This window comes from Pipistrellus kuhlii, unplaced genomic scaffold (genome assembly GCF_014108245.1).
Source record: "Pipistrellus kuhlii isolate mPipKuh1 unplaced genomic scaffold, mPipKuh1.p scaffold_m20_p_1, whole genome shotgun sequence".
Classification (NCBI taxonomy): domain Eukaryota; kingdom Metazoa; phylum Chordata; class Mammalia; order Chiroptera; family Vespertilionidae; genus Pipistrellus; species Pipistrellus kuhlii.
In genome coordinates, this window is record NW_023425404.1 from 144,527,737 (window position 1) to 144,671,915 (window position 144,179).

At 36.8% G+C, this 144,179-nt stretch overlaps 1 protein-coding gene and 1 non-coding gene across 4 annotated transcripts; both read left to right on the top strand.

Annotated features, from left to right (window-relative positions):
• Positions 1–16,368: 16,368 nt before the first annotated feature.
• On the top strand, positions 16,369–114,237 carry SNCA (synuclein alpha). 3 transcript variants are annotated; one of them, XM_036411456.2, is made up of 6 exons: positions 16,369–16,517; positions 17,891–18,038; positions 26,294–26,335; positions 31,458–31,600; positions 111,407–111,490; positions 113,645–114,237. In XM_036411456.2, exons 2-6 carry the CDS (start codon positions 17,918–17,920, stop codon positions 113,675–113,677), a joined length of 423 nt encoding a protein of 140 aa, XP_036267349.1. In that variant the 5' UTR covers positions 16,369–16,517; positions 17,891–17,917; the 3' UTR covers positions 113,678–114,237. The 3 variants fall into 3 exon arrangements, with proteins under 3 accessions (XP_036267349.1, XP_036267363.1, XP_036267339.1); XM_036411470.2 differs by lacking the exon at positions 16,369–16,517 and adding an exon at positions 16,612–16,646; XM_036411446.2 differs by lacking the exon at positions 16,369–16,517 and adding an exon at positions 17,583–17,705.
• An 18,236-nt stretch (positions 114,238–132,473) lies between these two features.
• LOC118709650 lies at positions 132,474–132,670 on the top strand. The gene has a single exon (XR_004985077.1). It is a non-coding gene; the product is annotated as a U2 spliceosomal RNA (small nuclear RNA).
• Positions 132,671–144,179: the final 11,509 nt, after the last annotated feature.

The window sequence follows — 144,179 nt, forward strand, 5'->3', positions numbered from 1 at the left end:
AGAGAAAAATATTATGTATAAAATAATTCTACTGGTGTTGCTAGCTAATTATTATAAGCAGGAGTCAATAGAATACATGTTCTGCAATGTTGTCCTGTTTGGGTAGGAAGTAAAGAGCATGTTCCTTTTCCTGATAGGGACCAGTGACTCTAGATAGATGTCTCTCCTTAGAGATCAATTTCTAAGATGCTGACCCTTTCCACAATGAGAGAAGCATGTGCCCTGTGTCACCACTTCTCTCCTTATCTGCCACTCTGGTAGGTCAGTTTCAGGCCGTGATATTCAGTACAAGATCACCAAGAGCCTCTGTTCTTCAGATACGTCTCTCTGTGCCACTGCAAGATAATCCCTGCAGTTTTACAGTAAAAATAGGGGCACCTCCCCACTTGCAATATTCTCAGTCAAGATTCAAACATCCTGAAGTAAAACACTGTATTTTAAATACAACTATTTAATTACACATAAAATACAACTATTTTAAATACAACTATTTTAATTACACATGTTTTGTTGTTAACAAAACATTGTGCATATTAAAATAAAGTTGTAAGGTCATTAACTATTTCAAATGTTGACAGCCAAGATGTACCTGGCAATACTGATGCAATCTGATAGGGTTGTTTTGTTTTGTTCTTTTTTTAACCTATTCTAGTAGAGCTGCCTTTTCTGAAAGAGAAGGGAAGATAATTATTTTAGACAGAAGATAAGTTAATGCTTTCAAATATTGTCATCTCTGATTAAACTTTGGCTCTTGTAATTTGTTTCAAATATTCACACTTGCTTAGATTTCTAGTTGAACATATGATGGTGTATACAATATACTATAGATGATTGAATTCTACATCTTTCTGCCTATATTCTGATGACAATCATTTCTTCAGGAGTTGTAATTTTAAAGACAATAAAATTGAATGTTTTTAAATAGATTAGTTTTGAGAAATAAGTAATAGATATGAAATATTTGTGGGCCAATTCTTCTTTTATGTAGAATCTTCTTGATGTATGACCTTTGTTTTTGTATTTTTCTACCTAAATGAAAATTTTTATAACTTCCCTCTCTTTTTATCCAATAGTAGCTTTTCTGTGTCCAGAACTAAATCCATCCTTTACTTCTGCAAGCATTATTTTGTCATATGAAGCTTTTGTTACAGGAAAAGAGCAGTAAAATAATTATTCTTCTTGTTTCCCCTCTAAAATATGTTTTATAAGTTAAGTAGAATCAGTTCTCTCACAAGTTATCATAATACAATAGTTATTTAACTACATTAGTTCCATCCATGTTCACAAATTTATGAGGTAGATATAACTAACCTCCATCTCTTAAGGGACAGAGAGAAAGTGGAAAAAAGGGCAACTGCAAGTTTTTGCAGCTGTATTGTGGGCTGTTTAGAAGAAAGAGTATGGGGAAAATGTACCTCATCATTTACCAGTTGTGTCACATATCACATAAGGAGTAAGTGGCCACAGGTAAGTACTTAATCAGGAACTTTTGCACTGCATTAATAAAAGCATTTTATAGAAAATGCAGGAGCATTCTTAAAACTGCATTTATAAAATACACCTTTCAGGATATAATGTTTTCTTTGAATATATTTCTAGAAGTGAAATGCTTAGTCAAAAGGTATGGGCATAATGAATTATTTTGATACATATTTTTAAATTAATTTTTAGAAAATTAATTTTTAATAAGAGAGTCAACAGGTTATGACATGTTGCTGGACATGCTGATATTCTACAGGCATACCTAGTGGCTTTTTGTTGTTGTTTTTAAATATGTTTTTATTGACTTCGGAGAGAGGAAAGGAGAGAAAGAGAGATAGAAACATCAATGCTGAGAGAGAATCATTGATTGGCTGCCTCTGGCAACCCCCAATTGGGAATCAAGCCCATAACCCAGGCATGTGATCTGACCAGGAATTGAACCTCCATCTCCTGATTCATGGGAAGATGCTCAGCCAAGGAGATACACCAGCCAGGCCATACCTCATTTTATTGTGCTCTAAATTATTGCTCCTCAAAGGTGTATTTTTCACAAAATATAGGCAATACCCTCCAAAAAAAAAATAAGATCATGACTCACTTTATTACAATATAATGCTTGCTTTATTGCTGTGGTTTGGAATTAAACCTGCAATATCTTTGAGGTATGCCTGTACTTACTTATTTTCGTTTCTGCAATTAAACCTGCAGTATCTCTGAGGTATGCCTGTATTTGTTTGTTTGTTTGTTTGTTTGTTTGTTTCTTTTTCCCATAAATGTTTACATACTTTTAAAAATGAGCATGTACTACTTGTGTAACAAAAAACAAAGGAAAATAATATTTATTGAATGTTATTTCAGTCAGTCCTGTCATGGAAATCCAATTCAATTTTTAACATATCTCAAGGGTGTTGTTTTTAACAATTTAAAATGTTCCCTACTGGTTTAAACCATAATCCAAGATGATTAAAGAGATTAAATTCTCATTTAATTGATTGCTGATATTCATCCAGAGAAAAATTAAGCCAGTAAACACAGGGCTTTTTTACATTTGAAAAGTTTTGGCAAATCTTTTCACTACAATTCTTCATCTGCATTATATGTTTATGTGTGTATATTATATTCTTTTGTCTGTATCTTAATGATCATGTAGGCATATGCTAGCTCCTTACTTGAAAATCAGCAGTACAATTTGAGTAACATCAGAGAGATTTTTATATGAATTAATTTTTCTGTCTTTCATTTAACCTGTTGATTAAATTATGTCATATTTAAACACTATAGTTTCTTTGTTATAAATGTATTTAAAGACATATCTGTGAAATATCAAGTCAAATTTTCCTGTAGAAATTGGAGATATATATTTAACCAAATCTATTTCTAAACTTTAAATATTAACAATGTAAAATAAAAACTTAATTTTTTTGACCATTCTGCATACTTGTGATTTCTCCTTATCCTGACCAAAAGTACTCAAAACAAAACAATGTTTAATCTAACAGGTAATTTAACAGGAATTTAAATAGGAATAGAATGATAAAAGAATTAGAGATACTTAAAGAAAGATCATAGTTTAGCATACAGAATTTGATTTAAGGGGAACTCAATAATACTTAAGTATTTTCAAGAATAATTAGACTGAATATATTGGCAAGCTTTTGTCCCATTCTTGTGAATAAAATTAAAAAGAAATTGAACTCAAGGAATTTTCATAAAATTTAAAAATAAATTAAAAATAGACAACTGATTAATTGTCTATATCATACAATGTAATGTTTTATACTAAAACTAGTAGCCCTGCGCACAAATCCGTATGCCGGTAGCTCTCTGCAGAGCTTGGCCACTTTGCACCCGCTGCCCAGAGGCCCCGTCCATGGCTGGGCATGGAACAGCTGCCTGGTCGCCAGGGCAATGACACAAATGTTCTTCCCAATCCACCCCCCCACTCCTGCCCCTCCACTCCGTGCCCACTGCCCAGAGGACCTCTGCAGCCAGGTGGAATGCTTGCCTTGCCGTCGCCACCAAGACAAAGCAAGCATTCTGTCAGGCTGCTCACGCTGACCACTCTCAGCAGCCGCCCCCTGGGATTGGGGGACTGTGGTGGGGCTGAGAGGACTGGGTGTCGCCATCTTGTGGCTATGGGCGCTGCTATCTTTTGTGATGGAATGATGGTTAATTTGCATATTACCCTTTAATTAGATAGGATAACATCACAAATCTGTATCTCTTAATGTGGATGTTTTAATATTAAAGTATTTATCAAGTAACCATTAAAAAGTAATTTCTTCTCTGAATAATTTCCTTTTCTTAATCTCTTAATAATAAGTTGGCGTAACAAGCTTTCAAAACATTAATGATATGCTTTTTAAATAGTGCTGAAGATAATTTTTTAAATGCCACTTCATGCTCTCAAATATTAAGAAGGAAATACATTAGATGCCTGGGTAATTGTGATATTATATAAAACACGCTCATGTTATTAAATTGCCATGATTTCCATATTTGCAAAGGCATTATAATTTTAGTTCAAAATACTACACAAAATATTATAAATTTCTTTGAAATTATTTTTTTATCAATTTATTTTTCTGCCTTTCTGAACACAAATGCAATTTAAAAGAGAATTAGATCTGTCACTCTCTTATCAGTCTTTCCATTCTCTACTCGCCTAGAACATTAGAGGCCTGTTTATCTCTGAATTGGATATTCCTTCTGTAGCCTTTCAGAGCCACTGTCACGACAAGTCTGGCAAACTTGGGATGCCATTTGTTATATCCTTTATTTTTCTACCTTGACAAATAAACAAGTCACACGGAGCTCAGCTGCTGCCCCTTTAAAGAAACCAGGTTCTAAGACTGTAAAACAGTTAATAAATATAAAGAATGCTAATTGTATCACTGTCTCTATATTTCTTGAAGCTACTGGTGCAAGCTGCTGTGAGTGATGTTACTGAAATCCATACATTAGGGAGAAAAAGGAATAATTGGCAGATATTACATTAATAACCTACCAATGCTCCTTAAATCTCCCTGCTCTTTCTCCTCACAAATTCCATCCCTGGTTGGAAATATTTTACCTATCCGAGGAAGCCAAAGTTATTGAAAGAGAGACATCAGATCCCTGATGTATGTTTGGGGTGGGATGGGAGGTTGGGAAGGGCTGGGAATAAGGTTGAAAACTGCTTCCATGTGGAAAGCATTTTCTAGGGCACCTTGAAACAGGGGGTAAGTTATAATGTCTACTTGTACTGAGAGGTTCCACTGTGCTTGTTCTTTGCTAAATTGTACTTATTCCCTAAAACCATATTACATATCCCTACAACAATCACACACAACAAATAAAATACTATCCCCATTTTATAAATGGAAAATTAGCCAAAACCGGTTTGGCTCAGTGGATAGAGCGTCGATCAGGTTCAATTCCAGTCAAGGGCATGTACTTGGTTGCAGGCACATCCCCGGTTGGGAGTGTGCAGGAGACGGCTGATTGATGTTTCTGACTCTCTATTCTTCTCCTTCCTCTCTGTAATCAATAAAATATGTTTTTTTTAAAATGAAAAATCAGAGATTAGAGGTTAGATACTCTCTCTGAGTCACTGATACCAAGTTTAACTTGTACCAAGTTTCTCCACTCAGAAGTCTATGATGAGTTTAGTGAATTTCTTGAGCTCATAAATATGTTTCCTTCTAATATTAAAGGTGTTTGAATTTTTTTAGATCCTAAACTATTTAAATATACTATTTTCTATCTGACTTCAAAGTCTTTAATCTTGGAATCTTACATGTCTTCATATGTTTAGTACCACAAAAGTCACAGGGAACCGAAACCGGTTTGGCTCAGTGGATAGAGCGTCGGCCTGTGTACTGAAAGGTCCCGGGTTCGATTCCGGTCAAGGGCACGTAACTTGGTTGCGGGCACATCCCCAGTGGGGGGTGTGCAAGAGGCAGCTGGTCGATGTTTCTCTCTCATCGACATTTCTAACTCTCTATCCCTCTCAATTCCTCTCTGTGTAAAATCAGTAAAAAAAAAATTTTTTTAAAGTCACAGGGATATTTAAAATTCTACACAGTTTGGCCAATAGACATAAAAAGATGCTCAACATGGAATAGACTGTTGTATCTCAGGTGGGGGAAAGTGGGTGGATGGAAGGAAATTAACCAAAGAATATATATATATATATATATATATATATATATATATATATATATATACATAATCCATGGACACAGACAATAGGGTGGCGAAGACCTGGGGCAGGGGCGTGAGGGAGGGGCGGGACGAGGGACTGGCTAGAAGAAGTCAATGGGGGAAAAGAGGGACATATGTGATACTTTCAACAATAAAGATTTATATTAAAATATAAATATAAACAAAAAAAGATGCTCAGTCTCATTAATCATCAGAGAAATGCCAATTAAAGGAACAATAAGATATCACTTCACACCAATCAGGATGGCTGTCATCAATAACTCAACAACAGGTGTTGGTGAGGGTGTGGAGCAAAGATAACCCTCCTACACAGCTTTTGGGATTGCAAGTTGTTGCAGTCACTGTGGAAAACAGTACAGCGGTTTAGCAAAAAAAAATAAATAAAATAAAAAATATAACTACCTGTGACCCAGCTATTCCATTTCTGTGTATTTATCTAAAGAAATCCAAAACACTAATTTGAAAAGGTATATGCACTTCTGTGTTCCTTATAGCATTATTTACAACAATTTAGATGTGGAAGCAATCTAAGTATCAATAGATGCCTGGATAAAAAAGAGGTGGTACATATATACAATGAAATATTACTCAAGCATAAAAAGAAATGAAATCTTACCATTTGCAACAATATAAAAGGATCTAGAGGGTATTTTGCTAAGTGAACTAAGTCAGGCAGAGAAAGGCCATATGATTTCACTTAGTTGTGGATTCTAAAAGTAAATAAATAAATGAGCAAACAAAACAGCAACAGACTTATTATAGATACCGAGAATAAACTGATAGTTGCCAGACAGGAAGGGGGTTGGGAGACTGAAAAGGTGGAGGGAATGAAGTACAATATGGTAGTTATAAAACAGTCACAAGAATGTAAAGTACAGCATAGAGAATAGAGTCAATAATATTGTAGTAACTATGTGTGGAGCCAGGTGAGTACTAGACTTACCAGGGGAATCAGTTCATGCTATGTAATAAAAGCGTAATATGCAAATGGACCGAATGGCAGAACAACCTGTCAGTGGGGAATGGAGCTGGCAAGCAGGCGGAGCCGGGCCAGTCTAGGTGTGTGCCAGCGGGTAGAGGGAGAGGATGCTGATGCAGGGAGGAGGGGGTGGCGGTGGTGACCAGCTGTGGCGGAGGGGCAATCCGGGGGGCAGGGCCGGCCACTTGCTGGCTAGTTCTGTCCCCTGATTGGCCCACCCATCCCCTCCCTCAGAGGGAGGAGGCCACTGGAGGCAGCCACTGCAGGGCGATTGGGATGGGGCTGGCTGCCAAAGGTCACTTCCTGCAGAGGGCAGCCAGACTGCAGCTTAGGCCCAGGTGGGCAGCGGGCCTAAGCTGTCATTCAGATATCTCTTGAGAGCTACCAGAATGCAAGAGAGCACAGGCTGGGTCAAAGGACTCCCCCCCCCCCCACACACACACACCCTCCTCCAGGCTTCTAGTAAGTTATATAAATGTCTAACCACTATGTTACATATCTGAAACTAATATAACATTTAATATTAACTGTAAATGAAAACTAAAAAAATATATAAAATGATATGCAACTTATTTTACATATTTTGCATGGCACATTCTTGTCACAATTTCTACATTGTTGAGTATATATTAACTTACTATTTGCTAAATTACATTGTACTGTAACAAATATCCACTTACTCTGTGCTGCCAATGAATGATATTGTGGGGACATGAAGTTGTCCATGGGATCAAACCAGAGTACCTTTTTTGGATACTATACTCTCTAATCATTGCTTCTCATATTTCTTTGGAGTAATCTTATTGCCCTGTTTAAAGCTCAGCCTCATTCCAAGATTGTACAAAATGTCCTCTCATTTGTATGCATTAGGCTTTCCTTCTGTGCCCACTATGAAATTACAGAAACCTGCCGAGATCTCACTACCGCATGTTTTTTATACATTTGCAGAAGATGAGAGGAAGATGCAAATAAGAAACAGATTAAAGCCTCTGTAATCATTTGGTCATATGCAGCTTCCTTATTTTTTAAAAATTTATCTTTAATGTTGACAGTATTACAGATGTCCCCCTTCTTTCCCCATTGACACTTTCTAGCCTGCTCTCATCCCCACCCCAGGCCTTCACCACTCCATTATCTTTGTCCATGGGTTATGCATAAAAGCATTTAAATTCTTTGGTTAATCGCTTCCCATCCACCCACACACCCCAGCTTTCCCTCTGAAATTCATCAGTCTGTCCCATGGTTCTATGTCTCTGGACCTATTTTGTTCATTAGTTTATTTCGTTCATTAGATTCTACATATGAGTGAGATCATGTGATACTTGTCTGCCTCTGACAGGCTTATTTCCTTAGCATGAGTCTCCAGGTCTCTCCATGCTGTCTCAAAGGGTAAGAGATCCTTTTTTTTACCTACTACTGATAGCATTCCACGGTATAAATGTACCATAGCTTCTTCAGCCACTCATCTACGGATGGGCACTTGGGCTGTTTCCAGATCTTAGCTGTTAGGCTCCTAGGGGTGCATACATTCTTTCTGATTGATGTTTCAGGTTTCTTAGGATATGTTCCTAGAAGTGGGATCAATGGGTCAAATGGCAGTTTCATATTTAAGTAATTTGAGGAAACTCCACACTGTTCTCCACAGCGGCTGCACCAGTCTGCATCCTAGCAGTATGCCAGGATTCCCTTTACTCCACATCCTCGCCAGCACTTTTCTTTTGTTGATTTGTTGATGGTAGCCATTCTGACAGGTGTGAAGTGATACTTCATTGTCGCTTTAATTTGTATTGCTGTGATGATTAGTGACTGAGCATTTTTTCATATGTCTCTTGGCCAACTGTATGTCTACTTTGGAAAAGAATCTATTTAGGTCCTTTGCCCATTTGTTAATTGGACTGTTTGTCTCTCTTTTGTTAAGCAGTATGGGCTTCTTATATATTTTAGAAATTAACCCCTTATCAGATGTATCATTGGCAAATATGTTCTCCAATACAGTAGACTCCATTTTTTTATGTTGTTAATGTTTTCTTTTGCTGTGCAGAAGGTATTTATTTTGATCTAGTTCCATTTCTTTATTTTCTCCTTTGTTTCCTTTGCCCTAGGAAAACATATGAGAGATGTCTGAGATTTTGCTGCCTTTGTTTTCTTCTAAGATTTTATGGTTTCATGACTTACATTAAAGGTTTTTATTCATTTTGAGTTTATCTTTGTGTACAGTGTAAGTTGGTTTAGTTCCCCCCCCTCTCTCTCTATCTCTCTCTTTCTCTTGCATGTATCTGTCCAATTTATTGAAGAGATTTTCAATAAATTGGATGGGTATTTATTTATTGAACTGTTTATTGAAGGGACTATCTTTACTCCATTGCTGTGCAGAAGCTTTTTATTTTCTTGTTTCCTTTGTCAGATACTAATTGAATATAATAGCTTGGGTCAATTTCTGGGTCTCTGTTCTGTTCCATTGATGTTCCAATGCCTGTTCCTGTGCCAGTACCAGGGTGTTTGATTATAGTGGCTTTGTAGTATAAGTTGATATCTGGTATTGTGATCCCTCCAACTTTGATCTTCTTTTTTAAGATTGCTATTACTATTCAGGATCTTTTTTTGTTTCACAAAAAAATTTTGGAATATTTATTCTAGATCTGTAAAAATGCCACTGGTATTTTAATAGAAATTGCATTGTATTTATAGATTCAATAGGTAGTATGGACATTTTAATGATATTGATTCTACCAATTCATGAACACAGTGTATTCTCCCATTTGTTTGTATCTTCCTCTATCTCTTTATTCAATGTCTTATAGTTTTCCAAGTACAGGCCTTTTACCTCCTTGGTTAAGTTTATTCTTAAATATCTAAGGGTGAAAGCTGACATCCCTGTCTTGTTCCTGTTCTTAAGGGAAATGGCTTTAGTTTTTGCCCATTAAGTATGATGCTGGCTGTAGATTGGTCATATATGTCATTTATCATTTGAGGTGTAATCCCTCTATTCCCACTTTGCTGAGAGTTTGTATCAAAAATGGGTGTTGGATTTTATTGAATGCTTTTTCTGCATCTATTGACATGAGCATGTGATCTTTGTTCTTCAGCTTGTTTATGTGATGAATCACATTTATTGATTTGTGAATATTGTGCCAGCCCTGCATCTCTGGAATAAATCCCATTTGGTCATGGTGTATGATCATTTATTGATTTGTGAATATTGTGCCAGCCCTGCATCTCTGGAATAAATCCCATTTGGTCATGGTGTATGATCATTTTAACTTATTGCTGGATCCAATTTGCTAATATTTTGTTGACGATTTTAACATCTGTGTTCATCAGGGATATTGGCCTATAATTCTCTTTCTTTTTAGTGTCCTTATCTTGTTTTGGAATTAGGATAAAGTTGGCATCATAAAAAGAGTTTAAAAGTGTTCCTTCCTCTTGGATTTTCTGAAATAGTTGAGGAATATACACTGAGTATCCAGATTATTATGATCTCTGAACACATAATAATCTGGCCACTCAATATATATATATACTGGTGCAAGAATTCTGGCCTGGTGCATGAATTCGTGCATGGGTGCTGGTTAAACTCCTGGATGAGGGGACAATTTGCATATTAGCCTTTTATTATATAGGATATACACTGAGTGGCCAGATTATTATGCATTCAGAAATCATAATAATCTGGACACTCAGTGTAAGAGTAAGTTCTTTAAATATTTGGTAAAACTCCATCTGGGCTTTTGTTTACTGGGATTTTTAAAAAATTATTTCTATTTCATCAGATGTTATTAGTCTATTCAGATTTTATGATTGCTCCTGATTCAGTGTTGAGAGATTGTACTTGTCTAGGAATTTGTACATTTTATTCATATTGTCCAGCTTGTTGGCATAGAGTTGTTCATAGTATTTTCTTACAATACTTTGCATTTCTGTGGTGTCATAGTTATCTCTCCATATTCATTTCTGATTTTGTTTATTTGGGTTTTCTATCTTTGTTTCTTGATAAACCTGGCAAAACTTTATCAACCTTATTTATCTTTTCAAAGAATTAGCTCTTGGTTTCATTGAATTTTTTTTTTTTTTTTTTTTTTTTTTAGTTTCTATATTATTTATTTCCACTTTGATTTTTATTATTTCCTTCTACTTACTCTCGGATATTGTTCTTCTCTCTAATTCTTTAAGTTGTAGGGTTAAATAATTTATTAATAATTTTTCTTGTTTTTTTGAGGTAGGCCTGTAATGCTATGAACTTCTCTCTCAGGACTGCTTTTGCTGTGTCCCATAGACTTGGAGTTGTTGTGTGTTCATTTTAATTTGTTTCCAATAAGTTTTTTTTTATTTCTTTCTTGATCTTATTAGTAACCTACTCACTGTGTAATAACATGCTATTTAGTCTCCATGTGTTTGAATGTTTTTGAGTCTTTACTATAGTTGATTTCTAATTTTATGCCATTGTGATCTGAGAAGATACTTATTCAATTTCAATTTTCTTGAACTTGTGGAGACTTATTTTTTGTCCTAACATGTGGTCTCTCTTTGATAATGACCCATGTACACTTGAGAGGAACGTATATTTTTTGCAGTTTTGGGGTGAAGTGTCCTGTAAATGTCAATTAAGTCTATGTAATTGAATGTGTTATTTAAAGTCACTGTTTTCTTGTTGATTGTTTTGTCTGGGATATCTATCCAGTAATGTGAAGGCAATTGCTCCTCATCCTCCCCAAACTCCCACTCCCCAGGCAAAAGCTTCTTGGAATGTAAAGGTTTGTCTGAGAAAGAGGTCCTCTGCAGTATGAGGAAATGTTTCAATACAGGAAACTGGGGTGGCTGCCTGCAGAGCTCCAACTCCGGAGCCCCAATCCTGAAACCTCCTCCCACAGCTCTCATCCACTCTGCCCTCCTTCTTTCAGAGCTCAAGGTGAGTGGTTGCACACAAAATTTTTTGTGTGGGTCCTTTAAGAGGTCCTGCATTTTCAGCTATCTCTCCCTGGCAGACAGCAACCCTATTGGTTTTCACAACCAGCTGCTAAATGGGCTCCTTTCTCAGTTCTGGGGATACCAACTTGGGGTTTAGACCCCAGAATTCTCAGTGAGAACTCCCCATAGCTGAGATATCCCTTCTGAACTTTAGCTGCTGCCTTTGGAATCCTGGGAAGCCCCCTCTTGCCTCTGCACTTCATTCTAGTCTCTATGTGGTCTCAACTTTCTGTCCTTGGTTATAAGGGTTCTCTCCAGCCAGTCTTCAATTCATTGCTCAAGATGTTTTTGTTTTTGTTTTTTTATACACTTTTAGTTGTAATTCCAGTTTTATCCTAGGAGAGTGACAGTGTAGCTTCCACTTACTCTGCCACTTTTTTTCACGGCTTCCTTATTTTTTATGCCATTTTATTCTACAGCACAAGCTTACCTCATGGCACATCTAAAAATCAGTTGTTTTATGAGGAAGACAGAGAGAGTTTAGGCTTAACCATGCATTCCATAGAATGTTGCTCTGTTAGCTAACTGGTTGTATTAAACCCAAATAAAACAATACTATGAAAGAATAGCAAAATATTCAGAATTTATTTATCAACTAGAAAAACCAAACATGTATGATTGTGATGCTGTTGTAATAACATAATAATGCTGTTGTAGTTATTATTTAACAGCAAAGGAAGAAAGGGAAGACTGGACACAATCAAGCCATTTATACAGCTTTGCCAAACATTCTCCAAGTCTGTTTTCTGCTGATCCATGGCAGAAGGGACTGGACAAAGGCCATTTAGAAGCATGCCCAGTCAGGTCTCAATGATGTGGGGAGATGCCTACCTGTTTGCCAGTAACACCTAGGAACCAATTAGTGGCCATGATGGGCATGGCTACTGCAAGCCAGCTAAACCTAAACACTTAAAACTTCCAAACAAAGGAAGTTCCTGCTCTTCACTCTCTCTTGGCTCCTGGGCCCTGGGCTCCTGTGACTCCTGTTGCACTGGGCTTTGCTCCCCTGCACCCACGTAGCTCATGGCCACATGGGGCTCCACACATGGACTAATGGACTTTAATTAGCATGGATGCTGAACCCCACCTGGTGGCAATGTGGAATGGAAGCTCTGCACACTGGCCTTGTGCCTGGCTTTGCTGAACACCCAGCTGCCCCTTTTTCAGGACTGGCTTGAGGGAAATGGGACATTGCAACCTGAGGAATATAACTCCATACCAATAAAATCACCTCTCATTCTCCTGTGGGGCCTTCTGAAAGTGCTTATTTCAGCAGTACCCTAAGAACCCCACTCCTACAAACAATGGAGGAGTCCCACTCGTGTACCCCTCTGGCAGCAATTGCCTTAAAATGTGCACATTAGTAATACTTCCCAATAGGCTGTTCGTCTATATACCTCATGAAGTACAAACTATTCAATGAGATTAAAGTTATATTTAAAGAGTTAAAATTTACTCAAGGACATGCTTTTAATCAATGAGGGGAAAAAAGATCTTTATTAATTTCCAGTTCCCTTCTTTGTTCTTAATTCTGTTTCCTTAAGAATATAGAGTTAACAGACTACAGTTAGAACAAGGCAATGTCATTATCAGTAATTAAAAGTTTATTGAATGCTTACTGTCTGCAATGCACTTTAAGGGGTAAAAAAAGAAGAATAAAACATAGAATTATAGTTTAAAATGACAAAAAATTATTTTACAATTATTCTATTTTTTCCTTTGCTGTGTGTGATAAGAAATCATCTTCCCCTACTTCAGTTAACAATATTGAAAAAGCAAAATTTAAAATACAAATGTACTGTTTTATATTAAAATAAATTCTTGATTTCCATTGCCATATCTAAATTCAAAGGCCAGTTCTAACATAGTAAGATCTCACGTTTGTTTTGTTTTTTCCTTTTATCTGAAAGCACACCCATTCTGTAAAGTTTCAGAGAGTAACAGCCAATTCCAGAGATAAAAATGCCTTCTGGAACAGTTCCTCCTAGATTATCTCAGCTTTGCCACAGCAGAGCAAGAGAGTCTAGGCCTGTTAATGAAATTCTTTGTTCCTCAGATTCCCTGTCTATTAAAGGTACATGATAAAACTTAACTTACCTATTTGTTATGATTAGATGATATAGTGCACCAGTCCTTTGCCAAGCATGAAGTACTATTCAAAGGTGTGGAATCATACTATCCTAGAACAAGCACAAAAAAAGTAACTGCTCAAAATAATAGTTTCACGGGTCTTCAGTGAGTGGGGCCTAAAATATCTATTGTATTCCCCTCTTTGTTTTAAAGCCCTGGGTCTCAAGGAGGTCCCTGTGATACTATCAATATAAATATGCCATATGAAATCATATATTAAATAGTTGTCATGAAAGTCTGTCAAGGTACCTAGTCATGATGGGTCACAGTGGAAATCACTTATCATTGGCAGTAATAAAAAGAAACAAGAGCAATAAAAGAAAACAAACTACTGATACATGCAGTAACATTAATGAACTTCACAAATATTATGCTGAGTGAAAGACACCGACAGATTAAAAAAAAAGTTCACACCGTGTGATTCCATTTTTGAAATTCTAAAATACATAGAACTAAGGAGGGCGTGAGGGAACACTCCCCAGGAATGAAAATCTCCTCTGTTTTCTAGATGATGTGGGTTACACTAATGCATGTATTTTTGAAAACTGATATAAAAAACTATTTAAGACCTGAGCATTTCACGGTATATAAAATTTGCTTAGCTTTTTAAAAAAGACTGTCTAAAATTATTATGGTTATTTTTATTAATTCTTATATTTTATGGGTGCCTGCTGAAATATATACAAATGAAAAAGATGTATGTAATTTTTGGAATTTAGTTTAAAAAATGTAGCTGGGGTAGTGATAAAAACTGGGGAGTGTGTGGGTGTAAAGATGAAACATGATTAGCCATGTGTCTAAAAATGCTGGGAGTTGGGAGACATACACAGGGAGTCTCTATTCTCTCTCCTCTTGTATATTTTTGAACATTTTCCATAATAAAAAGTTGAAAAGAGAGGCATCATCTGGGTCAGTGGTCAGCAAACTGCGGCTCGCGAGCCACATGCGGCTCTTTGGTCCCTTGAGTGTGGCTCTTCCACAAAATATCATGGCCTGGGCGAGTCTATTTTGAAGAAGTGGTGTTAGAAGTTTAAGTTTAAAAAAATTGGCTCTCAAAAGAAATTCCAATCATACTGTTGATATTTGTCTCTGTTGACTAAATGAGTTTGCCGACCACTGATCTGGGTTCAGGGCATTATAAGAGAAAACTGAACAGAAGGACAGAACTTGTTCAAGGTCTCAAAGCCAGACAATAAACCCACTTTCAGGTTCAACCTCCTTCCTCTGACCCTCATGAAACAAAAACATGAGTGTTTTGGAAAGACGACTTTTATAAAGGGCAGGTCAATAATAGTAGGAATTAGTTAAGCATACACATACTTATTGTATTTCCTGTCCCTGTTGGTTTCAAATGGGTTGTCTTTTTTAGATTTGCATTGCATATGATTCGAATTTCAAACCCAAGTGACTGCAAGGGTCAGAGAAAGCATCCCTCCACCCTCCAAAAAAACAAACAAACAAAAAACAAAACAAAAAAAAGACACCACAAAAACAAAAGAAGAACACAGGGAAGAGTTGTTTTCCTCCCAGTGCTAAAATCATCCTCCCAGGCAAAGCAAGCAGAGGCATTGGTGAGAGGGAGGAGCTTGGCTCTCCTGCTGGTGTGATGGGGAACAGCTGCGTTCCCTCCAGCTCCGGGAGAGGAGAAAACGTGTTAAGCGATGCAATGATGGTCCTGAGACCCGTGCGTGCGTGACTGGGGGCCTGTGGGAGAGAGAGAAGGGGTGGGTGTCGGCTTCGAGGCAACCCGAGGGGGAAATCAGAAAGGTGAGAGGTGTGCCGCTTTCTCGGTGTCAGAAGGGGCCAAGGGGAAACTGGATGTGAGGGCTCAGGAGAACAAACCCACGCGAAATCCGTCTCCTCCACGCAGGCACCTGAGGGTGGAAAGTCAATCCCATTTGGAGAACGAAAACCCTAAGAAGCGCTCGGTTTGGACGGCTGGGGACCGTTTATTCCCGGTTCAGCTGATGGGAAAACCTGTGTCTGGCAGCCCCTGATTGGTGGAGAGGAAAATGGTGCTAGTGGGGCGGAAAGGGGGTTTGGCCTGCCTCCTCCACCTGTAACTCATCCCTTCGCGTCTCCTCTCCACCCGCGGGACCCTTCCGGGCGCAGGCAAGGTGCAGAGCAAACAAAAACCTGGAACATACTGAAGCAAAAAATCAACCTTAGCCTTGCGTTCCAGGGCCATTCATCAAATGTGAGCGACCCGCGGGCAACGTGCTCCAGGTGGAGCGGGTGGGAGCGCCTTTCTGAGCCTCCTGCCTCCCCGGCAGCTCCCCGAGGGACCGGCTCTACCCCAGACCCCACGCCCCCAGGTTGGCTCTGACTTAGGGGGTCCCCGTGAGGAGCCAGAAGGAAAGGCAGAGGGAGGAGGGGAGGAGGGAGAGAGGGGAAGGTGTCAGCCCAATCCTAGCCGCTCCATCGCCACCAGAGTCCCCATGACCCTGAACTTGAGGTGAAGCGCAGAACACCCCCACCTTTCTGCCTGGAGCCGGGGTACAGCCCCCCACCCCCACCCCCCAGGCCCACCCCCATCCGAGGAGAGGAGCGCAGCGCACCCGGCGCGGGAGGCAGCTGGCTCGGGGCGAGGGGCGGGGAGAGGCGCTGACAAATCAGCCGCGGGGGTGGCGGGCGGAGGGGAAGGAGAAGGAAAAAGAGGAGGAGGAGGAGGAGGAGGAGGATCCCGACGACGAGAAGGGGACCCGAGACAGGGGACGAGCGACCGAGAGCAGCGGCGGCGGCAACGCGGGCTGAGGTGAGACCCGGGTCCGAGCCTGGCCTGGAGCATCCTTGGCTTTCTCCCCGCCTTCCCTCCCGACCCACGTCTGTCTGTTTCTCCGGGATCCTCTCGTGCTGGGGACCGGGAGTGGCCATCCGACGACAGGTTCGCGGATTCGCCCCCCACGACCCCAGCCTCTCATCGCCGGGTGGTGCCGCCTGCAGCCTCTTCCGGGGACCACCCTCTCCGGGGCCGCCTCTGCCCTCCGGGTGCGCTCCGAGCCCCTTCCCCCCCGACTGCCCCTTCCTCCCCATTGACATCCTATTTGGGGGTCGTTATAAGTGTTTTGAAGAGGGAAGCCGCAGAGGGAGGAGGTAAGCACCGTGGTCTTGGAGGGGCACCCGGTGGGCGCGGGGTCACCTGGCCCCCTGGCCGGGCGCGCAGCCAGGGGACCCCCGCGGGCAGCCTCTCTCCGGGTTCGGTGCCTCTCCCTGCGCTGAGCTGGAGGAGAGTAAGTTGGCCAGGCTTCCCTCGGGCTTCCGACATTGCCTTCCTCTCTCTCCGAGGCTGAGAAGTCAGGCTTCTCCTCCGAGAGCAGCCTTTCCTTGGGGGAAAGCGCGGATGCTGGAGGGAGCGTGAGCATCCAACTTTCTCCTCTCTCACCTTCAACCCCCCGCTCCTCCTTCTCGAACTAGTGGTTGTGTTCAGCAACTAGTTAAATGGGAGTGCAGACAGGGCAAGTCAACAGGTTAAGGGGTTAACAGGTGCGGGAGCGGGGAGAACGCCCCCTCCGGCGGCAGCGCGCGCGTCTGGGGGCTGCGGGCGGGGCGGCGGGAGCGGCGCCTGTTGGGGGGAGATAGCCGGGGGCTGGGTGGGTGGTGGGGTGGATTAGAACTGGTGCGGGTGGGCTCCCCGCTGGCCTGAGGTTCAGCCACACCCAGGAGCGCAGTTCTCTCCCCTCCCCTTTCCTCGATCGGCCAATGTGACCTCTTCTAGGATTCATTTTCAAAGTGTCCCTGACCCCTTACCTCCAGCTCCCTGTCTCTTCCTGTGATCTGTCCTCTTCTGACTGACTCCGTCACCCTGCGCACCCTGGGAAGTTATAAGAGGGGGAGTCCATCTTTTCATGCAACTCCACTTGGGAAAGGCAGTGGGAACAGCTGAGATGATTCATCCCGATCCATGTTCAGGCAGCTAGACTTGGACTAAGCCAAGATGGATGGGGCATGCTCAATTTTTAATGCAAAAGCTAAAAATAAAAATAAAAAAGGGCTTCTTTGTCGAGTGGTTGAAGCAAGGGTACACCTAAAAGAGCCTCGCACTTTGGCGAGTTCTGCTGATCTCTTAGGGTGTTTCTAGTCTGGTTTTACCCGAAAGTTCTCACTCAACGTGTATTTTGTGTCTTGCAGTGTGGTGTAAAGGAATTCTCCTTAGCCATGGACGCATTCATGAAAGGACTTTCAAAGGCCAAGGAGGGAGTTGTGGCGGCTGCTGAGAAAACCAAACAGGGTGTGGCCGAAGCAGCAGGAAAGACAAAAGAGGGTGTTCTCTATGTAGGTAGGTAGCCCCGGGTGTCATTTTGATATTTATGACTGGTGCCTTAAGGTGATTGATGCTCCAAAGGCTGATATTTCTCCCTTGATTCATTTTTGCATCATCACTTGTCAAAAGGATGGATTGAGTCAGTTCTGTGTGGGTAGGTAAATGTGTATATTTGAGCTAATAGTAAAAAGTGAATGTAATCTTTTGGGGGTTTTTTTCCAGCTCACTGAATTTTGCAATAATTCCAAGGACTTTCCTTGTTTCTTTTAAAAATGTTTATGTGCCTAAATGACTATTTGGGAGGATTTTTTTTTAAAATCAGTATTTTAATATATGATCAAGAATGTTTTTAAAAATCAAAATCATTCAGGGGTTTTTAGTTTCTCTTGTCATTATGAAGACTATGTGCTAATCTTAGAGTATTCTTTTTAAAATAGGGTCCTGGGGTACCTGACAAGATACCAGAAAAGAAAAGGACAGGAATGTCTTTGGTGGAGTGATTCCTTGAGATCACTTGGCAAGCTGGAGACTGAGAGCTCAAGAAAGTACTTGAGGTTGAGGACTGCTATTAACATCTCAGAGACATTTATATAGTTCATTTCTCAATGATACACAAAATAAGTAATGAGATGGATGCTTGTCATCTGTACTTTCCTTAAATCCCCTCCTTGAAGTATTCATGAAAACTTTGACTCTTTTCCTTATCTTAAACTGCATTAGATTATGTATTATTTTACAAACTTCAGATTCTTTGGGGAAGGAACAGACACACATATATACACACTCTTCCACAGGGACACAAATGCATATATGCACACGAGTGCACACATGCACACATTGCCCATGACGCCTCTCGCCTCTCCTCTTTTTCCTCTGAGCTCCTCCACAGACTCTGGTGGGCCCTGTGGCAGGTGGGAGATAGGCCTATTGAGTGGTGTAGGGTTCTCTGCCCACTTCTGTGGGGTGAAAGAATGCTACACTGTCTCCAAAATAGATGGGCTGGAAAAATGTTATTCTCAGAATGATTTTTATGAATGTTTCTCATATTATTTTTCTCTCATGGTTATAGACTCTTTTATATTAGTTGATCTTAACACAAACCTTCAGTTTAATTACTTTCAAGATCTTAGAACATATTTTCAGGAACTCATTGAATTAAAGTGTTACAAGAGAACAAAATTGATGTTAACTTCAAGTTCTTTCTTGGGAAGTGTAAATTATGTCTTTTTTAGATGGAATTGATAATACTAAATCAGTGACATGCAGGTAATTAATATCTTTATAGTTGTTCTCAGTTTTCCAAGTTATGCAGCTACATACATACAAGTATTCTTTGATTTCAGATACTTTATAACTTAATAACTTTAATGTTTTCTTTTTAATAATAACATTCACTTGATTAGTTTTTAGTGAGTCCAGAACTGTTGGTAAACTTTATGTAAAGGTCTAGCGAATACATTTTTAGGCCATTATAACTCTGTCTCAACAGCTCAGCTCTGCTGTTGTCATGTGAATGAAGCCATAGACAATACTTAGTGTGACTGTGTTTCAATAAAACTTTATTCTTACCAAAACTGGTGGTGAGTTAATATAGCTCGTAGGATGTAGTTTTCTGACTCCTGGTAAAGTAGAACATAAACTTTATATTAGACAAAATTAAATTCTAATCCAGACTACACCACTTACTACCTCTAGGCTACTAGGGAAGTTGTTATGTACATTGCTCAGTACCACTTCTCTCATTTGTAAAAATACAATTTAGACAAATGTAATTACCTTGCAGAGATTTTGTGAAAATGTCATGCTAAAACAAAACATATGAGTAATAAAGCATACTTAAAAAAATTTAAACACTTTATTATTTAGAGCAGTTTTAGGTTAATAGCACAATTGAGAAAAAGGAACAAAGGTTTCCTATGTACCCCCTAACTCTACCCATACATAGCTTCCCACATTATCAACATCCCTCACCAGAGGGGTACATTTGTTACAATTAATGAATTAACTGGCAGAGCATTATAACCCAGAGTTCATAGTTTATCTTATAGTTCATTCTTGGTGTTGTACATTAAATAGGTTTGGGCAAATGTATAATGAATGTATCTATCATTTTAGTATTATACAGAGTGATTTCAATGCCCTAAAAATCCTCTGGGCTCTATTTATCCCAGGGCAGAAATTTTAATGAAGCCTAGTTAATTGATTCTTTCATGGATTGTCTCTGCAGTGTTGTATCTAAAAAGTCATTGCCATACTCGAGGCCATGGAGGTTTTCTCCTATGTTACATTCTTGGAGTTTTATAGTTTTGCATCTTACATTTGAGCTATAATACCTTTTTAGGATATTTATTATTGTTGTTTTGTGAAAGTCTCTGTCTAGATTCCTTTTTGTTTTGTGTTTTTACATGTAGATTTCCAGTTGTTCCAGGATCATTTGTTGAAAGGATTATTTTTGCTCATTGTATTGCCTGTGTGCCTTTCTCAAAAACCAGTTAACTACATTTATGCAGTTCTATTTTGGGGCTCTGTTTCATTGATCTATTTGTCTATTCTTTTGCCGGTACCACTCTCTAGCTTTATAGTAAGTCTTGAAGTCAGATAGTGTCAGTCCTCTAACTTTGTTCTTCTCCTTCAATATCATATTGGCTATTCTGGACCTTTTGTCTCTTCACATAAACTAGAATCTTTTTGTCAATATCCACATAATAACTTGGGATTTTGATTGAGACTGAGCTGAACTATAGATCAAGTCAGGAACATCTAACATATTGATAATAATGAGTCTTCCTATTAATGACCTACCTTCTGACCAGCGGTATGCATGATGCGCACTGCATCAGGGGGCAGACTCTCAACGCAGGAGCGGCTGAGCGACAGCAACTTTGCAGAGTGCTTTCTTGCACTCCGGGACCCCTCAGAGGCTACTGGAGAGCCAGTTTCAGCCCAGTCCCTGCCAGCCAGGCTAAGGGACCCCACCACTCACTCCACAGATGCCCTTCAAGCCATGAGACTGCCCCAGGTGCAGCCCGCCAGGGAGGGACCACCAGAGGTTGGCTCCAGGGCATGTCTGGCTTGTCTCTCCCAGTCCCACCCTGCAGCCACCTTCTAAGTAATTTCCTTTTAATGTGCATGAATCCATGCACCGGGCCAATGGTATCTCTATATTAATTTAGCTATTTGATTTTACTAATCAAAATTTATACAGATATTGTATCTATTCTGTTAAATTTGTACCCAAGAATTTTATGTTTATGGTGCTAATGTATTATAAATGAGATTGTGTTTTTAATTTCAGATTATTTTTGCTCATTGCTAGTATATAAGAAAGTAACTGACTTTTATTTATTAACCTCATATCTGCAACCTTGCTAGAATTAATTATTAGTTCTAGGAGTTATTTTTTTAAATTATTCTTCTGGATTTCTACATAGACTATCATGTCATCTGTGAATGAAGACAGTTTTTCTCTTTCACATTCTATAATATATACTTTTTATTTTGTTTTCTTGTCTTACTGCATTAGCTTGGACTTCCAGCATGATGTTAAAAAGGATTGATGAGGGAGAGATATCTTTGCCTTATTCCTGGTCTTAGTAGGAAAGCTCTTTGTCTCTCACCAGGAAATATAATGTTAGCTATAGGTTTCTTATAAATATTCTGTATCAAGTTGAAGAAGTTACCCTCTAGTTCTAGTTTACTAGAAGTTTTTGTCATGAATTTTATCATAGTTTTCATGAATTTTGCATTTTGTCAAATACATTTTTGCATCTATTGTTATCATTATGTGATTTGCCTTTTAAACCTGTGGTATGATGAATTACTTTAATTTTCAAATGTTGAACCAGCCTTGCATGCCTGGAATTAATTCCACTAGGTTCTGGTGTTTAGTTCTTTTATACATTGTTGTATTTGTTTCACTAATATTTTGTTGAGGATTTTTGTAAAACATACTTTTATATAAAGGAGCCATGGTTTTTATCAAATTAAGTTCTCCAATAGAATAATTACTTAGTCAACATATATATTTTTATCCTTACAAACCTATTATCAATTACTAGTTTGGAAAATAGGAAGTGACTAAAGAAAAAATTCTAATTTCACTGTGGCTAAAAAAGTTTTGCATACTGTTTTCATGAACTTCATGAGAAAGTAATTTTTTTTCCTTTATAGTATTATACTTTTGGCAACTACCTTTTTTAAAAACATTTTTATTGATTTCAGAGAGGTAGGGAGAGAGAGAAAGAGAAAGAAACATCAATAATGAGAGAGAATCATTGATCAATCATTGGTCCCCTACTGGGGACCGAGCCCACAGTCCAGGCATGTACCTGGGACCCTTCAGTCTGCAGGCCAACGCTCTATCCACTGATCCAAACCAGCTAGAGCAGGAACTATCTTTTGATTAATTAAAGAACTATCATAAGGATCAGTGTTATTTTTATGATTTTTCTTTTTGAGTGATATTCATGTTTTCAATCAATATATTTCAATTTAATAGAAGATAATCAACCAAGTGGTTGAGAAATTATACATTATAATAATACAAATTATTCAAAAACCATCTGCTTTTGAAATTGAGAGTCAACTTCAAAAGCAGATGGTTCTCTTTAGATAATGATAAGTATTACAACAGTAAAGGAAAAAAATAATCTTTAAAAGTGTTCTAACACCACTTCACTTACTAAGCAATAGTGACTGTGAGTATGGATTGCTATAAAGTTCTCACAATATGTCTCACCTGCACCAAGCTGGTAAATTCAACATAACATGAACAGCATAGTTGAGTTCTGGCAACTGGTCATTACTTCCAACCTTTTTCACAATGGGATGTGTGTAGGCCACCTCAGCTCAGGAAAATTACTAGTACTTATGTCCCTTCAGCTTTCATATTTTTCTAGTCACATTTTATAGCAATGTTTTTTAAATCACTGGTTACTCATCAATTAAAGTTTAATTAATGGATCCTAATAAATTATTGACAGTAAACAATAGGTCATTTGTTGGATAAGAAGCAGCATTATCAAGATTCTCATTTATCTTTGACTAAGGATACATTCCATGACTTAGCCAAAGGCCAAATTCTCAGGTATTACAGAGGAAGAGAGAAAAGACTACAGACCGTTGTTAATCTGCTAGTATTTTTAAACATATGGGTTGCAAAGAGTGACAGGTGGTTAGTAATTAAAAATATTCTCTCAAATACAGTCTGTTTTCATTTAATATAGTTCCAGGACACATGGATTCAGAAACCACAGTTAATTAAATAATATGAGTCCCTAACAACACAGTTCAAATTTCTGTTACCACAACACATGAATTGTGAGTGACTGCATAAAATACAAACCGTGCTCTTAGCTCTTCAGTCCTCAGGTCACTACATAAATAACAGAAACCCACTGTGATACATGACCAAATCACATTGCTTCTTTCAATGCCTATTGGTGATTGATCTGATTGGTCACATCTGCTAGTCAGTTCATATAGACAGCAAAGCTCAAGGTTATATTACATCCATGTGATATTTCACAAAAATGCATAATTGAATTAGGAAATTGGTCCTAAATGATGCAAGTGTAGCAAGAAAGTGAAAAATGCTGAAAGTAAAATTTGATTTAAACATAAATTTATTTATGGATGAAATAGCTGGCTGTGGGAATATTGACATCGTTATAATTCAAGAGACTCTAGATGTGCAGCCAGAGGAACTTATTGAAGCTCTAAGTATCGACATGCACATAAAAGTGGTTGTGATGAATAAGGTGAGGATGCCCCAGAGGAAGTGGCCCACAAAAACAGCTCACTTTAAAAGAACAGAGACATAATGATGACAATAAAAGTACAAAGGGTAACATTTTAAAAACTGATCCAAATTTACAAATTTACAACTAAGGTTTAGGAAACATGTTGCTCCATCTGGGAAGTTATACAATGAAAACAAGAATACACACAGTGTTTAAACTACTTTACAAATAAATAAAAATATTTTTTACAAATAAATAAAATATTTATTCTCAATGTATTAAATTACAATATACTAAGTAAAGATTAGTTTTACTAATTTTATTCCTCTGTGCATTTATAAATGAGTAAGAGCTTTTAATGTTTTAACAAAAAATGGTAGAAGTCACAGAACAATGGTAATTTTTACCACTCATTGCTTAATTAATTGTAATTTTTATCATTGATTTTTAAGGTCACATTTCACAACTTCAGTTCAGTTTTCGCATAGTCATTTTATGATCTCATAATATTATTCAAAGTGAGCATTGCCTGAAAAATACACCACACATACACACATACAACATCATGTATATAGAGAAAATGTATACACACACTTTGAATAATTATAAAGGCAGTGTTTATTAAAATATATTTCATTTTCACAATTAAGCTATCATCTTTTAAATGTGTATACATTTTTTGGAACACCTTGTATGTGGGTATATGTATGTATTTGAATATATATAAAATACTATCCTAACATCTGCACAATTTCATTTATATGAATAATGATCCAGAAAATCTGAATCCAGAGTTTATGTTTTTAAGTACAAAACTATAGTTATTGGGTTTTCTTTGAGAATTTTTATTAGTCTATTTGAGCCAAATTGATGATATATGCTGGGGGGCAAGATATCAAATGCTCCTTTGTTTTATTTTTATTGGAGATCTTAAATATATTCAAAAATTGGAAGTTCTTAAATACATATAAATAATTTTATTAAATGTATAATAGAAACTTTTGTTGAATGTATTGCATAATGGGAATTTAAATATGATGCATGCAAATTTTACTTAATGTCATATTGATATATTTTCATAAATATATTTAATAAACATGTTCAATATTTTCCTGTATATTTATTTAGTTCAACTTATCTATCATCTTATTATTAAAAAAAATGAATGTGTACTTCTAAAATTTTACATAAATTTGGAACTAGAAATTGTCTCAAACCAGTGTTTCTCAGATTTCATCTATGAATTACCTGCGTTAGATCATAAGGGTTGTTAAAAATGCAAATATCTGTACATTATATTTACTGAGTGTTTGAGGCTCTGACTCAGTCGTCAGCATTTTTATCTATTTTCCACACAATTAATTCTGATGTACTCTTCAGTTTAAGAACCAGTTTCTCAGAGATTATTTCATTAATTTTATGTATGAATTTTATTGATAAAGAGACTGAGGCTCTCTTATACTTTTCCTTTGATTTAAAATGTGTTTACACTTATTTCTAGCATATTTAGTAAGGGTTTGAAAAACAGTGCATTTTAAAACTAAAGATTAGTAAGCAGCTTAATATCCAAATATAAGTTTAAATATTCACATATTTTGTCTTCATTTCTTTATATTATTTTATGACTGATTGAACTACATTATTTGACTTATAGTATAGTGAACCTCCAATCCATTGTTATTTTTCTTCAAAAATGTTTTATTAAAAAACTGGTATGAATTACACTGAAAATGCTATTAGAGGACTTAAATTATTAACAAACTTAGTTTTAATAAAAATATTAATACATTATTTGTATAAAAGGTGGTCAAAATTTGGAGGAAGTTTCTGTCTTTTGCCATCTTGAAACTAGTGTTAGTAATACCTAAATGATAAAATACTCAATTCCTTCTAAAGGTTTACCTGGCTTAGTGGAAAGAATATGAGAGTCATTGAGACGTTGATTTGAATGTGTTTGTAGCCAGTTATTACTTATGCAAGTTTAGAAAAATCATTTAACGTTTATTTGTAATTTGTTCATATATAAATTGAGCATAATATACCTATGAGAAGTGTTACAGGTATCAAATAAGATGAGATATAAAATGACTTTTACGTAATAGGTGTTCAATAAATGTTGATTCTTTCTTTCCTCCCCACTTCTACTTGTATTTCATGGGTGAAGTAATCTTGGTTGTGCTGGATTTTAGTAAAGCTGCCACAGTTCTGGATCCAAAATAATCTTTCCACTCACCCTGTGGTGTCTCACCCCCACCTCTGTAAGTTGATATGTGAGGTGGGACACAATGGGATAAAAAGTCATCATGTGTGCTAAAAGCTTAATTGGAGAGAACCTCCTGTTAGCTTTCCTTCCTTCTTTTGTTATGGTAGCTGAATTTCCTTGGTTTAGGTCTTTTGGCCCCCAGGATATCTTTGTATATGAGCTTCTACAGATTGAAAATTTGTTTCAATTAGTTGTATTTAAAATGAGCTATTAGTGTTGTAAGTCCAGTTTGAGACTTATGGTTATGCATTTGTTTGATTTTATAGGCTCCAGAACCAAGGAAGGAGTGGTCCATGGTGTAACGACAGGTAAGCTCCATGGGCTGTATCCAGGGATGATGTGGAAAATGCCTTGCAAGCTGTGTAGCCCCAGCACTAACCATTCAGAATGTCAACAACCACTGTACCTGTAGAGGAGCAGTCTAAGGAAACCTCAGCTCTGTTTAATCTTAATCCTTTATTAAATATTTTAAATAGGTAAATATTTGTTATCTATACTAATAAAAGAGAAACATGCAAATCGACCAAACATCTGCAATGCCCACCAACCAATCAGGAGTGTGTATGCAAATTAATCAAACAAAGATGGTGGGTTAATTTGCATATGCAGGCACAGAGCGGCTGGACAGGGTGGGACACCTGTTATGAGGGTGAGGGTGGAAGATGGAGGGAGCTTCAGGAGTGGCACTCCAGCCGGGAACAAAGACTTGCAGGCTCCCAGGTGGCCAGGAGGGAAGCCAGGGGAAGGAAGGCCTATTCTTGCATGAATCTTTGTGCAATGGGCCTCTAGTAAATAAATAAAGCAATATATTTAACTGTCAGAAATGGTGAATCTGAATTGACCATTTATGTTTAACTTACAAAGTTGTATGGAATATGAATATTCTGACATATTTTTCTGCCTACAATATCCAAGGAAAATAAATTCTTCCTATTAGCCAATCCCAAGGTAAAATCCTAAAAAAATCAGCTTTTAACCGTGTCTTTTTCACCTCAGGACATCATTATTTCAGTTGCCAACTTCATGTATCACATTATAGGGAAATATGATAGTGTACTTAATCTGGACTTATGGAATGATATCTTTGAAGGTGCTTTAAAGATCAAAACATAAATTATGATATAAGCTTACCCAGTTTTTCCCTCCTGAGTGTATGGTGTAAAAAACTTCCTATTGAGATTTTCTGAAAGCATTGATTCTTATAAACTGAAATTTACTACATTTAATCAAATACTTAATTTTCAACATGTTCAAATTTAAACTTTCTTAATAAATTACTTTATAATATAAACTCCTTTATTTTTCTCAAATTTTTAATTTGTATGCCAATTTAAAACTAGATCTTAATTTGATTTACTGTATCTATTCTAAAAGTTGGTGCCACATTTCCTTCCTGGAATTTTATTAAGTTAGTTAAAGTCAAATATAAATCTAATTAATGTAATAATTACAGATATACAGATAATTCTTTTTAATGGATTCAAATTTATTTGTTGAGTACCTATTGTGAAATAATATTAAAAAAAATAAAATAGGATCTTTGATTTTAATAAACTCAAAATATACTAGTGGAGATAAATAGACATACTGGGAAATAAATCATAGATATATTTGTTTATTTCAGATAATAAATATATCTGTAATACTGAATTTGCTGAGTAGACAACACTACTTGATTTAGGGATGAAGGCTTCTGACTGGATGAAGCTGTATGAACCAAAATTGGACAGACTGGTACATTTGGAGAAAAACATAAGCAAATTAAAATATTAGACTATAATTGGTTGAGAGGAAGGTATCCTTTTTGATCCTGGTAATAATATATTTTCCCTTAATATCAATACAAAACATTTATTTGTCCTAGCCGGTTTGGCTCAGTGGATGGAGCCTCAGCCTGCAGGCTGAAGGGTCCCAGGTTCAATTCGGGTCAAGGGCACATGCCTGGGTTTGGGGCTCAGTCCACAGTAGGAGGCATGCAGGAGGCAGTTGATTAATAATGTTCCTCTCTCATCAATGTTTCTATCTCTCAAACTTTCTCCCGTCCTCTCTCTCTAAAAATCAATAAAAACATACTAAAAAAATTTATTAGATGTAAAATGTACCAATTTGAATGTGTTTCTTTTTCTTTTTCTTTCTTTTTTTTTTTTTTTTTTACCCTTTGTTTAAAAGACCTTATTAGAGGGGAAAAAATAAGGTTAAGGTTAATGGATAAATTTACTAGATAAATCAAGTCTTACAGAAATCTTTTTAAATGTTATCTTTTATTGTTACATGGATACTCTGTCATTTTATAATGTCACTAATGTAATGGAAATATAACAAAGCACAAAATGCATTTTACTATGCAGCTTATATGTATTAAAATAGGTTAAGGTTTATACATTTATACTATTGGTAATAAAAGGGTAACATACTAATTATACCGGACATCTTCCGGATATTCTTCCGGACATCCTTCCAGTCAAAGCTACAGAGGCTGGGGCCGAAGATGAGGTGGTTAGGAGCGAACAGGCCAGCAGGGGAAAGCAGTAGGGGTGACCAGGCCAGCAGGGCAGGGCAGTTGTGGGTGATCAGGCTGGCAGGGAAGAGCAGTTAGGGGGGTCAGGCAGGCATGCTGAGTGGTTAGGGCAGGCGATTAGGAGCCAGGAGTCCCAGATTGTGAGAGAGATGTCCAACTGCCGGTTTAGGCCCCATACCTAAACCGGCAGTTGGAAATCCCCTGGGGGTCCCAGATTGGAGAGGGTGCAGGCCCCCTCCTGTGCACAAATTTTGTGCACCAGACCTCTAGTATATAAATAATTACCTAGTGTTGTAAAAATAAATTTTTATGACTGGCCAAAAAATTTATAAATTTGTAAAAAGATCACAATTTACTTTTGTCTTTGTTCTTCTTTGAACAAAGCAAGCATACCCTTGCCCTGGGCTCTCCCTCTGTCTGAAAAGCTCTTCCCCAAGATCATATATTTGGTGAACTCCTGCATCTCCTCCAGTCTGTTAAATGATACCTTCTTAATGGAGCCTACCTGGACCTGTTTAAAATTGGCATCATTCCCCTCATGTCTGATAGGCCTAACCTCTCCCTCTTAATTATTATTATTTATTTTATTTTATTTATTTATTTTTGCCAAAGGATTATCACCTTGATAATGAAAATGTTCATTATCAAGCAAAATTTTCTATTCAGGTTCTTGGGGGTTGCAGAGGAGAGGTTGGGTGATGACAACCCAAAGCACATAATTCACTATTTTTAATGGATCGACATTCTAGAAATGTTTAAAAACATGAAATTTACAGTACAGCTTTTCACTGGCATTTAAATTTGAACTTTGCATTGCGAATAGCTATTACTCCTTAGGAGGCATCAGTCATGTCCCAGAAGTGGCAAAACGCAAATATCAAGCAACACCTGCTGTGTGCTCTTCTTGGTTTTAGCCTCCAGGGTCACTTGTCTCCCTCCCCCATTGCCCAGGACCAGGAGAAAGCCTCTTTGTCCTTCCAGACCACCAGAGCTCCTACAGATACCGACTGCTTTGTCCACCTGTGTAATCATTGCTTCTCCCGACTGGTGACATGAAATCTGTGCGATAACCATACGACTAGCAAGTAACACTGAACAGCTAACATGGTGTAACTTCCTTGGGTTCCTAGATGGGGACTTACCTGGAGAGGGTCTGTACAGGCACAAAACATAACAAAAATTGTGTCTCCATTTGCTTAGGATATAGCCTGAGAAAAAATATTACCTCAAACTCCAAATTCCTGAAGTGTTGGGAAAAGGCAGACAAACAATGAATTTGTGGGCAAAAAGGAAGCAAATATTGCATAGATAGAGATAAAAGATGCAAGGCCTACGTTTTTATGAGCATAAACGTTACAAGGTTTAGGTAAGGAGTTGTTTTGTTTCTTCATTGTCTTGAAATTATTAAAAGAGCAGACTATCGCCGAAACCGGTTTGGCTCAGTGGTAGAGCGTCGGTCTGCGGACTGAAAGGTCCCGGGTTCGATTCCGGTCAAGGGCATGTATGTTGGTTGCGGGCGCATCCCCAGTGGAGGATGTGCAAGAGGCAGCTGGTCGATGTTTCTCTCTCATCGACATTTCTAGCTCTCTATCTCTCTCCCTTCCTCTCTGTAAAAAATCAATAAAATATATTTAAAAAAATAAATAAATAAATAAAAATAAAAGAGCAGACTATCTTGTCTTTTGACACTCTTTCATACAATTATTTAATCAAAACAAGCATTTTTATTTGTGCTTTCTTTAATTGGTAAAATGCATGGAGAGAATATGTAAAGTTCTTCAATATATGAATAGTTCATCAATTATATTGGACAATGTCTTGGAGAATTTTTGATAGTAGATTAAATCTCTGCTTCTAAATAGAATCTTAAACTGTTGATACTGTTTTCTAAATATTTAACTTATTTTTTAAAATCTACTGAAGAATCATATTCTATTTTGCTTTGTGAAAATAAATTTTCAGTGTGTTCAGCAAACCTCTTCATTTTCATATTTTACTTATTATCTGACTCTCTCGTTCCCATTAAAATTATTGAAAATTAATCATATTAAAAGCCTTTCTGTTTCAACTGCCTGAAGTTTTATGAAAGGGCCCGAGGTTCCTCATAACTATCCCTTACGCTATTGTTTATTTCTGATAGTAACATGTGTGAGCAAGGATGTGTCATGTGACTCAGAAGGTATGGGGGTTGCAGAGGAGGGGTTGGGTGATGATAACCCAAAGCACATAATTCACTATTTTTAATGGATCAACATTCTAGAAATGTTTAAATCTTGAGTGAGATAACAGAATTGGCACTAAGCCCTGGCTGACATTACTAAGTGGTTAGAGCATTGCCCCTCACACCAAACAGTCATGGGTTCAATTCCCTGTAAGGGCCCATAACTGGGTTGCAGGTTTGATCGTGCACATGCAGGAGGCAACCAATCGATGTGTCTCTCTTGCATTGATGTTTCTCTCCTTCCCCTTCCTCCTCCCTCTCTTAAATGCTTTCTAAAAATCCATGGAAAAATATCCTAGGTGAGGATTAACTAAATAGCACTGAAATTGGAATAAAGAAGTAAATTTCATGCCGAGCCTGATTCACTGTAACTGCACCTGTCACCATAGCTTTCTGCAAACTTTAATAAAATATAAAGCAAACTCAAATTGCTCGTGGCTTTAAATTTGTGACCATAAACTTCAAGCACCTCTTAGTGATTAAAACAAAACATCTTAGCAAAAATTCAATATTTGGTTCTACGCTCACTTTGAAGTCTCTACAGCTTTCCTTTCTTCTGTTTCTTCAGCTGCCTGTGGCATGTGTAAATATAGGTTCTGAGAACTGGACAGCTAGTGTGTAAGTCAAATTAGTGTAAGTTGCTGTTGTTCCATCCATCTCTTAATCCGTGGTTGCTCTTGATTTATCCCAGTGGCTGAGAAGACCAAAGAGCAAGTGACCAATGTCGGAGAGGCAGTGGTGACCGGGGTGACAGCAGTTGCACATAGGACAGTGGAGGGAGCCGGGAACATTGCAGCCGCTACTGGTTTTGGCAGAAAGGACCAAATGGGCAAGGTATGGTTTCATACATTTCACGTTGTTCTTGTAAGCTTATGAGGTCGCGGTGCCTTTCCATGCAAGGCTCTAGACAGGAATAAGATGCTTACTTGGGGAGGGATGACTGACCCTCTCCATTCAAGAGGGTCAGTCATCCCTCCCCAAGTAAGGGATGTACAGCCCTTATTTGGAGAGCCTTTATATGGGTCTTCTTTGGTGAGAGATTAACCCAGATAAATGCCATGAAGACTGCATAATGATCATGATTGTTTCATTCTATGGGAGAAAGTTCATGAAATGAACAATGTAATAAATGCCACAGGAAGAGTGACATTTCAGAAAGAATGGGTGCTTTCATGTTGGCTATGAATCTTGGAATGTCTCTTTGTCAGAATATAACAAATCACTTTGTGCCCAATTTCTACATTTTCAAAATGAGGATCTTTCACTTGATTTCTTCCTAATGACATCGTCTCCGTTTAAATGACATGTTCAAATATCATGTAACAGTTTATTGCCAAAAATATGTTTGTGGGAACAGAGCTACTTGAAGTGCATAATAATCAGGCATCACGATTCTGGGTTGATTTAAAAATTTCCAGAAGAGCCGAGACCGGTTTGGCTCAGTGAATAGAGCATCGACCTGCGGACTGAAAGGTCCTGGGTTCGATTCCGGGCAAGGGCATGTACCTTGGTTGTGGGCACATCCTCAGTAGGGAGTGTGCAAGAGGCAGCTGATTGATGATTCTCTCTCCGATGTTTCTGACTATCTCTCTCTCTTCATCTCTGTGAAAAATCAATTAAATATATATTTTTTTAAAAATTCCCAGAAGAATTTTGACTTTGCATCTTTGATGCAACTGTGACTCTAGTATGAATGTATAAAAGATATTATGACTTTCGTTTTAACCAGGTAAGCAATAGAAAACGAGGTGTCACTTAGTTAAGAATTTGAATGATAAAATTAAAGTATTTCCAATTTTATACTGAGCAAACTCAACCATTTTACTTATGGTTTAAATGGGGCGGGGACACATGTATCCCCCGCCCCATTTAAAACATACAATATAAATTGCAAATAAGGCATGAAAGTGCTTTATTTTATAACTTTCATGACCACAGCAGCAGAACGAATTTTGCTTTTCCCCTTGTTCTTCCTTGAACAAAGCAAGCATACCCTTGCCCTGGGCTCTCCCTCTGTCTGAAGCGCTCTTCCCCTAGAGCCGTGGTCGGCAAACTGCGCCTCACGAGCCACATTCGGTTCTTTGGCCCCTTGAGTGTGGCTCTTCCACAAAATACCACGGCCTGAGCGAGTCTATTTTGAAGAAGTGACGTTAGAAGAAGTTTAAGTTTAAAAAAATTGGCTCTCAAAAGAAATTCAAATCTTTGTACTGTTGATATTTGGCTCTGTTGACTAATGAGTTTGCCGACCACTGGCCTAGAGCTTATACTTGGCGAACTCCCTTATCTACTCAAGTCTTTATTAAAGTACACCTTCTCCATAAGGCCTGCCTGGACCTGTTTAAAATCAGCAACATTCTCCGCACCTCTGGCAGTCCTAATCCCCCTACTCTTTATTATTATTTTTTTCTTTTTTTGCCAAAGCATTATCACCTCTAACACAGTAAATTAGTTGTTACTTTTTTTATGTACGTTGTTTATTTTATTTCTCCCCTTCTAAAGTACAAGCACCATAAGGGTAGAATAAATGTTGTTCGCGAATATTTCACACATGTCCAGAAAGTGCCTCTATTTTCTGGCAAACGTCCCTGAGTTCCTCCACTCCATGTGATCCTGTATGCCAGCTTACCTTGATGGATCATGAAAACATTGATTAAAAAGGACAGGACTATACACTTATGACATATTTAGATTGTTTTTGCGTGGAGTTCCATTGTCTAGGGCAGTTGATGCTAATTATGGAAAATCTGGACTGGGCTTTTAGTGAAGTTCTTCAGCTAACACTTGAATGTATGGTTGATGATGGTATTTCTCTGTACAGAATATGTTTTTCAAATAATCTTATCACTTGAGCTAATAGCTACAATAGTCCCTATTTTGTGTCTAAAATCATAATTGCATTTATTGTTTTATTACATCTCAAACAAGGGAGACTTCAGATATCAGTACAGAGATAATTAACCTTTTGTGTCCCAGACACTTTTGCCAATCTCATAGAAGTGATGGACCCTCTTTCTTCCAAAAATGTGCGCTCTCATACACACACACAAAGGCTTAGTGGGATCATGGGAGCCCTAGACTGACAGAGCCCACGATTCAGACCACCCCCTAGTTACACAGGTGGGAAACATGAAATCTACAGGGAGGAGTTAGTTCAACATCACAGAGCCAACTGTAACAGGCTGGATCCCAGTAGTGCTTTTCCATCCATTACGTCCCTTCCGCATAACCTGGCATCCTCTGGGTGTTTATAAACTGACATATGACAAGCAGATTTAACTGGAGAAATTCTCAGCTTTAGAATATTAAGAAACCATGGGCACATGTATCCCCCGCCCCATTTAAAACATACAATATAAATTGCAAATAAGTCATGAAAGTGCTTTATTTCTTACAAAATAGGACTTGTGTTTTACTCTCCTAAAATATTGCTATTTACTTTAATATTTTTAAGCAGAAATTTTAAATGATGTGGCATAATTAACCATTTGGAGATATTCTCTTATGGGTGCTTATAGATTCTCACAAATTTCTAATATGAATAAAGCCATAAAGCCTAGAAATTGCAGCATAGTTGTAGGGAAAACAACATTGAACTGGGAGTTGGAATGGCTGGTTTTCGTCCCTGCTCTGTCACTAATGGGCTGGGTGACCTTTTGCAGATCTCCCAAGACTCTTTCTCACCTAATGAGGAAACTATAATAGAAAATTGGGTTAAAGCCCCATTTAGCAATAAAATTTTATATTTCTATAACTTAAGGAAGACACCAATACACTTCTTTTATTGTGGTCACTTTCACTTCTGTGAGAAGCCAAAAAATCTAGGGAGTTTAAGTAAAATGGTTGAGTTTGCTCAGTATAAAATTGGAAATACTTTAATTTTATCATTCAAATTCTTAACTAAGTGATTCTGATGAATGGAAATTCAGTGGTGCCTCGCATAAAGAATGCCTCGCACAGCGAGCGCTGCACACAACGAACTTCATTTCATGATTCATACAACGAACTTCGTTTCACACAACGAAGTCGCCCGAGCTTCCACGACCCCTTTGCCCGAGCTTCCACGACTGCTTCGCCCGAGCTTCCATGATCGCTGCCGATGTATTGCATCCTTCTGCGCAGGCACTGCAGGCAGTCGTTAGTCACTGCGCTTAACTTAAGCACGTATCACGGCAATCGTTCTTCATTACGAATTAAATCACGCACGTATCACGGCAGTCGTCCTTTTAAGTTAAACTCAATATTTTTTTTATATCATGGCTTCTAAAAAAAGCAGGAAGGTGATTTCTGTTGAAATGAAACAGGACAATGCTCAAAGGGAAGCGTCATCTGATAACGAGGAGCAACAATCAAACAATCAACCAATCCCAACTGCTGACATCAAGAACATCCTGGTCAAATGGAAAGCAGTTCAGGAGTTTACCAATGCCCACTATCCGGATTCAGCTGAAGCAAACAGGATCAACGATCTTTACTCCGATACTCTTGTCCGTTATTTCCGGCAGATGTTGGAGAAAAGAGAAAAACAAACGACTTTGGACAGGTTTTTCATGAAACCATCGGCCAAAAAGCAGAAAATGGATGAAGATGTGCAAGATTCGGTAGACTCTACTTAGTCTGTCTTAAAATTTAAAAAATGTGTTTTTTTTTTTAAAAAAAATTATGTTTTTAGATGTATCTAAATAAAAATAATAACAAAAAATTTATCTTTTTTTATGTCATCTTAGCATATTTTATGCTACAGAACGAATTATTTTTTTTAACATGTATTGTTATGGGAAAACGCGTTTCACATAACGAACTTTTCGCATAACAAACTTGCTCCTGGAACGAATTAAGTTCGTTGTGTGAGGCACCACTGTGAACAATTTATTATTTAACCATTTCTTATTCATTGAGAACTTATTCTCATTAATAATAATAATAATAATAATAATAATAATGCTTATTCACTGTGTACCAGAAGCTTTGTTAGATGTTGAGACTAAAATAATGAGAAATGTTCTAAAAAACAAACAAAAGAGACTGGCAATCAATAAACAATCAGGAGTTGACAGAGTAGCATTCCAGGCAAATGCAAATATGGAAATCTCATGTGCTATGGGGGTTCAGTGGCAAAACAAAGAGGGCTGTGGTGGAGCCCAAAGACACAGAGGGAGAGGCTGGAGGAATATGTGTCGCCACATCATGGCTGGCCACATTAAGATTGCTGGTCTTTATTCTAAAAATAAAGGGACCTATTGAAACGTTTTAAGCAAGGATGCTAGGTTACAGGTTTGCATGTTGAAAAGATGTCTCCACCTTAATGGGAAGAATCAGATTAAAGGAGTCAGAGTGGAAGCCCAGAGACCAATGAATAGATTGTGATGGAAAGAGGTGTTGACTGCATGTACCAATCAAATACAGTGCTGGTGGGGAAAGAGGAAAAACATTGATCAATTCAAAGACTATGGAGAAGGTAATAGCAACAAGATTTGGTGGTGCATTTCATGAGGTTTGGGGTAACAGGGATGTAACAAGTAGGGCTACTGGATGTTAGACTGTTGAGTCATGTTAGTACTATTCTCTTGATGGTTGGTGTCTTTCTTGAAGATCAGGAACACAGCAAGAGGAGCAGCTGTGTTAGTGTACAGCTTTCATGATAATTGGCCCATTACTCCCTGACTGAGGAGACAAAAATCCCTTCCTCCCTCCTTCTTTCCCTCCCTTTCTCCCCTCACCCCTTCCTCCTTCCTCCCTTCTTCCAACCATTTTGTGCTTTCCTGGTTTGTGTTTAAAAGAACTCTAGTATGCTCATATCTCTCTCTCTCTCTCTCTCTCTCTCTCTCTCTCTCTCTCTCTCTCTCTCTCTCTAAGCTTATCTTTGTGACATGCTAGATTTGATGTATTCTGTCTCCTTTTGATGTTACCAGGGAGATATGACATCAGATACCTAAGTGTTTTTGTGAATTTGATTATCATATAAATGAAGCCATTCTTAGTAGTCATTTCTAACAATCAGATATCAGATTAAAGGACAAATAAGATGTCTTGAATTTTAAGAATTTGTTTTATCAAATATTAGTAGCTTCTTTGATTAATACCTCAAAATAATACATCTTCTGATCTGTATTTTTATCGGTGAGCATACAAGTGGTTATCAACCATACAATTCATTTTTTGAAGCTCATTCATTTGATTGGCATGGAAGAAACAGACTACAAATGCATTGGCAGAATATTCAAGTTAAGTTCAAACAGTGATATTATACAGAGAGAATGTGTTTCCCATGTCTATTGAGAACAAGTGATCTGCTAGTTCCAATGATAACATGTATAGAAAGTAGCTTGCATAAGATTTGTTCTGTAGTTTAAAGTATACTGTTTAAAGTATACAGCTCATCACTAGAACATTTACTCCATCTCAATAGCAAAAGTACTTTGCATGTCCTTCTAAACAATCAAATCCTTGCTGAACAAATGAGTTTTTCCCGTGCTATCTGGAATGCTGGGGAAGAGCTGGATCCTCAGTCTCCCTGAAGTTTACAGTTTTGTAATTATCTGGGTTCACAGAGAGTGAAATTCTTGAATAAACTACAAAACTACCACCTGAGAAATAGTACAGCAGTCAGCTTCCTTATCACATTCCAGTTAGGCACTGACCAATCTATCAATACAAAGATTAATTCTTTTTGTTCAAGAAAAAAAGTTTGAAAATATTTATAGCCTCAGATCTTCCACTTCATCTGTTTTCTCTATTTTTTCTTCAGCATCAGGGTGAAGTTTTCTAAACAGTGCTCATGTGGAAAAATTAGATCAGATTATAAAACACCTTTTCTATCCTCAGCACAGAAAAATGTTGATTTCAAATGGATAGATGTGCGCATTCTCTGTAATCCTTCCATAATTCACAGGAGGATAGCTAACCAAGTGTGTGCTCAATGACTAAAACCAAGCAGGACAGAAGCATGTCAGGTTTGACATTACGATCTATGGCATTTAAGCATCCTTCTACTTAATTCCTTTGACTTACGAGAGCTATCATGTTAGCTTGATGCAGTTTTATTTTTAAGCACTTGAGTGTTATGGACATTTCTATTAAATGATTAATCAGATGATGGATGGTGCCATCAGCTAAGTAATTTTAGGTTGACTTCACAAGTAAGCCGAAGGTCATAGACAACCTTTCAGATTTCTTTGAAGAAGCACACACAGATCATAGAAGTAATCTTCGCATCGTTCATGAGAAGGTAATTAGAGATGTCAAGATTAGTGAAGTATTTTATAGTACACTTCCTCCTTAAATGATTAATAATGATTGATATACTGTCTTAAATAATTAAAAGTTTGAGTATGGACTTGTGCTTGATCTCAGAAGGTAACCAACATGACTGTTAGTCATATTTACACCTAACCTAAAAGATCTGTGGCACAATGAATTGCCTGATCTTGTATTTCTGGTGGGAGAGGCAGATACTATTAATAACATTAATAGATTTCTTAGATTAAAGCACGATGTGGTAATTAAAGAAAAAACCTATCTGTAACATTTTGACATGTGGTATGTAAAATCAATATTTTATACTCATGTGAGAGTCAACTAATGTAGATACACTATCTATTTAGAAACACATCCATTATGATGGGCTTTCATTGTACCTAATAATATTTCAAATATTTCATTGACTCAGGGATGGATGAATCATGGTTCCTAATGATCCTTAATCCTGCAATGTAGTAAATAGGAAAATATATCTTAATTATAAACAAAGAGGTAAGAAAGATAGGGTTATGGTTATGTTTTTTATTAAAATTCAATAGCATTCATTCTGTTAATGGGTACTTTATATTAAATCTTCGCCAAACATTTGAATATTTACATTACAGTATAAGTACTTCTCTAACAGGTGATTCTGGAGCCACTAACATATATTTATGAACATCCCCAAAGTAGTATTTACATCTTATCAAGGCTATCCTATAAAAGCATAATATGCAAATTGACCAAACTTCAGAAAGATGGCAGGGGTGGGCCCAGCGAGCAGGTGGCTCCAGGCCAGCTAAGGTGTGTACCAGTGGGCAGAGGGAGGGGAAGGTGATGGGACGATGGGGCACTGGTGACCAGTGATGGGGCAATGGGGGCTAGCACCATCCCCTGATCACCCGCCCGATCACCTCCCGCAGAGGGAGGCCATGGGAAGTGGTGGTGCAATGGGGTGCGGGGCCAGAGGCTCACTGCTCAGCAACCTCCGATCAGCCCTCCCTGATCTCTCTCACTGTGCTCCCTGTGGGAACCAGGCCTAAGCTGTCAGTTGGACATCCCCCAAGGGCTCCCAGACTGTGAGAGGGGATTTTCATACATTGGGCCTCTAGTAATATATATTAATGCAAAGAACATTGAACCATAAATTATGTTGGCTGGATAAATGATTAAATGAATAAGTGAAAAAATAAAGAATATGTATTTTGTCTTTCTGATTAGAGGTAGACACTGTCTTATCTTTCTTTTGGGTCCTTCATACTAACACGGTATGATGGATCTATTTGGAATTCAGTTTATAAGAATAAATTCAATTGCAACTTGATGGATTGTGAAGAATAATGTGAACTTTTAATTTAAGAAAATCAAATAGATTTTAACTATCTATGCTTACAAGGAAATTATATGTCTGATAATCCATAGTAGCAAATCACTTCCAATTCATATATATTCCTATTTGATTATTGGAAATGCTAAATAAATAAATGAATAAATGTATTCTTTTATTGCCACACAGATTTTCTGAGTATGTCCATATAGCTTTGCCTGAGACTCATGAATTGTGTATTTTTTGCTGTCTCTAGGAGAATTGGAGAAGATATATACTTCCTATTATGTCACTGAATTTTAGGATTCACATAATTGCCTTGCAAAGCATATAATATCATTTAAAATATTTTATCTTTAATTTCTAATACTATGAGTTATGTAGAGTAGGCCTCTTTAAAAAATAACCTCTTTTGGGTAGTGAGCACATCATGCAATATACAGATCTTGTAACACAGAAACACACACCTGAAACCTGTATGTTCATGTTGACCAATGTCATCCCCATAGATTTAATTTAAAAAAATAAATAATTTAGAAACAAAAATAAATACATTTTAAAAAGTAAAAAAGTAAAACTAATCTCTACCAAATACTAATAACAGTTTCTAATAATAGTCCTTCTACAGCAGTCTCCCTGCAAAGGGGAATTAACATTTTCTTGTTTGAAACCACACCAGTTGCTAAGTATTCTGACTAAAGCGCTCTACATCTGTTTTGATCCACCATGATAGCCAGCTGGCCTTTATCTGCCTATGGGTCTTCTGGTTTACCTGTACCATTTGATTCTATCATCTATTGGAAAAGTATGACTTAGTGTAGAGAGAATGTGAGTTGCAAGTGAGGGAACATGAAGTTGCTATTGTCTCTCTCCCTGTGCTCAATTTTATCATACACCTCCCTGAGCACAGATTTTCTCATCTGTGAAATGAAAGTGTTGGATTAAATGAGTTCACAATGTTTCAAGTCTGTGTTTAATGGCTTGGATTTTAGGTTCATTTGTTCAATTACACATTGCCAGACCTCTGGCAACTCATTTAACCTTTCCAAACCAAAGCCTCTCATCTATTTCTGGCCAGCCACCGCACACAGTCAGAGTGCGAATTAAATGGAACAGTGCAGACAAAAGATAAACAATCAACCGTAATGCATTAAACAGCTAAAACATTTTGCTAAGAAGAGTCTGCCTCTTCTCTAAAAGTTGTGTTAGATAAATGATGGTGGAAAGTCTTTTCCATATTTGTTGACAGTTTGAAGACTTTTAGTAAGCACAAAGAGGGGGAAAACTGTGTAACACAAAGAGGGAAAAGCTATTCCCTGAGCATTCCACTTTAACTACATAAAATGAAGTCACACTACTATTTGTCCTTAGAGTTTCCCAAAGGAATGTGGTTTCATTGAATATTAGACTCATGTTGTAATTAGAAAAAAATGATTTGGGGAACCTCTGGAGTAAACAAAGTTAAAAATTTTCTCTCTTAAACTGAAAAATTTCAGAGCCCTAATATGTTAGGGTTATGGGTCTTTCCTACTGCTGTTTTTTTTTGTTTGTTTGTTTGTTTTGTTTTGTTTGTTTTGTTTGTTGGTTTGTTTGTTTTTCCAAATCCAGGGAGAATAGTTCTGGGTGTTCAGTGCAACACAGGTTTGACATATCCTGGGCTGACTAAAACTGTCCCCAGTCACTCTTTTCCTCCTTATTTTTCTTTTTTCTTTTTAAAAATATTTTTAATTGCTTTCAGAGAGAGAAAGGGAGAGATGGAAACATCAATAATGAGAATCATTCACTGGCTGCCCCATTCCCCTCCACACACACACCCTACTTGGGATCAAGCCTGTTACCTGAGCATGTGCCCCAACCATGAATAGAATTATGACCTCCTGGTTCATGAGTCAATGAGGCTCAACTACTGAGCAATACCTGCCAGGCCCTCCTTTTCCTAATAATGGTTGGTTTTCAGGTCCTGTATTAGAAATATTTAGAAAGATTATAAGGACTCAGCACCCCATATCCTATTCTTCTATAGCCATTTTTCTGTAAGAGCCCTTGGGACAAGGCTAAAGAAACAACCCTCTTCGTGTGAGGCTTTTGTGCCAAACCCATAAAGCTCCTTTCTGACCAAGACAGAGGTAGGCCTGAGCAGTTTGCAATTGTAAAAATTGGCTGAGGCGTCATCTTGGCCCCTCTAGTTAAATCCAAAAGCAGGGAAGTGCTTAATTTGAAAGAGGGTAGAGGGTTTCTCCTCAAGCTGATTTTTCATGCCAGAACTTTCTAGAAGGGGAACAGTTCCAGATGAACAACCCTAAGGTCATCGGAATTTGACACCAAGGCCTAGTTTATAGTCTTTAAGACCTTGTACTTAATCTTATTTTAGTTATTTCCAGTGTAAGAGACTTGTTATGTAAATATTTGATCAAATTCAATATTTATTTGTTGCCAGAGCATAACAGGAACTCAAAGTTTCCTCTCCCAAGTTCACTTGCAAGTGGGGTGGTGTGTCTACAAAGGGTAAAACAGGAGGGATCAGAAAAGAGTATTTATGCTCTCGTTGGGGTCTGGTTTTCATTGCACACAGCCACTATGTCCTGGGTGGAATCAGATGCGGTACATTATATGGTCCAACTGTGCTTGGCTGGTCCCCTCCTGACCTCAGGGGTCCAGGATAACCACGCTCACCTGTCCCTCATTGCCTTTATTCTCCTCGTTTCTGTTGGCTAGCCCCTGCATACTCTATATTTCCAAGGCCTGATCTGGGCCCATGAGAAACCTAGGAATCTCCAGCACACCAGCCTCAATTCTGTGGAATCTGGGTGTGTGGGGGAGCGAAATTAAATTCCCCAACGTGATCTATCAGCCTCCTGTGCATGGATGGTTGTTTGCTCACTCCCTGTTGGCGCTGGGGAAGACCAGCAGGTCCTGCTTTTCAAGCCCATCCCACCAGGAGATGAGCCATGAGTCTGCCCTGTACACAGACGTCTCCAACCTCATGAGTTATCACCTGCCTCCACAGAAGCAATGGCCCACTAATACTTAACTTTAATTCTCTTTGTCTTAAAATTTTTTGAAAAGACTGTCTTTGCCTCCATTGTATGCCTTTGCCTCCATTGTATGTCCTTGCCTCCATTGTCAAATATTGAGCATAATGACTGATAAATGGTGTTGGAAAAATTGGACATGTACATACAAAAAAAAAATGAAACTAGACCACCAACTTACACCATTCATAAGGATAAACTCAAAATGGATAAAAGACTTAAATGTACATCATGAAACCATAAAAATCCAAGAAGGAAACATAAGCTGTAAAATATCAGACATCACATGTGGCAGGATTTTCACAGATATATCACCCAGGGCAAGAGAAAAGGGGGGGGGGGGGGGAAATAGACAAATGGGACTACATCAAACTAAAAAGCTGCTGCACAGCAAAGGAAACCAACATCAAAATGAAAGGGCAACCCGCTGTATAAGAGAACATATTTGCCAATGATACATCTGATAAAGGGTTAATTTCCTAAAAGGAAGACAAGTAATCCAAATAAAAAATGGGCAGAAGACTTGAATAGACATCTCCAAAGAGGACATACAGATGGCCGGGAGATATATGAAAAAATGCTCAAAGTTACTAATCCTCAAAAAGATGCAAAGGAAAACGCCACCTGCCAGAATGGCTATCATCAATAAATAAACAACAAATGCTGGCAAGGATATGGAGGAAAAAGAACCCTACAAAACTGTTAATGGGAATGCAGACTGTACAACCACTAAGGGAAGTAGTGTGGCGTTTCCTCAAAAAATTAGAAATGGAAATGCCATTTGACCCAGTGATCCCACTGCTAGGAGTATATTCTAAGAAGCCTGAAACACCAACCAGAAATAATATATGAAGTAAGTGCACCCTGCTCTTGGGTTTTTCTCAGTTAAGCTCTGTTTGCATTTCCCACTGACTAATTCTTTGCTTTGGGAGCTGTGTCATTCGCTGTAGTTTGGTTCCCAGCCCCAGGCCTTACTTGTTAAGGGCCAGTAGTGCTTCCCAGGCATTGTAACAACCACAAAAAGCTCTCCTACATTGTCTTTGAAGCAATATTGCAACTAAGTGACTATTTCTGAATCATGGATTACATTTTATCATCTCCCTTTGCTTACTTATATTTTATAAATTTTCTTTAATAAACATGCATTTATAACAGAAGCCTAACAAATAGCATTTATAATAATTAGAACTCAAAGATGCTAATTTTCCTTTTTAGTATCCCAGTTCCCACTCACATTTATTCAATTGATTCAATAATTATCCTAACTTCATAGGTACTTAAAAGTACAGGTATAATGGCCCTGGCTGGGCAGCTCAGTTGGAATTGGTTAGAGCATTGTCTTGATACACTAAGGTTGCAGGTTTGATTCCCAGTCAGGGCACATATATATATATATATATATATTAAAAAAATCAACCAATGAAGGCATATACAATATAAGTGGTACAATAAATATTTCTCTCTCTCTTTCTCTTCCCCTCTCCCTATACCTTTCTCTCTCTCTCCTTCTTCCTCCTTCTCCCTTCCTCTCTCTCTCTAGAATCAATAGATAATAAGATAATGAAAATAAAAGTACAGGCATAGTTATCTATTTTTCAATTCATTCATGTGACCCACATTTGTTAAACTTCACTATGTGTAAAATACTCTTCTAGGAACCCTCAGAAATATATGTAAGACCAAATTCTTGCATTCTAGACATTGATATCTGGTTGTTAATCATGATCAGTATAGGAATGAGTCTGACAATATTATATACTTGCTTAAAGATTTCTTCCCCAACCTCCTCCTTTTCCAAGTTTCAAGGAAGGCTGTCTCTGAGTGAGGTATCATCTCATAGCACTCATAGTCTCTTATAATTTCTCAAAAAAATGTGATTATAATATATCTCTCTCATTTATTCCTTTTGATCCTAATTATCAAACCAAATTAAAATACCACCATTTTATGTTTTTGGTGCATATTAGTAACTTAGTATATTGTAGAATATGAACATATTCTAATGAAATTGTATCTTTCATATTTATAATTGTTCTTGCTTTTCCACACTTTTATAACAATTGAGTTGATTATATATGGATACATGAAATTAAGAACAAAGCAAACATTTTATTCATGACATAAATGTTGTATTATCTTAAAACAACATTATCACTACACACTATTCCTATTCTATTAAATATTTTCTCAGTAAACCACATAGACTAATTCACTGTTGGACAGATGGGCAGAACCACATGCATCCAATATTAGGCAGTTGGTGAGCATAAAATGCCAGAAAGAAGATTAGGAATATCAAGATAGCTTCCGATTGCTCTTTAAAAAGAAGATCCTTTGCTCCCTACTCTCCACTCTGTGTTTTCCTTTGAAAGTAATGCCCTACAACTTTTCATGTCTTATATATCCAAACACATGCTCGATGCTTTCTTGTTCAGTTATATATTAATAACAAAATGAAATGTTTAGGCAGCTTGAAAAAGGAATTCTTCATTTCTCTGCTTTTTATACATGGATGACAGCTGTGAGATGTATGTTGCCTTCGCAAGGAACGTGACAGTGTTCACTTGCAAGGTGAGAGGGAGAGGAAGGCTGCAGTCTGAGGAAAAGTGTGGCATTTGTCTCTGCCAGGGCTCATCAGCCGTGAGGGCCGCTGCGAGACCAGGCTCCTTTCCTCATTTCTTCAGTGATAAAGATTTCATCAGAAGCAGAAACACACAACTGGTTAGCTTTTGTGAGGCAGAGTAGTCATCTTTAAGCCTTGATTGAGATTCAAGAGGAAGGGTTTGTCATTCTTTTATCCAGAGGCTCTATTGTTGTATCTGAAACATTCTAATTTTCAGAAGCTCTTTGGAGGTGTGACAGATCTTGTTAACAACAAATGAAGATCCATTCAAAACAACAGATACATTCTGCCTGCTGTAATGTTGGTCTGGTTGAAACCCTTTTAGTCTAACAGTTCCTCTTCTGTAAAGGGAATCGATAGACATCTTATAGCAAATTTATGTAGTAAGGGCTACTAGCTTGACAGTCAGTGAAAATCATGCATATAGTTGCTCTTTCTTAATCCAAAATGCCTCTTTCAAATCAAGATGGCAGTGAACATTGTGTGAGCAAGATGGCTTGAGGGCCACAGCCCTTTTCACTTCCTATTCTCAGACCTCTTCTAATGAAGAGAGCAAAACTGGAAGAGCCCTCCAGCAGCCCCGCTCAGCCCCATTCATTCACAAAGGAAGAAGTAATAGCAACCACAGGGATGGTGATCAGTCTCACTTTTTCATGCTCAGTATGAATATTTCCTTGGAATTAATGCTTTCCACCACATTAAAAACACTAGAAAATTGTTTATGTAAATCAGCATGCCAGATTATTTACTTATTTATTTGTTTACTTATTTATTTATTTATTGTATTTTGTGTGGAGTTATTTCAGCCCAAAATTTTCATTTTCATTGTTCTCTACCCAAACTTTTAGCTGAACCCAAACCAGCTAAACACACATGGTTTTTATTGTCATGCAAGTTAATCTGTTTTTTGAAATAAAGTTCTTAAGTGCTGGTAAAATGTGCTTTTGAAAATTTTCTCTTCTTTTTTTAAAATTAGATTTACTGGGATGACATTGATTGATAAGATTATATAGGTTTCAAGTGTACCTTTCTATGCTACACCATCTGTAAAGTGTACTGTGTGCCCACCACTCACCCAAAGCCAAATCAACTCCTATCACCATATAGCTGGCCTCTTTACCCTTCACTATCCCTCCCACCTCTCTTCCCTCTGATTACCACCATACTGTTGTCTGTACTATGAGTTTCAGTTTTACATCCAACATGTGAATGAAATCATATGGTTCTTAGCTTTTTCTGATTGACTTATTCACTTAGTATAGTATTCTCAAGGTCCACCCATGTTGTTTCAAATGACAGTATTTTATCTTTTCTTATGCTGACTAGCATTCCATAGTGTGTATATATGTACCATATCTTCTATATCTACTCCTCTATCGAAGGACACTTTTTATTCATGATTTTCACAAACTTATCTCCCTTTTCTTTATTTAAATTCTTTATTGTTTAAAGTATTATATTCTCCCTTTTCCTTTAATTTTGTCTATAATCTTCATTTTTCAAGTTGATTTTGAACCTGCTTTTAATGTTAGTTCTTATGAATTCCTCTCTCAGTTCTAAATATTCCTGTCTTAATTTGTTTTCTATACATTCCTTTTCACATTCTTGAAGAATATTTATTCTGCCGGGACCGGTTTGGCTCAGTGAATAGAGCATCGGCCTGCGGACTGAAAGGTCCCAGGTTCGATTCCGGGCAAGGGCATGTACCTTGGTTGCGGGCACATCCCCAGTGGGGGGTGTGCAAGAGGCAGCTGATCGATGATTCTCTCTCATTGATGTTTCTAACTCTCTATCCCTCTCTCTTCCTCTCTGTGAAAAATCAATAAAATATATTTAAAAAAAAAAAAGAAAAAAAAGAATATTTATTCTTTTGTTAGAACTATATTTCTTACTTAAGGGAATGCATTTTAAAATACATGCAGTCACCAGGTAACACAGCATTGGAGTTTTCCTGTTAGAGATGCATTGTTTTCTGTATATCTCACTGGGAAGACGTTGACGTGACACCTTTATAATGTACTTGATTGATATTAACTTTTCTAAGATGCATTGTTTCTGAGAATGCCATTGTTTTGTTTCATTCAGGTGCATTTCACATAAGCTGATTCTTTTAGATACTTATTTCAGTACTTATTATTGCATTTAATAGGCATTAAAACTTGTCATCTTTTATTTGTCCAGTTCAGATTCTTTATGTTACTTAAGATAGACACACATTTACATTTTAAGTTTTTGTTTTTTTAAATATTGTATTTTGAATAAAGGTTGAAGTGATCCACTAGAGAGCAATCAGTAATAATTTCTAACAGCAACATTATTTAAAAACCTTATAGGTAAATACAGAACATAAATGAGCCCACCAAAATTACATGCGTTCCTGTTTACATCATTACCTCCCTTCACATCTAACATTCAGCTAATATTTAATAACTTTCTATGCTGTATCATATGCTATGATAATTCTAGAATATAGGAATGAATAAGAAATGTTCTTGACTCATTTTTCAAATGGAACACGGCATATCTGTGTAACAGTTGTTTTTACAAATCTCAGTAATGCTAAAGGAATCATTTTCCCAGAGCTATTTTAGACTCTACACACTTAGTTCACTGTCTTTCTCTCCTTATCAGGCTGGAATCATTCCAAGCTTTTTAAATTCTGGGCAGCCATGAAAATAAGACAGAGAGGGAGGATACTGAATCTGCCACAAATGTGACATTCGTTTCAGTCTTGTTTGGTACTGAAGGTCACATATAGAATGAGGTTTTGTGTGTTTTGTATTTTTTTTCTTTCATTGTTATAAAAAAGGATTAATAAAACCAGCAACATGATTGCTAGGCCAAAGACTAAAACTGATTCTTAGTAAATAGTAATCTTCTTCTTAATGATCTCCATGTATTTAAAGAGATTTCATGTTTCCCCACTGTCAGTGAACAGTGGAGTAATCTATTATATGTGGTTTAGTTTGAGTTACAGAAATCTGAGTTCTGGAAATGGCCCCTGCAGTTATACAAGGATATATAATGGACCGAAACCGGTTTGGCTCAGTGGTAGAGCATCGGTCTGCGGACTGAAAGGTCCCAGGTTCGATTCCGGCCAAGGGCATGTACATTGATTGCGGGCACATTCCTGGTAGGGGATGTGCAAGAGGCAGCTGGTCGATGTTTTTCTCTCATCGACATTTCTAGCTCTCTAGCTCTCTCCCTTCCTCTCTGTAAAAAATCAATAAAATATACTTTTTTTTTTAAAAAAAAAGGGGTATATAATGGAGCCCTCTCCAATTTTCCATGAAAAATGGAACTGCACTAAGTTCACTAGCTGTGTGACCATGAATAAATTGCTTCTTATTCAGTTACATCATCTGTATATAAAAATAAAATTCATATCTCATAGGTGTGGTGGAGTTTACATGTGATAAATGTTGGCTCAGAGCCTAGCACAAAGAGCTTAATACCTGTAGTCCATCCTATTTTCCCTCAGTATTCCAAAGGACATTAGTCGTATCCCATCTATAATACCAGTCCAGGTATACTCTGGTTAGTGTGTGCTTCCCTGCCAAATTGTGGGATACTTTGGGGTAATGTCCTTGCTGACACGCCCCATATTTTACATAGTGCTTTATGACTTTCAAATTGTTGGCATAGTGACAAATATACAGCATAGTTTTTAGGTGAGTGTTGTTGTCATTGTTACAACAGCTTCCTAGTAAAATGGGCAGAAAAAAAGAATATACTTTCCATTTTATTTATTTTTTATGTTTTTAATGTTAAGTATATTCCAAATCTTTATTTTTTAAAGTCTCTATTGTTTAAATTATTACATATGCCCCCCTACCCTGCCGTGCACCCCTTCTAGCCCAGCTCTGCTCCCACCTCAGGCGGTCACCACCCTATTGTGTATGTTGTGTGTGTGTGTGTATATATATATATATATATATATATATATATATATATATATATATATACTTTCCATTTTACAAACACATTTTCAATGCTCAAAGAAATCAAGGGAACTAAGGTCATATGTGTAATGAGTGGCTCATATGAAACAAACTGAAGTCCACTGTTTCTAAGTTCCGTGCTTCTCCTGCTGTATCCTGGAGACTCCTACATAGTTCTCATCTGCATACGTGTACATATAAGAAGAAAGTATCCTGCTATTCAACATTGCTAACAGCTAACAGGTGCTGACGGTCATTGGTACTTAAATGCTTATCAAGTGAAATATTGATGTCAATGCAGGGATGGGCAAGTTAAGATTTATATCCTGTCACAAATCAACTTTTTTCAACTATTTATATTATGTCACAAATCAACTTTTTTTCAACTATTCATTAAACAGCTTACCTACTAGGAAATTCTTTATATTTAGCATACAGCCTTTTTATAATTTCAACCCATTTCCTCATAACTTCAACATAAAAGCAGAATCTCTGGTCCTCTGATCTTTCCTTGGCCATTTGCCTGTCCATAAAATATCTATCCAAATGCAAACCCACAGCGCACTGTTAGAATTCAGAGCACTAACAGCGCCTAATGCTGGCGAGGATGTGAAGCAGTAGGAACTCTAACTCACTGCTGGAACACAAACTGTTACAGGCACTGGGGAAGACAGTTGGCAGTCCCTTATAAAACAAAACAAACTTTTACAGCACAATCCAGCAATCCCATTGCGTGGTGTTCACCCAAAGGACCTGAAAGTTACATGCACACAGATGTTTATAGACGCTTTGTACTTAATTGCCCAAAGTTGGGAGAAACCAGGAAGCTCGTAAATAGGTAAATGGATAAATAAACTGTGGTGCTTCCAGACAATAGAAATTTATTTGGTAATAAAAATAAATGAGCTAACAAGCTGCAGAACACATGGAGGTACTTTTAATGCATATTTCTAAATGAAAGGGCTACATACTAGAAGATTTCAACTTGATGACATTCTGGGGGGGAAACTAATCAGTGGAGGTGGTAACAAGTCCAATGGTTACCAGGAGTTCTGGGAAAGGACAGAGGAATTAATATGAGAAGCCCAGAGCATGTCGAGATCAATGAAACTCTTCTTTATGATACTAGAATGGTGGCTACATGACATTATCCATTTGTTGGAACTCATAGAACTGGACAACACTCATGAGGTACTCTAAAGTAAACTAGAGCAGGTCAACAGTGGTTCATCAATTTTAACAAATGTACCACACCAATAAGATGTTACTGTAAAAATTTTATTACAGTAATTTTATAATTTCTGTAATAATTTTCTGTAAATCTAAAATGTCTCTAAAGAAAATAAAGGCTATTTAAAACATTTGTAAAGCCCAGATTTATGGGGGAATTATATGAATTTCAAAGTAACCTTTAATTAATGTGCTACTTCTAAAGTAAGCCAGAATGGAGCAGTTAATGCTCATTTAATCAAAGAAGATTGACATACGTCAGATACTCCAGAATGCAATTAGAAACTGGGGGAAGCATGCTACACCAATAGCTCCCACACAGCACTGTAAGGAGGTATGGTGTACTTTTTTCTTCTTTTCCTTCTTCCTTCCAATTCCACTTAATCACACAACCCATAGTTATTGTAAGCCTATGATGTGGCCTTTGCTAGTACTGAGGATACTGTCTTTGTCATCATGGTGATTCAACATACAAATGTCATTGTCACCTACAGTCTTCCTGGTTTGTCTTCACCCCAGGAGAGTATAGATCCTTCTAAGGGTAAAGTCTACATCAATCGCCCTTCCAACAGAATCTAGCACAATGTGTTCAAATACCAAGAATTTGTTGACTCAATGCGTACTGCATGACTAACTTAATGAACAAACATCTATTTATACTTCCCTTGCTCATTTATAAGGTTTAACTATCAAATAGTGAAACCCTCATTACTTTATCATCCCAATACCTCTCCCCTGGGATAGTACTGTTTCATAGTTCCACTGCATTGCCACCCTTTATTATCAATTCATATCCCCATTTTACACGAGAGCACAAAGTATTTTTTAGCGATTTTCTTACCCATAGCTAGTTTTCATCGATAGTATCAAAGTATAAAAAGCAATATAGGTATTAATCAGTAATGATTATAAGGCTGTATTATAAAACATTACAATGATTGGGGCTGATTCAGAGAAAATACCTCAATGACCATTGGGTATTTTTGCTTTTCTGTAAAATATGTTTATATGTACTTACCCTATATCAATTGCTATTTCTGCAGGAAACAGTTGGTACACATACATTAGGTAGTTTGCAGAGACTTTTATAAAGCGACTAATATGAAGGTTTGGATAGAGTTAGGAAACACAGGAGTCATGGTGTAGTGCCTCAAGAGTAACAGGGACACTGCTGCAACCACTAGGCCTAAATGAGCAGGAGGAGATAGATTCTCAGGGTGGAGTGTGGTGGGGAGGTGGGCGAGAGAAGCTGAGCCTGTAGATGAAAAGGGGAGGGCTGTGTGAAGTGGGCAGCCTGGCAGGAGCTATGGCCTTTGGAGTACCAGCCCACCTGCACGGCCTTGGCAGGGAGTAAAGAGTTGGGGGAACAGTGACCTGATCTTCCTTTTTTACTTCCCCATTTTATCTTTCCAGTGCTCCCATTGGCCAGCACACATGGTAACTGAAAGGCAAAGGAGTACATTGTTGCAGCCCAGTGGTTCTCAAACAGGGGTGATTTTGATCCCCGGGGACATTTTTGGCTGTCACAACTCTGGTGGGAAAGGAGGGGGGATGCTACTGGCATTCAGAGGAGGGAGGCCAGGGATTCTGCTAAATATCCTCCCATGATAAAGGAGTCCTGGTTCAAAATGTCACCAGTGCCAAGGTTGAGAAACTCTGATATTATCCATACAAGTCATATTTTTAGGGTATAGAGCAAAAGACGGGGTGGAGAGAGTTTTTTATGGGGAAAAATAAAGAAATAGAATACAAATAAACCATGAAATAGCAGATATGAGAAGAAATAGCTGTGGGAAATACAGACGTCTCAAAACTGTGGCTGGTAGAGTTTTATGGAATTTATGAAAACTCAAGTAGGGGAGCATACTATTTAGCAGGCCAGGTTTGTTTTTAGAGAAATCCTTGTGAGATTTGTATAAAGACTTATTAATAAAGGGCACAAACTATACTCAGTTGACAGCCAGTCATGTTATACAAAACATGGACAAGAATATAATAAAACAAAGGATTTCATGACTACACAGGCAATCCTCATCATTTTCATTTATGTACTGTTAACGGCTGTAGTGTACATAGTAATATAGCTACATAAGGCAATAAACTTAACATTTGTGCAGTTTTATATGTTTGCATACACCACTATACATAGCCTTTCTATACAGTCAATATTTAATTATTTCGTTCATTTCTCTTTTATTCACAAGAGAATTCTCTACAAAAATTGTTTCTCACAATTTTAAAAAAATATATGTTTTTATTGATATTTAGAGAGAGAGAAGAGAGATAGAAACATCAATGAAAAATATCCATGTCCATCAGCTACCTCCTACTTGGCTCCTGCCAGGGATGGGGCCACAACCTTGGCATGGGCCCTGATTAGGAACCCAACCAGTGACCTCTTGGTGCATGGATTGAGGCTCAACCACTAGGCACTCTGGTGGGGCTGTTTCTGACATCTGTGCAATGTAAACCTTTAATCTACTATATAGATTCCTGGCTCATTCTCTGATTTTTTTTATTTTTCCTGAATAACATATGTTCTCATGACTACTTATCCCTTTATTCATTACTAAGGCGATCTGTTACCTAATATACACTCTCATATTTCTCTCTACACCCTGCACATTTTTACTTACACATAACATTTAGATTTCAACTGGTCTAAAGTTGAACTTAATCTTTCCCTCAGGCAAGGAGCCCTTCCATATCAGTTATCACCACATACAACTGAAATTTCCCTATGACCCACAATATTGCTCCTTAGTGTATTACAATCCCCCTCTTTCTCACATTTAGCCATGAAATTATTCTAGGATTTTTTTTTTCATTTTCCCATCTCTCTCCCACCTCTTCCATTATGTTTGGAAAGGGCTCTCATCAGCTCCTGCCTGCTTTAGTACATACAATGGGCTCACAGCTGTGGCTTACCTTTTCCTCCGAGGAAGCTTTCAAATACCGTATGTACCACTTCATACCTTACTTTTCACTCAAACATACTTAACTGGCTCATTTATTAGAAGCCAACATTTATGTCATTAAACTGTCTACATTATTTCTTAGTGTCCACATTATATCTTTTGTCATTTGTTTATTTGTATGCTTTTTTAACTGGCTAACCTTTGAATACCAGGAAATTCAATAACTATCATGTAATGTCTCAAATGCCGGCTCACTCATTATTATTAGATCAAACTAGGTGGGTTTTTTTTTTTACCTTTGTGTATATGTATATGGTCTATGCCTAAAACATACCTTTAAATCTTAAATATCTAAGATACATACTTTTTTCTAATATAAATCCTTACTATAATTCTTATGGCACTTGTTGCCTATACTACTCCTGTTGAACCTGTCAGAAATGGCCAAGCAAGTTAATTATCTTTTCAGTACAAAACCTTTATTTACATCTTCATTGTAAATACTTTTGCATTGGGCTGTAATGTTTTTTTCCTCTTGTGTTCCTTAGTACAATTTCTTGCAAATGATAGGTATTTGATCTCTACACCTGCATTGCCCATGTGATAGGCACAGGATTCATTACTAGTGAGCACTTGAAATGTAGCCAGTCTGAATCGATGTGTAGTATAAACTAAGGTCGGAAGTGTCAGGCAGCGGGGCAGCTCTGAGGAAGTCTTGGCCTCCAAATGGGAATTCTGGTTCAGAGATTGCTTGTTAAGGAGAAAGGCAGCAACAGAAATGTCCCGGCCCTGGTTATATTGCTGTTCTCAGTCACTGGCAGAGGCTGGCCTTGGCTCATAAACCAGCGGATCCTACAGCTGCTGCCAGTGACATACTGCAGCTAATTGGCTTTGCACGGAGATCCAAGCGGTGTACCTTCAAGGCTACTACCCAGGGTCAGGGAGGAGGTTGCAGAAGGGCTTAACAAGAAAAAGGCACAAAGGAAATCTTAGGGAGATAATGAAAATATATGATTTCATGATTAAATGGTGAAGATATGGAGTTTTAAATGCATTGAAATTCTAGAATTATACATTAACAATGAGGGCACATTTTTTTTTTTTTTTGTAGGCAAATGATACCTCTGCATAGTTGACTCTTTAAAATTACAGGCTTCTCTTGGTGCATGAGAACAAGCCTAAGGCCACCTCCCTCTAAAACTTATTTGTCTTGTGATCAGCAAAGCAGAAGGTACCCTGTAGAAGATGAAACCCTTGACATTTAGCAAAAGAGGGAACTTGGGCCTTGTCCTGTGTTTTCCTAGTATAAAATTTTGGATCTATGAAGGGGCTACACTATTGGTTCAGGTGAATAAAATATTGAAGATCTAGTAAGGGGTTTGGAGAAAGAAGATGCAAAGGAGCACTTTGCTAGATGACATATTTAACTTCCAGAACATGTGGGGGAAAGTAGTGTAGATTATGCAGGGTCATATGATGAATAGGTACTTCCCCCTAAATTTGCTCCTCCTCCTGTGATGTTTTTTCATTCATGTTCCTCTGCCTCACCCACCTCCTTCACTTGCAGTGGACTGTTTCTCTGTTTCTCGTGTCCATCACAGAAAATGACAGGTTCCTGAGTGGAGGAGCTGGGGATTAAGAAATTAGAGAAAGAAGAAAGAGACATGGAGGCAGAAATAGATTCATCAAGCTGGGCGCTAGGTGGGAACCATCTCTCTGAAGAAGAGGCAGCAAGGGCGACCCCCCCAAGCCATGCAGGTTTATTTATAGGGTCAAAGGAGCTTATTTGCATTCTTAACTAGGCTCTAGCATTACTGGATTTACATATCTAGACCCGCCCCTGCTGACACCTGGACAAAGGTACTCTGCCAGTGCCTCGGGTCAGTTGACAATTTAAAGAATGTCCATGTGCCTTCTCAGGCGGCCCTCTACACTCACTTGTAATCAGTCACCAAGTCCCGAAATTTCACTTTCTATTCCATATGCCTGTAATTCATCTCTTAGGCGGGCAATTACAGTTATATCCAACTGGTTTCTTTTTTCCTCTCCCTGCTGCTGTCCAAATCCAAGCCTCATAATTGTCAGAGTTGCCCCCAGCATGGGCAGCTCTCACTGTGTCAATTTCATGACACAAGCCTCTCCCTGTGCCAGCTCAGGTCCTCTTCCACCTCCTCTCTCACCTATGTTTTGCCCTCTGGTTGGCTGGTGCTCCCCTAGCATACTTTTTCATGAATACTTTTTCATGAATATTATGGCTTAGGATACATAGTAACTTTTTTTTACTGACTTATCTCTAAAATGGAACAAGGAACTTCTTGAAAGTAATGATTGTTTTTCTCATTTAAAAAAATTCTCAGCATTTTATAAACTCTTTGAACATAGTAGAGCCCCAAAGGAAATCAATCAATTGTTATTGAGTTGCTTCTCTTTTGCTTTATGTGGTTTTTAATAAAAAGTAAGTTATAACCTTTTTATTATGTAAGATAAATAAAACTGAGTTGGACATAGGCATTAGAAAAATTGGATATGCTTTTTAAAATTTTTCTTTCTATAATCTCCCTATATACGTTTTTATAAAGTGCAAAATAATACAATAGAAAAAAAAATTAAGGCTTTCAGTATCCTTCCATGAAGTTATATTATGACAAATAAGTCCTGGGAGCTATTTGAATTCTCTACACCTTCAATGGGGCAGATCTCATTCTAGAGTTTTCTGTTCTACTGTAAATTAGTTTCATTGGAATATCACACAAAGACTTCCAAATTGGACTTTGCTTTCTTTTTTCTGGGGTAGTTTTTTTCTTCTTCTTCTTCTTTTTCTTTCTCCTCTTGGAAAATTACTGAAGATTACTTAATTAAAAATCAGTCTATCCCTCCCTATATATTTGAACCAATATTAGGTGTCAATCCTCCATCCAAACAGAATGAGACTTACTGTGACCTGTAAGTAGTAGTGGTTACTTCATGTGCAGTGAGTTGCTGCATTTTATCTCTGTCAGAAGGTCAATTAGCTCAGGGTTCCTTCTAGCATCCCGACAATAAAAGGAAGAATATTATGTCCACTGTATGACTTGGTGGTATTTCTAATCATAATGCTGAATTGCAGGGGTAATTGAAGCCATTCCATGGGAACACATATTATGGACTTTTTTTAACAGTTGTTAAGTACACGCTTTATAGGTCAAGAAATCCCCAAGTAATAACTGTGGGAAATGTGTCCTAGATGATAGTGATGAGAACTAAAATAGCTCTATGTTTGTTATATGGGAAATAAATGTAGGAAAGGTACATTAAAGTGTTCTGGAATGTCTATTCCTTTCTTCACAAATTCTTCTCATAGTCATTACTTTGCTACTCTTCATTTTAAATAACACACACACACACACACACACACACACACACGCGCGCGCGCGCACGCAATCTACATCTACTGAGGATACAGATATTGAAGTCAAGGATGATTTATTCTCCCTCACTCTTTAATGCCCACAGACTCCTGATGTGGCCTTGTGTAAGTGTTCTCTCTCACTCCCTCACTTCAAAATAGCTCATCTGGCCTGTAACTTTCTAACTGCTTTCTGTCACTAGAGCATATTCCTGCTACACAACTTGCTCTATTATATTATGTCACACACTACAACCCATAGAAACAGACTGTCTTAAGGTTCTAAATCTGAGACTTGTGAACATCTATTAGACAAATGGTATGTCTTCAGATTTGGACATTTAAGCAAAATGCTATGACTAGGTAGGGATATATAATTTCAGAAGAAGTATTCATGGCTTTGATGGGGTCCTAATAGGGTTAAATAGGACATTAGAACTTTTACAGTGGGCAGAGTTCAAAGCTTCTTCCATCCCTATCACCAACTCAAACACTGCTCTATATCCCCTATTGAATTCTAAAACAAAATCTTTAAGAACATGACAGCCATCAAATAATGGGCAGAGCTTTACGTGGTAGAATAAGAGTCCCCTAAGGTTCTTTTCTAATTGCAACTTAGCTCATCAAACATTTCTCCAACTCCTACTCCGTACCAGTCACTGTTCTAGGTACTAGAGATACAGAATGAAACAAAGATTTTGCTTTTGTTGATTAAGTAAGAATTAACTAAAGAAATAAACAAGCAAGATAATTTGGATAGCTATAGGTGATATCAAGTATATGAAATAGAATACTTTTTAAATAAAAATAATAGCATAATTTTTCATACAGTTTCAGGCACTATGCTACTGGATATTCACAAATATACCCTAAATTAATTTTCAAAATAATATCTTGCTATTAATACCCTTAATTTACATATGTGAAAACTAAGGCTTAAAATGGCTATCTTCCAACATAGTAACATAGTTATTATGTGACAAAGTAAAATAATTGGTTCATTTATTTATTAATCCAAGTTGACTGAGTACATATTATGTGTCAGGCATTGTTTTGAGACACTAGGATATAGCTATGAACAGAATAAGTAAAAATCCCTGCCCTCAAGTAATTGACATTCTCATAAAGGTTAGGCAAACGGTAAGCATAAAATGAATAATATGTAGTTTTCTGGCTCATGGTAAGAAGCTATGAATGGCCCTGAGAAGCTAGAGAAAGCAAGAAAACAGATCCTCCCCTAGAGCCTCCAGAAATGAACAGTCTTTCCAACAACTTGATTTTAACCCAGTGAAGCTCCTGTTGGACTTCCAACCTGCAGAACTTGAATCTAATAAATGTGTGAGCTATTTTTAAAAAAATATATTTTATTGATTTTACACAGAGAGGAATTGAGAGGGACAGAGACCCTCTCAATTCCTCTCTGTGTAAAATCAATAAAATATATTAAAAACAAAACAAACAAAAAGAAAGGGACAGAGAGTTAGAAATGTTGATGAGAGAGAAACATCGACCAGCTGCCTCTTGCACACCCCCCACTGGGAATGTGCCCGCAACCAAGGTACATGCCCTTGACCAGAATCGAACCTGGGACCTTTCAGTCCGCAGGCCAATGCTCTATCCACTGAACCAAACCGGTCCTGACAAATGTGTGAGCTTTTAAGCCATTAAATTTGTGATAACTCATTATAGCAGGAATAGAGTAATATTATATCAAAAATATTTACATCACAAAGTAATAAAGTATAAATGAGACATAATATCTAAGAAATTATAAGTGCTAAAGATAACAGATTTAAAACACTAAGGACAACGTTTGACATAAAATAATGTATGCTATAATGTTATCACCATTATCAAAATTTCAGGACTGAAATAAGTGGTATATATGTAAAGACATATATGGTTTCCTGCTGAAGTAGAGGTTATAATAATAGAGTGTACACGGGTAGATAACAGCTATCAAATATGGAAAAACAGTGGGCTTTTAAAAGTAAAATGCAAGCTAAAGGATAGTTTAAACTCTGAGTACTGTATAATAAGAATAAAGAGATGATAGAAACATAAAGTTGACATACTTTCTATACTAGTCATAGTCATGACCAGGAAATAAACTATGGCGGTAAAGAACCATACCAGAGAGATTGTATTATTATGGGGGAGTGTGCACAGATGGACAATATTAAGCTGTTATAAAGGGATTTGGTGTCCATGGCATCATTAGTTTTCAGGAGAAATTGAACAGGATGGGCCTACTAGCCCTGTGATCCCACTAGCATAGGCTTATGCAAGTCATTCCGAGTCCTGTACCCTCTTTCCATTTGAAAATATGAGGATATGTGTTTCAGGATCTTTGAAGTGTTTTCCAGCTGAAAATTAGCATAAATTTCTATTGTCTTCAAAGTAGAAATTTACTTTGGTATTCTAAATATTTGGGATGTCAGGAACACTCTTTAAAAACAAAATCTAAAATTTAAGCATTCTAGAAATAAACACAGGTAATGTTTAGATTTGCATTTCTATTTATTTTCAGAAGTGTCCACAGTAACCAGTCATCCAGAGAAGAGAAAGATGCCATGATGGTATTAATACAAATTGGAAAGATCTGATTTCCTGAAGTTTGGAAAGCACTTTTCATGTTTGAACATTTTTTTCCCAATGAAAGCCACTTGGAAGGGTCAATATCCATGTTTGAGGGTAGCCAGGTCAAAATGACTTGTTTGCAAGACATTTTTACCTGTAGCAGCCATTGCCACATAACACATAGAAGTAATCAGTTCAGTAGTAGGTATATTTACAAGGAGCTGGACATTTTTAATCAGCATGATTTCGAAGCAACAGTATGTCATTAACTTTGAAATCGGTTGCGGTTAAAGGCACTTCACCAGGCTAAGTGGTGATGATGGGGGAGGGTAGCAAAAGGAGGATATTTACATTGTGTTATCTCTGCCGCGGACAAAAACACATTCTTCATTTTTGTCACACCACTAAGTGGCAGCTGTGCTGAATTTATTAATCTATTCTTCTGAGGTGAGCACAAGCCACAAAGGAAATCAATGACGTGTTCTCCTCACACCTGCAAAACAGGGCGAGAAACATATCTATCACTGACTTTGGTTTTGACCTGTGGAGTAACTCCTCTTAAGAAAAACAAATTAATTCAATGGCTCTCCTACTTAATCTTTGACCTTTACCTTACAAGAGATTTTTTTTCATCTGACATGCTGAGTTGTCTCAATTATATCAGTGTGTCCCCTGAGGCTGGTCAGATGAGATTACAGCTACTACAAAACACAAAATCTTTAATAGCAGCTAGATAGCAAAACATCACTTAAATATGCATAAGGACACATAATTCTCATGTCAGAGAGCATGCTGTAAAATACGGCTTGAGGCTATTGTATACTAATTATTATTTTAAATTAGCTTGCAATGCTCCCTTTAGTATATTAATACCTGATGGATGATGGATGTGTGTGTGTGTGTGTGTGTGTCTGTACGTGTGTGTACATATATACACAGAAGAGATTTCATTTTTCCTGAAGTTGAGATTCAGTTACTCATATAGAGTTGGAATTGTCCTCTACTCTTCCATTACCCTTACCTATTGCTTATACCTCTTCCCACCCTTCCTATGACATCACTTGCCACCAAATATGTGGTTCCCACCTCCCCACCCCCACTGCCAATCCCTGCTGGAGACATAGGACACAGATGTAGCATTCACTCTCTTCCGATACCTGGACCAGGGGTACAGCCCAAGGTTGCTCAATCCCTTTCTGCAGCAACCACTACTTCACCCAGGATCCTCTCTCTTCTTCTCTTACTATTGAGAACTAGAAAAACTTACTGCCGAGAACTAGAATAACCAGTACAGTTAGAACGAGTAGAGAAACCTGGGTATGGGAGTGGGCTTTTAGTATCTCTGGGTCAGACGTGTAGTACTGGTAATATCGTGTTATAGTTTCAGAACATGAATGGATAAGAGAGCCTGTGCTGGACTTGCCTGGGGGATAAAAATCATCCTTAATGTAATTTGTGTGGTGAAATAAGGTCTGTGATTTAGCAAAAGACTTACAAACACATTTTTCGAGGAAACGCATTTATATTTGAGGAGACAGTGCCGCAGGTAACAATGTTCTCTTCCTGTAATAATTGTAAGTCATAATTTGTTTCCTTATATATCCTCACACATATTGGTTCTTTTTAGCCCAGTTTAGTAGTAGTATTGCATATATTGGAGAAAACTTTAACTTTTCTGTTAATTTGTAAGAGTACATTAATCAAGATTTTTACAAGGTTATTTAACAAAATGAATAGATGTTAAGAATCTAAAATATTATTAAATAAGATATTACTAATCAGCTCTGTCTCTTTTTTTTCACTTGTGAGAATTTTTGGCAGCTATGGTGAATAATCAAAAAAAGGAATGCATTTTTAGCAGGAATGTTATACCTTTTACACAGAAATGAAGCATTTACTGAAACATCTATGAGATAAAATGTTTTTGTATGTGTACTATACACCTCCTATAAATCCATTTTCCTCTGTAGCTATACTTCAGAGAAAAGCTTTGCTTTCAAAAAAAGAAATCTTCTAGGCTGACACATATTTTAGAAGTGATCAGTTTTTTAGTTTATGATAAAGGAAATAAAAAGATAAAAGCATTAAGTGTACATAAATAAGGCCTTGTTGGATAATCTTGAGTTATGCTACTGGATAACTGAAATGGATGTTAAGTGTTCAGACAGCCTTTAGATTGTCAAGAGCCTAGGAAGATATTCTACAGTGCAAGGGATGAGAAAAGGTTTACATTCGAGCTGAGTAACGAATTCAGCCTTGCATGCTGTTCAAGATGCCGGTCATCCAAGACTTATAAATCTAGGCAGCCAACTCTGATTTCTCACCCTCTCAACTCTTCTTTTCAATTCAGACAGAATTGTAAGTTAAATGTAAATATCCACATTAGGTGGGGATATCTCTGGGGGATGTTTTTACTACTCAGAAATATTACTTCTTGGCATTTCCTCTCATGTAGCATTATATGAAAAATGAGTTAATTCATCCATCTTCCCTTGCTCTTCCCATCTGCCTTCTCATTTTTCATTTCCCTTGCCTGGTGGCATGGAGACATGCAAACATGGGTGCTTGATGTCTGAACAAGCCTGCAGTCATCTGCAGTGTCTCAGCAGCCAAGGAATAGGAGGGAGAAAGGAGGGATGCAGAGATGGCTAGAGTGCTTATAATATTTGACACAATGACCACATACTTGCTTTTCTTTAAATTGATTTTGAAAAAATGAATGACAAAAATAACAAATTTATGACATTAGTACAATATATTAAATACCATAGAATAAATTTACTTGAAAATACTTAAATTCAATAAATTTATTTCTTATTTATGTAAGTCCATGGTAGGTGTATTGGGCGGGTAGGTGAGTTTCCTCCATAAGGTTATTGAAGGACCTAGACTTCTTCCATTTTGCAGCCTCACCATAATCCAGGCAGGCATATCAAACCTGTTTGAAGTACATACATTATATCCATTGGGTATGGGTACAGTCAATTCCAGGTATATGGGGAAATGTGGTATATAGCTACATGCCCGGTTAGGGACGTAAAAACAGATTTTGGTGAACAGCTGGCAAATTGGTACAACCTACTATTAAGCATTGCTTATGGTTAGATACTAACTACAATAGAAGATTCTCTTTTCTTCAGTAAACATATGTGAACACCTTTTCTTTGGTTGGAACTGAGCTAAGTGATGAAGATATGGAAATTTTATAATTTTTATAAACAGACATAGTCACTTATATCAGCGAGCTCAGAAAAGATGAATATGTGTAATATTAGGGCCTATGTCACTTAAGTAAAATGAATATCCATGATCATAATTTTAGTAATAAATTTCTGTGGCATGGTTAAGTCATATTTGAATGTTCTTATGTCAGGGAGAGGAAGGAGATGTTGTGGGTTTGGGATTAATAATTATTGTTTAAAAGAGTCTTATTTTTATTTTTTTTTAGTTTTATATATTTAAACATATTTATGTCTGCTTTTCCTAAAACTGTTGGCCAAGTGGATGTGGGAAAAAAATCTATTTGGATCCTTGGCCAATTTTTAATTGACTATTTGTGTGTGTGTGTGTGTGTGTGTGTGTGTGTGTGTGTGTGTGTGTTTTGTTTTTTGTTTGTTTTTTTTTTGCTGTTGAGTTCTATGAGTTTCTAATATATTTTGGATATTAACCCTTCAATTGGATATATGGTTTGCAAGTATTTCCTCCCCCTCCATAGGCTGCCTTTCAGATCGTTGATTATTTTCTATGCTTTACAGAAGGCTTTTTAGTTTGATGTAGACCTACTTCTGTGTTTCTTGTGCTTTTGGTGTCATATCCTAAAACAAAAATAGTTGCCAAGACCAGAGTCAGGATTTCCCCCTATATTTTCTTCTTGGAGTTTTAGTTTCAAGTATTACATTTAGCCTTAAATTCATCTCAAGTAAACTTTTGTGTGTTATGAGATAGGGGTCCAGCTTCTTCCTTTTGCAAACAGGAATCCGGTTTCCACAGCACCATTTAATGTAGAGATTATCCTTTCTCCATTTTGTGTTGTTGAAGCCTTTGTCGAAGATTATTTGATAATATATGCATGGGCTTATTTCTCTACTCTTTGTATTGTTCTATTTCCTTTTTTTATTCCGGTACCACACTGTTTGACTACTATAGCTTTGAAATATAGTTTGAAGCCAGTAAGTGTGCTGCCTCCAGCTTTGTTTTGCCCCCCTCCCTCCAAGATTACTTTGGGAATTTAGGGTCTTTTGTGGTTCCATAAGAATTTTAGGATTATTTTTTCTATTTCTTTGAAAATTTCCATTGGAATTTTGATAGGAATTGCATTGAAGATATGTATATATGCTGATAAAATTATTGAAAGCTTCTGATGTACAACAAATGTATTATAGCTCATAAATATTTTTCATTTTAATGTATTCATCTTTTTTGCTTTTGCAATAGTTTCCTGAACAAACACATATAAGATCACAAAATAGAGCAGACATTTACAGTCTTGAAACTGAATATGTCTTTTGAAGTTAATGAAAGTAGCTGATCCTATGGAAATAATTTAAGAGTTATTATTAATATCACATAATTTAAGAGGTCTGTGACTTTATTCATGCCATTTACCCTCCCTGAATCTTATGTGCAAAGAGAATATAATATCTATCTACCAGGGTTATTGTAAGAATCAAATAGAAAAGCATGTGAAAATGCTTTTCAAGAGGTAAAACTCTATACCTGAATTATAATAGTTGGATTTAAAATTTTTCATTGTTATGATAGTGCAAAAGCAATATGCATAATAGATTACATGATAAACTCAACATTTTATTATAAAATAAGCTTTGTGTTAAAAGATTTGCCCAATTGTTAGCTAGTGTAAGTGTTCTGAGCCTAAGATAAGAGAGGCTAATATAATATTTGGTAGGTTAAGTTAATTAAATGCATTTTCAAATTATGATATTTTCAACTTATAATAGGTTTATCAGGAGGCAACCCATTGCCAATTGAGGAATACCTGCCTATTTTTATTACTGTCATTTTTCATAATAAAATAGTCAACTTTTTTGAATGACCTTTAATTTCAATTTCAGGTTATATTGGTTTCTCTCTACCATTTCTTCAGATTAATGAATAAAATATTTCTATTAAGAAATGTATTAATCACTGTTTTTCTATGAACATATTTGATATATTTTTACTGTAATATTAGAACAGTGACATTTTGAAGTTTTTTAGAGGACAGATTAATGAACAAGATTAAAAAACAATGCAATGAACAAATGGTCTTACATGAAACATCTCCAAAAACATTTAATTTCAAGAAAAACCTGAGTTGTTTTTCATGGACATTTCAAAATAAACCTAGCTTGTGTGGTAAGTTTAAAGAAGAAAAAGGGAAAAGCCATCTGAGAACCCGTGGCTTCCTGCCAAAAGCATAATTTGCCATTTTATCTTGCCTTCCGGATGCAATTGATTGGCAGCAATTATATGGTTCTAGAGACGTGGTGGGACTAGAAGGAGAATTCAGTTTTCTTGCTTCTGAAGAACAGCTTGTTTCTTTACTCACAATTAAGCTCTCCCACTCCAGGCTCAAACCTGTATGATTTGTGGATCAATCTCTCTTTTAAGTTGCTAGGCTTTCACATCATCTTCCCACACTATCTCAGAAGAGTAAACACCGTTGGATAAATATTGGTTGATAGCCCTGTTCAATATTTCTTTTAAAAAGTTAAAGGTGAATTTATGCATATAGATTAAAATGATGAACTCTTCAGATATTTCAAATACAATATGTTGTTATTTCAAAAGGAAAATGGTTGGGTTCTTAAGTTTAATAGTCATGTAGAATGATTGCCAGTTCTAAATGAGTAAGATGTGTTCAGCTTCCATTATTTGGGAAGGGAAACAAGAGAAGTTTTAATAAAGACATCTTTTCACACACATGTCAGTGTTATGTTTAAACAGTACCACCCAGCCGAAACCGGTTTGGCTCAGTGGATAGAGCGTCAGCCTACTGACTGAAGAGTCCCAGGTTCGATTCTGGTCAAGGGCCTGTACCTTGGTTGTGGGCACATCCCCAGTGGGGGTGTGCAGGAGGCAGCTAACCAATGTTTCTCTCTCATAGATGTTTCTAGCTCTCTATCCCTCTCCCTTCCTCTCTGTAAAAAAAATCAATAATATATATATATATATATATATATATTGTTGTTGTTGTTGTTGTTGTTATTTTTTTTTAAATAAAAAGTATCACCAAATTTGGCTCAGTGGATAGAACATTGACCCATGGACTAAAGGGTCAAGGACATGTGCCTTCAATGCGGGCTCGTTCCCTAGTGGGGGTTGTATAGGAGGCAATTGATCGATGTTTTTCTCTCATCAATGTTTCTAACTCCCTATCCCTCTCCCTTCTTCTCTGTAAAAATCAATAAAATATGTATTTTTTTTTAATTACCATCATAGATATTTTATTAATGCATATTGAGTTCCTGATACTCTTAGAAAGCTTCAGAATTGTTAGGGGAGTTTCCAGATGTGACCATGACTGCAGAATCTCCAGACTTGGCATTGGAAAGAACCATCTTGGCCCCTCAACTGTGAATTTATCTTTAGATCTAGAGTCCATTAACTGACTAGGCCAACGTCACAAAGCTAGAAGGTGGTAGGACAGGCAGTAGGATAAATATTCAGTCCCTAGTGCTAACAATGACCTATGCATAATAATTTTAAAATAATATTTTCCTATTTTATGCAACGAATTTAGAAAGAATTGTGAAAAATGATTTGCATTATTACTAATTAATAGACTTTTACAAGATGATAGGCTAGTGTAGTGTTTCCTAGGGTCAACATTACAAATAATATGTGAGACACTTGTTACTGGTTTTTTATTGACCAAATATCTTTTGCACTCAGAAGACTCCTCTAGAATTTTTGTCATCCTTAACATTTGTTATCTTTCTATTTGGATTTGACTAGGAATGGACAGCTCATAACAAGCAGAGAAAAGAACCAGTAGCCAAGGTATGTAGCGTAGGTCAGAAAACCCAGTAGCACCGGAGGTCTGCACTGAGGGTTTGCCTAAACGTGGCAAAGAATGTGGATTGAGATCCATGGAAGGTCTTGCTCAAGAAGCCAGTGAAGACAACCCACACACACACAAACACACACACACCACCACCACCACCACCACCACCACCACCAACAACAACCCCAAACCCCCAACCATAGTGGGCATCTGTGAAGCAGAAAGGGAGGACCATGATAGTACAGAAAGGCATCCCAGGAGGCCATCAAGGAGCAGGTTTCACTTTTCACAGAAACATGGCATGGACACAAACTGGGTGAGCACAGGGACTTGACATGGAGAAGCAGGAATCTAAGCAGGAGGCTAGTTTTACACATTCAGGCACAATGGGCAAAGGAATTACATCCCTGGAATATAGGATTAACAACACCCTGCTCAGGACAGGGCCTTGTATGTCTTCCAGGGGTTTGTATGTGTGCTGTGGCACACAGATGACAAGGAGATGATTCTATGGCCAGGTTGCTGTAAACAGATACATAGTAAGGGAGATTTCGAGAAAAAGGTAGACACTGGCCCCCAGGGATCAGTTCTCAGGCACTTCCACAATGAACCTAATAGGAAGGTGACTTGTTGCTTATTGGGTGTTAGGTCTTGACTACCAGATGGAAGTAAATTAAGGACATATTATGGACAGAGAAATAGGAAGAAGACGGTGAGATCTCAGACAGGCATTTTAAGCTTCTAAGTGTCTGGAGTTATAATCTAGGCTGGTTCTAGGATGTTAGCGGTGGCTGCGTCTTGTGGGAAGTCAGTGAGTGGTCCAGCAATTACAGCAATTTCAGAGAAATGGTGTTGGTTATTTTATTGTCTTTGATTATTTTAGTCTTTTTGGCTCTAATTTTTAAACAGGTTTTTTTGTTTGTTTTTTGTTTTGTGGGGTTTTTTTTTTTTTTAGATTTAATATTGGTTTCAAAGATAGTTCCAGAACACATGCTTCACGTGCTTTTAAACATAGGGACTTTTTGTTTCCTAATTTCTTCATGATTCCACAACAGAAAATCAGACAGTTTTCAGATCCACTTAATCCTCCAGCCTTGTGCACCCATATATTCACAGAACACTCGTGCAGTCACACTGTGGGTTGGAGATACAAAGATGAACAGAGGTTGTGACATCTCAATCAAATAATTATAATACAGTGTATTGAGTGATGTATAATGGTGTATTTAGTGATGAAATTAGGCGCAAAGTGATGTGGGAACACTGAGAACGAAGAATTGAACTCTGGACAGGAAGACTGTAGAAGGTGCCACCGAAGTGTCATTGGAATAGCAATAGCTTCTAACCAGGCCTTTCAAGAAAGGTGACTTGGGCTATTGTGGTGACTTGGGCTTTTCTCTCCTTTGCCTTCTTTCTCTCGGCCAACTCTTTCCTACACTTTCAGGACTTCCTGCTGGCATTGCGTCCTCCAGGAAGTCTCCCTTCACCCTCTTTTCCTCCCAGCCTCGTTTACTACAATATATATCCTTCCTCTGCTCCCATGGCACCTGTGCACAACTGTCATTACACTTTGTCTCCTCAGCAAGGTCATTGAGAGCAATGGCCCCTCTACTCACCCTATATTCCCAACAGTGTGCTGGGCCACAAGGGGAGTGGCTCTTTGTGCCTCATGAATTTGAATTCTAGCCAGTAGCAATATGGATACATTGACAGTTTTTCAGCAAATTTTATGAAGGAAAATTCGAATGGTGTATTTAGAATTATGAGAGGAAATTAGCGATTTAAATTCCAATTAAGAAATTTAAGCACAAGTCTAGGTGAGAGATCACTGAAGGTCTGAACCAGACTGGGAATGTGAGAATGAAACAAAGTTAATAATGTAAGTGTGAGTGGCTGAGCCAGAGAGGTGTGAAGAATGACTAAGTGTGGATCTGTTTTTAAGGAGTGACTAAACATATCAGTATGTGAGCTTATCAGGCCTAATATTTTGAACAAAACCAAATGCTTGTAACTTTTCAGTTCTGCTATGGACTGAAAAAATATATCTTCATTTCACAGCCTCTTTCATATACCTGATTTGACTAAGGAGTCCAGCTAACCCTATTACCTCCAAATTCTAAGCAATCCTAGGCCAGGAAAACAAGTAACTTCTATTTAAATCCAGAATCCTTTATGAAAAGTTTATTGCCCTTTTTCTCCACTTTCGTGTTCGTGGATAGAACTTTTACCCATGTTTTAATAAAGTTAAGGTTTTCCTGTAGCCATTGATCTTCATAAATATTTTAAGTAAACAATCTATTTTCCTAATCTGAAAAGTTTGCAATTGGGTAAAATTATTTCCCCATTAAAAAAAAGAAATAATAAATACTTTTAAAATCAGCTAATTAAATATATTTTTTTATTATTTTTTTTAAATATCTATTGCTGAAAGTTTTACATAGGTCCTTATTTCCCCCCCATTAACCTCTTCCAGCTCGATCCCATCCTTCCACCCCACCCGACTGCCCCAGGCCTTTCACACCCCATTACCTGTGTCCACGGGTTATGCATATAACATATGCATACAAGTTTATTGGTTGATCTCTTTCCACCCACCCTTCCCTGCCTTTCCTTTAAGGTTCAACAGTCTGTTCATGCTTCTATGATGCTGAGTTCATTTTTGATCAATAGTTTATTTGGTTCATTAGATTTCACATATGAGTGAGATCATTTGATTTTTTTTCAAGGTTGTCCATGGTTTATTGATAATATTACAGCATAGATCATGTGATTTTTATCTTTCTCTGACTGGTTTATTTGATTCAGCATAATACTCTCCAGGTCCATCCATGCTGTTCCAAATGGTAAGAGTTCTTTTCTTTTTATTGCCACAGAGTATTCCATTGTGTAAATGTACCATAGTTTTTGTCCACTCATGGGCTGATGGGCACTTAGGCTGTTTCCAAGTCTTAGCTATTGTAAATTGTGCTATTCTGAACATAGGGGTGCATATATCCTTTCTGATGAGTGTTTGAGGTTTCTTAGGATATATTCCTAGAAGTGGGATAACTGGGTCAAATGGGAGTTCTATTTTTAATTTTTTGAGGAAATTCCATACTATTTTCCACAGTGACTTGGAGCATTTTTTCATATGTGTCTTGGCTTTCGCTATGTCCATTTTGGAGAAATGTCTATTTAGGGCCTTTGCCAATTTTTAATTGGATTGTTTATCTTCCTTTTGTTGAATTGTCTGAGTTCCCTATATATTTTGGAGGTTAATCCTTTATCAGATGTATCACTGGAAAATATGTTTTCCCATGTAGTGGGCTCTCCTATTATTTTGATGATGGTTTTTTTGTGCAGTGCAGAGCTTTTTAATCCTATTTGTTTATCTTTCTCTTAATTTCCATTGTCCTATGAGATATATCAGTAAACATATTGCTACTAGAAATATCTGATATTTTGGTGCCTATGGTTTCTTCTAGGACTTCATGGCTTCACATCTTACATTTAAGTCTTTTATCCATTTTGAATTTATTCATGTGTATGGTATAAGTTGGTGGTCTAGTTAAATGTATTTTTAAAAGTATGTAAAATATTTCAGATCACTTTAAAACTGACAGAATTATAAAAATATTTAAACTTTGTCTGCCAGCTATTTCTAATGATGCTCTTCATATAATTTCACATTTTTTGTCAGTACTATTGATCTTTTCTCCAAACCTTGATCAGGCATACTTCTGTGCACCCTTAGCCAGCATACTGCAATCTACATTTACATCAGAATAAATACTATTAGTTTGAGGTGATTGCTAACATAGTTGTAAGATTATGCATAAATTTTTACCTTCGAGTAAAAATTTCAATATATTTTATGCACAATCACACAAATATAAAATTCATTTTCAAACCTATAGGACAATGATAAAGGAAATGGTAGAAGACTGTGTTGCTTATGACAAATTTCAAACCTTTTATTGGTGACTTAGTAAATACTCTACAGGGAGACTATGAATACCAACATTTGAGGCTGGCTACAGCCATCAGAAGGTCAGAGGGACATCTGTGCTCCCCTGTAATATTTTCCTGAAACTTTAAAAGACAAAGACAAAAACTTGGGAAACACGAGACATTAATACTTCCAGATCTTGAGGAATAAAGAAGGAAATGCTCAGAGTCCTGGCACCTTGTCCCGGCAGGCTGTCTTGGGACTGCTTGCAATGCTGGCTGGCTGAGAGTGGCGAAAGAAAGGGACACTTGCTTTTAGCCCCTTTTTTCTTCAGGCCACACTTGTTTCCCTTTCTCGCTAATCTCACGAGGTCTGAAGCCTGAGAAAAGGTATCCATCTTATTCCTCTTTCTCTCTCACAACCCATTATGAAGTTACAATGGGGAAATGTTACATAATGGTCTGTTCTTTTGGCGAGTTAGCTTTTTTCATTTTCTTTTATTCCACAGTATTGTTGAGCTGTCACTTATTAGGAGTGCAATAACACTTCTAAGTGCTTTTCCTGGGGTCATTTCCTAAAGCTCCCAGTTTAACGAAACGTCCATACGTGAAAATTATGAGTTCACTTATTTAATCATCAAACATTTACTGAGTATCTGTAATGGAAGTTGATTCCAGGACCTGGTGCACAGAAGCAGGGTGAGGCTGAACAAGAGCAGTGTCTTGCTTTGGCCTTGCCTTGGCCTTGATGGGTTCCCTCTGAAAGCAGAGTCTGGCTCACAGTGGAGAAGACAGGCAGTGCATTTGGGTGATATGGAAGACATAACATTGGAAAACTGTTATTTAAAAATCAGATTTTGTTCTGTGGGTGTGTTTTTTAATCCTCAACCTAGGATATGTTTTTTTTATTGATTTTAAAAAGAGAGTAAGAGAAGGAGACAGAGAGTGAAACATTGATTGGTTGGTTCCCTCTTGCACAGGCTCAGACCAGGGATGGAACCTGAAACCTAGGTATGTGCCCTGACTGGGAATCAAACCCACAACCCTTTGGTGCATGGAACAGCGTTCCAAACAACTGAGCCACTCGGCCAGGGCCAGATTTTGCTTTTCTTTTAGAATGATATATTAATGTAATGGGCAGAATAATGTCCCCCAATTCCTACTCTTCCTCTCCCAGTGCTTAAAGATATCCTCATCCCTGGAGCCCATGACTATGTTGTGTTATAGAAGTGGGAAATAAGATGCATATGGGACGAAGATTGCTAATTAGCTGACCTACAGGTGGGGAGAGTAGCCAGTACTATGCAGGCGGGGCCAATGTAGTCACAAGGGTCCATATAAGTGAGAGAGAGACAGGAGAGGCAGTATTAGAGTAACGCTGCTTGAGAAAGACTCAACCAGTCATCACTGGCTTTTCAAGATGGAAAAAAGGGTCTTATGCAAAGGAATGTGGGCAGAGTGAGGAAGCTAGAACAGACACGGAAATTGTTTCTCTTATAGAATCCCCAGAAAGCTCTGCTGATACCATATTCACCCAGTGAGACCCATTTCAAACTTTTGACCTCCAGAATGACAAGATAATACGTTCCCGTTGTTTTAGCCACTACATTTTTGGGAATAGTTTTAGCAACAATAGGTAACTAATATAATTAAGTTAAAAATCGTAAAAGAAAATTAAGTAGGTAATCATAATGCTAAGAGAAATTAGAAAAAATTAGAAGAATTTTGTCACCAAACTAGGAATTTAAAATTTGTGTAAAAACATAGGCCTTTCAACTATGTTTTTATCTCAAATAAATATGAGTATTGTGTGTTGACTCGTGAAAACAGAAGGAATTCTAATAATTTAAAATGTAAGTAATGCTATTTAAAAAAAGAAGCAGGAAGAACATAACACAGAGAAAGTTTGTCTAAGGATCTTTGTAATTATCTACTTATATAGGTATTCATGGATTCAGAGGTAGGTTATAAGATATGAACATAAGACAAAACTTTTAAGGGAAATATATATTTTATTCAATGAAAATGCAATACAATTGTTATAGGCCAATATACACTACATTTTTTAAATATTAGGCCATATTTATTATTGAAATTTTAGTAGAGACTAAGTTAAAGATGGATTATAACTTTTAATTGAAAACATAGTTAAGATGTGCAATAGCTGTTTCATGTATAAGGAAAAAACAAAGGTGTTTCTTGTTTTTTCTTACATCTAATTTTCACAACCTAATTTGGCTACATAGTTACACCATGAGATGGGAGATACTCCATTACTTTTAATTAAACTTTACTAATTATACATTAAAGGAAAATGAATTGTCATTTGGAAAAAAACACAAAGTTTCACATAATGTTAAAATAATTGAATATCAAGTATTAAGTGTATGAAAGAGGCAAATTACTTTTATTCATTTGTCCTGCATCTTTTAAATATAAAATTCAACTTTCTTTTACTTGTGTAAAACATAAAGACTCAGTCTAAGGAAATCAAAGGTTTCAATTTTAAGTGATTCACTAGTCTAGTAGTTTACGATTTTGCTTAAAATGTTTGTGCTCACCCTAGCCAGTTTGGCTCAGTAAATAGAGCATTGGCCTGCAAATAGAGCATTCCATTCTGGTCAAGGGCATGTACCTTGGTTACAAGCTCAATCCCTTGCCCTGGTCAGATGTGTGCAGGAGACAACCAATTGATGTGTCTCTCACACCAATGTTTCTCTCAGTCTCTCTTCCTCACTTTCCTTCTCTCTAAAAATCAATGGGAAAGTATTATCCGGTGAGGATTAACAACAAAAAAGTTTGTGCTCTGCCTTCCAAGTGTAGGTTTAAAAACACACACACAAACTTTTTTCACCTGAACTTTAAGATGGAATAAACCAATTAAGTGGATAGAAAACATCACACTTTCTTCCTTATATGTCTTTTTATTTTTAATGCAGAAAAAGAAATTGTATGGATTTAGTTGTCTTGGAATCTCCCAAGTGTCAGTATTTTACTGTCCCCTATATTTTTTTTATTGGTTTTAGAAAAGAGGGAAGAGGGGGAGAGAGATAGAAACATCAATGATGAGAGAGAATCATTAATCAGCTGCCTTCTGCATGCCCTACACTGGGGATCAAGCCCACAACCCAGACATGTGCCCTTACTGGGATTGAACCCTGACCTGGTTCATAGGTTGATGCTCAACCACTGAGCCACACCTGCTGGCTCTCTCCCCTATCTTGATAGCAACATAAAATACAATTTCAGTAGCTGAAGAAAAAATGGTCTCTGAGATATGGTTAAAGATTATTTGGCTGGGAGCCTGTTGCTGAGGGAAGAACTAACTAATCCCAAACATATTTTTAGAACCAAGTGCCAAATTGTTTGTTCTTAGTATCAACACACCAGGCTTATCCTGCAAAATGATTCCAAACCAAACACCACAAATCTTCAGGTTCTGGCTGCAGAATTCTAGTCACCAATAATAGGCAGTGAGAGGCAGCATCACTGTTATGTGTGACAATCTTATTGTTCAGAATCAGGGTCCTTTGTTTTTATTATCTTTTACCATTCTGGTTTTCTTCACATTTTAAGATGATTATTTCAATAAGAATATATATATATATATATATATATATATATATATATATCTTATAAAGATCTTATATCTTATACAGATCTTATAAAATAGATGTGGGGAAAAAGGAACTGAAAACATTATTTCCCTGCACTGCTCTACTTTGGTGTCTGGTTTAAAATTTTCTGTCATTAACACTCAATCTGGTGACAGTAGCTGTTACCAAGGGAACGCTGGACCTCCACCCAGATAAAAACAGATCTTTAATCTTGAAGATGAGTTTTTATGCTTCTGAGCTTAGATTTGGTGCTTACAATTGATTAATACACAATCATAAATATATATATATATATATATATATATATATATATATATATATATATATGAAAAGTAGAAGAGAAGGGTTAAAGATAGTGAACTTCTTGATACTTACCAGTTAATAGATACATGTTTATTGCTAAGCATTTTTATTCTTTTAGATAGATAACTTTGTAAAACAATTGCTTCTTCATGCAAATAGCAGGTATATTTTCAATAGGTTGAGTCACTTTATAAGGTCATCTTTGTAACCAGCTATTTGTCTACATTATTTCTTTCCAAATCCCACTACTTAATATTTTGTTTTAAATCTTTCAGCAAATATTAAAATGTTTGTGACATAAATCTTACCTTGTGGAAATGACAAAAGTGCATATGTCAGACTATTATAAAATAGAATGCCAATTTTCCATGGAGGAAAATAATCTACTTAAAATAATTCCTTTCATCTGTACGTTCAAATTTGTTCTTGTTTAATCAATTGTAAGCATCCTGGACATACCTAATTTATATACTAATGGTAACACATAGAGAAGTAGTGATAACTCAAAAGAGGATATCTACAATGAATTAAGTGAATTACAATAAATTCTCATCACTTTCAAAATAGAGAAGTATCTAGCAAGAAATTTAGTTCTGCTGAGGCCAGTTTGGCTCAGTGGATAGAGCGTCGGCTTTCGAACTAAAGGGACCCAGGTTCAATTCCGGTCAAGGGCATGTACCTTGGTTGCAGGCACATCCCCTGTTGGGGGTGTGCAGGAGGCAGCTGGTCGATGTTTCTAGCTCTCTATCCCTCTCTCTTCCTCTCTGTGAAAAATCAATAAAATATTTTTTAAAAGAAATTTAGTTCTGTAAGCACTTCAAATGTTATGATTCTTACCCACATGGGCAATAATCTAAGTTACCAAAATAAAACTTTTGCACCTTGGCTGTGTGCTCACCAGCAGAAAGGGTAACAAGGCTCCTGAGTACAACCCCTGTTTGGTTGTCTGCTCCTCTGACACTGGGGATAGTCTCAGATTAGCAGATCTCTCCTCACATACTCATCTGTGGCTCATGGTGATTATAGGAGGCAGGATGTGCCATTGGGAGCAGCACCCCTTTCCTGTAAAGAATTAACACATTGCCACATTAGAGTGAGAACAGCCATTGATATCTTCAAGACCAAGAGAGTTGCATGAAGTGTAAAATCATAAATTTGTCTCCTGCCGGTGGCTAGGCACTTTATACTCAACCATGCAACAGAAGTTCATCAAGCGAATCCCTCCCTCCTCCATATTAATGTCATCCCTTGGAACCCCAACTTTTGCTACAGACAACTACGCTGTAAAGATGTCTTCGTGTGTGTTGCCCCTACTCGACTTTGAGATCCTGGTTTAGGTCAGCGGTAGCATCTTATTCTTCCAGCACTTCCTTCTGTCTGGTCACAGGGAGATATTTGCTAAAGAGTTGGATAAAAATATGTACAAGGGACAGATTTAGCTTTGGTAAGAGGGATGTAACAAGGTGAAGAGTAGTTTTGGCAGGTAAATCTTCAGAACAACCAATAATATCTCCTCATCTCTTGCTTAGTTGCACTTAGATTTCTGTCATTGAACCAAACATATAGCATAATACTATTTGCATAGGCTCTTGAGTCTAACACCTAATAAAAAGATGTACTGTGGATTTAATATTTTTCAAAGAGCTTAGAGAGAAAGGGAGAGAGGAGAGTAGAATATATTATATTAATTTTTCAAATTACCCCAATATCCAAAAAAAAAATAGAAAATTGTGGGTCATTGAATTAAAAAAAAAAAAAAAAAAAAAAAAAAAAAAACCTCCAGCACTTCAAACTACTGAGTTTACTATAACTTGATAGCTAATAATTACAATCACTGACCTATACTGGGTATTTAATATGTTTCAGGCTCTGGGTTAAGGCCTTTACCTTCATTATCTCATTTAATCTTCACCAGAAGCTAGGATGTAGATATTTTGAGAAGTTAAAAAACCTGCCTTTGATCAAAGACCTAGTAATTAGAATGCACAGATATGCTAGGCTCCAGAGCTCATGCCTTTAATCACTATACCCCCTACATTAGCTCACAAATTTATTTCCAATCCAATTGTTTACAGGCAAGTCATAAACCTAGTCACACCAATGTATCCACTTACTAAGCTTTATCTTCAATTGGCGGTTTTATCTTAATTCATAGACTATTGAGCATGCCATTTTTCATACTATATGACAAGGACGTATTTATAGATATGCAAGGGCATGGCTACAGATATATCTACTTCCTGCGCTTCTTCACAGTGGTGGAACATAGCAAAAACCCAAACTTAATATGCAGATACCATAGGCATGTGGTGTATGCACAGTAATAAGTACACTTACAACAGACAGGGGATGCATGTGAAATATTCCAATGAACAAAGGCCATTCAGTCACAGACTCAGGAAAACAAAAACCAAAAGACACAGAAAATTCCTCATGCAAACTTCCTAAGAAGTCTTCTTTAACAAACCATGTGCTATAGTTACTCAGATACTGTTCGTCAAATATTCTATGTGTTTCCTGAGATTGATTTAGCCTGTTTCTGGTTAATAGGACATAGTGTATTGTTAATTAGCATGGGTTTCTTAGGAGACATATAGTCAACATATTAAAACACCAGTCTCCAGGTTGGGTTGACCGCATTAATCTGCTTCTCATTTGCCACCTGTGCCATCGGGGGCAAGTCATTTTGCCTCCCTCCCAGATCTCTCAAATGGAGGACAGTAGGAATACCCACCTCAAATAAACAAGCTGTAATGTGTTTGAAAAAGTGCCTCATAGCACTCAATGAGTGTTGAATTGGATTGCCTCTCTGGAAATGGAGAGTGGAATTATGTAAGTTAAGGCCCTAAAATCCATCTAAGTGACAGAAATAAAAAAAATTACAGGTCTGGTTTAAGAGAGGTTTTTGGAGTCTTAGCACATGCTTTTAGGACAAGACTGTTCAATTCCAGCGTCAAAAGAGAAATTGAGTGCCTACCTGCAGCTGCCAGGCTGTTTGCCTCTATCTTGAGATAAAGTAGCTTTCACAGGGAAAAGGCAGTCTGACCCACCCATGCGCCTAGCCAAGTGAAAGCAATTGTCTCCTCTAAACAGTCAAAATTCTTGTAACGTGCACAGATATTTTTTTAAGTCAGGGAATTCTGTGTATGGTGGGTTTTTATGACATACACCTGCATTTTCTGGGGAATAAAATATGCGAAGCCAGGAACCAGAGTCAAAGCCACATCTTGGATCAGCATCTTGCCAAGTCAACTGTGTGTTCTTTGCATAAAAGCCCTAACTGCTTCTCCCCTGACTCCCGGTCCTCATTCATGAAGCACCTGCCATGTGCCACCCTCTGTGCTAGTCCCTGCTTGACCTGCCTTTCCTTATATTGTCTTCTTCCACCCCTCACACTCCTCAAACCGTAAACGGATGAGGTAAAAATATGAAAATCTTTTTTCTTTTCATCAAAACCAGTTTTTAAACAAATGATATTTTAATTCAAAATAAAGAGTTTTATTTCTAATAAAACTACTGTTACAAATTTTGAGTGTACAATTCTAGAAATGTTTTCTATTTGCATATAAACAATTATATATAGGTACACAGTTTTGGTTTTTTCCTCCCATTGGCATGTTGTTCTGTGCTCTGGTTTAGGTCAGTGTGCTTCTCTCCTGGTCCCTTGTGTTGTCTGACCTATTTGAGCATTAGCCTGGGTGAGCATTATGTGACTCCAGGGTCCTCCTCACCGGGGCTGACCTGTGTGCTATGCAGCATGGCTTGCCCAGGATTTCATAAGCAGATCTAAGGAAGATATATTTGAAATTAGCTTTTCTGTTGAAGTGGTAGAGGTAAAGAGTTATCATACCTGTTTTTGTTTTTTTGTTTTTTGTTTTGTTTTTTTGGCAAGGACGCGTCTTGCATATCAAATGATTTTAATTATTCGGTATTGTGTGTGTGTGTGTGTGTGTGTGTGTGTGTGTGTGTGAGAGAGAGAGAGAGAGAGAGAGAGAGAGAGAGAGAGAGAGAGAGAGAGAGGGAGGGAGAGAGAGACTGGGTTATGGACCTCCTTAGGTTATAGGAAAATAGCCACGATATTTTGTCATCTAAATTGGGTCAGCTTCCATGGTTCTCTGAATGCTGCTTCAGTTCAAAGAGGAGTTTTACTTGGAAATATAAGAAACCATTTAAATCCCCCCTCTTTTTTTTTTAAACCAGATTTTTGCTGCAAAGAACATTATGTGAAGCAAGTTGGTCACTGACTAAGATATGCACCAATACCAGGCAACACGTAGCCTACCTCTTGAGTCACAGCCCAGTAGCCTTAGACTTCATCATTTTCTCTCCTATTTCTTTCAACCACACATGTGGCGTGACTGTGGAGTGGAGTTCTCTTGCTTGGGAAGCAGCCACAGGGAGGGCTGAGCTCAGGCTGAGAGGGACTGAGAGCGAGGCCAGAGTGAACCACCTCTCCAGGGCAGTCTTTCTGACCGTCCTACGTATTGGAGATGCAGCAGTCAGCAGCCCCTCACCCCACCCCTCCCTCCAATCACTACGGCCTACCTAAGATTTCACTTCCTAAATATTTTCTGATTCTGTCCCTCCTCCCAGTCTTAACATTAATGTTGTTCAGGGCCTCCTTCTCTCTCCCCTAGTCTTCAGTTAGAGCTCTTTAATTCTTCATTTTCCCAGCTACACCTCTTCAGTGATTTCCCACCCAATGTAAAATAAAGTCCAAACCTCTATGTAACACATACAGGTACTCTATGGCCTAGCTTTATTTTCTTCTGTAAACTAACTTTCTATAAATTGACTTTCAATGAAAATGGACACCTAGGGCCATGAATGCATGATAAATTTTAGACTGAAGTTTCCAAATGTAAAGATTATACAATTAATGAAAGGCTCATAGAGATAACACAGGAAGCCTTAGTATAGTATTCGAATGCCTAACCTGCTGTCAGACGGATCATTTGCCAACTGTGAGACCTCAGGCAACATATGCCTCAGTTTCTTCTTATGTAATATGAGAATAAAAGTTACTCCTACTTCAAAAGATTTAAATAAAGTGTTTAGCATAATATACTTATGAAGGGTTAAAAAACTGTATAGCATAACAATTACAAATTTAGTGGTGGTTATTTATTATAAATGGAAGATTACTAACTTTATATCCATGTTTAATGTATTTAGATATATGGATATACTCCTATATAATAAATGGGTAATATGCAAATTGACCTTAATGGTAGAATAACCAGAACGACCACTGGACGAGTCACTATGAGGCCTACTGACCACTTCTTGGTCCCCTTCCCTGGCCAGAGGCTCCGATTGCCTGATGACAAATGGGGAGTCAGGGGTTAGTGGCAGGGAATGTGGGCCGTGCCAGGCCAAGGCCCACGCCCCTCTGGTCACCCCACACATAAGCAGGCCAGCAAGCAGGTGGGAACAGCTGACCTCTCGGTTCCTTTTGCCACCCGTCAGTCACTGATCACCCAATGGTGAAAGGGAACCGGGGGTGGGTGGTGGCATGGGTTGGGGCTGGCTGCGGGCAGATGGGAAAGATGGCCCTGATCGCAGACCAGGCCTATGGAGTGTACCCATGCATGAATTTCATGCACCGAGCCTCTAGTCTACACTAACAAAAGATACAAATTAAAATAACTAATAAATAATTAAGATAGTAATGGAAGAATAAAAGAAGATTGCAGGAACTGGTATAGGGGAAAGATAGATCAAATAGCTAATCATAGTTTGTTTTTGGGTTTTTTGGGACCTCTTTTGTCAAAATGGAAATGAGAAATTTGGGACTTAAAAATTAGGGCAATTATACCATCTGGTTTTCACATAATTCTTATCCCTAAAAAAGATTCTATAAAAAACCTACAGGAAAAAAAGCAGTCATGGGTAGCAACATATTTCAAATAATATTTTAACTATTAAAATTATACCTTAAGTTTCCAATATGAAAAATAGTTTGAAAAAAAATTTAAAAAGTGTTCCAATCTTGTGACCAATAACATAAGAATAAACCCAATTAAAAGATGAATCCCATCTATTTAGAGATCAAGTACATAATTTATCAATGTTCAATCAAATCTTCAGCAAGTACATTTAAACTCATCACTTCAAAATGTTACTTAATGATGCCAATTAACAGTACAGTGTCTCTGAGTACTACATAGCCTGAAAATGATCTGTGCAATTTTATTGTCAGTAAAACTAAGCCATGAGAAATGTCCATAATCTGTATGAATGTATACAGAAATTGAATATCAATGAAATAATGTCTGTTGGGATTAAAAATAAGTGAGGATTTTCATATATTTCCATTTCCTTTTTCTTCAAGGTCTTGTTTAAGATAGCTCTGTATAGTAAGGTGTATATAAATAACCTTTAGCAAAGGTTAAAAGAAATAACATATTGTTTCCAGCATAGCTTTTAAAAGAAATTAATTGTAGTTAGACAGCTACTAGTATCCATAACTTTGGTCCTTTTATCATTTTCCATTTGACTTTTCATAGTGAGGTATTTAAGGTTGAATGTCTTTTGGTATCTATAAGCTTTATTGAAAGACATATTTATATGTTTGGGTCTGCTGACTCTTTTATACTTGTACAGGTTTCTTGTGAGAATAGTACATATGATATTGTATTAAGTTTTGTTATTTTGTACATTAATAAGCTTTTCCTATGGAAAGCAAATGCTGGGTGGGGCAAAAGTAGGTTTACAGTTCATTTGGAGAATATTACAATAATTAATAAATAATAATACAAAAATAAACTCTTCTACATACACCTATAAACCTACTTTTGCCCACACTGCATCGTTCTAGAGTTTCTTAAAAGACTAATCAAAAGTATTATAGTTTTAAATATTGTACAACATACTTTAAAAGTTAAGAGTATGGTAGCTCATGTTCTATAGTTAAATTAGAAGCTATAGATAATACATATATGAATCTCTTACCTTTCCTCAATGAATAATAAGAAATTTAGTAGTGAAAGTATAGCAATGCATTAACCCCCCATAATTCAACTAACTTAAAGATTAACTCTAAACCCATTTTAAATTTAACAATGTAACTTGTAATTCAAATTTTACTTATTTATTGAACAAATATTAGTTGAGTTCCTATTAAATATTTATTGTGTGCCTACAATGTATGAGGTATCATACTTAGTTGAAAGTTTACACTGTTATGTAGGCTTATCCTTTAAATATTATTGAATACTAGTGCCTCAGTACACGGATCCATGTACATTGAAAGGTAATTAATTAGAAGATGGCCAGTTGGGCAAGACTGGGCCGGATGGGCTGGACATGCCCCGAAGCCAACCTCCTGCGGTCCCTCCCTGGCCTGCCACACCTGGAGCTGTGTCTGCAGAGTGAGTAGGGTCCCTCTGGCAGTGGGATCCCTTGGCCTGGCCTAAACAGGCTCTCTGACATCCCCCTAGTGGTACTGGATTGTGAGAGGGCAGTTCTTAGGTTATGCACCCCAGAATCAGGCTCCCTCCTCTCTGGTTCCAATGTGTCATCCTAGAATCTCAGTTGCCAAGTTATCTCAGTTTGGCAGCTCCTGCATTGAGCATCTGCCCCCCCGATGGTCATTGTGCATCATAGCTACCAGTTGAACAGTCAAATGGTCACTTAGGCTTCTATATACTATATAGATACTAAGAAGAAAAAGAAAAGGTCTGAAGTAAGACTGAGGGTTAATTCATTTTTTTTTAAATGACATTTGAGTCCTGGCCAGTGATTCAGTGGTTAATGATGGCTTGTGAACTGAAAGGTCATGGGTTTTTATTCCCAGTCAAGGGTATGTACCTGGGCAGAAGGTTTGATCCTCAGCCCTAATCCCCAGCCCTGGTTCATGTGGGAAGCAACCAATCAATGTGTCTCTCTCACATCAAAGTTTCTCTCACTTTCTCTCTCTGTCCCCCCTCCCTCCCTCCCTTCAGCTCTCTCTAAGGATCAATGGAAAAAATATCCTAGGGTGAGAATTTAAAAAAAGACATTTGAGGACTTTTTATGCAAAACATGAAGTTACCATCTTTATTAAGAATAGATATTTCAGAAATAGGATGTGAAACTCAAGATCTAATAAAGGTCATTGAACAGCAGCTAGCTGCACTGATGACCCTGTTCCATAATCACCGAGCAACGTTGCATCACAGCTGCATGCTTCACATTTCATGATGGTTGATTCTTTCTATTCTCATTAGTTATTTCCTGAGCTTTGGGATTTCCCGTAGTACCTGGGGTATAAAGGCCTATTTATTTATTTAAATGGAAAAAAAGTAACAAGTATCAAGAAACACGATTGGCTTTGTCACTTTATTGTAGCAAAAAAAAATGTACGTTTGAGACTATATAATTGCTTTTTAGCTTGAAAATACCTCATGCCAAGTTTTATATATTTTCAAGTTGAGAAAGGAAAGGAACTTATATTTTATCCACTGTCATCTGTTTTCTCACAAAAGCTCTCTGATGAATGAGTGCATTGTAAACATAGTAGATCTATAATTATAGGCTTTCTTGACCCAGTTGCTAAATAGTGAATGTCATTTTTAGGAGTGCCTCCAAAACTTGTTCTTTTGCTGCAAACATTATCTAAACACACATCTAGTCTGCTTTCTACTCTCTTTCCTAGCTACTGTGATCGTACTGTTTCAGCCAGCACTTCTGGTCCTCTCTTCTATAACTCATACCAACTGGACCTGGGGATAGTAACTGGCCTTGCCTACTCATGTTCATGGCACCTGTCAATTATTATGGCTTTGTGAGGAAAGGAAAGGAAACATTCTCGGTAAAGTGCCATGAAGAAGAACAACCCACAAGACAGCCTACTGACCCATTCATTTGCCCCCTCTTCTAACCTCTCTCCTAAAACTGACACAGATCAAAGCCCAGTTTAAAGAGCTGGTGGTGCTTGACAAACCACTATCTTTCTTTGCATAAAGTCTCTTAAATGTTTTCTGCCTAATGCACCTAGATTATTATTTACATGTCTTATTTAACACAGTAAATATAATTATCCCAGAACATTAGCAAATAAATATGGATTAAATAGGAAATTAAATGGGAAATACGTGGAACTGTGGAACTATAAATATACATCTGTAGAAATATCCCATTAATAGAAGAGAGGGTCTATGTCATAAATAAAATCACTTTTTAAAAAGAATGATTTTGGCCGAAACCGGTTTGGCTCAATGGATAGAGTGTCCGCTTGGAGACTGAAAGGTCCCAGATTCGATTCTGGTCAAGGGCATGTACCTTGGTTGCGGGCATATCCCCAGTAGGGGGTGTGCAAGAGGCAGCTGATCGATGACTCTCTCTCGATGTTTCTAACTCTCTATCTCTCTCCCTTCCTCTCTGTACAAAATCAATAAAATATATTTAAAAAATTATTTTGGTCACAGATCTAGAAACATGAATAAAGGTGAATATAATGTATCATAGATTGTTCCCTCTGTATGGAAATAGCCTTTGTATTTTTCTTCTCATTAAAATAATGCTGATGTAAGTGACCTGCTTTTTTTCTATAAATGTTTCTGAATGGATTCCTCAAAAGAAGAATTATTGATGAGATTTTTCTTACTGTAGGAGAATAGAGTGAGTCCTGGTGAGGTCAGCATTATTTATTTCCAGAGGCCTTACATGAGGGAGCTATTCCCAGTGTAAATTCCTCCAAATCCCCAATGTTGACATATAGGCAGAAATGCTGGTGTCGCCTGGTGAAGTCTTTGCCCACTGGTTTGTGAGTACACAATCACAGTTAGAGAGCTGGGTAACACATGTCTAAAAATTCTGTACCAGGGATGTTCACATCTGGTGTCAAACAGACCCGTACCCTGGAGTGTCTCTGTTTTTCACCACACATCTGTTTCATGCATTGGCCCCTTATTTCTGAATTCACTTGGATTCTGGTGGCTAGAGAAGATGCTTTCCGTGGGGTAACATTTTGTCCTCTCACACAGTGTTACTAGCAGTGTACAGAATAGCATTGAACAGTAGTCATTTTCAAGGACTTCCCAGGCATCTCTTTCATCACCCTCTCTGAATGTTTTCAAGATCATTCTTAAAGAATAGCCAAAGACCATCCTCCATGGTGCGACTCACATAGACAAATTTAAAAGCAGCTTTAATTGAAGGTCACTGTACAGTTCTCAGATAATGTTAATCAGATTGAAAGCAAACCTGCCACTGCATAGAACTCAAAACACCACAGCCATTTGCCAAAGAGATCTGTTTAAATGGGAGTGCTGGCAGAGAAGATGAATGTTCTGTCACGCTTGAGAGAATCCGGGTCCCTGAAGATTTATAGGCATGCTTAGCTATTATCAAACCGTCTCTTCATAGATGACTTAGTAAATGTTTGTTTTTGCATCTGATAATGGCTTACAAGTTAATCTCTTCTAGCTCCTTGTTACACAAACACACACACACACACACACACACACACACACACAAACACACACACACCTTTTTCCAAAACAGTTTATAAAGTGGAAAAAAAGATTTTTATTTCTGGCTGTGAAATTGATAATATCACACAAGCCACCTGCTCATCATCTGCTAGTCACATTGGCAGAGTTTACAGTTTCAAAGACACTACAAACAGTGCATATATTAGAAAACTAGCAATTTTATGAAACAAGTTTTATCGTAACTTTTAAATCATCTAAGTTATTTTTACTTCATGTTTTATGATATTGATAAAAGAATTGGCCAATTCAATTTCAACTCAACTCTTTAGGGGGTTGCTAAGATAGGACTTCTAATACCTAAATTTCAAATCTTCCTTTTTTTCTCATAAACATGTTTTACTTTAAGTACATGGTCAACTTTAACAAATTCCATATCATGATTCATTACATTAAAGCACTGTTTTAAAGGCTATTTCAAGCCAGTTAAGCTCACAGAACAGCCCTGGTTGGTTTTTCTTGGTGACTAGAGCTTCAGCCTGAGGACAGTAGGGTTGAGGGTTTTTGATTCCCGGTCAAGGGCACATACCTCAGTTGCAGGCTAGATCCGTGGCCTGGGGTGAAAATGGGAGGCAATCAATCGATGTGTCTCTCTCACATCATGTTTCTCTCTCTCTCTCTCTCTCTCTCTCTCTCTCTCTCTCTCTCTCTCTCTCTCTCTCTCTCCTTCCTCCCCTCCATTTTCTCAACAACAAAAAAAAATCAATGGGCAAAAATATCCTTGGGTAAGGATTTAAAAAACAAAAAAGGTTGGAACAGTAAATTCCAACCTCTCAAAACACATGTTTTCACTTAAAGATAACATTGTTCTTTCCTGATATATTGCATTACGCCTGTATTCTTTATAATCATATAATGTTTACAAACCATTTCTGCACCCATCTTTGAAATAAATATCTATATTTTAATTTTTTAATCTTTCTCATTCCATAAACTATGTCCTGTGCAGAGATATTGCTGTGCGTGTGTTTAAGAGACTAGAGGTGAAGAAAAGTAATAAACCAAACATCAGTGTCAATATGTGTGAAATATTTAGGGACTATAGACTGAAATGGTTTCAACAAGAAATACAGTTGTTCCTCAGTATCTGTGAGGAATTGGTTCCAGTACTCTGGCAGGTACCAAAATCCACAGATGCTCAAGTCACTTATATACTAGTAAAACAGCATGGTATTTGCATATATAACCTATGCACATCCTGCTATATACTTCAAATCATCTCTAGATGACTTACAATATTTAATACCATGCAAATGCTATATAAATAGTTGTTATACTTTATTATGTAGGGGATAATGGGAAAAAGGAAGAATTCTGTACATATTCAGTGCAGACATAACCATAATAGGCCATAACTACATAGTACACATCAGCAACAACATAACTTCTTCTTTTGTTATTTGGATTCTTTGCATTTTTAACGTAAGTGCAGCAATGAATTATCTACAAAAACTTCCCCCACATATTTAATTTTATTTTCTTAACTAGATGCCCAGTGTATAAATTCGTGCACTAGTGGGGTCCCTCAGCCTGGCCTGAAGGATTGTGCTAAAATCAGCTCTCTGACATCCCACCAGGGGTCCTGAATTGCAAGAGGGTGCAGGCAGCCCTGGGGACCCCACAGTACACAATTGGGGCTAGGGAAGGATGCAGGAGGTTGGCCAGCTGGGCAGTGACCGAGGGAGGGCTCCAGGGCGTGTCTGGCCCGTCTCACTCAATCCCAATTAGCTGGACCCCAGCAGCAAGCTAACCTACCAGTCAGAGCATCTGCCCCCCTTATGGTCAGTGCACATCTTAGTGCCTAGTTGACTGGCTGACTGGCTGCCCTCTGGTGGCCCGTGCATGTCATAACCAGTGGTTGAGTGGCCTTAGCATATTATTAGCATATTACGCTTTGATTGATTGAATAGACAATCAGGCAATATGAAACTTAGCATATTAGGCTTTTATTACATAGAATTAGAGTTTCCGCTGGATAGCATAGATCTAACTACACACTGTCAAATAACTTTACAAGGAATAAGAAATACTGTTTCACTGAATCTTGGCCTTGGTCACATCTTGAACAACTGATACCCAAGTAATAGAAGTTAGAATGATTTATTTGACAATTACTAAGGAATAAGATTTTTCACATATATGCATTTTTATTTATTTTTTTTAAAATATATTTTATTGATTTTTAACAGAGAATAAGGACAGGGCTAGAGAGAAACACTGATGAGAGAAAAACATTGACCAGCTGCCTCCTGCACACCCCCTACCAGGGATGTGCCCACAACCCAAGTACATGCCCTTGACTGGAATCAAACCTGGGACCTTTCAATCTGCAGACCGACATTCTATCCACTGAGCCAAACCAGTTTCGGCTTTATGTGCATTTTTAAAAAGATAACCAACACATTGTCAACACAAAGGCTTAAAATTGTAATCTTTCTGAATATTTTTGCTATTGGTCAATTCCATGAATGCCAACCTACAGAAACAGATGGCTGACTTTATATTTTCCCAGTCCAGAGTGCTTTAGCCTTTAGATAAAAGTATGTTTCTGGTATTATACACCTGAATTCATTGAATGACTACCTGGCTCTTTTATTATATACCCAGAATTTATATTTTTGGTCGTCATTGTAAATGGTGCCTAAAAGGAATTTGTGAAACACATGACTAGCAAAAAGAATAAATATCTATACCAGTTATTTTCAACCTTTTTCATCTCATGGCATATATAAACTAATCACTAAAATTCTGCAGCACACAAAAAAAATATTTTGACAAACTAACAAAAAAATAGGTATAATTTTGATTAATTCACACTGGATGGCTGTTATTGTATTGGCTGTTATCATTTTTTTATTTGACAACCTGAGGGAAAACATGTCAGTGCTTCTGACTAAGTAGTCAGATATTGCATGTTTTAAAAGATTTTATAGTACACCGGTTGAAAAAAAAAATCACTGGTCCATACAAAATCACCCTTTATTTGGGTGTAATCCACTACTTTTTATTGCTAAGGATAACCACAATTATTTGAATAAAGTATTATGTTAATTATTAGAACATTAGGCAATTTATAAGTTCACATAATGCATAAAATTTCTATTTCACATTACTGCTGTTTTATGTTATCAGATACTGATTTATCTAATGATTCTTTCCAATTATTTCTCTTTTGTGTTTGCTTACCCATTTGCTGGAGCCAAGATAAAACAATCAAAAAGAAGGAGGGTATTCAAAATTTCAAATAACTACACTTAAACAAACAAAATCCATCATTTGTAAATTTATTTGTTTTTATATTGTATGTCATCTATGGCTCTTACAATGAAATGTATAATTTTTATACTATGCATTTAAAGTTGAGTAGTTTAGAAATATAGTTGGTTTTAATTTGTCTTTGAAAATATTCAATTAAAAGTAGGGTCAAACTCTGCCTTCCACATTTATGTCCAAATGTTTATTTTAGCAATTTTTCTGGCTCCCTAGAAATGTATATACCATTTAATTATTTAATAGAAGGGATATGTGGCAAAGGACATCTTTAAATTTTTCTTAAACTCTAGAGATATGTTTGCTTCTTCTCTATAGCATTGTGTCAGATGATCGGAAACATGTATCTTTTCTTAAGTCTCACAGAGCATTTAGGAGAATATTTAAGTTTAAATTCTTTATTTTCAGGACAAATTTACATTTTATGCTTTGAGGTTATATTTATATTTACTATTTCAAACTATTGGTAAAGTAATATTTTTTCTATTTCTATCTATATATATAAAGAGGTAATATACTAATTGGTCCTAATGGTGTCCTAGTTACAACCGGTCAGCAGGCTGCTCACACACAGGAGCTGGTGGACGAGGATGGGGGCAGGGACTTCTGTCCCCAGCGGAGGCATGTGCAGGCCTTCCCAGCACTAACTTCACACTGCCTTGGAGGAAGCATGTGCAAATAGGAGCTGGTGGATGGGGACACAGACAGGGGGAGCTGTCCAAGCCACCTAGGCATGGCTTAAGCAGGCCCAGAGCAGACAGAGATATTTTTTCATGGTGAACGGACTGGAGTCCATCTTCATGAAAACACCTTGGTGGCTGTGGCGGCTGGCAGTGGCAGCAGCAGCAGAGTGATGGGGGTGGTGCCTTCCCCTGATCAGCCCAGTCACCTCTCACAGAGGAAGTCCAGACTGCAGTTTAACTTGTAAGTTAGGGGAGCGGGCCTAAGCCATTACTAGGAGATCCCCTGAGGGCTCCTGTACTGTGAAAGGGGGCAGGCTGGGCTGAGGAACGACCCCCCCCCCCCCCCCCCCCCGCAACACCTAGTGCACAAATTTTGTGCACCGAGCCTTAGTATTTAATAACTTAAATTTATTAAAAGTGTGTTTACAGGGGACTCCTCCCCCTCCCCTTGTGGGAGTCAGTTCAGGGACGCTTCTCCTTCCCTATGTGGGAATTTGTACTTGTTCTTCAATAAATCTCCATCTTTGATATACCAAAAAATAAAAATAAAAAAATGTGTTTACACTTTTCCCATGCTAACAATCTTAAAAAAAAATTTTACCCTTTGGTCATACAGAATACATTTTGTGCAGGTTCATTCATATATTTGCCTTACTTAGTAGTACTGATGAAACAAAAGTAGGTTGACAAATATATGCTGAGCTTATTTTCTATTTACATCTCATTATAATTATATTGAACACAAGATTATTGTGTTCAGAATCTTCTACATTAATTTCTCTTTCATGTGTGTATCTGTGCCTTTTGTTTTTCAAAATAAAAAGGTGACTTTAGTTCCACTGAATAATTTTTAACATGATGAAATGGATGAGTGAACCTTACTAGCCTAAATCCCCCACTGCTATGCAATATGGCCACAATAGCGAGTTCACATAAAGGTCTCTTACATGGTTGATTCAGTGCTGTAAATGCTTTAATAATTTTCTTGGAATATGAAAATGGAGCTGTCCACAGATGATGCTTCTTCCTTTGAGTCTCATTAGTATCACCTTTACGTTAATTAATAAGACCTTAGATATTAAATTAGCACTTTAAGAAACCTTACATAATCTTGATATTTTGATTCTGTGTGTAATTAAAAACACTTGAGAAATGAAAATCTTGATTATGTGCAGGAATACCCACAAATATAAAATACATTTTTAAAAGTTTAAAAACATGTACTGTTTTTTAAAAAAAACAAAAAACATGTTGATATGATTTAAATATAAAATATCATTTGCTTTAATTATTTTCATATTAAAAGTATTATTTGCCAACATGTTTTAAATGGTGATCTTAGTGATTAAAATAGTTATCTGCCTTTTATATCTCAGTTAAAAATAACCTATAATTTTGGTTAAGAACATACAGTTTCTTCATTGATTGAGGTGTTGTTTCAGTAGGCAAATTCATTAAAAACAAGCATTGTTACCATGCTTTGTTCAATTTTCAGATGGCTGATTTGTGTCATATTGTAAAAAAATTTAATGACTACCCATGAACTTTTCCATATTCACTTTCCCTTCAAATGCATCCCTAGATCCATAGAGGAATAGGAGAGAGATAAGATGGCCTGTGACAGTTCATCAACATCACAAAGAAAAAACTGATATGAAAGCACATGTTGTACTCGCAGCATCATACGCATGCAAGAGCATATACATAGTGTCAATTCAGTTGCAATTTCTCACGGTTGAGAGTCAAATGAAATGCTTAAATGTTTTGCATCATTGGCATTAGGGACTAATTATAGCTAGATTTAATGGCTGTGCTAAAATAAAGATAGAAAACAGATTTAGTTTCCTGACGATACCAAGTCTGACTGATGATTCACCTTAAATTTGGGGAACAACATTTGCCCTCACTTCTTTGTTTGTCTATTTGACAGCTTGCCAATATCCAGTAAGTAGATACCAGGAAAGGGAAAAGCACTACCTGGCTGCATGACAAGACACTGGGGTGGATTCGTGGCTTTTGATCATTCCTAGATGCTGCTGTCTGGTTCAATATAGAGACAGGTCTGTAACTGGAGAGAATCACTCACCGTTACCATTCCAGGGGTCATTACTTAACTTGAGTATCTCCACACCTGCCAGCCTGAGAATAAACATGATTCCCTTCCATTGCAGAACTCCGTTTGCAGGGCCTAAGCCTCCCTCGGTCTCCCAGTGATGCCCTGCAGTCTCCAGGGGTACCTCACATGTGCTCAAGGACAAGTCTGCTCATTTTCTTCTGCTTCCTTTTTGAAATCTGCTGCCCTCGAATTACTAAGGGAGGCATCATGCCACCACCACCCTTGCCAGTGGCCTTCTTGTGCCCTAAGCACTTCAATGACCTCAATCAAAACAGTGCCTTCAGCATAGGCTGCAGTTCTCTCTCCCTCTTCCCCCACCCTCCTTAAGATCCTAGAGCCGAAATGGAGAACAGACACTATTTTCCCTCTCACACCTCTATACCAGGACTTCATTCTCCTGAGACAACCTCCCTCCCTTTTTATTGCCAAGCAATGCATCATAAAAGAGATGCGTAGAGCGTATGTAATGAGGACAAAAATCCACTAGACAGTTAGATTCAGTCAGGCTGTCCAATATATGGAAGCTAATACAGGAAGGTCAACTTGAGATTAGAAGGGTGAGAAGGGGCCCTCCTTATAAGAAGACAGGGCATTTGGGGAATGAAGTGACTAGAATGCAGAGCAGAAGCAACCAGAGCAGAACAAGATCACCTGTGGATCACCTGTGAAGGCCTGGAGGATGGGAGGACCTGGTGTTTTTGATGGTATGGAAGTGGCCAGAGTAGCTAGAATATAAGGAGTGAGAGAGAGGGGAGCAAGAGAGAGACAGAGGCTGTAGATGCAGACAAACTATTCCAGATTATAAATTATAGGGAGATGTTTGGATTTTATGTGTAAGCTTGTAGGATAGCATGATTAGGATTGTTAACATTTCCCTATTTGGTTTTTATGGTTAGTAATAAAAAAGATATAAGAAACAACCCCTCTCCTACTCCCCCAAAAAGAGAAACAATAGAACCATGGTGATGATTTTCATCCCAAAATGTCTGTATATCCATTTTCACAATGTAAAACCATTATTTTAAATTTTATTACAAATGTGAGTATTCATGAGTTTATGAATATCAGAGTTTATTAGGGAATAATGCTTAACAGAGTGTTTATTGCATGAACACAATGCACTATTAGGAAACATCTCAATACCTTTTGAGATAATGCATACGGTACATATTTTTAATCTTCTTGCTATAGAAGAAATTTCCAGAAAATGTCCATGAAACATTTTGAGTTTCTTTGAAGAAAGTAACTCTATAAACACAAAGATTGTAACTGGTAGGTCTTGACAGCTTCCAAAATCGTCTTTCAAAAGTTAATGTGGTAATTATTTACTTACTAAAATGGGCTTAGAATCAGCCGACTTCTGAAAAAAAATATTCACTTTCATACATTTCTACAAACAATAATAAGATATTTTTATTTTAAATAGTCATGCCCATCCCAGAGTAGAGAAATTTTAAATCTGGCTGTATTTTGTTTTAAAAAAATATTATATTAACTTATATAAAATGATTCATTCTACATGTAAAAACATTTATTCTATTTGTGCTTTTATGTGTCTGCCTGTAGCATCAGACCGTCTGTCTTCAGATTCCCAAAGCATGCTATAATAATAGATGTTTTAGGTTCAATTTTTATTTTGTGTAAGCCTCTTCCGATAATATAATTTCCACAAATACAGTAGACCCTGGGTACAGAATTTCATAGTTTTGTTCATACTTTTTAAAAGTGTTTATTCAGACTGTTACTCATATCCCAATCTCTTTTGGCTTTATGCAATCAAATCCAATACTTTTTTCTTCTCTGAGTACCTCCCTCCCTTTCCATCAGTTTTTATAGTTATTCACAAAGGACTAGTCTAACATCGGATGCTATTGTCTATGTTTCTTCCCGGAACCATTGTTAATTAATCTCTTTGGGTTTGTATGTACACTGGGGAAGGGGAGGGAGAGAGTGAGGAGTTGCCTGGGGAGTTAATCTCATCTCTGAAGAAGAGTGGACAGATGTTCCACAAGAAAACCTTTTGAAAAGGAAATGAAGCAGCCACTTCCCCAGGGCTTCCTCAGAAGTCAGGCTCCCCGATTGCTTCAGATCCCCTGGCCTTTGTCTTTCCAAGGCCACTTACAGCATGGGTGGCGGTTGTTTGTTCATGTTTTGGCACACTGTCCTGTACTTTTCAGAAAAGATACTTGTTCAGTTATATGCCTTCTCCCAAACCGCCAAAGAACAGAATGTACTCCAAATAAAAAGTGAAATGAAGAGACAATATAATTTATAAAAATAATTAACAGCAACACCCCATGGGATGTGTGTTTAAAAAAATCCCCCTAATCTTCTTGTTGAATGTGCTATTTTTAGGAGTCATTATATAGAGTGTGGCTTTGGGGGCTGGAAAACAGTTCATACTTTTTCATGTATTTACCTTTAAGATTTACTCCCTAATTTATATAACAGGTCATACTACTTAGGAAGTCTAAAAACATGAGCCTAAAATAATTTCTGTGTTTTTGAATAATCTAAAATTGTATGGAATGTTAAAACAAAGAGGGGAAATATAATTCAACAATGCTTCAACTGAACCTAGCAACTGGTTTTTCTATAGTGTGTTAAAGTATAGTTTTTCAAAACATAAACACTTATGACTTTCACACAAAAATAAAATAACCATATGTCAAATATTTTATTCACCTAATTAATATGAAAAACAGTAAGTTAGTAAGACTGGTTCAAAGGAGAATTTGAGGAATAAAGATTTATAGAAGCAGTGAATCAAAGGAATTGTGAAATTAATTGGCTAGTAGATACAATGCTGACTAACATTTTACTCGCCAGTAACCTTTGGAATTACCTTTAATACTGGACAGAAGTCTACAATTCAATATATTACTTCAAGATGTTTGGGAACAATAAAAAAATATCTAAGTCAGCCCTGGTCAGGAGCTCCATTGGCTAGTGCATCCTCCTGATACAATAAGGTTGCAGGTTTGATCCCTGGTCAGGTTTAATTCACATACAAAAATAAGCTATGGATGCCTAAATAAGTGGAACAACAAATCGATGTCTCTCTTTCTCTCTCTCTCTCTTTCTCTCTCTCTCTCTTTCTCTCTCTCTCTCTTTCTCTTTCTCTCTCTCTCTCTCTCTCTCTCCTCTCTGTGTCCCTTCCTCCCTTTCTCTTCCTTCCCCCCTCCCTTCTTCTCTCTCAAATCAATAAATCAAATAAATTTTAATAAATTTTCTCCTAGATAATTTAATAATCATTGCATGATCATGTTAAAAGTATTATGTAGTAATCTTCTTTATTACTAAGTTGTTTTTTATTACTAAGTTTTTAATAATTTTTGTCATGAGTGAAAGAAGGTGTTATAAAATTTTAAATTGATGACAATGGAGACATCACATAGGCCCCCAAAACCACCTCCAAGAAAGCACTCTAGTCTATTATATATATATATATGTGTGTGTGTGTATGTACACACACACACACACACACACACACACACATATTTACATGCAGTATATATTAACCAAACAAAACATACTGAGAGGCTAGCCAAAACCGATTTGGCTCAGTGGACAGAGCATCAGCCTGCGGACTGAAAGGTCCCAGGTTCGATTCTGGTCAAGGGCATATGCCTTCATTGCGGGCATATCCCCAGTAGGGAGTGTGCAAGAGGCAGCTGATCGATGATTCTCTCTCATCGATGTTTCTAACTCTCTATCCCTCTCTCTTCCTCTCTGTAAAAAATCAATAAAATAAAATAAAAACATACTGAGAGGCTGTTATGAACTGATTTTAGAGAAAGTGATATGCTCTAGAGAGAGAGAGAAAGAGAATGGTAGAAGAAACAGTATTATAATTGCTTGCATTGTATTCAATCTTTTTTCTTTTTAAAAAAATCCTTTATAGATATCAATTAGAAGATATTAGTTTCTGGGAAATGTGGCAAAGTTTAAAGCCAAATTCAGAGGGAACCAGAGACTTACGACGAATAGATGTTAAAAAGAAAAAGGTTTCTTCAAAATTTCTTGTACTTATGTTTTAATCAGGCAGTTATAAAAGTTCCACGTAACTATTACACTTCAAATGTACAACTAAAATATATGGGTATAGAGACTACTACTGAATCCACTAACATTGTAATATTTTTATAATGCAGAAATATTTTCTTATTTACCTGGAATTCCAACCAATTGTAGTGAGCACTGGCTGACATTTTCAACACAAACAGCACCATGGAGTTTGCACACTGGTGCCCTGGTGTCCACCCACCCAGAGATGCTTTAAGAGGCCATGTGGCTGGTAGTTCAAAGCATAGCTTCTTTGGGCCAAGTTTCCTGGTTCCATTCCTGCAAGCTGAGAGAATTTGAGTACATTCTATTATATTAGACATGTCTGCAGATTTGATCTTATCCTAGTACCTGCCTCCTAAGGTTATAGTAAGCCCACAAAAAGTATATGAAAAGTAGTAAATATTTGCCTTGGTGTGGCTTAGAGTTGAGGATTGACCTAAGAACCAGGAGGTCACTGGTTCAGTTTCCAGTCAGGGCACATGCCTGCATTTCAGGCTCAATCCTCATTGGGGGATGTGCAGAAGGTAGCGTACTGATGCTCTCTCGATGTTCCTCTCTCTATATCCTTCTCCTTTCCTCTCTCTCTAAAAATCAATTAAAAAAAACATATTTTTAAAAAGTAATCTTCAAAAAAATATTATCTACCATTGTTATTCAATCTATGGCTCCACTTTATAGTCAAGATACTTTCAATTTAATTATTGTTTATAATCATTTATATTTTTTGTAATTCTGAAAGACTGCTCCATTTAATTATTTAAGTTCAGTGCATTCCTTCTTTATCCAGATTTCTAAGTTGCTGGGAGAGTCCCATAGATAACTTGGGGAATAGGATATGGGCCAAATGGCATGGGATTTAGGAGCTTCTTTTGAACGGAAATAAGGGCTAGGGGTGGCAGTCACTGTCACAGTCTTTGATTATAGTGTCAATGATCAAGGTTTTTCTAGAATGTGTGCTTTCACAAAAGTTGATTACCTTTTTATATTTCCCAGAGAAGAGTCTTTGTTTTCTTTGGTTTTTATCAGAAAAAGGAGTCTTACCACTTAACACTTATATAAATTTCACAATAGCAGATAGAAAAAATAATAATCATTTGTAATCTTTACAAATCACCCAATGAAATATTTAAAAATTCAAATTCCTGTTGTTTCAACCCCAAATATTCTAAATAAGCAGTAAGAGACAGAGCCTGGGGATCTGCATTTACAATGAGTAGCTCTGGTGATGCCCACACATATTGTACTTAATGCTCTGTAATTAGTTATACAGAAAAGACAGATAAACAGAACTTCAATATCAGGCATTTTTTACCTCTTATATATCAAGTTGTGATATCTTTATGGGCAATAGTATTCCTATTTGGTTCTGAATCCTAATTTTTGCTATAAATCACTGAGGGATTTCTATTTAATAACAATTCAATTGAGTCAAGTTTTTTAGTAAATGTTTATTGTCTCTTTTTTCCCCACTGGTATCTTTTAAACATTTATTCATTCTTTTTTTCTTTTGAACTTGATATTATGTAAAGTACCAGGCAAAGAACTCTAGAGATAAAGATGGATATGTCACTCCTCTTGTTAGAAACTTACAACCAAATAGAGGACATTCACCTTCACTAGTGATCTAAAAAAATAAAAAAATAAATAAAAATGGCCATTTATGCTGAACTAGATCCATGGGGTGAGTTTAGGGGAGCACATAGGAGAGAGATTAGCTCTGATGGAGGATATCATGGAGAACTCAATTCACAAGTTGCAGTCATTCAATGAGTGCTTATAAAGCATTGGCCAGATGTGTACATTGTTCTAGTATCTAAGGATTGAGTGATGAGGAGGAAGACCTTAGGTTAGTCATCAGGTGACTTCGACTTTATAGGATCCTCTCAAATCCCTTCTCTTCTAGTGGATATATGAGTTGGTCTTAGAAAATGATAATCAAGGAATTTGGTGAAAAAACTGAAGCTGTTCTTATCACTCAGTTTGCTTGCTTTTGCTTATTTTAACACAGCACGATGTAACAAGACACCTTCCAGAGTGTAGGATTGTATATATGTTGGTTGACCTTCCTATAGCCAGGAGGCTGGTTCTCCCAATACCAATGATGAGGCACCTGTAGGTAGATGTATACCGCTGTCAGGCTAATCCATTACTGTTTGCTTCTTGTCTCCCTGTTTTCGCACCTTTGAGTATGATAGAGTGTAAATATAACTTTAGCATCTTCATTGCAAACACTTGATTTCATATTATTCTTTACTAGCTCAATTGAAATCAGATAAGTATCTTAAAGGTTATGAAATATGTACAAAATCCTTAATAGCTTCCTTTTAAAAAATGTACAGAAATAAATTCTAGGCATATTTCAGAGACCAGCTCCTGCATTGAGATCTGCGCCCTGGTGGTCAGTGCACGTCATAGCAACCAGTCGTTCTACCAGTCATTCCACCTTTTGGTCTATTTGCATATTAGGTTTTTATTATATAGGATATATTGATTTCAGAGAGTAAGGGAAAGGGAGAGAGACATCCATGAGCAGAGAGAATCCTTGATCATCTGCCTATTGCATATCCCCTACTGGGGATCTAGCTGCAACCTGGACATGTGCCCTGACCGGGAATTGAACTATGATCTCCTGGTTCATAGTTCAACACTCAACCACTGAGCCATGCCACCTGGGCCAACCTTATTCTTCATGTCCTATTTTTCTCTTTTGACAATGAAGAACTAAAACTACTTTAAGATGCAGAGCAGCAATCTATCTCCAGTGATTCTCTCTTAATTAATGTGGTGATCTCTGTAGAAAAAAGGAACAATTGCAAGAGTCCTTTAATAATTATCTAGCCAAGGACTTCAGATAATTACAGCAGGAAGATTTTTTTAAAAAACAAAACACTCTGCAGAATTTAACCTCTCCTTTTGAGTTGGGCAAATTAATTTAAACCTCTTCTCTCGTGTTGATGTGTATGCTTCACAAAGTCAGCCTAATGCAAGACAGATCTGTAGAAATGAAAACATTACTTAGTCACAGTTGGAAGATTTCAATATACTAGCCCAGGCTTTTAGAAATCCCATAATGAGAATAAGAGGACTGAATGGGGGGCAGGGGGAGATCAAGAAATTTGTGGGTAGAAATATAGAAATATAAAGTGGAAAAATAAAATCTATTTAAAATAAGAAGTATTAATTCTTGGCAAAGAAAAAAAAGTATCAGGCAAGGATATCTTCCATTTGTAAAAATGATCATTAATTAGTGGTCTTGCCATGGGAAATACTGGAGAAAACGCTGGGCCATCATATTTATGAATATTAAAACTGCCTATTAGCAAAACTTCCCATTTGCTTAATTTCATAATTGATAGTACAAATAATATTCAGGTTTTTTTCCATTGAAATAAAAAAAAATAAGCTTAAGCCTTTAGGTAAGTTTCTAGACTTTATAAATTTAGTCAGAAACTGTATAAAACTGCACAAAAACCTTTATTTTTGTTAAAAGCCTGCTTGCCCTCATGATCTTTCTAAATTTTAAAAAATCTTCCATCAGCTCTCTCTCTTACTTGAAAAATGGCAGTGCTTTCTGAAAAAAACTATAAACTCTATTTCCTTGGAGTCCCTCCAGATAGAGTATATAAGCCATCCTTAGTCCTTAGAGATTGAGCTCTAAATTGTCTTTTTTGATACAAGCAAGGACACTGTTTTGTATTAAAGGCCAAAGTGTTAACTATAGCCAGAGGTAACACTCTATTTTCTAAACATTCTATATTTTCTTAATTGACTGACATAGAAATAAGATCATAAATAGACGAATGCATACATGCTATATTTTCAACAACCTGTCCTTTTTTTCTGAGTTATTTCCCTATTTTGGCAGCCTTTTCTCTCGGTGGCTTGTGCCCCATGGAAGTGTGTGTTCACACTTACCACAACAGTTGTCTTACCTCCAGAAATAGCTGTGACCTTTTAGAGAGGACCAGGGGAGAGAGCAGAGCTTAACACCCAGGGCTGCATAGCTAATAGTAAAACTGGGACATCAGTGAGAGAGAGATTTGGGGTGAATGAATATGTATGTTTCTCTGAAATCGTTTATGGAAATGATTTCTGTTCTGAATATGATCAAAACTAGCCCGTGTCAAACTCATTTATTCATTTATTAGCTCAGTCAGTACATGTTGTGCAAGGACATGAAGAAAATGACAGTAAAAGTCTAAGCTTTTGCATTTAGGCGCTCCCCGAATACTTTTTTTTCCACATCTGTGGGTAACTGGTGGGAATATGTGTTTTGAAGGTATGCAGAGAAACATAGGTAATTTAAGAAATTATAATGATCAGTATATTGAAAATAGCTCCAAGTTTCATAACTAGTGATACTCCATTATAGCGTGCTGCCCTTTTCTTGAATTAACATGTTTATATTTTTCTTTTGATGGAAACATTTATTGATATTTAGTTGATCATTGTGGTTTTCACACCTGCTCTAAAGATTCTGAATTTCTTTGACATGCCTTCTACTACCCTCAAGAAGCAAGGGAAGGATGGGCAGCAACCACTTTTATCTGATTACACAGAAACTTCTTTTTCATTTCTTAAGAAGCCATAGCTATTTTGTACTTTACAATCATGTAATGTTAATGATGATACATATGTTTAAAATGATTGGATCATCAAATCTGGGCAAGAATTACTTTGCTATAATAACAGTCATAGAAAAACTCCAACCTGTTATTTTCTGGACATGGCCCATGAGCACACCAACACGATTCTACCACCTGGCTTTGGACCAGTCAGTGATTTTCAGATATTCCATATGCCTAGGAAAATTCAACAATGAAACATCATTCTCCAGGTTAAATTTGCTGAGTCTGCTAGGAAAACAAATTGTGGGCACTAGTTCTGCTCTAATGGACTTTCTAATAAAACCATCTCTGTGCTGACTACATCTTGGTTTCTATAGAGATGGGATGCATGGGTACCCCCACACCAAATTATGGTTTGAGATGTGAAAAATAGGATAGGAAAGCCACAGCCCCGAAAACAGAATGCCAGCAGTGGACACATTAGGGCTAGAAAAGACTGAATAGTTCCCAGACTTAAAATTCTGAGTATGTGGAAATGAGAAAAAAGTTGACATAAAATTGACATGGATAAAGGAGACTGTGCATAATGAACTTTAAATGAGAAAAATAAAAATTTGGTGTTTGATATTAAAAACAATCTATCAATATATAAAAGCCTAGGTGACCGAACAACTGAACAACCGGTCACTATGAGACGCACTGACCACTAAGGGGCAGATACTCAATGCACAGGATCAAGCTCCTTCTCTCTGGATCAGGCCTGTGGGGAATCAGGCCAAAACCAGCTATCCAACATCCCCAAGAGGTCCTGAATTATGAAAGGGCACAGGGAAGGCTGAGGAATCCCACCAGTGCATGAATCTGTGCACCGGGCCTCTAGTTTTATATAAATCAATTTAATTATTTTGGCTAAATATGTTTATTTTGCACCCTCCTTCTATTCAATTTTTACTGTTTTTTAATCTTCATTTTACGTTCCTCTGACTTAGGAATTTGACTGAATAGAAGGCAGTTTTCTACATAAGTATGCTTTGGATTTAGCTTTTAATATAACACAAGTAGGCCACCTAAAATTGCTTGTTTATGAACTAGCTATGAGGCCTGGAGAGTCACCCTAGAGGAAAAACTGATGGTAGAGCTCTCTGAGGCAGAGGTGGTGGTGTTGGTTTTCTTTAAATCTTTATCTTTTGAACATATTACATTGTTGCAGTAAAACAGTTCACAATGAACTCACCCCCATGTGAAAGAACCAAAACTTAGTCTAAATCCTTTGTCTGGAAAAAAAAAATTGATGGTACCCACATTTCACTTGGCACTCATTGCTTCTCAGTAATGGTTTTATTTCTTTCCCACTGATATTTTATCTTATTTCTCAGAGCGTCCATTATAAAACCTTTTCACTTCCCTTAAGACCACAACTGTACTGGAGCAATTAAAAACTTATCTTTAGCATACACTGATATTATTTTGAACCCAGTTTGACTATTAATCATCTGAATGGTCCCAACAACAGCTTCCTCTACTCACAACTTCTCAAAATGTTGTCACCCTCACACCCTTCAGTAGTCTTGCTTTTATTCATTTATTCCCTGAAATCTGATACCTTCTTTCTTTTTCTGGACTATTTAAAAAACGTAAACATTTATTAAACACATAGGTATCCTCCCTACACAAAATTCTTAGCACTGGAACCAAACTGTGTGACTCCCTTCTTCGTGTTGTTTTTTCAGTGTTTGAAACTGCTGGTAGTATAACAATTGCTAGCAAACACATTTTTCTTCTGAAAGATTGTGGGTTCCTAATTCTTTTTTTTTTTTTTTTTTATCTTCCATTGCTTACTTTGCCTTTGCTTTTCCCTTTTATGAAAGGGTTGTTTTTGTGATATCACATTGTTTTCCTTTATTTACCTCATTTTCTCTTAGTTTTTCAAACTCTGATGACTTCCTCAAATATCTCTAATGCAGTAAATATTCAAAACATACCTATAATTCTGAATTCTCAATTCTCATCTCATATTTTCAACATATATTTATGGGTGTACCCCAGACAACATAAGAGTGACTTTGCCTCTAAAATCTATTTATTCTTATTTTTCCCTGTTGCTAATATTGATAGCCCCCATCTTCCTAATCAGTCAAACTAAGAGCCCAATTGTTTTTACCCCTTGTCCTGTATTATCTACCCATGTTCAAGCAGTGAGGAGAGATCAGGGCTCTCACATTTCTGCACATTTACAAGCAAGGCACTTAACTATCTTTTGTTTGAAACTGTATTTTAAGGATTTTTGTATACTGAACAGCCTTGCAAGACAGAAATAGTTTCTTCCTTTATGCACAAATTTCATGCATTGGGCATCCAGTAAGTAATAAAGTAATTTGTCTCTACCCCAGGACTCTTGTGTCTTTGTCCTGCATCCACAAAACGGGCATGCTAACTTTCTCATTTGCAAGAAGAAGAAAATCTATGACTTATCACAGTTCTTAAGCAATAGTGGCAATTCTGACCATTCATCTCTACAATATCTTACAACATCAATCCCTTTACTCCATTCACACTCCCTTCCTCTAGTCACCTCGTCGCTTTCGTCTGGGATTGATTGCCTACACGACCCATTCATCTCTGCTTTCTTTCCTTCTAAACTGTCTGCACATCATTGCCAAACATCCTTCCTACAACAAAATGTGTACCATATAACTTTTTCACGTGATTACAAAGAGCAGTTCTTAAATGTTAAAACTTCACTTTGAAGGGCAATTCTCTATTCTCCACCCAGATAAATTCACATTTGGCCACTTTGATTGTGTCTATAATGTGTCCTCTCTCTCTGAAGTTCCGAGTCATCATGAAAACGTTCAGACTCAGTTCTAATGATATTTTCTCAAACCAGAAGTTATCACACCCCATTCTGAACATTTTACTTTTCCTTCCTTATGCCCTATATCACATTTACTCCCTTGTGTTATGCAAGCTCTTATGTATCTCTTATTTAATATGTGTCTGTATTTGATGTTACTTAAGGTGAAGGGACGATGCCTTGTACAACATTGTATACTCTACAATTCCTGGTTTAATAGATTATCTATATTTATAAAAGCCTAAGCAACTGTCACAGCTGAAACAACTGAACAGATGACCAAACAGGCTACTTAGGGCGACCATGCCAACAGAGGGGTTAATGAGGGATGATCAAACGACTGAACAAAGGGCTGTGTGGGGTGACCAGGCCAGCAGGGGCGTTATTGAGGATGACCAAACAACTGAACAGCAGGCTACGTGGGGCAACCAGGCCAGCAGGGGGGAAGTTGGGGGCCAACAGGCTGGTGGCGGGGGGAGGGGGTGGAAGAGAGGAGTTAAGGGTGACCAGACCAGCAAGGAGGGGCAGTTGGGGGTGACTATGCTGGCAGGGGGCCAGTTGGGGATGACAAGGCCAGCAAAGGAGGGGGGGGCAGTTAGGGGCAATCAAGCAGGCAGGCAGGTGAGTAATTAGGAGCCAGCAGTCTTGGATTGTGAGGGGGATGTTAGACTGCCAGTTTAGGCCCAATCCCACAGGCAGTTGGACATCCCCCTAGGGGTCCCAGATTGGAGAGGGTGCAGGCTAGGCTGAGGGACACACCGCCCTCGTACACAAATTTTGTGCACCAGGCCACTAGTTAATATATAATATTAGAAAAATAATCATTATTAGATCAATTCTTAGTAAAAATCAATGTTATATTTATTGTCACCTCCCAAAAATCTTATAGCCCCTTAAACATAAATGTATTACACATTTTTGGTAGCAAGCTAAGTTGATACCAGTTATTGTGATATATTGCCATATATACTAATGTGACACTGTTTATATTTATTTCTAAGATCTTAGTTCTCTATATTTTCCTCAATGTAGTGTTTACTATGTAAAGACTATAACTGATTGATATAGCAGCCTAGAGTTTCATGAGCTCAGTACTGACCCATTGTTCAGGTTGACCCAAGAGTTTACAAAAGAGAAGTCATGGATTTTAATATATATCTTGTTTTGCTTCAATTGTAAGAATTTAGTTACTTCAAGAATAGAATGTGCTACTTTACCAGCATTCTAAATACCAAGGAAAGTACATTCAGCCTCAAGTACTCTGCTGTGGTCTAAATATAACACCACTTCTGCTTATAAGTCTTCAATTTAAAACAGACACTGTATTTGTAGCATTTTCACTGATAGCTCTGCAGCATTTGCTTCTTATCTATGTCACTAGGATGTACTCAGGATTCAGCAAGGTCCATCTATCATTGAGTACTCAAAGCTTTCAGCTGGCTTTCTAGACAGCCGAGAGAAAGGGAACAAAGAGGAGGACCTAAGTACCAGGTTGAAAAAAGCAAATTACTAAGGTTCATTGGAGAGTCAAATGTAGCTAGTCAGTGACATAAGGTAAATGCTTCTATTCTTAAAATGCCTTTGGTTCCAGTCTTTTTCAATAAAAGCTTTATAAAAATAAAATTAACAATAAAATGAAAATATAACAGTGGGTACTATACATGATATACATTTTTTTGGGATACTTAAATAGCTAAAGTAAAATGCTAAGATAACCTAGCACCTAGTGCATGCTCAGTACATATGAGATTTTATTATAGCTTTATGCTGGTCATTATATGCTATTTTATGTATATCATCTCATTTAGTACAAGGAAGGTTTATTATTACTGTTTTCTAAATCAAATATCTAAATTGCTCAAAATCTTACAGAAATTATCTTCTATTATGTCAGTGGGCCACCAAATTCCATGCTCTTAAAAGCGTATTTTCTCCTGGACTTCCAATCAACAAATAGTCTTTAAAGCTAGGTAGGGACTATGATAAAAATATTTAGAATGATTGTGTAACCACAGTTTTAGTTCCTCCCCAGTGACAGAATCAGGAATGATCCTCAATATATAGTTTTCCAGCACACACATGCACGAATCCCAACTTCTTGTGCAACCACAGAGATAGTTGCCGATCTTACATACAGAATAGCCTGAGTGCTCTTTGTTTTTGTTCCTCTGATACAGAGATCAGGAGTTCCCACTCGAAACTAAAGGGAGATATAAATGAATTAAAGAAGAAAGAATGGTTGAAAAAAACTAAATTGACCTCTCCATTTTGATTTACTGAAAGTTTAATAATGCAATCCAGAAATTCTGTATGATTTAAAAGTAATTAAATGAACATGAACACTCAGTGCTTAATTAAATAAAGAAATAAAAATTAGACAAAGCAAAGGGCATTCATTTGTTATGATGAGGATATATCTTCTATCCCCCTTCTGTGGAATAAAACAAGGTAAATGCATAAACATCATGACTAAGGAAAACATCTGCCCCATGGACTTAATGATCTGTTATGTTTTATTGTGGCAATCTAAATGAACTTGGTGCAGGGGCTTGGCAGAGAGGAGCATTTCCAGCATGAAAAAAGTAAGGTCTGTGACACAGGCAAAAATTTTATTGGTTCAACCAAAGAAACCTAAGCAATTTCATTTTAAACCATCCTAAAAATTATAGTTCCCATGCCACATAGTTAGGGACAGGGGGGTGGGGGAGGATGAACAATTTATTTCTGACAATTTCATCATCTTGATTCTGTTTAGATGTACTTTAATGAAAAGGTCTAAACCAGAAAAATGCTATGCATTGAATTCATAATAAGCTATTTTTCCCTGTAACAAAAAGTTAATCAGTTTAACATTTACAGATTTAATAGCAATGTGATAAAAATATATTCTCTCTGGGTTTTGCCCTTATAAATATATCACTCATGTATGTGTATGCATATATGTATGTACATATATGTATATATATTTTAACTTATTTTTTTCTGATACAAATGACAAATTGCTACAGGTAGAGATAGCTAGATATTTAATCATAAAATATTTTACATTGTGTTTTGAAGTTAATTTTTTAAAACTTAATTTTACCTTGTGTAGCTCAACTTACTGTTTTTACAATAGTAAGGTGTTTTTTGTTTGTTTGTTTGTTTGTTTGTGTGGTTTTTTTCAGAAGCTTGACCAATAATAATTGCATAATAGCTAAGAGTGCTGGCTCTTTGCCAGGCTGGTTATCTCTGTTCATTCATTGATAAAATAGAGACAATAGAAGTAACTTCTTCAGATAGGGATTTTTTAAAATAAACCTTTATTGTTGAAAGTATTACATATGTCCTCTCCCACCCCACCCCTGACCCTCAAGACTTCACCACCCTCTTGTCTGTGTCTATGGGTTATGCATATATACGTATGAGTTCATTGGTTGATCTCTTTTCCCCCTCCACCCTCCCCTGCCTTTCCTCTGAGGTTTGACAGTTTGTTAGATGTTTCTATGTCTCTGGGACTATTTTTGTTCATCAGTTTATGTTGTTCATAAGATTCCACATATGAGAGAGATCATGTGATATTTATCTTTCTCTGACTGGCTTATTTCACTTAGCATAATGCTCTCTAGGTCCATTCATGTTATTGCAAACCATAAGAGTTTTTTTGGTTTTGTTTTTTTTTTTCATCAGTAATGCTTGTGAAACTCTTGGGATAGTACCCAGTACAGAGTAAGCACTAAGTAAACCTTAGCTATTATTGTTATTTCATGTCAGAATAAGATGAAAAAGTAAAAATTTTAATAATATTTCATTGAATGACTTTCCAAGGAAACACCCAGCCCAATATCTTTCTTGATAATTTTATAAATAGATTCACTTTTATCTCAGATCTGTTGAGACATTTTTAGAGATTTTTTTCCAGGAATTCTTTCTAAGTAATCTAAAGAAAGTAATAACCATGACTTTGTGACAAAGCTTAAAGATGAGCAAATATATAGGGTAGAATAATTGCAACAATCATTCAAATTGATTACTGTGGTCTGTGGGACATCACTCCTTTCTCGCCTCCTGTCTGTCATGGATGCTAAGCAAAGATATTCCAACCGGAAGGACTGAGATCCAGATCTTGAAAGCCCTTCACACTAAATTGGCATCTCTTCCCAGTACTAAGAAGACTCTTGCAACCTCAAGTCATCTCATGCCTCTCACTGTATGGGGGCCCCTGCTCTGGCTTTCTTATGGCCTTTCTTAGTCTTTATTCTGAGATGAGAAAGACATCTTTATCTTGCTCTTTAAGATTTTTTTCACTTGGGCTTTATAGCCACTGCTCTTGAACCTGTTATCTTCATTCTCTGCTCCACAGCCCTATGAGTCTTTTCGCCCTTTGAGTACTTGGTTTTGCCTGAAGTATTTTCCTCCAAATAAGATATTAAGACCAATTTCCCAACTATTTTTGAAAGCAAGTGCCTGGACCTTGATTCACTAAGACCTTGACAGCAGAGTTCTTCCTTCCCGGAGCCTTTCAGACCCCCTGCGCTCCCCACTGATTCTGGTTTTAAGGCTTGCCTCCATATACCAATGCATTTGCAAAGATGAAATGGCTGTCTGCTTCTGAACTCTACAAGAGAAGATCTTTCTCAGGTTGACCCCCTTTTACTTTGATGTCTTAGTCAATCACTACCCAAAGGGCTGATATCCAAGAAGACAATAGGATGGGGGGACTGAGGTGGGATGGAAGAGGTCAATTGGTATATGAATTTGTGCATGGGTGGGGTCTGGCCAACCTGGCCAGGGAGAGGGGTCATGGGCGGTTTGGCTGGCTTGTCTGTTGGTTGAACTCCTAGTCAAGGGGATAATTTGCATATTAGTCTTTTATTATGTAGAATATATACTGATTGGCCAGATTATTATACAGTCAGAGATCATAATAATCTGGCCACTCACTTTCCACAATAAAGATTTAAAAAAAAATTCTCTCTATACAAACTTAAAATCACAAGCATATATAATAGCGAACATATATGGTATTTTTATTGATGGAGGAGGGGCATTAATCTTTAGACGTGAAACTAAAAATAGTTTATTTCCAGAATTCCCACTGTGCATTAGCATTTGCAAGTAGGTCTGTATCCAAGTGAGGGGGGAGTAGTTGGCAATGTTCCTGTGCTGTGAACTCTCATTAGGTGAGTCATCTGATTGCATGGCACTGTCACAAACATTGCAGCACTGAGCTGCTGGTTTTGAAGATTTAAGATAGAATGCCACCTCTTTCCTTTATATTGAAAGTGTCTTCTAAAAAATTATTTCATGCTAACTCCTGACTTATAGACCAATTATTTTGTAATGCCTGGTTGAATGTATTTAAAACTGCGTTCATAAATAATACTTATAAATAGCATACAAAAATAACTGCCAAATAGAATAAATGTATTAGCTTTGCTCTCTCCTCCATTTCAAACTTTCCAAAAACAGTCAAACAAACTACTTTTCATTTTATCTTTCTCTCTGCCCTTTCTTCTCTCTCTTTCCCTCTCTCTCTCTTTTACTTTTTGTTGTTGTTAATCCTCACGCCAGGAAATTTTTTTCCATTGATTTTTTTTTAGAGAGAGAGGAGGGGAGAAGGGGGAAAGAGTTAGAGAGAAACATTGATGTGAGAAAGACACTTTCATGGGTTGCCTCCTGCACACACCCTAACTGGAGCTGTGGGTCAAACCTGGTACCCAGGTTCTACAACCCAAGTACATGCCCTTGACCAGGAATCAGACCCAAGGTACTTTGGTACATGGGACAATGCTCTAACCACTGAACAGCAGTTATCTTTCTCTTTCTCTCTCTCTCTCTTCCAATCCCCCTCAATTGTCAAGATTAAAGAAATAAAGACAAAAAAGTAACTAAAATGCTAATATAATAGATTATCCTAAGTAGAGTATGCATAGCTATGTAAGACTGGTTTCTCTAAAAGCATTTAATTAAAATAGATTTGCATTTTTACTCTGAGAATGTTTCGTTGTATGTATGAACTGTGTATAGTCACTATATGTTTTTTTTTTAATATTTATTTTTTATTTTGTTTTATTTTATTTTTTAATATATTTTATTGATTTTACTCAGAGAGGAATTGAAAGGGATAGAGAGTTAGAAACGTCGAGAAACATCAACCAGCTGCCTCTTGCACACCCCCAACCGGGGATATGCCCGCAACCAAGGTACATGCTCTTGACCAGAATCGAACCCGGGACCTTTCGGCCTGCAGGCCAACGCTCTATCCACTGAGCCAAACCGGTTTCAGCTAGTCACTATATGTTGTGTGGTGTTCAATTTGACTCTTCTCAAGTGATTCAGATTATTGATGATGTAGTCATTTGTAAACTTTCTGAGACACAATCTGAACAAACATATTATACAGCTAATGAGGGGAAGAGGTCAATTTACCAATCAGAAAGCCCTAGTGGGTGACCAGGAACTGTATCTTTATTCAGCCTTGTTGGTTTTGCTTGTGGCTTATGCAATTTATGATGGAAATCATATGCTATAGTTAACATTTCATTTTAATTAGGAGATTCAAGGCAGTCTCAGAAGGTAGCCCCAGTAATAATCAGTAATGTAGTGTAGTGTAGTGTAGTGTGTGTGTGTGTGTGTGTGTGTGTGTGTGTGTGTATGAGCATATCTTATACAAGGGAGTAGTAAATATTGGAAGAAAATCATGAATAGGACTTCTAAAACACAACAGGTCACTACATTATCAAAACTTGAAATATTTTATCTTGTTGAAAGTTAATAGAATCTTAAATATTGCTACATTTAAATAGCAGTGCAAAAATATTAAAATACCATAATTATAGACTTGTCTCTATGACTGTACCACTACTATCACTCTTTAATTCCTACTGATGCCTTGCCCTTCTACTTCTACATCTATCTCACTATACAAGTAGATGTTGCAATTATTTGCCTCTTGTCTACATAATTGCCTCCAAAGAAACAGATTAGTCCAATGTCCTTCAATGGACTCCACCCCCCACATTAATGCTGCTTCTGCCATATTTGATGCATTCCTAAAGGTATAGAGTAGTGAGTGGATCAAGTCCATTCATCACTTTAATTCTGCCATAGATCTAAGCCATAACTGTATTTCACTCAATAATAAAAATTAAATTGTAACTAAGCCATACATAACTGGGAAAAGAGATGAGGGTTTATGCAATGCCTCTTTAGCATGATTATTATTCTTGGGTTTTGGTTATATCAGAATGTGCCAATTTTCATTGTTTCTCATGTCATAGCATTTAATTACTAGAATGCATTGGAAAACTCCTTAAATCTTTTACACAGTAAATATGATTGTTACATTAGCATTTTTATCTATAACAATATTAAGACTCAAAGTATGGTGGCATTTCTAAACTACCTATATTGTTTTGGTTTGAATGATTAAGTACTTGTTCTTGGTTTTTGAAAATTTTTATTTATTTTCTTTATAAAATTACTTAGCTGTTTTAAGAAAATTTGAAATTAATCTGATTTTGAATTAGATGCTTTTTACCCTACAATCCCCAAAATTTGAATATATCTTAAGCTTACTTTTAAATAAGATTCTCAAACCCATCTACTTCATTTTTTTAGTTTTTCAATAAAATAAGGGGCACTGCTCTAAGTGACAAACACTATTTACACCCATCATATAATTTCCACTTTAAAAGTGTTTTTGCACATGTTGTAAAAGTCTGCATCATATTCACTTGAATAGGAGTTCTGGGCTTGATTTCATGTCAGAAATGCTGGATTGCTTAAGACGAGTGATCAGTGGAACCTATTTTCCCTCCAGGTTAGAGTTCTTTGGGTAGTTTCTGAATTTATTTTTAGTGTTACTATCTCCTTCCTCATCCCCATTGTGTGAACTGTTGAGTTATTAGGGGTTGATTATCATTGTCCCACAGTGCAGCTAAATAATGGTTCCATGCAAAACATCTCGCAGGGAGAACGCAGTGGGGAAGAGTGCTTCTACTGCTGTGAATGTTTAAGGCATAGATGCCCTGTAGTGAGTGGAGCCCTGTCATTATCAATATCACCATGCAGTGTGTCCTAGAAACCCTGACCATTTGCCAGTAGTCTTTTTACAAAATTCAAAATGGGAGACTTCAAAACATTTGTTTCTGATCTATTCATACTGACAGCAAGCACATTGCTATATTCTCTACTGAATGATGCCACAAAGTTTACAAGCATATGGGTAATACCGGGTAGTGATTTCCAAGGAACATATCACACATTCACTGGACCCGAGGATGTATCTTTAACAAGGACCACAGGGTATTGTAGGTGTTGGATAAAAATGTGGTTAGAGAAGCAATTTTATCTCCATTGTGTTACATTAAATATATAATAAAATAAAAGTTATGCAATTGAACAAAAGTAATTTTGTTACACAAAGTATTCACCTTGCTTTTTTTGATTTTTAATAAAAAACATGACAGGGGAAGAAGACCTCTTCTCTGTCCAGCGAATGTAGGTATTAGCTTTAATTTGACCTTTTCTCATGGTCAGTGACAGCCATTATCTTACCCTTCTTCCTGTCCTTTTCACCAGGAAGACATGAGGAGATAGTATTTACATCAGGCATATTTTTAAACATTCCTTACACTGGTTGAGAAGCTACTTGATCTCTTCGAGTAAGTCCAGTTAGGCTCACATTGCTTCTCTGCTTTGTAATTTGCAATGAACATTACCCTTTTATAACTACTTTTGTTGGAATAAATGTAAAGCAAAAAAATAGTGTTTAATGAAGAACAATAATAAAACCATGACCATTTCAGGTTGAGTTTTGTAGTACCCTATTTCTAAGGAAGAGACCTGGAAAATTGTCTACGTATTTGATTTTTTCCCCTGCAAATATATATAGTTTAGATTGTGAAATTTCAGAAAAATATTATTTGCCATAATGTAAAAATAAATTACAAAATATGTATGCTTTTATATAGTGGTTATAACATAAAACTTATTTTTTTAAATATACTCTTTTCTTTCAATTGTTTTACCTCTGCATCTGAATTCTACACAGTTGTGACCATGATGTATATAATACTTGATATCCTGTCAAACATTTTATCATAAGTGCATTTTTATTTTGTTACATAATTCTCATATCACATTAATATGTCTTCATAGTTATCTAATGAGTAGTTGAATAATTTTCTTAGCTCTTCTTCATCCATTGAACATTTAGATTAACAATGTTTTACTGTTGTCACTGATTCTGTGAAAAATATTGGGGGCTATTTCCTGGACAGTGAATTATTTAGGCAAAAAATTTGTTTATGGTTAGGATAAGTAACACATGTTGCCATAGTGTATAGATCAAGATGCCAGCAGTAATAGTAAGTAGTGCCATTTTTGTGACATCCCTGCCAGTATTGTATATAGGTTGTTTTCAAGATGTTTGTGACTTTAAAAACTAAAAAAATGGTACCTCATCATATTCTTGTTGCTTCCATTTAAACATCAGAGTGAAGAAGGAGCTCCACAGGAAGGAATTCTGGAAGATATGCCCGGGGAGCCTGACAATGAGACTTATGAAATGCCTTCTGAGGTAAAAGTTTATGTACACAAAACTTCAAAAGCATCAGTTAGGAGTTTCAGTTAGGTCTTTATAATAAGCACTCCCAAAATCTGTCACTCTGAGATTTCCCTTACATTTCCCTCCATGAGAATAACTTACTCTCTAGTGTAGATGAACAAGCTGGCCAAATCAAGGATATGTCTTATGAGGACGACTTGCAAGCTAAAAAGCTAAAAATGCTTTCACATTTGTGAAGGGTAGTTAAAAAATAAAAGTAGCAGCAGCAACAGGAACCATATGTGGCCCACACTCTAAAAATAGCTGGCCCTTTACAGAAAAAGTTTGCCAACTTTTAGAGAATTATTTTATTAGAAACCTTACAGTCTAAAATAAAAATTCAAAATGGAAAGCTAGAGAAATCAACTAAATGCCAAAAGAAAGCAATTATTGTTTGTCATACATTCCCAGTGGGGAGTTGGCATAGTACTCATAGTACTGTAAAAGAGTTTACCAAAAAATAATATAGTAAAAAGATTATGAATGAATGGTTTTCAACGACTGATATAATTTAGTATAGCATTTTAAAAGGCATAACTTGAGTAATTTTATTTTAATTTGAAAATAAAAGTTTCTTTAATAAAAAGCACATAACAAGGGAAATTTAAAAAAAATACTTGTAGATGAATGAAATTCAAAAGAACACAGAAAATCTGAAAAGATGTGCAACAAGGTAAAGAGGCTGAATTATTGTTAAAAACCTGCCCACAAAGAAAATCCCAGGACCAGATGCCTTCACTGGTGAATTCTGCTGAACATTTAAAGAATAATTACAGTGCACCAATTAATTACAATTCATACTAATTAGCATGCTCCAACGAATTCTATGAGGACAGTATTACCCTGATTCTGAAACCAGGTGTCACAGACAAAGAAAATATGTTATTGTTTTACTAAACATTGAGTTCAAGGGAATTGTCGTTAGATTATACATCATTCTTCATGGTATCATTAAAAAGGCATATTGATAGTAATCCCATTTATAGAAATTGAGATTCAATTACTTCTTTTTCTAATTAGATTTCATCAATATTGTGGGGACTTTTTATGCATGGCACAATGCTGACCACTACAGAAAATACAAATAAGAATAATTGATAGTACCAGGACCCAGAAGTATGCACTCCTATAGGTTTACTAAAAACAAATTCATTCCTTCATTATTTGTCATGGTTCTTTTTAACAAACATGATTGACAGTCTTCTATGAACCAGGTACAACAGTTTAACGGATCTCTTTAGATCAGCTCAGAGGAGGTGATGTTGGTCTGGGTGGGAGATATGATAGGCCAAAATGAAGAGAGGACATTCTAACACAGGAAGTATCAGAAGTGAAAGCATACATATCTGAGAATGTGTCTGAGGAACAATGAGTAATTAAACATGAGCCAACCTCAGGGAGCAGAGAGAATAGTGACAGGTAACAGCTTCAGCAATGGGTCAAAGACAAATTGTAGCACAACCTTTTTATTTAAATTTGTGATTTATTCAGAAAGCAGCTTGAGATATTAAAGGTATGTTTGTTTGATTTTGAGTAGAATCCTGATATCAAATTGTTCTTTAGAAGGACTAATCTGATCACGTTAGTTAAGGCCAATAATATTTTTATTGTGGATGCATCCATTTACTATATGATTGGGCTGGGTTGGGGGAACAGAAGTAATGATCGAAGTCATGAATGTAGATGAAATTTCAAATGAGAGAGTAAAAGGAGAGAAAACATAACTTGCCCTTAAACATCTTAGTTTCCTTCTAAGAATTAGAGCATCTTAGCGTTGAAAAAAAAAAAAAGCATTATAGAACACTTGATTTGATTTTTACAGTTTGGGAAACTGAGAGCCAGACAGAGCAACCAATTTGTCCTGCAGAACGAGATCATGTGATCATGCAGTGGATAGGTACAAGTAGAGCTCAGCTACCCTGACCACCAGCATGATCCACTTTTATATGTGACATGAAGACAATACTACCAACAATATTATGTGCAGCAGAATATTTCCAGAACTGTTATGAGTATGACCTTTATTCAAAGTGGCAAGCCATATCCTATCTCATTCACTCTAAATCCCTGATTACTGATCACTTACAGTAACCTTGAATGTTGTATTTCTGATTCTCCTAATATTAGGGAGCTTATCAAGACTACGAACCAGAAGCCTAAGAAATATCTTTGCTCCCAGTTTCTCGAGATCTGCTGACAGATGTCCCACCCTGTGCAAGTGCTCAGTTCCAACACGTCCGGTCATTTTCCCAAAGTTTTTACAGCGTATTTTGGATTCTTCCATCAGCAGTGATTGAAGTATCTGTACCTGCCCCCCACTCAGCATTTCGGTGCTTCCTTCTCACTGACGTGAATATATGGTCGCAGGTCCCTGTGTGCTGTGTGAACATTGTGGCTTCAAATATAAAATGTTAAAACAAATTAAAAACACCTAAGTGACTACCACTTATTCCTAAATCTTCACTATTTTTTTGTTGTTGCTCTTGTTGAGAAGTTGTGACTTACTATCATATATTTTAAGATTTTTAGGTGTCTTTTAATGATGCTGTCTAAGAATAATGATGTATTGTGAGACTTGTTAATATATGTAATACTGAAAAATATGTGAGCATGAAACTATGCACCTATACATATTAACTATGAAATTTTACTGTTTTGTGGTGTGTTTATTTGTGTTTGTATATAAATGGTGAAAATTAAAATAAAATGTTATCTCATTACAAAAATCTTATTTTTTATCCCAGCTCAGTCTAATAAAACCATGCTTATAAACTGACACAATTAATTTAAATATAGAGTTGTTGTGAGCTGTTTAAAAGAGGAGGAATTTCAAGGAGTTAAACAGATGAGATAGAGCACTAACCCTTTACTCTGGAAATTACCTGAAGCATCGCCGCCCAAAGTATGTTGCACTGGTGCCTTCAGAGGCTAGACGGAAAAAGTGGTTCCATGAAAGAATGAGTATAAAATTGGACTTTTACTGCACCACCTTTAGGTATTCATAAGACACATTAAAGGCTCTGAGGGAAGCAACCCAATTTTGTTTAGCTCAGAATTTTCTTACTTAAAAAAATATATAAATAAAGATATCTGGGAACTCCCTTACAAAATATTTATTCTTCAGATTTACAAAAATATCATAGACCGCTTTTAATTCTACTAAATTTATTAATTCCAGAATATTTCTTTAGGAAAGGTTTTTCTATGTAGACAAGATCCATTAACTCCTCATGCTTACTGATAGTAAACTTGATAGTGAAAAACATTTAAATTAACTAACTTATTGGTTGTTCATTTTAATTTTTCAGGAGAAAAATGGCATGGTCACTATTAAAGGTAGTTAGATCAATGCAATAGACTAGAACCCAGAGATAAATCCTTGCTTATATGTTAAATTAATCTATGACAAAGGAGGCAAGCATATCCAGTGGAGTAAAGGCAGTTTCTTCAATGAGTGGTGTTGGGAAAATTAGACAGGTACATGCAAAAATAAACAAACAAATAAGTAAATAAATAAATAAATAAATAAATAAATAAAACGACCATTTTCTTATACCATTTACAAAAATAAACTCAAAAGAGATTGAAAACTTAAATGTCAGGCCAGAAACCATAAAACTCCTTGAAGGAAACAGGGGCAGGAAATTAACATTCCTCTTAGCAATATCTTCTTGGATATATATCCTTCAATGAGGGAAATAGAAGAAAACAAACAAACAAATGGGACTACCTTAAACTAAAAAGATTTTGCACATCAAAGGAAACCATCAACAAAACAAGACAACTGACTGAATGAGAGAAGATATTTTTAAATGATACAACAGATAAAAGTTAATATGCAAAATATATAAAGATCTCATACAACTTAATATAAAAAAAAAGCACCCCAATTATAAAATGGGCAGAGGACCTGAATAGACTTTTCTTCCAAGAGACATACAAATGACAAACAGATATATGAAAAGATGTTCAACATCACTGATCGTCATAAAAAAATGCAAATCAAGCCGAGACTGGTTTGGCTCAGTGGATAGAGCATCGGCCTGCCGACTGAAGGGTCCCAGGTTCTATTCCGGTCAAGGGCATGTACCTTGGTTTGCAGACACATCCCCAGTAGGGAGTGTGTAAGAGGCAGCTGGTGGATAATACTCATCTATGTTTCTAACTCTATCCCTCTCTCTTCCTCTCTGTAAAAAAAAAAAATCAAAAAAAAAAAAAAAAAAAAAAAAATCAATAAAATATATTTTTTAAATAAAAATTTAAAAATGCAAATCAAAACCTCAAAGAGATATCACCTCATACTGATCAGAATGAATAAATCAACAAACAACAAGGCTGGTGAGAATGTGGAGAACACGGAACCCTTGTAAACATTGTTGAGATTGTAAATTAGTTCAGCTGCTATGGAAAGCAGTACGAAGATTGCTCAAAGAAATAAAAAGAGGTCTGCCGTATGACCCAGTAATCTCACTGTGGGGTATTTATCTGAAGAAAACAAAACCACTAACTCAAAAATATATATGCATCCCACGTTCATTGCAGTATTACTAGTAATAGCCAAGATATGGAAGCAACCTACAAAGTGTCCACCGATAGGCAAATGGATAAAGATGTGGTATATAAAAACAATGAAATAGCCGAAACCGGTTTGGCTCAGTGGTAGAGAGTCGGTCTGCGGACTGAAAAGTCCCAGGTTCGATTCCGGTCAAGGGCATGTACATTGGTTGCGGGCACATCCCCAGTAGGGGATGTGCAAGAGGCAGCTGGTCGATGTTTCTCTCTCGTCGATGTTTCTAGCTCTCTATCTCTCTCCCTTCTTCTCTGTAAAACAATAAAATATATTTTAAAAAAAAGAAAGAAAAACAATGAAATATTATTCATTCATAAAAAAAAGAATGAAAGCTGTCATTTGTGACAACATAGCATAATACCCTCTAGGTCAGAGATGGGGAATGTATGGTCCTCAAAGTCATTTGGTCTGGCCCTGCATTAGGGGTGAGTTAATTAAATGTTTGACCAAATATAGCAGGCTAATTTTGAAGTTGATCATTTTGTATGGCCCACCCCTCTACCCCTGATCTAGGTTCATCTAAGTGAAAAAACATCATATGGAGAAATATAAATAACATGTTCTCACTTATATGTGCAATCTAAAAATCAAAAACAAAGAAACTAACAAAATCAATGAAGAAACAAAACAGAAACAGACCCACAGATATAGAGAACAAGCTGATGGTTGCCAAAGGGAAGGGAGTGGGCCCTAAACGGTTTGGCTCAGTGGATAGAGTGTTGGCCTGCGAACTCAAGGATCCCAGGTTCAATTCTGGTCAAGGGCATGTACCTTGGTTGCGGGCACATCCCTAGTAGGGAGCCAGCTGAATCGATGTTTCTAACTATCCCTCTCCTTTCCTCTCTGTAAAAAAAATCAATAAAATATATTTTTTTATAAAAAAAATAAAATGAAGGAAATGGGAGGAGAGAATAGCCGAAACCGGTTTGGCTCAGTGGTAGAGCGTCGGTCTGCGGACTGAAAGGTCCCGGGTTCGATTCCGGTCAAGGGCATGTACGTTGGTTGCGGGCGCATCCCCAGTGGGGGGTGTGCAAGAGGCAGCTGGTCGATGTTTCTCTCTCATCGACGTTTCTAGCTCTCTATCTCTCTCCCTTCCTCTCTGTAAAAAATCAATAAAATATATTTAAAAAAAAAAAAAAAAAAATGGGAGGAGAGAATAAAAAGTCACTATTAGGAAGTATAATTTCATGAAAGAGTATTCTAAAAGTTCTGAGCAGATTATATGTAATTGTGAGTAATTAGATGTAGATTAGGCACTGTTAAGGAAGAAGGAATGCATACAATGACTAGAAGTAAGAATGTTCTACAGAGAAAAGTTCTTTTCTTGCCTAATTGGAAAGAGACTACTGCCAGTGGTAAGGCTGCCTGTGTCTTCTCAAACTGGAGAAGTCTCTTATTTCACTTAATGAGTGTTACTAATTATGAAAACAACATGGAAAGTTAAAATATCTTTGTTCAAAAAGCATTCTAGTACCAACGTGTGCCTAGAAAATACCATGGGAAGATATACACCAGTATTGGTTATTTTTGTGCCAATTGCTTAAGCAAATAGTTGGGAAAGACACACAAGACTTTTCAGGAAGATTATCTCACACCCACTGCTGAGACACCAACCTGGCAATGCCCTGGGGGTCAGTCTAGTCTTGTGTGTTTCGTAGACACCATTCCCTCAAATCCAAGTTATCCAGCTTCATCAGACTCCAGAAAGGCTTTAGAAAACAGGCCAGGGTGGGCTTTGGCACACAATTGGCAGCACAAGAACCTATTGTGTGGTTTGGCATTTCAACTTGGGTTTTGCTTTGTTTTTTTTCAATATATTTTTATTGACATCAGAGAGGAAGGGAGAGGGAGAGAGAAAAAGAAACATCAATGATGAGAGAGAATCACTGACTGGCCTAGCACTGCCTGCAACCCCTACCACCCACCACGGTTCCCCGTTTGCCATCAGGCAACGGGGAGCCTGCCAGTCAGGGAAGAGGACCAAAAGGTGGTCAGTGCACCTCATAGTAACTGGCTGAGCACTCATGCTGGTCGTTCTGCCCTTAGGGTCAATTTGCATATTACCCTTTTATCATATAGGATTATTGACTCTATTCTCTATGACAGCCCCTGATTCCATTGACTGATATTTTCTTATTGCTAAACTGTGCATATCCTGACCATAAAACTAATTTATTCTCAGAAGATAAAAATGTTAATATAATAACAGCAGTCCATAGTAAGGCAGATTTTGTCATTTTCTTATGTAGAATTGTGGGCACTTGGTTTCTGTCAAATGGTATATGGACATGGATATACATGGATATATATATAAATAAAGTTTAATAAGAGTTTTACTTAATGTAGCAATGTAATAACTGAACTTAGAAATTAAGCCAGAAAAGGCATAAATGAATTAAGAATTTATATTTTTAAATACTATTAACACCTTAACCTTTTATAATAACCTTTAATTTTCTTGGAATATTTGTGGATATAGTAATGCTATATCTTATTCTTTGCACAAGCATGGACTTGAAGAATCCAAATACAATACAATAGCTATGACACAAACTACTTCAAAATATGATTTTAGTTCTCATATCTACTATAGAATAGTCTAAAATTTCCTTTAATGTTTTTTGCTACTACATTAGTATCTTTGATTTTTTTTTAATCCAATAGCACTTATGGTATTTTGGAAGCAGTTAAAAAAATTTTCCTTCTAAAAGCCTGAGTTTGGGCCTTTAGTAATTTTGCTGATATTCCTCTAAAGTCAGCTAGGATTGCATAGGAGATTTCCAAAGTTCATCCTACAACTATAGAATATTGCACTGGGATAAATTCTCTTTGAACCTTATGAAAATGTATCCTCAGATTCCCTTAAAGGTCAGTGACCAGAAATCCCCACTGTCTCTATGGTAACACAGCAAGATATGGTGCCTTGGAAATGTGCTGCATTTTAATTAGGTTCCTCTAGGGCTTTCTGGCTGCCTTTTGCAGGTAAACTAAATGCCAGGTTGTCTTATAACTTGCAGTAAGATAAAAGCTTAACCAAGTCTGCAAAGATCAAAGCTAAGCTGGGCTCTAGTAAAGTCAATCTAAACAAATACAGTAGCAAATCTTTATGTTTATCTTAGAAGAGAATGCAATACTCTTTATTTCTAGAATAGTCAGGGATGCTTGGCTTGCTTAACTAGCCTGGCAGCAGTAGGAGTGAGGATCCTGAATTCTAAAATTATACTATGTAAGTTTGGTTTTCAATTATGTCACTTACTGCTATTTTTACTTTGATCAAATTAATTAATCTCACAGTGCCTCTGTTTTCTTGTCTATAAAAATATAGATGATGATAATAATATCTCACTGCTTTTTATATATAGATTAAATGAGGTAATATAGAACTAGTGCCCCACTGCATGGATTTGTGCACATTGAAAGGAAATTAATTAAAAGGTGGCTGGTGGGGCAGGACTGAGCTAGAGGGCCTGGACACGCCCTCCCTGGCTGGCATACCTGGGGCTGGGCCGTGACTCGAAGGGCATCTGCAGTGTGAGCAGGTGGGATCCCTCGGCCTGGCTATTTGTAGTAGTAATACCAGTAATATATAGTAGTAGTAGATCACACTGTATTTATAAAAATAAATAAGAAATAACAAACATTAAAATGTTTAGAAATATTCATTTATATCTTTTAATATAAAAAAAAAGAAGAATGAAGCTGGAGACATCATACTTCCTTATTTCAAACTATATTATAAAGCTCTAGTAATCAAAACAGTATGGTATAGGCATAAAAACAGACACATAGATACATGTAACAGTAGACATCCCAGAAATAAATTTATGACAAAGATGCCAAGAACATAAAATAGAGAAAAAACAGTATTTTCAATAAATGGTGTTGGACAAACTAGACAGCCACATGCAAAAGAAGGAAACAGGACCAATATCTTATACACAAAAAAAATTGGCTTAAAATAGATTAAAGACTTGAATGTAAGACCTGAAACCATAAAATTTCTTGAAGAAAATAGGCATTAAGCTTCTTGACAATAGACTTTGTAATAATTTGTTAGCTCTGTCACCAAAAGCAAAGGCAAAAATAAAAGAAAAAATAAGCAAGACTTGTAATGTAAACAAAATAAAAACTAAAACTGTTCTTTAGAGCAAAGGAAACCATCAACAAATTAGAAAAGCAACCTAGTGATGTTACAGAGCTCCCGAACAATCAAACAACGCAGGAGGAGAGTTTGGAGAGACCCACTTTATTCATCACACGATGGGCTCAGAGAAAATGAATTCAAATTCTAAGCAAGGCTACAAGCAGAACTTCCCTTTTTATTAAAGAGCCAGCCCTATGTGCACTTAGTGGTTATCTCAATGCTGGCCTTGAAAACAATACAGTTCTATCCAATTAAAAAGTGCATCTGACATGGCATTGTGATTATGGGCATATCTAGTCTCCGGCCTACAAGGTCATTCAGTTAAGTTTATCTACATCATTCTTCAAACAGGCTAACGCAAACTAGAAAGCAACATTTTATCTAAGAAAAACAGCAGAAAATTCCAAACAGCAGTTTGTTACAAATAGGGGTTTTCCTTTTCACTGAATGGGAGAGAAAATTTGCAAATTCTTTATCCGATAAAGGGTTAATAGCCAAAATATATAAAGAGTTTATACACCAACAGAAACTTGATTAAAAATAGATAGATCTAAATTAGATACATGCAAGAGGACATACATATGACCAACAGACAAAAAATGTTCAACATCAGGTCCTCAGTGAAATGCAAATCAAAACCACAATGAGACATCACACATGTTAGAATGGTTATTATAAAAAAGACAAGAAATAACTGTTGGCATGGATACAGAGAAAAGGAAACCATCTCTCTATATAAAAGCCTAAGCAACCAGATGACGGGACAACCGGCCAGTAGCTATGATGCACACTGACCACCAGGGGGCAGACACTCAATACAAGAGCTTCCCCTTGATGGTCAGTATGCTCCCACAGTGGAAGCTCTGTTCAGCTGATATACAAACACCAGACATTGAGCTTACAGATGGCGAGCACAGTTGTGGTGGACAGTGGGCTATAGCCTGACAAGCTGGCAGATAAGGCCAGGCTGCAGTGGTGCGGAGGTCCACTGATCCCTACTGGCCAGGCCAAAGGACCCCACTGATGCACAAATCCGTGCACCAGGCCTCTAGTTGAAATATAAATTGGGAATGTAAATTGTTGTAGCACTATGGGAAAAAATATGCAGGTCCCTCAAAAAGTTAAAAGTAGCTAACATAAAATAATGAACTTGCACTTCTGGGTATTTATCAAAAGGAGACAAAAATACTAACTTAAAAAGATATAAGCATGCCAATATTTGTTGTAGCATTGTTTATAAAACCAGTACATTGGAATAAACCTAAGTATCCATCAATGGATGAATCGATAAGAAAATGTCATACATACATATGTACACACACACACACACACACACATATACATACACATGAAATATGATTTAGTCATAAAAAAAAGGAATCTTACTATTTGCTACAACATAAATGGGCCTTGAGAGCGTTATACTAACTGAAAGAAATCAGAGAATGACAAATACTATATGTCACTAATGTGAAATCTAAAAAAACAATGGAACTCATAAATACATAGAATACATAAGTGATTGCCAAAGTGGGAGTAGGAGTTGGGAGGGGGAGGGATCAAATGGGTAAAGAGGATTAAAAGGAAGAAATCTATAGTTATAAAATAAGTCCTGGGAATGTAGCGTACAGCATGGTGACTAACTACTAAATGTACCAGTTAATAATGTGAATTTTTTTCAATAGATGGAGCTACACATATGTTGATATATATATGCCATTTGATATGTACACTATTTTGTTGTACTGACAGCAAGCTTCAAAACTTCATATGTCAAATTTGCTGAAGGTGTTAACATCATAGATATATTTACACTTAAAAATATTGAATTTTATGTCAAAAAAGAGCATGTACAGGGACCAGGCCTTCAGGAGAGGGCAATTGGGGGCGACCAGGCCAGCAGCGGAGAGCAGTTAGGGGTGACCAGGCTGGCAGGGGAGGGAAGTTAGGGGGGACAAGGCCTTCAAGAGAGGACAGTTGGGAGGAACAAGGCCTGTAGGGGAGGGCAGTTGGGGGTGATCAGGCTGGTAGAGGAGGGCAGTTAAGGGTGACCAGGCCAACAGGGAAGGGCAGTTAGGGGTAATCAGGCTGGCAGGCGAGCGGTTAGGAGGTGATCAGGCTGGCAAGCAGAAGCTGTTAGGGGCAAGCAGGCAAGTGGTTGGGAGCCAGCAGTCCTGGATTGTGAGAGGAATCTCCAACTGCACCAGGATTGGACCTAAATGAGCAGTTGGACATTCATTAAGGAGTCCTAGATTGGAGAGGGTACAGGCTGGGCTGAGGAACACATTACCCCTCCCTCCCCCATGCACGAATTTTGTGCAATGGGCCTCTAGTATCACATGAAAGCAAAAAAAATGTAAAAGCATATTTACTAAGAGGTGAATATGCACCAAATCTATAAATACTAGCTTTCCTTAGATTCAACTATATTCATCAAATCAAGTATCTTTGCATATAAATGAGACATCTTTGATATTTTTATTTATACAATATATTCACTGAATTTGGTTCTGGTCACTAGAAAAAAAAAAAGGGACACACATAAATAGAAGCAAAACTCATAGTCTAAAACAGATTATATCAACCATAAAGAAAAAACAAACAAACAAAAAAAACAGCCACTTGAATTTCCATTAATTTCCCAAATGTCATTTATTTCTCACTGCCTTCCTCCATATTCCTACCATTTGGCCACTTGGTAAATCTTATTTTGATCTAAAAGAAGGAAATATTTTACATTAACAACTTGTGCTTTATACTAGAAACAACAGAAATATTAGCAATTACAATTGCTCTAGACTAGGGGTGTCGAACTCAATCAGAGAAGGGGCCAAAATCTAAAATCCAGCCTAAATCGCGGGCCGAATGGTTTACTGAACAGCCATAAACTGTCATTGTGATGGAAACGCAGCGAAGTGCAGTGATGACAGCGTGGTGCGGGCCACATTGCAAGGCCTGGCGGGACGGATTTGGCCCGCGGGCCTTGTGTTTGACACATGTGCTCTAGACCAATGGTCGGCAGACTCATTAGTCAACAGAGCCAAGTATCAACAGTACAACAATTGAAATTTCTTTTGAGAGCCAAACTTCTTAAAATTCTTCTAAGGCCACTTCTTCAAAATAGTCTTGCCCAGGCTGTGGTATTTTGTTGAAGAGCTACACTTAGGGGCCAAAGAGCTGCATGTGGCTTGTGAGCCATAGTTTGCTGACCATGACTCTAGACAATGTACTGTTTCTTTTCCCTTTAGTGCTTGGTGAGTCCCTGGAAATAATCACCAAAAAAGAATGAGTGAGCGGATAAGACACTTGCCATCCTTCTGTTCTGTTCAATCATCCTGCACAGTAGGCAGTGAAAGTTGAGCAGTAGGAAAACACATACGTACTTGTCCTTTACCTTCTGGACTGTAAGAAACAGCCTAGAGCGGAAACCGGTTTGGCTCAGTGGTAGAGCGTTGGTCTGTGGACTAAAAGGTCCCGGGTTCGATTCCAGGCAAGGGCATGTACCTTGGTTGCGGGCACATCCCCAGTAAAGGGTGTGCAAGAGGCAGCTGGTCGATGTTTCTCTCTCATCAACGGTTCTAGCTCTCTATCTCTCTCCCTTCCTCTCTGTAAAAAATTAATAAAATATATTTTAAAAAAAGAAAAAAGAAATGGCCTAGAGTAGCATAAAATTATGTCATATTCTTTCCTAATAAAGATCAACTCTGTGGCATAAATAACCAAAACTAAATCCAGACAAATGAGCATCTAGACCATATTATTTGTCACATAAAGCCTTGCCCAAATCTTTATAGACATGGTCAGGTCACATCTGTGAGGCTGCCAAGCATTTGTAATTCAGCAGGCCTGACTCCTGCTATCCAAAATGGAACGCCACATTGAATGATGACAAATCTGGCAAATATTCTTGGCAAACTTCCCTGGCCCTCAGCCATGGGTATCTTTAGTGGCTTGTACCAAGATTTTAGCTAAGCCATTTGCTTGAAAAGGGTGAGGCTAAGTTAAAGACCTTTTCCACAATTTTCTTAACCTTGTCTAAACCGAAAGACAACACCTGATTTATAGCAATTGTAAATATTATCGTTAATAACTGATGCTGAGCTTTGATTATCAGGGCAATATTTGGAGATGGAATATTGGTAGATTCATGGTGCCATCCTTAAAAGGAACCCTGCACAACTCAAAGTCATGTCTGGGAGCAGCTCTTCAAATTAATATCAAGGAGTTTTGATCTGGCTGTTTTGTCACTGCCCATGCTGAGAACGGACATTCAAATACTACACTCTGTTGGTTTTTCACTCTCAGACCTAATTCCAGGCCATTAGACATAGCTTTTATAGTGTTCCTGCCAACAATTCCTGGGTGTACTAGAAAGTAGGCTAAAAGCAATTCTTTCTAAAATAGCCACGATTTCCACATCACAGGAACCTCTTCATAGCTGATAGCTCATATTGACAGTTTGTAACTCACTTGACTTCCTCAAACAGTTTCTTTATTGACAAACCTCTCCATTTCTACTTCCTCACATACTCATCAAATGCTATCAGATCAATCTTGTAACCTTGAATGTTTAACTGTAGAATGCCTTAAATATGAAGATGCTGATATTCTAATATTTAGCACTTAATATCTGTATAATGCTTCTGACTTCTGAATGCACTTATTATTTATACCCAACTTACACCCCCAAAATTCAGACCTGATTTACAACAAAAAAGCAAATCACCAAACAAATAAACCAAAAATCACACTGGACTGTACAATAAAGCTGACATTTTTAAAAGTGAGAAATCATTGATAGAGACTGAAAAAAATAAGTCTACTAAGAATCTGAGTAGAATAAGACATTTAAATCCTAATTTAGATCTAGATTTCTTGGTAGCTATATCGGGATGGGAAACATAAATATTATATAGTTTTCAATGTCTACAGAAAAGAGACATTTTCTTATTCTTGTTTTGATTATTTTTATTATTACTCTTCAGAGGAGCAGAAAAGCCATTCTAATTTTTCATATTTTTGTGTCTGGTAGAAACTAATCAAACAGCTCTTTTATGTTATTTTTATTATTATTATTAATTTTTTAGAGAGAGAGAAAATAAGAGAGAGAGAGAGAGAAACATATATGAGAGAGACATCAATCTGCTGCTGGGGATTGAGCCACAACACAGGCAGGTGCCCTGACCGCGAATTAAAGCTGTGACCTCAGTGCATGGGACAATGCTCAAACTAAGCCATAATGGCCAAGGCTCAACCAGCTCTTTTAAAAAACATAGCACAGTCAATGGAAGCCTTGCAAATCATAACTTCTTATAATCAAAGACATATTCACAGCTAAGATCTTTGCTGAGAAATAGTAAAAGTCTCAGGCCATTCTAAGTATGGAAGACTAGACAAACGCACGGTCTTCCCCTTTAAATGTAGGTTCACATTATGACCAGAATAGACAGGGGTAGATATTTTAGTTTGTCATCTTTCCTAGGTTTCCAGAAACAGTGAGTCAAAGACCCAAGTGTTGCCTACCCAGCAACAGAATTAAAAGCCTTACTTATCCTTAAGGATAAAGCGCAGTGGAGTAATCTGTATACGGAGGGAAGGCATTGCATAACATTCAAGTATGAAAGGTTCAATATTTGTATATAGCATGCATATATTGGAAGATAAAACATTTTGAAATTTTCTTATTATGAAAAATAAGGAAATACTGGGAAGAAGTCTTCATATATAGACACTTAGTGACTAGAGAGAAAACCATCTAACAAATGACAGTGCACTAAAGGTCCATCAAGAAGTAGCTAGGAGCATATGAATAAAATTCAGCTCTAAGAATATAGGAACAAGAACTATTTAGTGAGGCAGCATCAGGGAAGTCTGATAGCAGGCAGCAGCATAGCCCCACCCTAAGCCAGGGGTCAGTTGAAAGATAATGGAGCCTTCAGTGAATTGGCAAGGTCAAGGTCAGGCCACAGACCAAAAGACCAGAGTTCTGAAGAGATTAACAATAATCTCTACTTAAAATGCCTTATTACCATTTCAACTAGGTTGCCCAAAATGTCAGCCTTGAGTCAGAGGCATTTAGCAGAATAAAAAGCAAAGTTCTTACCATACTCTTGACACATTGAGAAATTCAAAGTTTTTAAGAAGGACTGTGCTGAGAATTTTGTTCCAAACGAAATGGTATCACCATTAGGCCAAGGTGAAGCAAAAATATGAAAAATGCTATTTGGGCCTCAGGATCTCTGAGATACAATGCACAGTTTAATTCATTCTTTGTTTGTTTTCTTTCAGGTAAAGATAAAAGCAATAACAACAAAAACAAAAACCTTACATATGAATCTAGGAAGCAGATTGATTGGCATTGCAACCCTCAGGTGCACATTTGAAAAGTTCAAATTCCTAGGCAGAATCTTAACAAAACTTACGTTGCCTGTGGTTATCTAGTGAGCTTTCTTTTTGGTGGATGCCTTCATCCTGTTAGGTTCAAACTGAAATTGTGAGGGGGATTGCTACAATGATATTCCCCAAGTACAGCACAGAGAGAACAAACAGTTCAAAAGAGTCTAAATTATTAAACGGTACAAAATATTCTGTCATGAGACAAGGTCAAGATTCAGATCTAAGGTGGATTTAGGAGGAAAATCAATCTCAGCAGTTCCCTACCTCAGAGTCTAGCAAACAATTAGTGCTGACACCTCTCCCAGAAGACTGGGCCACCATTCCTTCCATCAGCCCTCCCACAAGGAAAGCAGCCCTGCCCCAGTGTGATCACAAAGAGAGACTGGCTGAGGCTCAGAAAATCACCTATCTTTGTAACTGTCCAATGCCTTCAGTTTAGAAACGAGCAAACATCCAAGAATGCATGGTCTTGACATTTTGGATAGACTTAAAACAAACTTTCAAACAAGAAAACTTTATTGCTACAAAAATTATTACAAATGAATTCCACCCTATCATGTGATGATATTCCAGTAATTTCTCTAGAAGGAATAAATAAAATAAAAAATCAAAACTCAAATCCAACATACACTGGAAGCATATAATGCTAGAAATGTTAACAATTCTATACAAAAGACTCAGGATTCAGTAATGCTTGTTCCTTTGAGCCACTATATTCATTCTTACTCCCACACTTTTCTTATTGCTTGTGAGGGGGGAAAAAATTATAATTTTAAGTAAGCTACGTACAATAAATGTAATATAAGAGTGCAAAAAAAAGAAACATAAATTCCATGTCTAAATTTTAAGCACAAAAAAAAAGAAGAATATTTAAATTAAGGATGACCCATAAACTCACACACATATAATTTTAGCAAATTCCTTACTTAACATATTTTGGGCCTTCGTGTACAGTTCCAAGTAGAATATTGCTCAGAATATATATCTCAATGATTAAATAAGTCTATTAGACATTATTCCTAATCATAAAATATCTTCTACCAGGTATATTAAAATTGAGATGAAAAGAAATTTGTACGCTGGCTAAATATGGAAACATGACTAAAACTTATATCATTCTGGTGTACAATTAATATAAATATAGCATAGATAACCTACCATCAATTAGAATGACATTTACTTTTGAAATGCTATTTCTCTGTTCTGTAAGCCATGACCAAATTGTCTTGATCCTTTAAATAAAGAAATACTAGGTCATTCGGGGGGGGGGGGGGGGGGGGGGGGGGGGGGGGAAGATGAGTGCTAATCTTGAGGTAAAAGCAAAAACCTCAGTCATCTTAGGACACCAAGAGTTTGAAAGACAGCACTTTTTTGGGAATATGGTTGACATTTTCCACATATTTCAAGAAGGTTTTGCTGATCTAAAATTGTAGCAGATGGAGAAGCAGGAAGTGTGAATTGAGAAAATATTCAAGAGACAAAAATCTAAACTAGGCCAGCCACATAGGCCTCTTACAACTGAGATTAGGGGATGGAAATACTTTAATAATTTATAAAAGATATAACAGATTTATTAGACATGCAATGAATCTAAGTCCTAGATTGTGGGACAGAAACAATAAACATGGGAAAAGTCAGACACCACAGTAAAAAGAGGAAATAGTTCTCCATCACTTTGCAGACTAACTCAAAAGTTTCTATCTATTAACCTCAGCAATATGCTTCTCCTTAGGCAACTTCTTATTTATTTTGACAATCACATTCCAAACATTCGTCCAAACAAAACAAAAATAAATAAATAAATAATACCACACATATTGAATATTTATAAAATCAAAATCCCTGGGTTCAAATCTTAGATATACTGCATCCTAGTCATGTGACCATAGGAAATACCTTAGTCTCTAAATAATAGATGTAAATTTGAAAGAGTGATTTTTATATATTTTGTTATAAAGATTAAATGAACTCCACTATAGCCCTGACTGGTTAGGCTGAGTGGATAGAGCATCAGTCTGAGGACTGAAGGGTACCAGGTTCGATTCCAGTCAAGGGCATGTACCTTGGTTGTGGGAACATCTCCAGTAGGGGGTGTGCAGGAGGCAGCTGATGGATGTTTCTCTCTCATCAATGTTTCTAACTCTCTATCCCTCTCCCTTCTTCTCTGTAAAAAAAAAAAAAAAAAAAAAATCAATAAAATATATATTTTTAAAATGAACTTTACTATAATTAAATTACTTGACATTTTCTCATCTTCATGGTTTCCAAAAATCTAAGAGAAAAGTGTAATAAAATTAAGTGATATAGATATTTTTCAAATAAATTTGCAGTCCAAATAAATATATCTGTGTGGGCTAAAAATGAAGTAATTCCTTCTTTTACTACAGTGAATATTAGAAAAAGAAAACGGGGAAATGGGCAAAAAGAAAAAAGAGGAAAATGTTTTAAATCAAGATTCCAATCGTATTACCAACCCAATCGTTCTGTACATTATGTTGTAGAGAATTTGATAATTTCCCAAAATGTCTTTTGATTCAGTAAGAACTAAACAGAGTGACTTAATTTACATTGCAAAGCAAGATCTGTTTGTTTACTTATACCATCCTATTACATGGAGAAAATAGAAAAACTATGTGCACACCAGCCTTAGACATATATTTGAAGTAGACTGTGCTTCAACCAAACACAGTGTGTGTTTGTGCTTTTGGCTAGAGCACAGCACAGAAATGTGTTTACAGACTGTTGAACAAACTTAATGTTATGTTTCCAAATATCAGTAATATAAACAGAGTAAGAAAATTCCAATATGTTTTTGAACTTTATCCATTAAAAAAAAAATGCACTTAAAAGTTTGTGTTCTAAATTCTGTATTTTAGAAGACATAAAAGGGGGTATATCCACCAAGGCTTTCTTGTTCTTGGTTCTTTGATAACATCCATCATCTTTCCACTTGCAGGTGATTCAAAGAGTCAGAACTGAGGCAAAAGTCAGATTACATAATATAACACACAATAGTAAAACTCTGCAAAAGGTAAGTGATGAACAGATGAGTAGTTTCCATGGTAGCAGCACAAAAAGAAGTTTGATTTGTGAGTGAACCAAATGGTCCAGGTGTCCTCAACATGGTGCCAGTGGTAGATTTTAAGTATCATTCTCAAATAATATGCATTTTTTGAAATGTAAAATTTACAATAATATCCATATGTCTACATAACTTTACCTGGCTAATAACAAATATAGCCTCCATCCACTTTTAAAATGGATGTGACTCAGAAGAAGTTAAAAAACTGAAAGAATAACATGTAATTTCTAGAGGTATCTCAGAATTACTAATTAAAACCTTATTTTCACAAAACCTATTCTATGAAGCACTAGTTCATAGAGAGTTAAATAAATATAAAATTATTTAATGGATATTCAGAACCATTAACATCTTAATGAGCATTGTTCATCCCCAAGAGTGTGATGCAAAAGGCAGAGCTTCAAAAGCTTGGCTACCCAGGGAGATTTCTTTATCCAGCTCCTGCTCCAGCTCCAATATTTTAAGGAAAACACTTGGAGAAATAATGTAAAATTAAACTCCCTAGCCAGACATTCAATGATAGATAACAAAGGATAATTTTATAATTCAATTCAAATCAATTACTTTTTAGTGAGTAACATAATGGCTGTGCCTTTGACACCATGTTATTTTCCAAAGAGCAATAACCATATAAGTAGACTGCTGGGTCCCAATTGGATGAATAATTTTCCACATTTTTTTTAATCATCTGGGCAAATTACCTTTGGGGGAAGATACCCCTAAGAAGTTAGCAGGTACAAAGAAAGAAAAAAAAAATAGAGATATGAACAGTAAAAGACAGGGAAGAAAAAAATAAAAAGACAGAGAACCTTTTATCTACAAGCTCTAGAACATAGACACTGGTGAAACTGTGAAAAATGTAAATACAGCCAAGAGCTATATTTTATATGTAGAATTACCAGGATTTTCAGTTTGCTCTATTCTAAATCTGTCAAAACAAACCAAAAAGAAAGAAGCAAATACTTTTCTAATTAAACTTGAATGACTGTGAATCTCCATTGTCATATTGTACTTCCTAAGACTCAAAGTTTATGTGACTGCTTCTAATATCATAAAGGCCTATAGGATTGATGTTATTTATGAATGAATCAGAAGCATACTTTATTTCTACAAGAATTACTGCTATAACCTACAGAGAGAAAATAAGATTGAGGTCATCTTTTCCTTCCTACCTACTTTATCAGTTGTTCAATTATACCCAAGGACTATATTTAAGCTGACAACTGATTATTTCTCTTGTATTCCCTTTGCTCATACTGTTTTTAGCTTCCTTACTCTTCCATTAGCTGCACTGTCCTGTTTTTGCCTGCATCTGTTTTTCATTAGCCTCCCAGAGAGATAAGTTTCTATTCAACAATATTTATGAAGTACCCATGATAGCATGAGACTGAATATATGTATTTGGGAAGATTTGTTTCAAGATTAGAAGAAGCAGACAATCTCTCAAAGGAGCAAAGGACAAAAATAGCTGCTACTTTATCAACCAATAATAAAAGTAATTATTTGATAAGTGGCTTTTTGTGAGAGTAGTATATGAGATAGGAAAACTCTTGTTTCCTAGTTTGTGTAATGCTATTTTGATATTACCTAAGGATTGCTTTAGAAACTATTACTCCTCATTTGTAGAATGGCAAGAGGTTATACATGTTAAAAAGAAATATAAATATTCTTTTTTTTTAATATATTTTATTGATTTTTTGCAGAGAGGAGGAGAGAGGGATAGAGAGCTAGAAACATCGATGAGAGAGAAACATCGACCAGCTGCCTCTTACACACCACCCACCGGGGATGTGCCCACACCAAAGTACATGCCCTTGACCGGAATCGAACCCGGGACCTTTCAGTCCGCAGATCGACGCTCTACCACTGAGCCAAACCGGTTTCGGCAGAAATATAAATATTCTTATTGAATCTTTGTTGTTTGACATGTAACAATATTTTAAATGCTGATGTGATTTTTACTGAATTGTCTCCTTTAACAACTATTTTTTACATGGCTGTCATTAAAATATTGAATTATCAAAAATTAATGTAGTATACTGTACAAAATAAATGAGCTAAGAATGTAGTTGTTCCAAAAATATAAAACTGAATTTATTTAAATTAATTAGATTTTTTACTGAATACCTTCTGTATAACTAGATTAAGGGCATACTCTGTCAATTGTGTTATTTCAGTAAACTACAGTATTAAGAGTGGATTTTCTAGTATGGATATCCTTGACATTTTATTTCATTGTGGTTAACACAAACATTCTAATTAGAGTAAAAATATTCAGAGAAAAGTATTTGTCATACATTTGTTATTAGGCAGGAGATATGTAAAAGGGCTAATGTTTACAATGGAAAAAATGTATATGCATGATAGAAATAGACTTTAATATATTAGCTGAGTTTCACTGGGTTGCAAGAACAGCCACCAACTGGTGCTAGCATAAACAAAAAGCATACTTCTAGGAAGATACTGGCATGTCTGTTAAACAGACCATGTTTCTTATCTCAAGGGAGGGAAGCCCAGCTAAGCAACTGGCTCTCAGGTAAAGCAAGTATCATAGCAGGTGGGAGAATTCAAAGATCTCAGGGGCGCTGCCATTAACAAAACTCAATTAACAGACGCTCTGTGTCTCTCAGTTCAACTTCCTAAATCCCTGGGATTTGGTGATGTCTACTGCTTCAATGAAGTGTTCACCTCTGACCCCATCAGCACCAGTAGACCAAGGAGGGCATATAGCACAGCTAGAGTGACTGAGAACCACGCCCCAAACACCCCTTTTCTGAACCAGAGGTAATTTCCAGAGGAGTAGTATCTGTTCTTATCAGTTTAATATCTGATGCGTCCTCTATCCAAGGACAATTTATTAAATGGATTTTACAACTAAACGTTGTGCTCAGTCTTCCTTTGTAGCACACAGGGAGAAGTATTACAAAATGCATTTAATTTTATTTATATACGTAAACACAGGGGAGGGGGACAGACCCTAATGGGCTTTAATGTTTCTTTTTTCTTCTCCCTTTGTGCTTTTGCAGTCTTGGATGCAAAAATGTAATTATTCGACTGTTAAATTTTTTAAAAAGCTGAAAACTTAATGGCATGATAAGAGAATAAAGTAGCTTTTCTATTTACTAATATATTATCAAGAATATAAGGGCCTGGTGCCTTTTTAGAAATAGGGTTTTCTTTTGTGCACTCAAGACATTACAGCTTCTGACTACGCCTAGATCAAAGGATTTTATTCTGTGACTGCGGACCATACTTCATGAAGTTAGCAAAGTGTTTTTTTAACCTGCCCTGTAGAAAAGTCAATAATCAGCCTTACTTGCTGAAACATTCAGAACTTACCAAGGAATTCACTGACTAAAAAAAGTGGCACATAAGGAAGCAAAGATAAAAATAAAAAAAACCACTGAGTTCTTCAAGTAACTACGTAACCTCCCTTGACACTAAATAACACAAATCATAGTTACTCTTCTGCCTATTCTATGGTGGCATAATGAACTAAATAATAAAACTGTAGGTAGTTCTTTTTGATCATGGTGAGGGAAGAACTGACTTCAGTGGCCATTGTGAAAGAGGTCTGTGGTCAAAAATAGCTGAATTTGTTTTTCTCCCTCTGGTAATAACCAAACACTTAACCCCTCTAATGAATTCCTTTTGTTGGATCATGGGAGTGGGGAATGGAAAACAGGAAATTGCAAGATGCAGAGACAGGCTCTTATTGTCTGGCCACTGACTGCTGAGCCACAGCAACATCAGTGGGGCTCAAGTGAGAAGAGAAATGACAAAGCACAATGATTCCTTTGTACGTTCAGCAGTGTGTTAGATTCAGGGCCAGATACCAACAGGGCGATGAGACGGGAAACAAGCATGGCTGTCTGAGGGAGGATGAAAGCCTTGCTGATTTGCACACTGGCAAATGACATGTGGGCACACACCAGGGATTTTCCACAAGGCTCCATCTTTTTTCTTTTATTTCTTTCTTCGGAAGAAGAAAATCAATTAAACTTGGAGCCTTTGACCTTCACCCTCAAGGACTCAAACTAGCTAGAATGGCAATCCCTCTATGATAACATGCTATGTTACCTTGAAAGAAATTGCACTGAGAATGGAAGGCAGAAGTTTGTGAGTATAGATAAAGGAAGCTATTAAAACTGATGCCATTATGCTCCACAGGTTCAGGCAGCATTACCGGAATTTTGCTGGTAGATATTGTGAGTCATGGCAATTCAATTTTAATAGGAAGTGTGTGTGTGTGTGTGTGTGTGTGTGTGTGTGTGTGCACGTCTATGCGTGTGTATTGATAACTTCTCCAAGTAATATGATTGATGCAACTAACATTGACACAGTAGATTCTAAAATTAATCTCAAGCTATGTATGACTATAGCTGACTTCATTATATGCAGAGAAGACTCCATCAAGAATCCTAGGGTCTCCCTCCAAAAAGCTTGAGCAGAAGCTGTGGTCTGGAGCCATCTAGATCAGACCCCAATACATTAGGTTGGCTTAGCTGTTACGCCCAGACTTCATAATCCCCAAGTTCCACCAGGGAGCCGAGTCCGATGCAATAAACAAAAGATCCTTTTCCATGCTAGCATGGGCTCTGTCCCACTCACACCGGCAGCAGGGCAGAAGAGAGTGCAAATTTCACCCAGTCCAGGGGTTTTACTCTGGTCGGTGGTGATGTCACTGCCTTGGCTAACCCTGATTGGTTGGGTGAGGGCTAGGGTTCAGTTACAGAATGGAGGATAACTCTGCCCTAGCCCATCCTCACCCCACCCTGCCCTCTCACTAGCCAGGCCAGTTTTAGATCAATAGTAACCATTGCCTAGCTGCAATCTATTTCTTATTGTGATTCAGACACATTACAGTAGACAGAACCCAATTCCAATATATAAATAATTAAAATTAGCCTTGTTCTAGTTGTACTATATTAAGAAGAAATAAATGTTTGGACTTAGTGAAAATCATCACATAGGCCCTAAAAAATTGAATATTTACATATTTAATAAGTCTACTAACCATGCTATGCTAGACACTAAAGTAGGAGCTTGCAACTCATTTTGAATTTTGTTTGGTGGAAAAGAAAAGCATCAAACTAGAACACTGTTAACATAAAGAAATCATTGAAATCTGTAAAGAATTTTTGTGAGTTTATTTGAGCCAAACTGTCGACATATGCCAGGAAGCAGAACCTCAATGAATTGAGATAATGCTCCAGAGAATGGAGGATTACATCTGTATTTATACATTGCAATAAAAGGACAGGGATGTAGGGGAGTTGCATGAAGTTCATTGGTGACAGATTAAGGAGGTAGGATAAAGCAAAACAGGGGAAACCTCTGTGATAGGGTAAAAAAGTGAAATGATGGACATGTGCTTCTTTTACATAGATGGATACAGGATAGTTTTATATAATTAACAGTTGACAATTAACTTGATAACAATAATAATAAAGGAATGCCCCAGTGCCATTTGTTGTGCCCTGAAGAGTCTGGGATAAAAAGGAAGTTACAAGTTACCCAGACATCTCACATATATGTTATGGTAGAGGCAAAAAGGCAAATGGGCTCAGTAAAGATCTAAGTTGATCTTTGTCAGGGGAAAATACTGGCCTAGAACATGACTACCCACTATAACCTGTTTATAGTTAAGTATTTAATTTTCAGACCATCTTTTGTGTTTATTTTAGGTCTCTGAGTTTGCAAGACTGCCACACAGGCCTCCCCTGAGCTTGTCAGGTTAGCATGTGGCTCTTTTTGTCCACAAGATAGGATGAACTTGGATGCAAGTGATCATATTCAACAGTTTCTAGTTGAAATGGATGGAAAGCCAGAAAAGGGAACTGCACAAGCTGGTATACACATTAGGCTTTTGGAAGGTTCAGTGGAAGCACTCATTATAAAGACAATGGAATCAAATGGCTCTTGCTAAGCATAATAAATGCAATTGAGAAAGACACTGAAAGGCTGAGGGTAATTTTACAAATCAAAAGCAAAATGTAAGACAGAGCTCCTCCTAGGCGGCATATAATGTCACTCTGATTTTTTAGTGCAGGACAAAAAGATCAGAGGATCTGGGCCAGTAGCAGGTCTCCAAAGAAAGTTGGTATTTCAACTCTATTGTCAAGGCTCTGGGTAGATAGCAGTGGGACTCTGAGACACGGGATGGGGCCATGTGGGTAGAAAATATTGAAGCCTCTGATCCCCTTGAAACCTGCTGGGGCAGAGTATTACGTTGGTGGAAATATTTATGTCATGAAAGTGAAATAAATTTTTAGGGGAGAAATAGGCAGGTTTAGGATATTTTAGGAATTAAGGGGTCCATGGAAAAAACACAGGGCTACCGAGTTGCAAAAGGATACATTTCCATAAGACAAGGGAGCTGGGAGTGGCAGAAGTTATATTTCCACAAGATAAGGGAGCTGGGAGTAGCAAAAGGTACACATTTACAAAATAAGAGGGAGGAAGAAAAGCCCAGAGGGAATAGGAGAACAATAAGGGAGAATAAGGTGCAAAACTCACTACTTCACCTGAAACTTGAGCACAGGAGTTGCTATCGTGACCAAATCAAAGGGAAATAGTGAGCAATCAAAGGGGATATTGAGGCACAAAAAACTGCAGCCTTTATAAACCATAGGGAAAGGGACTTGGTGGGACTCTTTCCCCCTCCTCAGCTGGGAGTTTATGCTTATTTCTCAATAAATTTCCACCTTTGCTGTACTATCTTCCATTCATGGTTTCATTCTTCAACTCCACCAGACAAAGAGCCTGGGAATCATCCTGCCCAGGAGAATACCACCATTCCAGTTCAAATTTCTCATTTCAAAAGGCTGCCATCTTTGAGTAGGAGGGGTGAGGAACCTTTCTTCTGCCAATGGCCATTTGGATAGCATCATTCATGGGCCATACAAAATTACCAACTTAAACCTTAGCCAGTCAAACATTTAATTAACTCATCCCTAATGCCTTGTCAGGGCCAGACCCAATGATTTCACAGGCTTTATACGACCCATGAGCCAGATATTCCCCACCCCTGCCTGAGAGGAAAATGTCCTACAGCAGGTCCAGGCTGCTATAAAACCAGTTCTAACACTAGGGCCATGGTCTTATGAAACTATTACTATCTTCACATTTCTGCAAGATCCAGGCTTTCTGAATAAAGAATGATTGAACAGGCGCTCTGAAGATAGGTCTCCCCTAGAGCCATTTGCTTATATTCCAAAACATTGGGGGTGCGGTAGGGGGTGGAGAGAGGAAGGCTTTCAACTTTTTCTCCTCCCTGGAGAAAATGTGTTTATATTCCAGAGCAAAAATTTCTCTCTGGAGAGAAGATAGCAGATGTGTCTGCCACCCTATAAGCTGTAGCTGTTATAACTTCAGGCTTTTTCTTTTATAGTGTAACCACTGCAGATACAAGTGACATTTGACCCTCATTCTATTATCTCATGGGAAGTTAGGGCACTACTAAGATGCTCTGTGAATAAATAATTCTCTCATCCAGAGATCTGCAGTTTCTCTTAGAAAATGACTAGATGGTAGGCAGATAGATACATAGATAATGATAATGATACATAGATGTTGATGATGATGATGATGATGAGAGATACCGTGTTTCCCCGAAAATAAAACATCCTCTGAAAATAAGACCTAGTGCATGGAAAAATAAGACATCCTCTAAAAATAAGATCTAGCGCACCTTTGGGAGCAAAAATTAATATAAGACACTGTCTTATTTTCGGGGAAACAGGGTAGATAGAAGATAGATAGATGATAGATAGATAGATAGATAGATAGATATAGATAGATATAGATAGATGATATAGATAGATAGATAGATAGATAGATAGATAGATGATAGATGATAGATAGATAGGTAGATGATAGATAGATGATGATAGATAGATAGATAGATAGATAGATAGATAGATAGATAGATAAAAGGTCAAATAATTTGTTTACTTACAAATAAAGAAGCATCTCAGATCCTTCAAAGTTTTAAACTTTAAAATGTGACTCAGCACTCATGGTGGAGAAAATGCTGTTGTTACGTGGGATAACTGCAATTCCCAGTAGGAATTTCACAGATTAAATCCCAAGAGTTCTGGAGCAAGACCATGTCATCTATAGTAGAGAGTGAAACATCATTTAAAAACCAAATTCTGAATTGTTCCAAATTCAGAGTTGGCAAGAGCCATGAAGGAGCATGAAATACTTTTCACAAGAAGGCAGAAGGGTAGTAAGAGTCTGAAAGTGACACGGAGGGGAGAGCAAAGAGTGTTCAAATGCTGCCTCTCTACTCTGAGCAATATGAAAAAGGAGAATATGAAGATTTGCTTACAAAAAGAAAAGGTTGATCAAGGTCATCAAGAGAAAACAAGATTTCATTTAAATCCTAGGTGTAGAAAGTATTTTGTAAAGAGTTTTGAGACCTCTGGAGTCCATTAATAATGGAATGGTGGACTTAGGACAGGAGTTTCAGATGAATAGAAGAAAGAGAGGATGGGTCAGAAAACAGAAGCATCAAGTGGTCTGATATGAGAATAAGACAAAACACCAAAATTATTGGGGTCCTCAATTCTATTCCATTGGTTCTTTTATCTGTTTTTCTGCCAATACTATGCTGTTTTGATTGTTGTTGTTTTGTAATGTAATTTGAAATCAGGAGTATGATACTTTCAACTTCATTCTTTTTTTCTCAGGTTAGCTTTGGCTATTAGAGGTCTTTTGTGGTTTTATACAATTGTCATATGTTTTGTGAATTTCCTCCATAATGCATATGAAATATAAGCTTATATCTCTTTGAATAATTATTCATTAAAATTTTGTCTTCCTCCCCTCTCCCTCCAAAAAGGGGGGGAGGACAGGACCTGTTTCTGGTCCACCATATGTCCCTGGTGTTCTAAATCTGAAACTTAGTAGAAATTTAATACATAGTGTGTAAATTAATTGGTACAAAAATAGTGTACTTCTAGCTGAAACCAGTTTGGCTCAGTGGATAGAGCATCTGTCTGTGAACTGAAAGGTCTCAGGTTCAATTCCGGTCAAGGAAATGTACCTTGGTTGCGGGCACATCCCCAGTAGGGGATGTGCAAGAGGCAGCTGATCAATGATTCTCTCTCTTTGATGTTTCTAACTACCCCTCTCTCTTCCTCTCTGTAAAAATATCAATAAAATATTTTTTTTAAATAGTGTACTTCTAAAGGGCTCAAGCATCAATAGTCTGAGAGTTCCTAGAGTCTTTGAAAGACTTTGGTGTTTGCTATGCTAGAAGACTGGAAGGGTATTGGCAGAAGACTGAGTAGCATGATTTTAAGTTTTGCATCTATATTTTCATAATGGGGGAAATTTTAACATCAGTATATAACTTACCTGAGAAAATTTTATTGCAAAATTACTTTTCTTTTATTGGAACATACAAATAACTTCTTTCACAGTGTCCTTGTTTCTTTCTCCTCTGTGCTCTGCCATCATTTATCAGCCAGAGAATAAGGCTATGGTTTAAAAGAAAAAAAAAGTGAAAAAAATAGGAGGGAGTCCAGAAGATAGACACTGAAAATCCTGGCTGACAACTAGGTCACCCAGGCTTGGGTATGTTTTAAATCTTCATACATCTGAGGACCCCTAAGGCAGCAGAGGCAACATTTTCCCAATAGAAACTAATACACATGCAGTATGTCCCCAGTTATATGCATGGTGCAACTTAATGCCCCATAAAGCAATGACAAAAATACTTCAGATTTTTGTCAGGGGTGACATACTCTAGGAAAAAGAATGAGGATTTGAGGTTAGACAGATCATGAACCTGACTCCCACTTTTAGCTAGGACTCATTTCCAAAACAACCTATATTTAGAATGAAATGAAGTAAAACATATAAAACATGCCATACGATAAAACATGTTTAATCCCCTTGCCTAATATTAAGGAATCAAATCTATATTGAGATGTTCTATAATTTAATTGTGTCACTGTAAATATTGTGGATGTAATATTGTACTGTATTTTTACAAGAAGTTACCTTTGTAAGAAACTAGGTAAAGAGTACATTAGGTTCTGGGTTACATGGGAGATCCATTCCTACAGTGCGATGTAACGTAATTTTCACCAGAAGTTGGAACCCACCTCCATAAGCAGCTCATCACTCACATGGAGCACATCCACAGCAGTAATGAAGTGAGACAGTAAAAGAATTTAAAGGAAGATAACAATTCCTAACCTTTACTTGTGGTAAATAAATAATAAAAAACATAAATCACATATGTACACACGTCGAAATGACAGAACTTTTTTTTTTTTAATAAATAAATGGGAGATGGCGATGAAATGACATGTTGACATTTGTAACCTGAGGACTGCCTGTATATGGGATCTCTCTAAGTCACTTTTTACAACTGCATGTGGATCCACAATTATCTCAAAACAAAAAATGTTTAATTCTAAAAAATCTATAGGGAGAGGGAAGAGAACTCATACAGGGGTACAGTGCAACTAGGGGAAACTTTAAAAATTTAAGTATTCATTTTCCATCATTCCACAGATGATATAAAAGGAAGTGCAATTTTGTTAAGTGACTTAAGCAACACATGGCTTGTTGTTGACAGAGTCAACAGAAAATGCTCAGTGTCCGAGTCCCAGAATGGTTTTATTATGCAAAACTAGGTGTTGTTTTTTTTTAAAGGACTCTTTGATATCTAATCCTTCTGGATATCACTTACTGTTCTCACTCTGGGGTTGCTATATTTGCATTGACAGCCTCTTATAGAGAGGACTATTTTTTTTCCTGAACAATCCTTGTGATTCTTAGTACTATTATAGTATAGACTTTCACAATCTCTCTCCAGAAAATTTTCTATTTCTGCTCTATGGCAGAAATGCCTCTTGAGATGTTGTATGCATGGAATCTTACTGTCTATAGGACAAGAATAATGCTCTTGTCAGTGACATATCCATCTTCTCATTTGTTAGAATATGCTGAATGGGAAAAATTCGACAATTGCAAATGAAATATATCAGATGTGCTAATTTTAATACTTAATTTGAAATATCAGTCAGGACTTGAGTTGCACCTTGATTGGTCATGGGGACATACCCACTCATGCAGAGCTATTCTAGTATACAACCAAGAGGATGGAGAAGAAACTTGAAAAACTGTTTTTGTAGAGTGAGGAGTATACATATGTGAGTCTAAATGGAGCCTTAAGTCAGCTAGTGGGGTAAGAAATTCTATTGTAACATTAACTTTTATAGTTGTGGCATTAAATAAACATAAATGATTTCTCACAGGAAAAACTTATAACCTATACCTCCCCATCACCTTGCAAACTAGTTTTAATAATTTGTAGCATGTTTCTAATGTGTCACAATGAACATTTGTAAAGACTTTTATTTTATAATACAGTTGGCCATTTTTTAATATTTTTTTCAATCAATTCCCTTAGAATAATATATAGAAAAATACTATTTCTGTATTTTAATATCATTTTATTGATTATAAAAACTCCCACTAAATAAAACAGTAAAATAATAGGATGTATTTCTAAGGTGTTCTTTTCTTAAATCTTGTCAATATTTCTCTACCCATGTTGATTTATTACTTCTCTCACCCTAACCTTTAAATCAGGTATGCTATTGCATTAAAAGTTGCCATCACAATGGACCATGAAGACCAGTCTTTCTTTATCATGGCTTAATGTTTCTTCCAACAAATTTTAATCATTCCATGTCTTTATAGCCTCAGGAGTTTGGTTTCAGCTTGTTTTGTTTTGTTGTTGTTGAGAAGCAATGTAAAACATTGGTGGTAACAAAGAACCATTTTTGTTTGATGTCTATTTTCTAAGATGTCTGTTTCTAGATATAAACAACAGAAATAAAAACAGTGGCAAAGGTAAAAAATGAAAATCCAGTCAAAGAGTAAAGCCTTTTGAGGGAGAGATTTCTGGGGTCCTTTAAGACATGATACAAAAAGAACCTAGACACATACCTATTTCCTTCATAAAATTAACTCAAAGTATATCATGGACCTAAATGTAAAACACAAAACTATAAAACTCTAAGAAGATAACATAGGAGAAAATCTAGATGACCTTGGGTGGGGTGATGGTATTCAGATAAAACACCAAAGACGTGATCTATGAAAGAAATAATTAATAAGTTGGACTTAATTAAAATTTAAAAATTCTGCTCTATGAAAGATGATGTCAAGAGAATGAGAAGACAGACTGGCATAAAATATTTGCAAAACACATATTTTGATAAATGACTGCTATCCAAAATATATAAATTCTTAAATCATAACAATAAGAAAAAAATGTGATTTTTAAAAATATATATTTTATTGATTTTTTTTTTTTTTTTACAGAGAGGAAGGGAAAGAGACAGAGAATTAGAAATACCGATGAGAGAGAAACATATATCAGCTGCCTCCTGCACATCTCCTACTGGGGATGTGCCCACAATCAAGGTGCATGCTCTTGACTGGAATTAAACCTGGCACCTTTCAGTTCTCATGGGACATTCTATTCACTGAGCCAAAACTGTTAGGGCAAAAATAATCTGCTTTAAAAATGAGACAAAGAAATAATCAAAGAAGATATGCAGATGGCAAATAAGTATCAGAAGAATGCTTCACGCCATGTCATCAGAGGAATTAAAATTGAAAAGATATAACAATAATTAAAACAGCAAGATAAGAATATAATACACACCTATTAAAATTATCAAATCTTGAACACTGACAACACAAAATGCTGTCAAAGATGTACAGCAACAAAAATTCTCATTCATTTTTAGTGGGAATGCAAAATGGTATAGCCACTTTGGAGCACAATTTGGCAGTTTATGACAAAGCTGAATATACTGTCACCATAAGATCCAGCAATCATGCTCCTTGGCTTTTACTCAAAGGACTTGAAAACTTGTATCTACACAAAAACCAGTACACAGTTGTTTATAGCAGCTTTATTCATGACTGTCCAAACCTAGAAACAACCAAGATGTCTTTCATTGGGTGAATAGATAAATGAAATGTGGAATAACAGACAATGGAATGCCATTAAGTGCTAAAAAGAAATGAAATGAAAAGACATGGAAGAACATTAAAGGTGTATTACCAAGTAAAAGACCAAACTAAAAGGGCTTCATACTTTATGATTCAAACCATATGACATTCTAGAAAAAGAAAATACTATGGAGACTGTAAAAAGATTAGTGGTTGTTAGAAATTAGGGAGCAGGAAGGATATATAGGCAGAGTATAGAGAATTTTTAGAGAAGCGAAAATACTCTACATGATACTATAATGATAAATATATATTTTTATACATTTTCCCAAATCCATAGAAAGTACAAGAGTAAACCTGAATGTAAACAATGGACTGAGGGTGATTATGAAGTTTCAACATAGGTTCTTCCATTGTAACATGTGTAGGGGCTGGGGTATGTGGAAACTTTCTGTCCTTCTCAATTGTGCTGTGAACCTAAAACTGCTCAAAAATAATCTTTACAAATGAAAAACATATATTAATGTCTGGAAAAATATTTCATACTAGTTAAATATGAAATAGTTATTGTCTTTGTGTTGTAAGCAACATGCCTGCCTGTGAAATATAATGACATTGAGGGAGAAACAGTCAAAGCCACAAGGTAAAGGCTTTAACATATCAATCTCAAAAATAATTATACATAACTTAGGTTAATAAGTGTACATAGTCTAAAATGACGGTATTACACTATTAAATAATATTATAACAAAAATAGGTTTCTGAAATCTTTATACTTGATAAGAAGGATAACTTTTGTTCTTTTTTACAATCTCAAGGGTGTTACAAAAATCTCTACAACTACAAAGAAAATTTATAAAAATTTAAAAAAGTAGAATTTCAGTTCATTATATTATCTGGGCACAGTAAAATTCTAGTTTAACAATGAAATGACAAAAAAGTAATAAAAATAAATAAATAAACCTCTTCAATTCTTAATAAGCACTCTTCTAAATAATTTGTAAATTAAAAAAGAAAATAAAAACTGAAAAAAATTAGAAGACTATGACTTTTTTACTTTCAAGAAAGCTATCTTTTCAAATAACAGTTATTCTTTGGATACATTGTTTTATTGACATTCTTTGTGAAGACAAATTACAAATAAAATATTGTTCTCTTTTTATCTCCTCATTCTTAAAAGCAGGTTTTGACAGTATAAAATATTATATCATCTGTAATTACATTTCCCAGAGGCAATAACTTTTTTCAATTCTATTTTGTGCTATTCTGGTAGATATATCCTTAACTCTGAATAAAATATTTATCTTTTTATAATCTAATAATTTTTTACATTATTTATTGTATCCTTCCTTTGAAAGATCAGAGTTTGCTCACATTACTCTCGCTTCTTGCCTTTGTCATTTGTTACACTTGATGTTTTATTTTTAACTCCTCTGTAGTTACTTAGTAATTTTAAGCAAAATTCTTAAGCCATTCT

Bases quoted from the DNA above. Each gene is read 5' to 3' on its own strand.
- SNCA (XM_036411446.2), top strand. The intron at 18,039-26,293 runs GTAGGTAGCCCC...TTGATTTTATAG, and splicing joins AGAGGGTGTTCTCTATGTAG to GCTCCAGAACCAAGGAAGGA. The intron at 31,601-111,406 runs GTATGGTTTCAT...TTTAAACATCAG, and splicing joins GAAAGGACCAAATGGGCAAG to AGTGAAGAAGGAGCTCCACA.